The 144,179-nt window shown below is 40.6% G+C and overlaps 1 protein-coding gene across 1 annotated transcript; it reads left to right on the top strand.

The window, feature by feature from the left end:
* The first annotated feature begins 29,030 nt into the window (after window positions 1-29,030).
* Window positions 29,031-115,600, top strand: IMPA1 (inositol monophosphatase 1). The gene is made up of 9 exons (XM_053715161.1): window positions 29,031-29,220; window positions 33,238-33,306; window positions 47,703-47,836; window positions 51,080-51,184; window positions 54,628-54,673; window positions 55,872-55,980; window positions 56,813-56,921; window positions 86,078-86,229; window positions 115,309-115,600. The coding sequence occupies exons 2-9, from the start codon at window positions 33,244-33,246 to the stop codon at window positions 115,431-115,433; spliced, it is 843 nt and encodes a 280-aa protein (XP_053571136.1). The 5' UTR covers window positions 29,031-29,220; window positions 33,238-33,243; the 3' UTR covers window positions 115,434-115,600.
* Window positions 115,601-144,179: the final 28,579 nt, after the last annotated feature.

The raw sequence follows: 144,179 nt of genomic DNA, 5'->3' as shown, positions 1-144,179 counted from the left end.
TGTCCGGTAAAGCCACCCTGTAGGCAGTAGAACATACCTTGGAAACAATCCTAAATGGTCCAATGTATTTAGGACCCAATTTAGCACAAGGTTGTTTGAGTCGAATGAATCTGGTGGAAATCCAAACCTTGTCTCCAGTCCGAAATGAGGGTGCCTTACGGCGTTTGCGATCAGCAAATCGTTTATACTTTTGAGAAGAGAGAAGAATTTCCCGAATCTTCTTCCAGTGTTTACAGAGATTCTTCACAGTACAATCTGCTCCAGGAACTCCAGAACCCCCAGAAGACATAGGAAAAGTTCTAGGTACAAATCCATAGGCTGCCTTGAAAGGAGAAGTCTGTAAAGAAGAATTGAAACAGGAATTGTAAGCAAGTTCTGCTAAGGGAAGAAGTTGAGACCAATTGGAGTGCTGATGATTAACATAGTGCCTGAGATAGGATTCAAGAGATTGATTTACCCGCTCAGTTTGACCGTTGGATTGAGGATGATGGGCAGTAGAAAGAGATATGGTAACTCCAAATTGTTTGCACATAGATTTCCAAAATCTTGAGACAAATTGAACTCCTCGATCAGAAACAATGTCCAAAGGAAAACCATGTAATCTGGTGATATGGAGTATAAACAATTCAGCGAGTTTCTGGGCAGATGGTAATCCAGGTAATGGAACAAAATGAGCTGCTTTGGAAAATCTACCACAACCCATATGGTCTTGTTTCCAGCAGAATTAGGAAGATCTGTAATAAAGTCCATGGAAACATGAGACCAGGGATAATACGGAACAGGCAGAGGTTGTAAGAGTCCAAGAGGTAAAGAAGAAGTCTGTTTATTAGAGGTACAGGAATGACAAGCTGCAACATAATCCTTGACATGTTGTTTGAGTCTCCACAAAGTATTACGTACTCCTGGATGTCCAGACAAAACATTATCATGAGCCGAACGAAGAAGTTTGAGGCAGAATTCTGTAGGTACAAACAAGATCCCAGGAGGTATGTTATAGGATGAAGGAACAGAGGCTTGAGCAGACTGTAATGCTTGGAAAGGAAAAGTAGATAACTGAGCTAGAACTTTAGCTGGGCGGAGAATGGGTTCAGAATCCAAAAATGTAGAATCAGAGGCCAGAAATTGTCTGGATAATGCGTCCGCTTTAGTGTTCTTAGAACCAGGAATATAAGAGAGGACAAAATTAAATCTGGAAAAGAACAGAGCCCATCGGGCTTGACGTGAGTTGAGACGTTTGGCAGTATGAAGATACAGAAGATTTTTATGATCCGTGAGAATAAGAAATGGTTGAACCGTGCCTTCAAGCAGATGTCTCCATTCTTCCAAAGCCATCTTAATAGCTAACAATTCCTTGTTACCGACGTCATAATTCAGTTCTGAAGAATTAAACTTCTTGGAGAAAAATCCCACAGGAAGGATCTTGCTAGTAACAGGATTTCGCTGAGATAGTACAGCCCCAGCAGCGATCAGAGAAGCATCCACTTCAAGGATGAATTGGAGACTCGGAACTGGATGGCAAAGAATGGGAGCCGACTTAAATGCAGACTTCAAAGATTCAAAGGCCTGTAAGGCTTTATCAGACCAATGCTTGTAATCCTGATCCTTTATTAGTAAGAGCTGTAAGGGGTGCCGAGATGTTAGCAAAGTCTTTTATGAATTTACGGTAGTAATTGGCAAACCCCGGGAATCTCTGAAGAGATTTTAAGGAAGTTGGTCTAGGCCAATCTATAACAGCCGACAGTTTGTCAGAATCCATCTTGAATCCAGACGGTGAAATAATGTAACCCAGGAAATGAATAGATTCTTGATTAAAAGAGTACTTTTCAAGTTTGGCAAAGAGAGAATTTTCACGTAATCTCTGGAGTAAGAGCTTGATAGTCAATGCAAGGACGAAGACCTCCATCTTTTTTTCCACAAAGAAAAAACCTGCTCCTACCGGAGTGGAAGAAGGGCAAATAAAACCTCGGGCCAAATTATCCTTGATGTATTCTTCAAGTGAAACATTTTCTTGACGAGAAAGTGGGTATGTTTTACCCTTAGGAAGAGGTGCTCCAGGTAGTGGGTCAATGGGACAATCAAAGGTCCGGTGTGGAGGTAATATTTCAGCACCCTTCTTAGAAAATACATCACAAAAAGAATGATATTGTTCAGGCAAGGAATCAGGAATGTCCAAAACTGCCACAACTGAACTAGAAGATTTGGGAGTATTCTGAAGACACTGTTTGAAACAAGAAGATCCCCAAGTAACAAGTTCCCCTTTAGACCAGGAAAAAACTGGATCATGTAGTTGAAGCCAAGGGAGTCCCAAAATTAGAGGAAACTGAGGAGAAGAGATGATGTCAAAACAAATGGTTTCGGAATGAAGTACTCCTACAGACATGAGAAGTGGTATCGTAGAATATTGAATGAATCCAGAACCTAAGGGTTGACCACTGACAGTAGTGACCTTAATTACTTGGCTCTTGGAAAGCAAAGGAATCTGAAAGGCATTGACAAAATCCGAATCCATAAACATTCCTGCAGCTCCAGAATCGATGAGTGCTTCAGCCTGGAATTTGGTGTTGCCAAAGCGGAAGGTGACTGAAACAAACAGCTTGGGATTGAGGGTAGAAAAAGATCTTTGGCTTAACTCAGTCCCTCTTTCTGGAGTTAAGCCCTGGCTTTTACTGGACGAGTTGGACAATCTTTTAACATATGTCCCTTAATACCACAGTAAAGACATAGTCCAAGCTTACGCCTTCTGAGACGTTCAGCTTCAGATAACTTGATTGCACCAACCTCCATGGGTTCACTTGACTCAGAGATAGAAGTATTTGGAGTAGGAAGGTTTGGTGAACGAGGCATAGGACAGAAAGAAGATTTGATAAAGGATCTTCTGTTAAGGTCACGTTCATGGAGACGCTCAGAGTAACGAGCATCTAACTTGATACATAAGTTGATGAGTTCTTCTAGAGAATCAGGAAGATCCCTATAAACCAGTTCGTCTTTTAAACGATCACAAAGACCTTTACGAAACACTGCACGCAGGGCCCCATGATTCCACATAGTTTCAGCAGCTAAAGTCCGTAATTCTATAGCGTATTGTGCTACAGAAAGAGATCCCCACCTTAAATCTAAAAGTCCTGCTTCGGCAGCCACTGACCTTCCAGGTTTATCAAACACGGAAGAAAATATGGATACAAAAGTGTCAATATCGTGGAGCAAAGGATCATCCTTTTCCAACAGTGGAGAAACCCAAGCCAAGGCTTTACCCTTCATAAGAGAAATTAAAAAGGTGATCTTGGAGGAAGAGGAAACAAACATCTGAGGATTATTTCTGAAGTGAAGGCGGCACTGATTAAGAAATCCTCGACAGTCTTCAGGATTGCCGTCATATTTGTCCGGTAGCGGAATTCTGGGAATTAACTGTTCTGCAGGTTGTGGCGGATTAAATGCAGGGTTAGAACTGGCCGCAGGAACAACAGGTGTTGCAGAGACTTGTGAAAGTGGAGAGAGATTGTGCAACAGAGCAGTAATTTGATCCAACTTAGAATCCAGGGATTGCAGGTGTGCAGAGCGGGTTCCAAGAAGCTGTCCCTGTAGAGCCACAGCTCTGGATAACTCACCAGGGTCCATTAGTTGGCCTGTTTGTAATGTCAGGATAGGTTAAGTCCAGAGTTAGACCCAAATGCTAGAATGAAGTTTGAAAACACCCTAGCACTGTGAGTATATTCAGGACCTGACCCTGCGACAGCTACAGTAATATACTCACTGAAATAAACTGGAAGTTGGTACAGCAGGGTCAGGAGAAGAAACTTCGAGTAGATAGGGTTAATCAAAGGAGTAATCCAACAAGCAATATCCAGCAACATGAAATCAGTCAGGTAGGGGTTAACCAGTAGAATTATCAAACAAGCAATGTCCAGCAACGTATAATCAGGCAGTTTGGGGTTAACCAGTAGAATTTGTGAAACAAGCAAAGTCCAGCAACGTGTTATCAGGCAGTTTGGGGTTAACCAGTAGAATTTGTCAAACAAGCAAAGTCCAGCAACGTGTTATCAGGCAGTTTGGGGTTAAACAGTAGAATTTGTCAAGCAAGCAAAGTCCAGCAACGTGTTATCAAGCAGTTTAGGGTTAAACAGAGGAATATTCAAACAAGCAGTGTCCAGTTATCAGGAATCAGGCAGGTAGGGTTAAGCAGGGTAGGAGTTAAACAAGCCAGCAATTCTAATCAAACAAGAGATTCAGAAAGTACTCACAAGCCAGGAATTAGAACAAACAGGCACCGAGGAGAGGAGACGCCAGAATAAGAAGACCTTCTGACGTCAGCAGAAGGGGCTGGAGAGAAACAGGGTTGCTAGGCAACCAAGGAAGCGCTACCGCGCTGACACAAGTAAAGAAGAAGGCGATCAGCAGCAGAGCGATCGCGACAGATTCATTTCAGGAATGACTCTATACCTGAAATCACTATCCTACAAATAGATGATCAGACTCCTTTAAGTGGCTCTAATGGTAATACTTTTAAAATTTCGCCTGGAAAGATAGCAAATATTTCCTTAGACGGCGATGTATTAACCATATACCTCCACAAGGTGGACCCTAAATCCCAAAAAGGGGGAGATCATTCGCAATTCCTCAAAGGAATTGCGAAAGTTAACAATGATCTATTTATCCATATGCAAGTGCATGACCTTGGTAACACCAAGTATTAGACATGAGCACGGCTAAAAAATTCGGTTCGTTTTCGGTTTGGATCGATTCGGACTTTTCGAATTTCGTTTCGGATCGAATCGGATTCGGCAAAATTTGAATAAATTCGTTTCGGATTTATTCGGATCCGAATAAATTCGTTTCGGATTCATTCGGATTCGGCTGAATTCGGTTCTATTCTGTTCCGAAATTCGGTATGTTTTTAGTACACTAACACCCATTTAGTACACTAAGTCACTAACACCCATAAACTACCTATGAACCACTAAACCGAGGCCCCCCCACATCGCAAACCCTATAATAACATTATTTAACCCCTAATCTGCCGATCGGATATCGCCGCAACCTACATTATAGCTATTAACCCCTAATCTGCTGTCCCTAACACTGCTGACCCCTACATTATAGTTATTAACCCCTAATCTGCCTCCCCCAACGTCGCCGCAATCTAACTACAAGTATTAACCCCTAATCTGCCGACCCGATATCGCCGCCGCCTACATTATAGCTATTAATCCCTAATCTGCTGTCCCTAACACCGCCGACCCCTACATTATAGTTATTAACCCCTAATCTGCCTCCCCCAACGTCGCCGCAATCTAACTACAAGTATTAACCCCTAATCTGCCGACCCGATATTGCCGCCGCCTACATTATAACTATTAACCCCTAATCTGCTGTCCCTAACACCGCCGACCCCTACATTATAGTTATTAACCCCTAATCTGCCCCCCCCCAACGTCGTCGCAATCTAACTACAAGTATTAACCCCTAATCTGCCGACCCGATATCGCCGCCGCCTACATTATAGCTATTAACCCCTAATCTGCTGTCCCTAACACCGCCGACCCCTACATTATAGTTATTAACCCCTAATCTGCCCCCCCCCAACGTCGCCGCAATCTAACTACAAGTATTAACCCCTAATCTGCCGACCCAATATCGCCGCCGCCTACATTATAGCTATTAACCCCTAATCTGGTGTCCCTAACACCGCCGACCCCTACATTATAGTTATTAACCCCTAATCTGCCTCCCCCCAACGTCGCCACAATCTAACTACAAGTATTAACCCCTAATCTGCCGACCGCAAATCGCCGCCACTATAATAAATGTATTAACCCCTAAACCGCCGCACTCCCGCCTCGCAAACACTATAATACATTTTATTAACCCCTAATCTGCCCTCCCTAACATCGCCGCCACCTACCTACAATTATTAACCCCTAATCTCCCGCCCCCAACGTCGCCGCTACTATAATAAGGTTATTAACCCCTAAACCTAAGTCTAACCCTAACACTAACACCCCCTAACTTAAATATAATTTAAATAAAACGAAATAAGTTTACTATAGTTAAATAAATGAATCCTATTTAAAACTAAAGACTTACCTGTAAAATAAACCCTAAGATAGCTGCAATATAACTAATAGTTACATTGTAGCTATTTTAGGATTTATTTTTATTTTACAGGCAACTTTGTATTTATTTTAACTAGGTACAATAGTTATTAAATAGTTAATAACTATTTAATAACTACCTAGCTAAAATAAATACAAATTTACCTGTAAAATAAATCCTAACCTAAGTTACAATTACACCTAACACTACACTATCATTTAATTAATTAAATAAATGACTCATATTTAAAACTAAATACTTACCTGTAAAATAAACCCTAATATAGCTGCAATATAACTAATAGTTACATTGTAGCTATTTTAGCATTTATATTTATTTTACAGGCAACTTTGTATTTATTTTAACTAGGTACAATAGCTATTAAATAGTTATTGACTAATTAATAGCTACCTAGTTAAAATAATTACAAAATTACCTGTAAAATAAATCCTAACCTAAGTTACAATAAAACCTAACACTACACTATCATTAAATAAATTAACTACAAGTACCTACAATTATCTACAATTAAACTAAAGTACAAACCCCCCCCCCACTAAATTACAAAAAATAAAAAACCACTAAATTACAAAAAATAAAAAAATACAATTACACCTAACACTACACTATCATTTAATTAATTAAATAAATGACTCATATTTAAAACTAAATACTTACCTGTAAAATAAACCCTAATATAGCTGCAATATAACTAATAGTTACATTGTAGCTATTTTAGGATTTATTTTTATTTTACAGGCAACTTTGTATTTATTTTAACTAGGTACAATAGTTATTAAATAGTTAATAACTATTTAATAACTACCTAGCTAAAATAAATACAAATTTACCTGTAAAATAAATCCTAACCTAAGTTACAATTACACCTAACACTACACTATCATTTAATTAATTAAATAAATGACTCATATTTAAAACTAAATACTTACCTGTAAAATAAACCCTAATATAGCTGCAATATAACTAATAGTTACATTGTAGCTATTTTAGCATTTATATTTATTTTACAGGCAACTTTGTATTTATTTTAACTAGGTACAATAGCTATTAAATAGTTATTGACTAATTAATAGCTACCTAGTTAAAATAATTACAAAATTACCTGTAAAATAAATCCTAACCTAAGTTACAATAAAACCTAACACTACACTATCATTAAATAAATTAACTACAAGTACCTACAATTATCTACAATTAAACTAAAGTACAAACCCCCCCCACTAAATTACAAAAAATAAAAAACCACTAAATTACAAAAAATAAAAAAATACAATTACACCTAACACTACACTATCATTTAATTAATTAAATAAATGACTCATATTTAAAACTAAATACTTACCTGTAAAATAAACCCTAATATAGCTGCAATATAACTAATAGTTACATTGTAGCTATTTTAGGATTTATTTTTATTTTACAGGCAACTTTGTATTCATTTTAACTAGGTACAATAGTTATTAAATAGTTAATAACTATTTAATAACTACCTAGCTAAAATAAATACAAATTTACCTGTAAAATAAATCCTAACCTAAGTTACAATTACACCTAACACTACACTATCATTAAATTAACTAAATAAATTAATCATATTTAAAACAAAATACTTACCTGTAAAATAAACCCTAAGATAGCTGCAATATAACTAATAGTTACATTGTAGCTATTTTAGCATTTATATTTATTTTATAGGCAACTTTGTATTTATTTTAACTAGGTACAAAAGCTATTAAATAGTTATTGACTAATTAATAGCTACCTAGTTAAAATAATTACAAAATTACCTGTAAAATAAATCCTAACCTAAGTTACAATTAAACCTAACACTACACTGTCATTAAATAAATTAACTACAAGTACCTACAATTATCTACAATTAAATAAACTAAAGTACAAAAACCCCCCACTAAATTACAAAAACAAACAAACACTAAATTACAAAAAATAAAAAAAAATTACAAGAATTTTAAACTAATTACACCTAATCTAAGCCCCCTAATAAAATAACAAAGCCCCCCAAAATAAAAAAAATGCCCTACCCTATACTAAATTACAAAAGTTAACAGCTCTATTACCTTACCAGCCCTGAACAGGGCCCTTTGCGGGGCATGCCCCAAAGAAAACAGCTCTTTTGCCTGTAAAAAAAAAACACAATCCCCCCCCCCCCACATTACAACCCACCACCCACATACCCCTACTCTAACCCAAACCCCCCTTAAATAAACCTAACACTACTCCCCTGAAGATCTCCCTACCTTGAGTCGTGTTCACCCAGCCGGGCCGAAGTCAATCGGAATTAAGGTAGGAAAAATCTGATTGGCTGATTCAATCAGCCAATCAGATTCAAGTTCAATCCGATTGGCTGATCCAATCAGCCAATCAGATTGAGCTCGCATTCTATTGGCTGATCGGAACAGCCAATAGAATGCGAGGTCAATCTGATTGGCTGATTCCATCAGCCAATCGGATTGAACTTGAATCTGATTGGCTGATTGAATCAGCCAATCAGATTTTTCCTACCTTAATTCCGATTGGCTGATAGAATCCTATCAGCCAATCGGAATTCAAGGGACGCCATCTTGGATGACGTCACTTAAAGGTACAGTCACCTAGTCGTCGGATCAAGAAAGAAGAGGATGCTCTGCGTGGGATGTCTTCAGGATGCTGCCGCTCCGCTCCGGATGGATGAACAGAGAAGATGCCGCCTGGATCAAGACTTCTGATGGATGGAAGACCTCTTCTTGCCCCGCTTGGATGAAGACTTCTGCCGGTCTGGATGTCCTCTTCTGCCCGATCGGATGAAGACTTCGGCCCGCTGGGTGAAGACACGGTAGAGAGATCTTCAGGGGGGTAGTGTTAGGTTTATTTAAGGGGGGTTTGGGTTAGAGTAGGGATATGTGGGTGGTGGGTTGTAATTTGGGGGGGGGGTATTGTGTTTTTTTTTACAGGCAAAAGAGCTGTTTTCTTTGGGGCATGCCCCGCAAAAGGCCCTGTTCAGGGCTGGTAAGGTAATAGAGCTGATTACTTTTGTAATTTAGTATAGGGTAGGGCATTTTTTTATTTTGGGGGGCTTTGTTATTTTATTAGGGGGCTTAGATTAGGTGTAATTAGTTTAAAATTCTTGTAATTTTTTTTATTTTTTGTAATTTAGTGTTTGTTTTTTTTGTACTTTAGTTTAGTTTATTTCATTGTATTTAATTGTAGGTACTTGTAGTTAATTTATTTAATGATAGTGTAGTGTTAGGTTTAATAGTAACTTAGGTTAGGATTTATTTTACAGGTAATTTTGTAATTATTTTAACTAGGTAGCTATTAAACAGTAAATATCTATTTAACCCCTTAATGACCGAGGACGTGCAGGGTACGTCCTCAAAAAAAAGGCAGTTAACGCCTGAGGACGTACCCTGCACGTCCTCGGTGTGGAAAGCAGCTGGAAGCGATCCTGCTCGCTTCCAGCTGCTTTCCGGTTATTGCAGTGATGCCTCGATATGGAGGCATCCTGCAATAACCATACATGGCCATCCGATGCAGAGAGAGCCACTCTGTGGCCCTCTCTGCACCGGACATCGATGGCCGGTATCGTTGGTGGGTGGGAGCCGAATTGGGAGGCGGGTGGGCGGCCATCGGTGTTGCGCGTGACGTCACGGGGGGCGGGATCGGGATCGGGACCGTCGGGGGCGCGCACGGGCGCGCGCGCATGCACGGGGGGTGGCGGGCGGGCCAGTGCACGGGGCGGGAGCGGGTGGGAACCGCTACACTACAGAAAAGTAAAAAAGTAAAAGTAAAAAAAAAATGAAATAAACTTTTACTTTTACCATCTAAGGGATCTGGAAGGGGTGGGGGGTTGGTCTTGGGGGGGGGGGGAAAGCTACACTACAGAAAAGGGACATATTTTATTTTAAAAAAAGCATTTTTTTTCTCTAAACTGGGTACTGGCAGACAGCTGCCAGTACCCAAGATGGCGCACATTAAGTCAGAGGGGGAGGGTTAGAGAGCTGTTTAGTGGGGGATCAGTGAGGTTGGGGGCTAAGGGGGATCCCTACACAGAAGCATATGTAAATATGCTAACAAAAAATTCACAAAAAAGCCCAAATATACCTTTTATTTTAGTACTGGCAGAGTTTCTGCCAGTACTTAAGATGGCGGGGACATTTGTGGGGTAGGGGAGGGAAGAGAGATGTTTGGGAGGGATCAGGGGGTCTGATGTTTCAGGTGGGAGGCTGATCTTTACACTAAAGCTAAAATTAACCCTGCAAGCTCCCTACAAGCTACCTAATTAACCCCTTCACTGCTAGCCATAATACACGTGTGATGCGCAGCGCCATTTAGCAGCATTCTAATTACCAAAAAGCAACTCCAAAGTCATATATGTCTGCTATTTCTGAACAAAGGGGATCCCAGAGAAGCATTTACAACCATTTGTGCCATAATTGCACAAGCTGTTTGTAAATTATTTCAGTGAGAAACCTAAAATTGTGAAAAATTTTACGTTTTTTTTAATTTGATCGCATTTGGCGGTGAAATGGTGGCATGAAATATACCAAAATGGGCCTAGATCAATACTTGGGGTTGTCTACTACACTACACTAAAGCTAAAATTACCCCAAAAAGCTCCTTACATGCTCCCTAATTAACCCCTTCACTGCTGGGCATAATACACGTGTGGTGCGCAGTGGCATTTAGCGGCCTTCTAATTACCAAAAAGCAATGCCAAAGCCATATATGTCTGCTATTTCTGAACAAAGGGGATCCCAGAGAAGAATTTACAACCATTTATGCCATAATTGCACAAGCAGTATGTAAATAATTTCAGTGAGAAACTGAAAGTTTGTGAAAAAATTTGTGAAAAAAGTGAACAATTTTTTGTATTTGATCGCATTTGGCGGTGAAATGGTGGCATGAAATATACCAAAATGGGCCTAGATCAATAATTTGGGATGTCTTCTAAAAAAAAATATATACATGTCAATGGATATTCAGGGATTCCTGAAAGATATTAGTGTTCTAATGTAACTAGCGTTAATTTTGAAAAAAAATGGTTTGAAAATAGCAAAGTGCTATTTGTATTTATGGCCCTATAAGTTACAAAAAAAGCAAAGAACATGTAAACATTGGGTATTTCTAAACTCAGGACAAAATTTAGAAACAATTTAGCATGGGTGTTTTTTGGTGGTTGTAGATATGTAACAGATTTTGGGGTTCAAAGTTAGAAAAAGTGTGTTTTTTTCCAATTTTCCTCATATTTTATAATTTTTTTTATAGTAAATGATAAGATATGATGAAAATAATGGTATTTTTAGAAAGTCCATTTAATGGCGAGAAAAACGGTATATAATATGTGTGGGTACAGTAAATGAGTAAGAGGAAAATTTCAGCTAAACACAAACACCGCAGAAATGTAAAAATAGCCTTGGTCCCAAACGGACAGAAAATGGAAAAGTGCTCTGGTCATTAAGGGGTTAATAGCTATTGTACCTAGTTAAAATAAATACAAAGTTGCCTGTAAAATAACTATAAATGCTAAAATAGCTACAATGTAACTATTAGTTATATTGTAGCTATATTAGGGTTTATTTTACGGTAAGTATTTAGTTTTATATAGGATTAATTTATTTAGTTAATTTAATGACAGTGTAGTGTTAGGTGTAATTGTAACTTAGGTTAGGGTTTATTTTACAGGTAAATTTGTATTTATTTTAGCTAGGTAGTTATTAAATAGTTATTAACTTTTTAATAGCTATTGTACCTAGTTAAAATAAATACAAAGTTGCCTGTAAAATAAATATAAATCCTAAAATAGCTACAATGTAACTATTAGTTATATTGTAGCTATATTAATAGCTAGTAGGGGGCTTAGATTAGGTGTAATTAGTTTAAAATTATTGTAATATTTTATTATTTTTGCTAATTTAGTGTTTGTTTGTTTTTTTGTACTTTTCTGATGGATGGAAGACCTCTTCTTGCCCCGCTTGGATGAAGACTTCTGCCGGTCTGGATGTCCTCTTCTGCCCCATCGGATGAAGACTTCGGCCCGGCTGGGTGAACACGACTCAAGGTAGGGAGATCTTCAGGGGGGTAGTGTTAGGTTTATTTAAGGGGGGTTTGGGTTAGAGTAGGGGTATGTGGGTGGTGGGTTGTAATGTGGGGGGGGGGAGATTGTGTTTTTTTTTTTACAGGCAAAAGAGCTGTTTTCTTTGGGGCATGCCCCGCAAAGGGCCCTGTTCAGGGCTGGTAAGGTAATAGAGCTGTTAACTTTTGTAATTTAGTATAGGTTAGGGCATTTTTTTATTTTGGGGGGCTTTGTTATTTTATTAGGGGGCTTAGATTAGGTGTAATTAGTTTAAAATTCTTGTAATATTTTTTTATTTTTTGTAATTTAGTGGGGGGGGGTTGTACTTTAGTTTAGTTTTTTTAATTGTATTTAATTGTAGGTACTTGTAGTTAATTTATTTAATGATAGTGTAGTGTTAGGTTTAATTGTAACTTAGGTTAGGATTTATTTTACAGGTAATTTTGTAATTATTTTAACTAGGTAGCTATTAAATAGTCAATATCTATTTAATAGCTATTGAACCTAGTTAAAATGAATACAAAGTTGCCTGTACAATAAATATAAATGCTAAAATAGCTACAATGTAACTATTAGTTATATTGCAGCTATATTAGGGTTTATTTTACAGGTAAGTCTTTAGTTTTATATAGGATTCATTTATTTAGTTAATTTAATGATAGTGTAGTGTTAGGTGTAATTGTAACTTAGGTTATGATTTATTTTACAGGTAAATTTGTATTTATTTTAGCTAGGTAGTTATTAAATAGTTATTAACTATTTAATAACTATTGTACCTAGTTAAAATAAATACAAAGTTGCCTGTAAAATACATATAAATCCTAAAATAGCTACAATGTAACTATTAGTTATATTGTAGCTATATTAATAGCTAGTAGGGGGCTTAGATTAGGTGTAATTAGATTAAAATTATTGTAATATTTTATTATTTTTGGTAATTTAGTGTTTGTTTGTATTTTGGTACTTGTATGATGGATGGAAGACCTCTTCTTGCCCCGCTTGGATGAAGACTTCTGCCGGTCTGGATGTCCTCTTCTGCCCCATCGGATGAAGACTTCGGCCCGGCTGGGTGAACACGACTCAAGGTAGGGAGATCTTCAGGGGGGTAGTGTTAGGTTTATTTAAGGGGGGTTTGGGTTAGAGTAGGGGTATGTGGGTGGTGGGTTGTAATGTGGGGGGGATTGTGTTTTTTTTTTTACAGGCAAAAGAGCTGTTTTCTTTGGGGCATGCCCCGCAAAGGGCCCTGTTCAGGGCTGGTAAGGTAATAGAGCTGTTAACTTTTGTAATTTAGTATAGGGTAGGGCATTTTTTTTTTATTTTGGGGGGCTTTGTTATTTTATTAGGGGGCTTAGATTAGGTGTAATTAGTTTAAAATTCTTGTAATATTTTTTTATTTTTTGTAATTTAGTGGTTTTTTATTTTTTGTAATTTAGTGGGGGGGGGTTTGTACTTTAGTTTAATTGTAGATAATTGTAGGTACTTGTAGTTAATTTATTTAATGATAGTGTAGTGTTAGGTTTTATTGTAACTTAGGTTAGGATTTATTTTACAGGTAATTTTGTAATTATTTTAACTAGGTAGCTATTAATTAGTCAATAACTATTTAATAGCTATTGTACCTAGTTAAAATAAATACAAAGTTGCCTGTAAAATAAATATAAATGCTAAAATAGCTACAATGTAACTATTAGTTATATTGCAGCTATATTAGGGTTTATTTTACAGGTAAGTATTTAGTTTTAAATATGAGTCATTTATTTAATTAATTAAATGATAGTGTAGTGTTAGGTGTAATTGTAACTTAGGTTAGGATTTATTTTACAGGTAAATTTGTATTTATTTTAGCTAGGTAGTTATTAAATAGTTATTAACTATTTAATAACTATTGTACCTAGTTAAAATAAATACAAAGTTGCCTGTAAAATAAAAATAAATCCTAAAATAGCTACAATGTAACTATTAGTTATATTGCAGCTATCTTAGGGTTTATTTTACAGGTAAGTCTTTAGTTTTAAATAGGATTCATTTATTTAACTATAGTAAATTTATTTCGTTTTATTTAAATTATATTTAAGTTAGGGGGTGTTAGTGTTAGGGTTAGACTTAGGTTTAGGGGTTAATAACCTTATTATAGTAGCGGTGACGGTGCGGGCGTGAGGTTAGGGGTTAATAATTGTAGGTAGGTGGCGGCGATGTTAGGGAGGGCAGATTAGGGGTTAATAAAATGTATTATAGTGTTTGCGAGGCGGGAGTGCGGCGGTTTAGGGGTTAATACATTTATTATAGTGGCGGCGATTTGCGGTCGGCAGATTAGGGGTTAATACTTGTAGTTAGATTGTGGCGACGTTGGGGGGGGCAGATTAGGGGTTAATAACTATAATGTAGGGGTCGGCGGTGTTAGGGACAGCAGATTAGGGGTTAATAGTTATAATGTAGGCGGCGGCGATATTCGGTCGGCAGATTAGGGGTTAATACTTGTAGTTAGATTGCGGCGACGTTGGGGGGGGCAGATTAGGGGTTAATAACTATAATGTAGGGGTCGGCGGTGTTAGGGACAGCAGATTAGGGGTTAATAGTTATAATGTAGGTGGCGGCGATATTCGGTTGGCAGATTAGGGGTTAATAAAATAATGCAGGTGTCAGCGATAGCGGAGGCAGCAGATTAGGGGTTAATAAGTGTTAGATTAGGGGTGTTTAGAGACTCGGGGTACATGTTAGGGTGTTAGGTGCAGACTTAGTGTTTCCCCATAGGAAACAATGGGGCTGCTGTGTTAGTTTTTTTTCAGCCGAAACTCCCATTGTTTCCTATGGGGAAATGCCGAATTTTAACGAGCTAATTCGGATTTATTCGGAGATACGGCAGCTATTTCGGATTCATTCGGTAGATTCGGAAGTATTTTAATTCGGAAATCCGAATCGATCCGAATCTCCGAATTTACTGAATTTCCGAATTAATCCGAAACGAACCGCACATGTCTACCAAGTATGCTAAATTGAACTTAAGACAGGAAGCTAGCTACATAAGCAACGGTTTATTAGTGCAGATTGCTGAACCTAAGGTGATTAAATATCTTTCTCCCCAAAACCACTGTGTCTATGGCCTGGATGACAGGTCTGAAAGCTATAATGTCACAGCTAAATGTTTATTATCTATCTCTATAGGTAATAAATCAGCAAAGCACCTGTTTTTAGTTTTAAATACTCCCCATAATCAAATATACATTGGCAATGATCTCTTACATAGATATGCCATACAAATAGATTTCATTAACCTTTGCCTCTGGAGCAGGTTAAAGGGAGACCCTGAAGTATTTCAGGATGAAAATGCAGCCCTGAAATCGAACCAGCAATCGTCATATGCGGTGAATATGCAGGGGTCTAATGATGTTGTAATCCCTGCTGGGGCTGATAAATTCCTCTTATCCTTACAGGTAAAAAGAGGTCAGAAATTAAAAACTTCTGAAACACTAATTTGCCTCTCCCATAGAATGCAAAATCTGGGTATAACAATGACCCATACTCCTATGGTAAATATTGGAACTATTCTAATACATGTTATTGTGCATAACATGACCCCACAGGATATAACCTTATCCAAGGGAACTACCCTAGGATATGCACTGGAATCAAGCTATTACACTTTTGGATTCCAGAATAATGTAATTGGGCTAATACCTGAAGGATACTTAACTGAAGAACAATTAATAGATCAATCCTTTGCATCTATGCCAGAGGGACTATTTACAATTCAGTCTATTTATCCCTTCAGCTCAGAGGAAGGCATTTGTAAAATTGAAGAAGCCTCTCTAGTATTTGATCAGCCGATCAAAGAGAAAGAATACCCCAATACCCAGAGTCATGGGGGCAATGTAAATTATAATCAAGGCAATCTCACCTCTAGGTTGGAAGACGCCTATGAGATAGGACAGCCTGAAATCTTTCCAGGATTTCAGCAAATAGTAGAAGAGCAAATCTCCTTAGCTAATGGCTGTTCCAGTGATGATGAACGCCAACAGCTATGAGAACTTCTGATGGAGTACAAGGATATTTTTGCTAGGGATTCTTATGACTGTGGGACTACAGACTTAGACATTGCAAGAATTCAAACAGATCCCAATGCACCACTTGTCTTTGTTAAACAATAAAGACTTCCTTTAGCCTCATATGATTCTCTTCCAGAGATCATAAGGAAACTGGAAGAAAGGGGTATTATCCGACAGGTGCATAGCTCTTATAACAATACTATTCTAGGTGTCCTTAAACCCAATGGACAATGGTGTTTGTGTGCTGACTTAAGACAGCTAAACAAACAAGTGTACATGTCTGGCTGGCCTGTGCCATATATTGACCAGTGCCTAGCGCAGATGCAGGGATCTAAAATATTCACTGCCATTGGTTGTGCACAGGGATATTGGACTATAAAGGTATATGAGGAGGACCATTATAAGCTTGCATTCTCGTTCCAAAAGGTTCAGTATGCATTCCAAAGGCTCCCGTTTGAATACATAAATTCCAGACATGAATTTGCTGTATTCATGCATAAGGCTATGCCTGAGGCACTGGAAAGGGGGACCTTATCATATGTTGATGATGTTTTAATCAAAAGCACAGACTTTGAAAAACACATCACAGAGCTTAAACACATCCTCAGCCAACTTAAAAGGGCAGGTGTCAAATTATCCCTACAAAAAGCTCAATGGTGCCGCACTCGTGTAAACTTCTTGGGACATGGAGTTACTTCTGAAGGGTTAAATCCTCAGAATAAAAAGGTGGAAGCTATAATAAACTCTAAGAACCCAACTAACTTAAAGGAATTGAGATAATTCCTGGGTATAACAAATTATTCTTGCAAATATATTGATAACTATGCAGAATTAGCTAAACCAATGCTACTTCTTCTAAAGAAGGATGTAAAATGGCACTGGAGTGAGATTCAAGAGACAGTCATCAGAGAGCTGAAGAGAAAACTCAATCAAGCACCTTGTTTAGCATACCCTAAAGAGGGTAAACCTGAAATTTGTCTAATAGCAGCATAACATCTTGGACTCTTTCCTTACAAGGCTGGCCTTTAAAAATTCGCTATAAGCAAAACAAAAAGAATCCAGTCACACAGGGGCTTGCTGAGCTCCACGACTGTACTGCTAAGGATCATGGGGAAGAGTTATTAGAAGATGATTTAATGGAGGAACAATTGCTTTCCCCATATAAAATGTATAATGAGGACCATTGCCAAACATTACCTTGAGTATATGTTGATGGTTGTTCTTACCATGCTACTATTGAAAATTAGTGCAGATTAGTCACTGGCATTGGTATAAAGTAGGCAAATGGTTTCCCAAATATTTCTGTAGGTTTCAAGATTGGACCAAAATCCAGTCAAGTTGCAGAACTCACTGCTGTTCTAAAAAACATTGACATGGCTATTGAACAAGGTATTCATGAATTTGTGATCATTACTGACTCAAATTAGGTGTGTGATAGTTTTGTTGAATACCTGCCAACTTGGAAAAGAAATAGCATGCAGAAAACTAACAACAAACCAGTCAACCATGGCAAGCTGTTCTGCAAAATTGATAATCTAGTGGTGTCCAATGGGTTAAACATACACTGGAAAAAGACCAAGGGTCATTACAGAATTCTAGGTCCTGATAAGGAAGGCAATGATTAGCCAAACAAGGAGCCATAACTGGAGAACTCCTTAAAATCGACCACTTAATGGGTGCAATTAAGGTAGAAGCCATTACCAGAAATCAGGTAAAACAACAGAGTGAGCCTAACCTTGTACAATGGAGTCAGGGTTCTCCTAGTGAGGACCTGATCACTAGTCAAAAAGAAGACCCCATTGTCAGCATCTTCTATAAAAACATATAAGATCCTGAAAGCAACCCCATCTCAAAAGAAGACGGTATTGGCAAGGAAGATCTTAGAAACCTAATGAAATCCAAATTACAATTTAAGTTACAGGATGGTTTGTTAATTAGAACCTCCAAAACTGGCATCCAACAATGGGTGGTACCTACCAAATTCAGAGGTCTCATGCTTCAACATGCCCATGATGCTCCCACATCTGGCCCTCGTGGTGCCAAATTAATGTATGAAATATTACGTGACTACGCCTTTTGGCCAAACTTGTTGAAGGATGTTCAAACCTACTGTCAAGGTTGTTTTATCTGTCCACAGTTCCAACCCACTGCGCCAACGCATAGAGCGCCATTGCAAAAAAGGGGGATGGTAATGCCATGGTCAGATATACAAATTGATTTTATTGGTCCAGTAACAAGGTGATCAAGAGGTAACAAATACATGTTGACAGTAACATGCCTATTCACTAAATTGGTAGAGTGCATCAGTGCACCTAACAATAGTGCTGAAACATGCGCAGCATTGCTCATCAACCACGTGTTTTCCAGATTTGGTTTACCCCAGTGAATTGAATCCGATCGGGGAACCCATTTCACTAGCGAAGTGATGACCAAAATGTGGAAAATACTAGGGGTCAAAAGAAAGCTCCATATTGCATATAGAGCTGCCTCAAGTGGTGGTGTAGAGTGTTACAACCAGTCCATTGTGAAAATCCTAAAAAGGTTTGTGAGTGAAACTGGTAAAGACTGGGATGTAAAATTACCTCTAGTCCTAATGGCATTAAGAGCAACTCCAAGTAGTGCTACTAAGATGTCACCTTTTGAATTGATGTATGGTAGAAGAATGGTTCTACCTCAATATCTATTGTACCGTACATCAGACCAGAACTTGATAAATGCTGCAAATATGCATCAATATGTGGAGAACCTAAGGAAGCACCTGCAACATGCCTTTGCATTTGCTCAAAGGAACATAGAAAATTCTGCAACTGCCGCTAAAACCTATTATGATCTAAAAACTTCCAAAAAGGAATATGAAATAAATGATAAAGTTTATCTTTATAACTTTGGAAGAGATCAGATTAAGGAGAAGAAATTTCTTCCAGCATGGAAGGATCCTTTTGTCATTACCGACAAAATATCTCCAGTTGCCTATAAAATAAGGATCCCTAAAAATGATACCTTTATTGATAAATGGGTCCATATTAATCAGTTGCGAGCATGCCATCCTAAATCAAAACTACAAGTCATAGAAGGAGAATGAAGTGTCATATCCCCAAATGTACTAAAGACATATTGTAGATTGAGGGTTCAAAAATAACGGACACTATTCATAGAAGACTGTCTACGATGCATACTGTCAATACACTCACCAAGTACCACTGACTTTAAGCCAATTCAAATACATGTGTCCTACATATATTTAAAGTGGAAAGGGGAATTATGTCAGGGTATCTGTGAATGTCAATAGATAATATATATATATATATATATATATATATTCATAATAAGATAAAATAAGTATGAAATTTATCAATATTAAATTTGAGCATGCTTATTGTATTTCTGGATACATTCTGTGTATTGCAATTCTGAGGTCAGACATGAGATAACTTGCTGACTACACATCAAAATTCAATCCTCCCCACTCAATATGCAAAATTACACAGGAGAGAACAAAAGATTTAGACCTTTGTATAGATAAGACCAATGGGCCACTTCAAAGTAAATGTTAGCATTATGGAGTCCTCAGTTGTATATGCCCATATATGGGTTTCCTGCCCAAGATGGGTAATAAAACTTACTGGCCCATGTAAGGAACAGACGGTCCGTCTGTAAGAATAATGAAATACACAAACATACTCAAAGGAGATAGCCCTTACCATCTAAGTGTTAAGTGTCCCCTACTGAGTTTCAAATACACAAAGCTCAATGTACATCTCAATGGAAAATAGTAGGAGAAAACAGAGAGGCATGTTTAACCCTATGAGTGCTGAAAGCATATAAGAATTTAAATCTTGGTGTTAAAAAGAGAAGTAAGAAATTCATCTATATGAACTGTATAATTCTCAAAGATTTAATTGATACTCAGACTGTATAAATATATATATATATCCTGAGAAGAAATGCCTCACAGTAACATATTAGATAAATATTTGCTGAACTTAATAAGTAGCTATATAATCAATGTAAATTGTTTAATCAACTTGTTTCAAAATGGATAACATATTCTTATATTTTTCAGGCATTATTATTATTATCGGTTATTTGTAGAGCACCAACAGATTCCGCAGTGCTATAAACAAAGGGGGAGTACAACAAAACAATTATAGGGTAGAGGGCCCTGCCAAGAGTTGCACTGTTGTAGTCAGCTCTTAAGAAGGTGATCTACAAACAGCTGGACTCTTAGGCTTACATGCTAAGGGGGTTCAGGGGATTGCAGTGGAGGAGAGGAACTGGTATTAGGAAAGGTTAGCGTAGGTTGTATGCGTCCCTGAACAGTAGAGTCTTTAGGGAGCACTTGAAGCTTTTAAAACTAGAAGAGAGTCTTGTGGAGCGAGGCAGAGAGTTCCACAAGATGGGAGTCAGTCTGGAGAAGTCCTGTAAACGGGAGTGTGATGAGGTGACAAGAGAGGAGGAGAGTAGGAAGTCCTGAGAAGAGCGAAGGGGACAGGAGGGAGAGTATCTGGAGACAAGGTCTGAGATGTAGGGGGGGAGCAGTGCAGTTGAGGGCTTTGTATGTAAGAGTGAGAGTTTTGTGTTTGATCCTAGAGGCAAGAGGAAGCCAGTGAAGGGATTGGCAGAGAGGTGCAATAGATGAAGAGCGACGTGTAAGGAAGATGAGTCTGGCAGAGGCATTCATTATGGATTGTAAAGGAGCTAGGCGGCAGGTGGGGAGACCAGAGAGGACAGAGTTGCAGTAATCAAGGCGGGAAAGAATGAGAGAGTGGATTAAAATCTTAGTTGTGTCTTGTGTAAGGAAGTGTCTAATTTTAGAGATGTTTTTAAGGTGGAAGCGGCAGGCTGTAACCAAGGACTGAATGTGAGGAGTGAAGGAAAGATCTGAATCAAATGTGACCCCGAGACATCGGGCATGCGGGGTAGGGGTAATGATGGAGTTGTCGACAGTTATAGAGATATTGGGGGTGGAGATTTTGGAAGAAGGGGGAAAATGAGGAGCTCAGTTTTGGAGAGATTTAGCTTGAGGTAGTGAGAGGACATCCAGCAAGAGATGTGAGAAAGACAGTTAGTGACACGGGTTAGCAAGGAAGGAGATAGTTCTGGAGCAGAGAAGTAGATTTGGGTGTCATCGGCATACAAATGATATTGGAAACTGTGGGACTTAATTAGGGAACCTAGTGATGACGTATAGATTGAGAAGAGGAGACCGAGGACAGAGCCTTGCAGTACTCCGACAGAAAGTGGTGACGGGGCAGAGGAGGCCCCAGAGAAGGCTACACTGAAGGTACGGTTTGACAGGTAGGAAGTGAGGCATCTAATAAGTACATATATAATTGGTGCTATAAATAATATCATATGTTTTATACACTCAGCAAGAGATATACAGATATGCAATATTTATATGGGATAGTAGTCCAATATAAATATAATTATGTGAAATGACATCTGATTGCTGATCTCAAGGTATGTATGTGATATTAAGATGATAACTGAGAAAGTAATGGAGTCCATGGTGAAGGTATTATAATCTTTTTAAATCTTTTAATAGAAAATATGATTTTTAAACGCATTTTTAAGATATTATAAGTGGAATATATTCATGCTTAGTCTTGAAATACTCCGAATAAAATTATATTAAACGGACAATATATGGAACATATAATTATTAAAACTAGGAGATTAAAAGTATATACAAATAGGCATTTGATAACAATATATATAAGAACTGTATTTACTGTATAGCAGTGTTGAAAATGAAACTGTTTGTCTTTGTCTGCTGCCCCCGATGGTCTAAATCCAGTATTACAACCAAAAGGCATTTGGCTGTTAAAAATGACATTTCCCAGTAGTCAATCAGAGAAGAGGGCGTATCCAAATGATTAAGAAATGGGGAGGAGTTTTGTCTCAGACAAAAACTCTCTGCACACAGAGGAAAGAGATCTTTGGCTGAAAAATCTCTATTTCTATGACACGCTTTTTCTCATTGCCTGCGTCCATAGTCAAGATTGAAACGCACCATAGGGATAAACTCAAGCGTTTCTACAACTCAGTGCAAACTGCATCTTCAAAGGCACAGGCAGCAAAATCAGACTAGCAGTTTGTTCCGTAGGATACTAGGATTCTGCGACTCGTCTGCCGCATGCGCACTTTGCGGTTGTAAAATCCGATGACAGACAGCTGTTTTGTCAGATTTTGCAAAGTGCGTATTCTGGTCCGACAGGACAAAATTCCTGTGGGATTTTGCTGCCTTGACAGAACCACCATAGGCGAAATCATCAGGGGTAAAATCTTAGTTTAGCGTTCTAAATGATTTTCTCAGCCATATTTCATTATTTTCCTACAAAAATTGGTGTGGGGGTTCAGATGAGGGCTACCAACAATGCTGCAATGTTTGTGTCTCCAGGAACAAAAAGGGGAGCCCTATTTTGGGGTGTAAAGTCCCTGTTTTCCCCATAGACTTTCCACAGCCAGCCAGCTCTGCTCACCTACATGGATACATTGTATCAAACCCTCAGCCTACAGGTTTTTATACATTTGTAACTGTTTACTGTACACAGACACTTAAAGCAGCCTCGTCAGTAACAACTGTACAAACTGCTGAGGAAATAATGTTCACACAGCCTTAAAGGGCAGGATATCACCTGGTCACACTGTCTTAAAGGGACAGACAAAAAAAACACACAGCCTTGAAAGGGTCAACTAGCACAACACGCACACAGTCTTATAGGGACAGATTGCAGTAATGTTTATACAGCGCAACCTTAAAGGGCAGCTCGACACCTGCGCACAGAGCCTTAAAGGGACATATCACCGTAATGTACACGCAGCGCAACCTTAAAGGGTAGCTCGACACCTGCGCAAAGAGCCTTAAAAGGACAGATCACCATAATGTGCATGCAGCGCAACCTTAAAGGGCAGCTCGACACCTGCGCACAGAGTCTTAAAGGGACAGATCACTGCAATGTGCACGCAGCGTAACCTTAAAGGGCAGCTCGGCACCTGCTCATAGTCTTAAAGGGGCAGGCACACACAACCTTTTAGTGAGTTTACACGCACAGTTTTAAAGGGAGCGATAGTATGCATCCCCATGTGATGCATGCAGCCTTAAAGGGATGCTCTGTCTTAATGGGACAGTGGCACATGCACGCACACAAACACACAGAGCACTCTCAGCCTTTAAAAGGACAACTTGCACCACACGCATACAGCCTAAAAGGGACAGATCACCATAATATTCACGCAGCGCAACCTTAAAGGGCAGCTCGGCACCTGCGCACAAAGTCTTTAAGGTACAGGCACACACAACCTTTAGTGGTTAAACGCAGACAGTTTTAAAGAGAGCGATAGTATGCATCCACATGCAAAGCACAGCGCCTTAAAGGGACACTGTCTTAAAGGGACATGGGCATGTGCACAGCCTTTAAAAGGACAACTTGCACCATAACCACACAGTGTTAACCGAACAGCTCACACCATGCACACCTAGCGCAACCTTAAAGGGCAGCTCACCGCCTGCTCACACAGTCTTAAAAGGGCAGGCACACACAACTTTTAGTGGGTAAAGTCACACCACACGCACACAGTCTTAAAGGGAGCGTTAACAGTATACATCCACAGTCCACACGCAACGCACACAGCCTTAAAGGAACATCTCACACAATGCTCAGTCTTTAACGGGCAGGCACACAGGCTTTTAAGCACACCCAAATGCACACAGCCTTAAAGGGGCACCCAGTATTAAAGTGACAGACACAAACGCAGACTTTAAAGGGGGAGCACACACCACACACTCACAGTTTTAATGGTACAGGTGCACAAACACAGCACACACAGCCTTAACAGCACAGATCACATTACGCTTGCACAGTCTTAAAGGCACGGACACCCTCACACAATGCACACAGTCCTTAAAGTGATAGTAAACTTTTCCCCTTTGTCTAAACAAATCTGGAATGTTATAGATATTTTAGAAGGAGTTTAACTCTTCAGTTGTTATGAAGATGTGCTATAACTTACTTTTTAATGTAGCGCTGAAATTCAAATACCCTGCCCTGGCCACAAACTTGAAAAGTAATATTTTTATTGAACTAACAGTTTGAAATATTTTCCAATCATCTCTCTAAAACAAAGGTGCTGTATGACTAGAGGGCTGATTGGGGAACCGTTCAAACTGTTAGCTCAACAACAAAAACACACACTCGCAGACTAAAAGCACAGCTCATGGCTTTGTGTGGATGCCATAAAATCTCTATAACTCTTTTTACGATTGCCTTGAGCCATCTCTAAGAGGCCGATTTACTAAAGTGCGGACGGACATGATACAATGTAGCGTATCATGTCCGCCGCACATCGATAAATGCTGACAGCATACGCTGCCTGCATTTATCATTGCACAAGCAGTTTTGTTAACTGCTTGTGCAATGGCACCCCCTGCAGATTCACGGCCAAGCAGGGGGTGTCAATCAGCCTGATCGTATAGGATCGGGCGTATTGAAGACCGCAGCCTCAGAGGCAGCAGATCAGTTATGGAGCAGCGGTCTTTAGACCACTGCTTCATAACTGCCATTTCTGGTGAGCCTGAAGGCTTGCACGGAAACAGGGGGCATCAAGCTCCATTCGGAACTTGATAATTTGGCCCCAAAGTCTGTGTGTACCATAAACCATTCATTTAAAGCATTTAAGGCTGTGCGTGAATGCCATGAGCTGTCCTTTTAAAGCTGTGTGTGTGAACATTGTGGCACCTGTACCATTAAAACTGTGTGTGTGTGGTGTGAGCTCCTCCTTTAAAGTCTGCGTTTGTGTCTGTCACTTTAATACTGGGTGCCCCTTTAAGGCTGTGTGCGTTGCGTGTGGATGTATACTGTTATCGCTCTCTTTAAGACTGTGTGCGGCGTGTGGTGTGACTTTACCCACTAAAGGTTGTGTGTGCCTGCCCCTTTAAGACTGTGTGAGCAGGCGGTGAGCTGCCCTTTAAGGCTGCGCTAGGTGTGCATGGTATGAGCTGTTCCGTTAACACTGTGTGGTTATGGTGCAAGTTGTCCTTTTAAAGGCTGTGCACGTGCACCTGTCCCTTTAAGACAGAGTGTCCCTTTAAGGCGCTGTGCTTTGCGTGTGGATGCATACTATCACTCTCTTTAAAACTGTCTGCGTTTAACCACTAAAGGTTGTGTGTGCCTGTACCGTAAAGACTGTGTGCGCAGGTGCCGAGCTGCCCTTTAAGGTTGCGCTGCGTGAATATTACTGTGATCTGTCCCTTTTAGGCTGCATGCATATTGTGCAAGTTGTCCTTTTAAAGGCCGAGAGTGCTCTGTGTGTTTGTGTGCGTGCATGTGCCACTGTCCCGTTAAGACAGAGCGTCCCTTTAAGGCTGCGTGCATCACATGGGGATGCATACTATCGCTCCCTTTAAAACTGTGCGTGTAAACTCACTAAAAGGTTGTGTGTGTGCCTGCCCCTTTAAGACTGTGAGCAGGTGCCGAGCTGCCCTTTAAGGTTGCGCTGCATGCACATTGCAGTGATCTTTCCCTTTAAGGCTCTGTGCGCAGGTGTTGAGCTGCCCTTTAAGGTTGCGCTGCGTGCACATTACGGTGATTTGTCCCTTTAAGGCTCTGTGCGCAGGTGTCGAGCTGCCCTTTAAGGTTGCGCTGCGTGCACATTACAGGGATCTGTCCCTTTAAGGCTCTGTGCGCAGGTGTCGAGCTGTCCTTTAAGGTTGCACTGCGTGCACATTATGGTGATCTGTCCCTTTAAGGCTCTGTGAGCAGGTGTCGAGCTGCCCTTTATGGTTGCGCTGCGTGCACATTAGTGATCTGTCCCTTTAAGGCTCTGTGCGCAGGTGTCGAGCTGCCCTTTAAGGTTGCACTGTGTCCACATTATGGTGATCTGTCCCTTTAAGGCTCTGTGCAGAGGTGTCGAGCTGCCCTTTAAGGTTGCACTGCCTATACATTTCGGTGATCTGTCCCTTTAGTGCTCTGTTTCGCAGGTGTCAAGCTGCCCTTTAAGGTTGCGCTGCATGAACATTACTGTGATAAGACTGTGCGTGTGGTGCTAATTGACCCTTTAAAGGCTGTGCACGTGCCCCTGTCCCTTTAAGACAGAGTGCCCCTTTAAGGCGCAGTGCTTTGCGTGTGGATGCATACTATCGCTCTCTTTAAAACGGTCTGCCTGTACCTTAAAGACTGTGTCCGCAGGTGCCGAGCTGCCCTTTAAGGTTGCGCTGCGTGAATATTATGGTGATCTGTCCCTTTTAGGCTGTATGCGTGTGGTGCAAGTTGTCCTTTTAAAGTCTGAGAGTGCTCTGTATGTTTGTGTGCGTGCATGTGCCACTGTCCCGTTAAGACAGAGCGTCCCTTTAAGGCTGCGTGCATCACATGGGGATGCACACTATCGCTCCCTTTAAAACTGTGCGTGTAAACTCACTAAAGGTTGTGTGTGCCTGCCCCTTTAAGACTGTGCGCAGGTGTTGAGCTGCTCTTTAAGGTTGCTCTGCGTGCACATTACGGTGATCTGTCCCTTTAAGGCTCTGTGCGCAGGTGTCCAGCTGCCCTTTAAGGTTGCGCTGCGTGCACATTACAGTGATCTGTCCCTTTAAGGCTTTGTGCGCAGGTGTCGAGCTGCCCTTTAAGGCTGTGTGCGCAGGTGTCGAGCTGCCCTTTAAGGTTGTGCTGCGTGCACATTACTGTGATCTGTCCCTTTAAGGCTTTGTGCGCAGGTGTCGAGCTGCCCTTCAAGGCTCTGTGCGCAGGTGTCGAGCTGCCCTTTAAGGTTGCGCTGTGTGTACATTACTGTGATCTGTCCCTTTAAGGCTGTGTGCGCAGGTGTCGAGCTGCCCTTTAAGGTTGCGCTGCGTGTACATTACTGTGATCTGTCCCTTTAAGGCTGTGTGCGCAGGTGTCGAGTTGTCCTTTAAGTTTGCACTGCATGAACATTACTGCGATCTGTCCCTTTAAGGCTGTGTGCGCAGGTGTCGAGCTGCCCTTTAAGGTTGCGCTGCGTGTACATTATGGTGATCTGTCCCTTTAAGGCTGTGTGCGCCGGTGTCGAGCTGCCCTTTAAGGTTGAGCTGCGTGCACATTATGGTGATCTGTCCCTTTAAGGCTGTGTGCGCCGGTGTCGAGCTGCCCTTTAAGGTTGAGCTGCGTGCACATTATGGCGATCTGTCCCTTTAAGGCTGTGTGCGCAGGTGTCGAGCTGCCCTTTAAAGTTGCGCTGCGTCCACATTACAGTGATCTGTCCCTTTAAGGCTGTGTGCGCAGGTGTCAATTTGTCCTATAAGTTTGCGCTGCATGAACATTACTGCGATCTGTCCCTTTAGGGCTGTATGTGCAGGTGTTGAGCTGCCCTTTAAGGTTGCGCTGTGTGTACATTACTGTGATCTGTCCCTTTAAGGCTGTGTGCGCAGGTGTCGAGCTGCCCTTTAAGGTTGAGCTGCGTGCACATTACAGTGATCTGTCCCTTTAAGGCTGTGTGCACAGGTGTCGAGCTGCCCTTTAAGGTTGCGCTGCGTGTACATTACTGTGATCTGTCCCTTTAAGGCTCTGTGCGCAGGTGTCGAGCTGCCCTTTAAGGTTGCGCTGCGTGTACATTACTGTGATCTGTCTCTTTAAGGCTGTGTGCGCAGGTGTCGAGCTGCCCTTTAAGGTTGAGCTGCGTGCACATTACAGTGATCTGTCCCTTTAAGGCTGTGTGCGCAGGTGTCCAGCTGCCCTTTAAGGTTGTGCTGCGTGCACATTACTGTGATCTGTCCCTTTAAGGCTTTGTGCGCAGGTGTCGAGCTGCCCTTTAAGGCTCTGTGCGCAGGTGTCGAGCTGCCCTTTAAGGTTGCGCTGCGTGTACATTATGGTGATCTGTCCCTTTAGGGCTGTGTGCGCCGGTGTCGAACTGCTCTTTAAGGTTGAGCTGCGTGCACATTACAGTGATCTGTCCCTTTAAGGCTGTGTGCGCAGGTGTCGAGCTGCCCTTTAAGGTTGCGCTGCGTGTACATTACTGTGATCTGTCCCTTTAAGGCTCTGTGCGCAGGTGTCGAGCTGCCCTTTAAGGTTGCGCTGCGTGTACATTACTGTGATCTGTCCCTTTAAGGCTGTGTGCGCAGGTGTCGAGCTGCCCTTTAAGGTTGCGCTGCATGCACATTATGGTGATCTGTCCCTTTAAGACTGTGTGTGTGTGGTGCTAGTTGACCCTTTGAAGGCTGTGTTTTTTTTTTGTCTGTCCCTTTAAGACTGTGTGACCAGGTGCTATCCTGCCCTTTAAGGCTGTGTGAACATTATTTCCTCAGCAGTTTGTACAGTTACTGACAGGGCTGCTTTAAGTGTGTGTGTACAGTAAACGGTTACAAATGTATAAAAAGCTGTAGGCTGAGGGTTTGATACAATGTATCCATGTAGGTGAGCAGAGCTGGCTGGCTGTGGAAAGTCTATGGGGAAAACAGGGACTTTACACCCCAAAATAGGGCTCCCCTTTTTTGTTCCTGGAGACACAAACACTGCAGTATTGTTGGTAGCCCTCATCTGAACCCCCACGCCAATTTTTGTAGGAAAATAATGAGATATGGCTGAGAAAATGATTTAGAACGCTAAACTAAGATTTTACCTCATCAGGGAGCTTCAGTATGGAGGGCATTTGTGATCGGCTGTCCTCAAGGTCCATTGGTCAGCCTGGTGCGAGATTCTTCTGTGATTCTGACAGGCAGGGTTTATGTTAGATGTTGCGACCCATCACGTGTGCAACTGTGCATTTAGGAATGTGATGACGTCATGGTCGCAGATTTCGACACGCCTCCTCAGTGCTGACACAGGAGTTGTGCGCGTGCGTACAGAAGCAGGAAGCGGCAATCTCCGACTCCTGTGTGTTTGTGTATTACTCATGCTGTGTATTTGTGTACAGTAAGCGCGTGCACATCACTAAACCTGTATCCCGGAGACACCAGTCTGCTGTATCCTCTGCATAGCTGAGTGCAAGTCCAACGGTTTCATCCCAAATCCTCTATATATCCAGGTCAGTGCTATGTACAGCGGATTACAATGTGAATTTATCCATAAACAAAATGCGACACAAATGACTGCGTTTAGCAAAGTGTTACACCCTCACAATTATTTTGTTGTACGGTAGTTGTGATCATTTGTACAGTTTATATTAATCATTTTTGCTATGAAGTAATATTAGTAAACTGTTGTAATATGTGTGAAGGGTCGTTTTACCCTGGTTTTATTATTATTCCAGAAAAAAATGGACAGGTAGTCAAGTACAGTGCTGACACTTTATCTTCCACAGGCAACAATAAATCAGCAGTATATTGAGGCATAAAAGTAGTGTTTTATGGCTACATCTCACAAGTCACTCTACTGGTTGTATTTCACAATTGTGTTGCTTTTTATATTGATACATAGCACTTTACAAAAACAACTATGTATTTATTGTCTATATTATTAATATAAGTGTTGTGATAAACATCTACAGGAGTCACATTAACAAGGAAAGACCAGAGGCGTAACTAGAAGCCTCAGGGCCCCGGTGCAAGAATTCATGAAGGGCCCCCCCCCCAACTTGCAATACATACATATATATATATATATATATATATATATATATATAAAAAACATTAAAAAAGTATATATTATATTATTTATCCCTCCTTTTTAAAAAAAAAAAAAAAAAAAAGAACAAAACAAAAAAAGAAAACATTTAGAGTCTGTCAGTCATGATATAAATAAAAAAATGGAACTGCCCTAATTTTGTAGCCAAGAGACAGACACACATACACTCACACAAGCACACATACACACTCACACAAGCACACACATATGCACACACGCACTTACTCATACATATATATACACACACACACACACTCAAGCACACACAGACACACATGCTCACCTACGTACACACACAGTCACACAAACACAGAACAAACACATATACATACACAAGTATACCTGACATCCTAAAATTATGAGGATTTCATAACACATGCAAGCAGGTATGCAAAAAACAAAATGGCATAAAAATGGACATAAGCGTAGTAGTATAAATAGTGGGAAATAATGAACATAACTTTATTATAAATGTATCCTTGTAATGTAAATAACAATATACTTAAAATAAAAAAAGAAAGGTTTGCATGAGCTTTATCTATGCTGGCAAATTTTGGATAAATGGGGCTCTTAGACTCAAAGTCTTTGTCCTCATATCCCTTTCTGGCCTTCTATCCCTACTCTGTATGTAAATGCCATCTATAAATCAATAGTACTTTTACCTCAGACCTGAGTAAGACCGTGAACTCAGGAAAGCTTTTCTCTTATCATGCATTATTACTGCAATAGTAGATGTTGGCACCATCAACATAAAGTAATACTGTTTAATATATTAATATATTTTATAGAGTTATTTATATTTAGTACCAACAATTATCAGTTGCCCATTATAGAATAAAATTGAAGACCTGTTTTGTTAGCTCTACATAAGCATTAATGACATTGAAAGAAGTAAAATCCTTTTGTAAGTAAATAAGAGCGACATAGAGGTGATACTACATTGAATAACTATATTGGATACAAGCTTTCAGGACACTGAGGTTCCTTCCTTAGGCATTCTAATAAGGCTTGACAAGGGACCTCAGTGTCCTGAAAGCTTTCAGTTGTATCCCCTATTAGCTATTAAACATGTCACCTGTTTGTCGCTCTTATCTCTATCTTCTACCCCCACAAACAATTTAGTCACACACTTTAAGCCCCCCCCGTCTACCTATTAACCCCATATAACCCGTGCAGTGCCAAGCAGATTTTCTCCCATCCAGATCCAACACAACATGACACAGTGACACGGTGTCATGCCCCCCGTGGCCCCCCCGGCCCCCCTCAGCCTGAGCTCACCGTGCCTGCCACTAGAGAATCTCTCTCTCCACAGCTTCTCCGGTCTCACTCACTGAATCACTGCTAAGCAAGCCTGCAGACTCCGCCAGACCAGTTCCACTCCAGACTTGATGACACCTCCTGACTAGGCTGCACGTGCAGTCACGAGACTATTGAGATACTTGTGCATCCAGTCAGTCAGGAGGAAGGAGGCAGACGCTCTAGCCTATGCGCGGCAGTGCGCGCCAAAATGGAAAGTTCCGGGGCAGCCGGCAGCAGGTCACACAAACATCAAATAAAGAAAACACTGACAGTGTGTTTGTGACTGTCTGTGCAATTGTGCTGCAGTGCCTGCCCTGGAAATTGCAATCAGTCATCAATTAAAGTTTTATTTGGATGGAAAAAAAATAATAATAATAAAAAAAAAAAATACAGCCTGAAATCTTGGGCCCCCCTGTGAGTGGGACCTGCTGGGCCCGGTCGCAATGGCGACCTTCGCATCACCGCTAGTTACGCCCCTGGGAAAGACTAAACTTGTTTCTGCCTTTAGAGGTAACAGGTCATTAAATACTAAATTATTGGTATTGGGGAACCTTTTCTAATGAGATTTAATGGTGGGAATAATTTCCACTTTCAATGCTGCAGGACAATTTTTAGAAATTAAATTGCACTTTGTGGGTTGAACATGGGGAGAGGGTAGCGGTTTATCATGATTTGAATGCCACATAAAGAGGGCTGCCCTTTAGCTCCCTGTCCTGGAAAAGCTTGATATAAACATGATATTTTCCTGTACTATATTCAGCCCTCTATGTTTTATAATATAATAATACTGTAAGGCTGAGTAAATAATAATAGACTTGTGGTTTTATATGATTATAGTTTTGTGATCCATATCCCCTTGATAAGTGAGTGCCATAAAGAATACGTTTTTATTATATGCTTTTAGGATGATGTGGTATTGAAATAGTTATGAGAGTGCCTTTTTTGTATTTGCGTCTATAAAAAGACAGTTTAAAATCTATTACAATTTTTTTTTTGTCTATTTAAAAAAAAAAAAAAAAAATATGCTGGTTTGAAAAAAAAAAAAAAAAATATATATATATGCTAGTGAGGTGTGAGCTGTGGTAGTTTTCCTTTTCATTCAGTGTTCTTATATCCTATGTACCACTTGTGCGCAAACATCCACTTCCTTTTAGTTCAAAATTAAAGTAAAACGTTTTCACTTTTTTCATGTAAAAATGTTTTTTTTTTCATTCACATGATAGAATTGATTTGAATTTAAAGGGCCATAATAGTCAAAAAATTGGATGCTCTTATTCGTTAGAGCATGTAATTTAAAGATTATCAACTATACACTACTGTGTGTTTAAAGTGATGGTAAATCAAAGCGTTTAACAAACTCTAGGATTTACCATCACTAAAAATTTAAAGTGAAAGTCAATCCTAGCGTTGTACAAATGCTAGGATTGACTATTGAAACAAAGGGGACTTTCATTCATGAAGTATAAGATACTTCATATAGAAAGCTCCTTTTATTTGTTTCAACAGATCGCCATTCTTAGCTGCTACAGCAGCCCATGGCTAAAAATTTTTTTTGCTAAGAGGTGATGTTTTCACCCCTTAGCCAATAGCCGTGCGGTAAATCCAGCTCCCATGGATATATATATACACACTTTTGTAATCAAATGATCAATTTTGGTATCCTTTATTGAAAAGCCTACCTAGTTAGGCTCAGGAGCAGCAATGCACTACGAGGATCTAGCTGGTGGTTGGTGGCTATACTCTTGTGTGTCTTGACATTGGCTCCCCATAAGTGTTAGGTTCCAGTAGGGCACTGATGCTCTGAAGCTGACTTTAATTATGTGTTTAATCTCTTTGCAGGAGGTAAAGTTTTTTTTGTTGCTTGCATAAAGCACATTAGAGCATCTTTTTGCACTAAGTTATATTGTACTGTTTCCACATCTAATTTACATAGCCCCTCATATACTCACTTTTTTTTTCTGTTTAACCTTTGTAGTATTTTCAATTTATTTGTGTTTCATTATATCTAAAGCCGTATTTAATGTTAACTCATTTATGGATAATTATCTGTAGTTCCTAATGACTTAATATTTTTTTAGTTATATTTAATGACATCTGAGTTTTTTTGTTTGTTTTCTAGGTGAAAATGAGTGATTCTTGGCAAGAATGTATGGACTTTGCAGTTATAATAGCAAGAAAAGCTGGATCGGTATGTATTTTGTGTTAACTATGGGTTTGGTACAGTTTTTTTAAGTAAAAATGATCAGTAGTTATTTAAATAAGATATTTTAATATGTTTATGAGGAAAAACACACACAGTTTGCTTCTAATGTAATCTGCATTTAGTTTTATCTTATTAATTTACATTTAAAGGGACAGTAAGATCATTATTTCCATTTTACTTTTATTATACAATTTTCTTTGTTCATTTGGTATCCTTTGCTGAAAAGCATCCCTAGGTAGGCTCAGAAGCAGCAATGCACTACTGGGAGCTAGCTGGTGATTGGTGCTGTACATATATGCCTCTTGTTACTAACTCACCCAATGTGTTCAGTTAGCTCCCAGTAGTACATTGCTGCTCCCAAACTTATCTAGGTAAGCAGAATTGTTTTAGAAATCCCTTTAGTACTCTTTTAATAGGAACAAATAATATTTACCGATTTATTTGAAAATATTCAAATTATTTTAAGGAATGCATAATCATTATTTCATAAATGATTCCCTCTACGTTTCTCCTGTTATATCCTTAGAGTATTACATTAGGATGGTGCACTGCAAGGGGCAGTTCTAGACCTTGAAATTTGAGGGTGCAAAAGTTGTTGGTTCTTCACTGATAAAATAATTTACTTAAAGGGACATTCCAATTGCAAACTTCAACACAAAAGGGGTTAAACTTACAGTTAAAGTTCCATTAGGGAACCGCAGGGAACTGCTAGTCTCAAGCAGGAATCAGTCAGTGAGCCATTCAGCAGCAGTAGTAAATATGACCCCTTTAAGGAGAGTTTACCAAATATTCTAAATAATTGATGTGGGTCACCAGTTTCCCAGCTTCCTGTTGGCCCAGAGGACATCATTGTATGGTTTGTTGGAAGAACACGTGAAATCAAGCCTAGTAGTTTTATTTTCAAAATGTCTTCATGTGTGGGTGGGCTTACTTGTCTTAAAGGGACATTAAACCCAAAAAATGTCTTTCATGATTCAGGTAGAGAATACCATTTTAAACAACATTCCTATTTACTTCTATTATCTAATTTGCTTCATTCTTTAGATATCTTTTGTTAAAGAAATAGCAATACACATGAGTGAGCCAATCACATGAGGCATCTATGTGCAGCCACCAATCAGAAGCTACTGAGCCTATCTAGATATGCTTTTCAGGAAAGAATATCAAGAGAATGAAGCAAATTAGATAATAGAAGTAAATTAGAAAGTTGTTTAAAATTGTATTCTCCATCTGAATCATGAGAGAAAAAATTTGGGTTTAATATCCCTTTAAGTTCACAAGCCAACCTATCCCACTGAACACCTTGTATTAAAGCAGCATCAAACACCTTGTAATTACAAGACTCTGTAGTCTTGCAGTAAGTTAACATATTAACCAACTGTGAAAACCTTCTGCATACATTAACACATTTGTTGTGCTAGTTTCTCTTGTTAAGTGTATTCAGTCCACGGATCATCCATCACTTATGGGATATATTCCCTTCCCAACAGGAAGTTGCAAGAGGATCACCCAAAGCAGAGCTGCTATATAGCTCCTCCCCTCCACGTCATATCCAGTCATTCTCTTGCAACACTCAACATAGTAGGAAGGTGTGAGAGGAGTGTGGAGTTTTTATACTTAATTATTCTTCAATCAAAAGTTTGTTATTTTAAATGGCACTGGAGTGTGCTGTTTTTTCTCTCAGGCAGTATTTAGAAGAAGAATCTGCCTGCGTTTTCTATGATCTTAGCAGAAGTAACTAAGATCCACTGGCTGTTCTCGCACATTCTGAGGAGTGGGGTAACTTCAGAAAGGGAATAGCATGCGGGGTTCCCTGCAGATGAGGTATGTGCAGTAAAATATTTTTCTAAGGAATGGAATTGACTAAGAAAATACTGCTGATACCGATGTAATGTAAGTACAGCCTTAAATGCAGTAGTAGTGACTGATATCAGGCTGATGAATGTATGTGCAGTAAAGTAATTTTCTAAGGAATGGAATTTGTCTAAGAAAATGCTGTTAATACTGAAGTAATATATGAGCCTTAACTGCAGTAGAAGCGACTGGTAGCAGGCTTATTAATAACACTACCTAACTTTTAAAATGTATGTTTAAAACGTTTACTGGCATGTTATTCGTTTTTGTGAGGTACTTTGGTGATAAATCTTTTGGGGCATGATTTTTTCCACATGGCTGGCGTATATTTCTGCATAGAAAAGGTTAGCTGAGTTTTCCCACTGTTGTAATATGAGTGGGAGGGGCCTATTTTAGCGCTTTTTGGCGCAGTAAAAATTCAGTCACAGTCTACCTGCTTCTTCCTCCTTGATCCAGGACGTCTCTAGAGAGCTCAGGGGTCTTCAAAATTCATTTTGAGGGAGGTAATCAGTCACAGCAGACCTGTGACAGTGTGTTTGACTGTGATAAAAACGTTAATTTTTAAATTGATTATCCGTTTTGGGTATTAAAGGGTTAATCATCCATTTGCTAGTGGGTGCAATACTTTGCTAACTTAATACATTTACTGTGAAAATTTGGTTGCTATAACTGATTTGGTTCATTGTTATTTCAACTGTGACAGTTTTTTGTGCTTCTTAAAGGCGCAGTAGCGTTTTTTTTATTGCTTGTAAACTTATTTGAAAGGATTTTCCAAGCTTGCTAGTCTCATTGCTAGTCTGTTTAAACATGTCTGACACAGATGAATCTGTTTGTTCACTATGGCCTAGATTTGGAGTTTGGCGGTAGCCGTGAAAACCAGCGTTAGAGGCTCCTAAAGCTGGTTTTAGGCTACCTCCGGTATTTGGAGTCACTCAAAAAAGGGTCTAACGCTCACTTTTCAGCCGCGACTTTTCCATACCGCAGATCCCCTTACGTAAATTGCGTATCCTATCTTTTCAATGGGATTTTTCTAACTCCGGTATTCAGAGTCGTGTCTGAAGTGAGCGTTAGAAATCTAACGACAAAACTCCAGCCGCAGAAAAAAGTCAGTAGTTAAGAGCTTTCTGGGCTAACGCCGGTTCATAAAGCTCTTAACTACTGTACTCTAAAGTACACTAACACCCATAAACTACCTATGTACCCCTAAACCGAGGTCCCCCCACATCGCCGCAACTCGATTAAATTTTTTTAACCCCTAACCTGCCGACCGCCACCTACGTTATCCTTATGTACCCCTAATCTGCTGCCCCTAACACCGCCGACCCCTATATTATATTTATTAACCCCTAATCTGCCCCCTACAACGTCGCCGCCAGGTACCTACACTTATTAACCCCTAATCTGCCGTCCGCACGCCGCCAGCTACATTATCCCTATGTACCCCTAATCTGCTGCCCTAACATCGCCGAGCCCTATATTATATTTATTAACCCCTAACCTGCCCCCCACAACGTCGCCGCCACCACCTACCTACAATAATTAACCCCTAATCTGCCGACCGCAAAGAGCCGCCAGCTACATTATAGCTATGTACCCCTAATCTGCTGCCCCTAACACCGCCGACCCCTATATTATATTTATTAACCCCTTACCTGCCCTCCCTAACATCGCCGACACCTAACTTCAATTATTAACCCCTAATCTCGCCGCTATTCTAATAAATGTATTAACCCCTAAAGCTAAGTCTAACACTAACACCCCCCTAAGTTAAATATAATTTTAATCTAACGAAATTAATTAACTCTTATTAAATAAATTATTCCTATTTAAAGCTAAATACTTACCTGTAAAATAAACCCTAATATATCTACAATATAAATTATAATTATATTATAGCTATTTTAGGATTAATATTTATTTTACAGGTAACTTTGTATTTATTTTAACCAGGTACAATAGCTATTAAATAGTTAAGAACTATTTAATAGCTAAAATAGTTAAAATAATTACAAATTTACTACAATGAAATAAACTAACTAAAGTACAAAAAATAAAGAACTAAGTTACAAAAAATAAAAAAATATTTACAAACATAAGAAAAATATTACAACAATTTTAAACTAATTACACCTACTCTAAGCCCCCTAATAAAATAACAAAGCCCCCCAAAATAAAATGCCCTACCCTATTCTAAATTACTAAAGTTCAAAGCTCTTTTACCTTACCAGCCCTGAACAGGGCCCTTTGCGGGGCATGCCCCAAGAAGTTCAGCTCTTTTGCCTGTAAATAAAAAACATACAATACCCACCACCCACATACCCCTAATCTAACCCAAACCCCCCTTAAATAAACCTAACACTAAGCCCCTGAAGATCATCCTACCTTGTCTTCACCTCACCGGGTATCACACCGATCCGTCCTGGCTCTGATATCTTCATCCAACCCAAGCCGGGGCTAGACATCCACTGAAAAAGTCCAGAAGAGGGTCCAAAGTCTTCATCCTATCCGAGAAGAAGAGTAGATCCGGACCGGCAACCATCTTCTTCCAAGCGGCATCTTCTATCTTCATCTGATGAGGACCGGCTCCATCCTGAAGACCTCCACCGCGGACCCATCTTCATCCGGCGACGTCCAACTGAAGAATGACGGTTCCTTTAAGGGACGTCATCCAAGATGGCGTCCCTCGAATTCCGATTGGCTGATAGAATCCTATCAGCCAATCGGAATTAAGGTAGGAATATTCTGATTGGCTGATGGAATCAGCCAATCAGAATCAAGATCAATCCGATTGGCTGATCCAATCAGCCAATCAGATTGAGCTTGCATTCTATTGGCTGATCGGAACAGCCAATAGAATGCGAGCTCAATCTGATTGGCTGATTGGATCAGCCAATCGGATTGAACTTGATTCTGATTGGCTGATTCCATCAGCCAATCAGAATATTCCTACCTTAATTCCGATTGGCTGATAGGATTCTATCAGCCAATCGGAATTCGAGGGACGCCATCTTGGATGACGTCCCTTAAAGGAACCGTCATTCTTCAGTTGGACGTCACCGGATGAAGATGGGTCTGCGGTGGAGGTCTTCAGGATGGAGCCGGTCCTCATCGGATGAAGATAGAAGATGCCGCTTGGAAGATGATGGTTGCCTGTCCGGATCTACTCTTCTTCCCGGATAGGATGAAGACTTTGGAGCCTCTTCTGGACCTCTTCAGCCGCCGGAAGATGGATGTCTAGCCCCCGCTTGGGTTGGATGAAGATTTTGGAGCCAGTGAACCTGGTATGGATCGGTGAACCTGGTATGGTGAAGACAAGGTAGGATGATCTTCAGGGGCTTAGTGTTAGGTTTATTTAAGGGGGGTTTGGGTTAGATTAGGGGTATGTGGGTGGTGGGTTGTAATGTTGGGGGGGGGTATTGTATGTTTTTTTTTTACAGGCAAAAGAGCTGAACTTCTTGGGGCATGCCCCGCAAAGGGCCCTGTTCAGGGCTGGTAAGGTAAAAGAGCTTTGAACTTTAGTAATTTAGAATAGGGTAGGGCATTTTTTATTTTGGGGGGCTTTGTTATTTTATTAGGGGACTTAGAGTAGGTGTAATTAGTTTAAAATTGTTGTAAGATTTTCCTTATGTTTGTTTTTTGTACTTTAGTTAGTTAGTTTATTTCATTGTAGTTATTTGTAGATATTGTATTTAATTAATGTATTGATAGTGTAGTGTTAGGTTTAATTGTAGGTAATTGTAGATATTTTATTTAATTAATTTAATGATAGTGTAGTGTTAGGTTTAATTGTAACTTAGGTTAGGATTTATTTTACAGGTAATTTTGTTATTATTTTAACTAGGTAACTATTAAATAGTTCTTAACTATTTAATAGCTATTGTACCTGGTTAAAATAATTACAAAGTTACCTGTAAAATAAATATTAATCCTAAAATAGCTATAATATAATTATAGTTTATAGTGTAGCTATATTAGGATTTATTTTACAGGTAAGTATTTTTAGCTTTAAATAGGAATAATTTATTTAATAAGAGATAATTAATTTCGTTAGATGTAAATTATATGTAAGTTAGGGGGGTGTTAGTGTTAGGGTTAGACTTAGCTTTAGGGGTTAATACATTTATTAGAATAGCGGTGAGCTCCAGTCGGCAGATTAGGGGTTAATAATTGAAGTTAGGTGTCGGCGATGTTAGGGAGGGCAGATTAGAGGTTAATACTATTTATTATAGGGTTAGTGAGGCGGATTAGGGGTTAATAACTTTATTATAGTAGCGCTCAGGTCCGGTCGGCAGATTAGGGGTTAATAAGTGTAGGCAGTTGGAGGCGACGTTGTGGGGGGCAGATTAGGGGTTAATAAATATAATATAGGGGTCGGCGATGTTAGGGCAGCAGATTAGGGGTACATAGGGATAATGTAAGTAGCGGCGGTTTACGGAGCGGCAGATTAGGGGTTAATAATAATATGCAGGGGTCAGCGATAGCGGGGGCGGCAGATTAGGGGTTAATAAGTGTAAGGTTAGGGGTGTTTAGACTCGGGGTACATGTTAGAGTGTTAGGTGCAGACGTAGGAAGTGTTTCCGCATAGCAAACAATGGGGCTGCGTTAGGAGCTGAACGCGGCTTTTTTGCAGGTGTTAGTTTTTTTTTCAGCTCAAACAGCCCCATTGTTTCCTATGGGGGAATCGTGCACGAGCACGTTTTTGAGGCTGGCCGCGTCCGTAAGCAACTCTGGTATCGAGAGTTGAAGTTGCGTTAAATATGCTATACGCTCCTTTTTTGAAGCCTAACGCAGCCTTTATGTGGACTCTCAATACCAGAGTTATTTTTATGGTGCGGCCAGAAAAAAGCCGGCGTTAGCTTTTCGGGTCCTTACCGACAAAACTCTAAATCTAGCCGTAAGTTTGAAGGCCAATGTGGAGCCCCATAGAAATATGTGTACTAAATGTATTGATGTCACTTTAAATAAAAGTCAGTCTTTATCTGTAAAGAAATTATCACCAGACAACGAGGGGGAAGTTATGCCGACTAACTCTCCTCACGTGTCAGTACCTTCGCCTCCCACTCAGGAGGCGCGTGATATTGTGGCGCCAAGTACATCAGAGAGGCCCTTACAAATCACTTTGCAAGATATGGCTGCTATTATGACAGAGGTATTATCTAAATTGCCAGAATAAAGAGGCAAGCGCGATAGCTCTGGGTTAAGGACAGAGCGCGCTGATGATGTGAGAGCCATGTCAGATACTGCGTCACAATTTTCAGAACATGAGGACGGAGAGCTTCATTCTGTGGGTGACGGATCTGATCCAGGGAGATCGGATTCAGAGATTTCTAATTTTAAATTTAAGCTTGAGAACCTCCGTGTATTGTTAGGGGAGGTATTAGCGGCTCTGAATGATTGTAACACGGTTGCAATTCCAGAGAAATTATGTAGGCTGGATAGATACTATGCGGTGCCGGCGTGTACTGACGTTTTTCCTATACCTAAAAGGCTTACTGAGATTATTAGCAAGGAGTGGGATAGACCCGGTGTGCCCTTTTCCCCTCCTCCGATATTTAGGAAAATGTTTCCAATAGACGCCACCACACGAGACTTATGGCAGACAGTCCCTAAGGTGGAGGGAGCAGTTTCTACTTTAGTTAGTTAAACGTACCACTATCCCGGTGGAGGATAGTTGTGCTTTTTCGAATCCAATGGATAAAAAATTAGGTTACCTTAAGAAAATGTTTTTTCAACAAGGTTTTATCTTACAGCCCCTTGCATGCATTGCGCCTGTCACTGCTGCTGCGGCATTCTGGTTTAAGTCTCTGGAAGAGGCCATTCGCACAGCTCCATTGGATGAGATTATGGACAAGCTTAAAGCACTTAAGCTAGCTAACGCATTTGTTTCTGATGCCGTTGTACATTTAGCCAAACTAACGGCTAAGAACTCCGGATTCGCCATCCAGGCGCGCAGAGCGCTATGGCTTAAATCCTGGTCAGCTGACGTGACTTCTAAATCTAAATTGCTTAATATTCCTTTCAAAGGGCAGACCTTATTCGGGCCCGGCTTGAAAGAAATTATTGCTGACATTACTGGAGGTAAGGGTCATACTCTTCCTCAGGACAAGGCCAAGTCAAAGGCCAAACAGTCTAATTTTCGTGCCTTTCGTAACTTCAAGGCAGGAGCAGCATCAACTTCCTCCGCTCCAAAACAGGAAGGAACTGTTGCTCGTTACAGACAGGGCTGGAAAGCTAACCAGTCCTGGAACAAGGGTAAGCAGGCCAGAAAACCTACTTCTGCCCCTAAGACAGCATGAAGAGAGGGCCCCCTATCCGGAAACAGATCTAGTGGGGGGCAGACTTTCTCTCTTCACCCAGGCTTGGGCAAGAGATGTCCAGGATCCCTGGGCGTTAGAGATCATATCTCAGGGATATCTTCTGAACTTCAAAGCTTCTCCTCCACAGGGGATATTTCATCTTTCAAGGTTATCAGCAAACCAAATAAAGAAAGAGGCATTTCTACGCTGTGTACAAGACCTCTTAGTAATGGGGGTGATCCACCCAGTTCTGCGGACGGAATAAGGGCAAGGTTTTTACTCAAATCTGTTTGTAGTTCCCAAGAAAGAGGGAACCTTCAGACCAATCTTGGACCTAAAAATCTTAAACAAATTCCTAAGAGTTCCATCATTCAAAATGGAAACTATTCAAACCATCCTACCCATGATCCAAGAGGGTCAATACATGACCACAGTGGACTTAAAGGATGCCTACCTTCACATACCGATTCACAAAGATCATTTTCGGTACCTAAGATTTGCCTTTCTAGACGGGCATTACCAGTTTGTAGCTCTTCCCTTCGGGTTAGCTACGGCCCTGAGAATTTTTACAAAGGTTCTGGGCTCACTTCTGGCGGTGCTAAGACCGCGAGGCATAGCGGTGGCTCCGTACCTAGACGACATTCTGATACAAGCGTCAAGTTTTCAAATTGCCAAGTCTCATACAGAGATAGTTCTGGCATTTCTGAGGTTGCATGGGTGGAAGGTGAACGTGGAAAAGAGTTCTCTATTACCACTCACAAGAGTTCCCTTCCTGGGGACTCTTATAGATTCTATAGAGATGAAGATTTACCTGACGGCGTCCAGGTTATCAAAGCTTCTGAATGCTTGCCGTGTCCTTCTTTCCATTACACGCCCGTCAGTAGCTCAGTGCATGGAAGTAATCGGCTTAATGGTAGCGGCAATGGACATAGTACCATTTGCGCGCCTGCATCTCAGACCGCTGCAATTATGCAGGCTAAGTCAGTGGAATGGGGATTACTCAGATTTGTCCCCTCTACTAAATCTGGATTAAGAGACCAGAGATTCTCTTCTCTGGTGGCTTTCTCGGGTCCATCTGTCCAAAGGGATGACGTTTCGCAGGCCAGATTGGACGATTGTAACAACAGATGCCAGCCTTCTAGGTTGGGGCGCAGTCTGGAACTCCCTGAAGGCTCAGGGATTATGGACTCAGGAGGAGAAACTCCTCCCAATAAATATTCTGGAGTTAAGAGCAATATTCAATGCTCTTCTAGCTTGGCCTCAGTTAGCAACACTGAGGTTCATCGGACAACATCACGACTGTGGCTTACATCAACCATCAAGGGGGAACCAGGAGTTCCCTAGCGATGTTAGAAGTCTCAAAGATAATTTGCTGGGCAGAGTCTCACTCTTGCCACCTGTCAGCGATCTACATCCCAGGCGTGGAGAACTGGGAGGCGGACTTTCTAAGTCGCCAGACTTTTCATCCGGGGGAGTGGGAACTTCATCCGGAGGTCTTCGCTCAACTGATTCATTGTTGGGGCAAACCAGAACTGGATCTCATGGCGTCTCGCCAGAACGCCAAGCTTCCTTGTTACGGATCCAGGTCCAGGGACCCGGGAGCGGCGCTGATAGATGCTCTAGCATCAACATGGCTTATGTGTTTCCGCCATTTCCGCTGCTACCTCGACTGATTGCCAAGATCAGACAAGAGAGAGCATCAGTGATTCTGATAGCACCTGCGTGGCCACGCAGGACCTGGTATGTAGACCTAGTGGACATGTCGTCTTGTCCACCATGGTCTCTGCCTCTGAAACAGGACCTTCTCATTCAGGGTCCTTTCCATCATCCAAATCTAATTTCTCTGAGGCTGACTGCATGGAGATTGAACGCTTGATCCTATCAAAGCGTGGCTTCTCGGAGTCGGTTATTGATACCTTGATACAGGCTCGGAAACCTGTTACCAGAAAAATTTACCATAAAATATGGCGTAAATATTTATCTTGGTGCGAATCCAAGAGTTACTCATGGAGTAAGGTTAGGATTCCTAGGATATTGTCTTTTCTACAAGAGGGTTTAGAAAAGGGCTTATCTGCTAGTTCGTTAAAGGGACAGATTCTGCTCTGTCTATTCTTTTACACAAACGTCTGGCAGAAGTTCCAGACGTCCAGGCTTTTTGTCAGGCTTTGGCTAGGATTAAGCCTGTGTTTAAGACTGTTGCACCTCCGTGGAGCTTAAACTTGGTTCCTAAAGTTCTTCAAGGGGTTCCGTTTGAACCCCTTCATTCCATTGATATTAAGCTTTTATCTTGGAAAGTTCTGTTTTTGATGGCTATTTCCTCGGCTCGAAGAGTCTCTGAGTTATCTGCCTTATATTATGATTCTCCTTACCTGATTTTCCATTCAGACAAGGTAGTTCTGCGTACTAAACCTGGGTTTTTACCTAAGGTAGTTTCTAACAGGAATATCAATCAGGAGATTGTTGTCCTAATCCTTCTTCAAAGAAGGAACGACTTTTGCATAATCTGGACTTAGTCCGTGTCCTGAAGTTCTATTTACAGGCAACTAAAGATTTTCGTCAAACTTCTTCCCTGTTTGTCGTGTACTCTGGACAGAGGAGAGGTCAAAAAGCTTCGGCAACCTCTCTCTCTTTTTGGCTTCGTAGCATAATACGTTTAGCCTATGAGACTGCTGGACAGCAGCCCCCTGAAAGAATTACAGCTCATTCCACTAGAGCTATGGCTTCCACCTGGGCCTTTAAGAATGAGGCCTCTGTTGAACAGATTTGCAAGGCTGCAACTTGGTCTTCGCTTCATACTTTTTCAAAATTTTACAAATTTGACACTTTTGCTTCTTCGGAGGCTATTTTTGGGAGAAAGGTTCTACAGGCAGTGGTTCCTTCCGTTTAAGTTCCTGCCTTGTCCCTCCCATCATCCGTGTACTTTAGCTTTGGTATTGGTATCCCATAAGTAATGGATGATCCGTGGACTGAATACACTTAACAAGAGAAAACATAATTTATGCTTACCTGATAAATTTATTTCTCTTGTAGTGTATTCAGTCCACGGCCCGCCCTGTCTTTTTTAAGGCAGATCTAAATTTTAATTTGAACTCCAGTCACCACTGCTCCCTATGGTTTCTCCTTTCTTGTCTTGTTTCGGTCGAATGACTGGATATGACGTGGAGGCGAGGAGCTATATAGCAGCTCTGTTTTGGGTGATCCTCTTGCAACTTCCTGTTGGGAAGGGAATATATCCCATAAGTAATGGATGATCCGTGGACTGAATACACTACAAGAGAAATAAAATTATCAGGTAAGCATAAATTATGTTTTTTCCATGGCCATACTCCCCCCACCACTTGCCTTATTTGCAGGAGCCAATCTGTCCGGGAGTAGAGAAGGTTTGCATCATCATCTGTGAGAAGAACGCTCCCTGTTATGTCATATCTTATGCCTCTGCTGAGTCCAATTGGGGACAGATTTGTAGCAGAATTAGGTTAATGAGTGCTGCAGTGTGCACAATTTTCATAACTGGAGAAGCCACAATTTTCTTTATTAAAGGGATATGAGACTCAAAATGTTTCTTTCACAATTCAGATAGAGCATGCATTATTAACAACTTACTAATTTATTCTATTATCAATTTTTCTTTGTTCTCTTGGTATCTTTTTATTTTAAAGCAGGGATGTAAGCTTAGGAGCATGCCTATTTCTGGAGCTCTATATGGCAGCAGTTCTGCAAGAATGTTATCCATTTGAAGGAGCACTAGATGACAGCACTATTCCCTGCCTTGTAATGCTCCAGACACCAACCTAGGTATCTCTTCAACAAAGAATATTATGTGAACGCAGCAAATTTTATAATAGAAGTAAATTAGAAACTTTTTTTAAATTGTGTGCTTTTGTCTAATTCTCAAAATAATTTTTTTGGGGTTTCATATCCCTTTAACCCCTTAGGCAGTTAATGCCTGAGAACGTACCCTGCACGTCCTCGGTGTGGAAAGCAGCTGGAAGCGATTCTGCTCGCTTCCAGCTGCTTTGCGGTTATTGCAGTGATGCCTTGATATGGAGGCATCCTGCAATAACCTTTTTAAGCCATCCAGTGCAGAGAGAGCCACTCTGTGGCCCTCTCTGCACCGGAGATCGGTGGCTTTCCTCGTTGGTGGGTGGGAGCCGAGGCGGGTGGCGGCCATCGTTGGCACTGGTGATGTGGAGGGGGGCGGGATCGTGGGCGGGGATGTCCGGGGGCGCGCACGGGAGGGCGGGGGCGGGCGCGTGCACGGGGAGGGAGCGGGTGGGAAACGCTACACTACAGCAAAAAAGTTTAATAAAATGCTACAAAAAGGGGAATAAAAGTTTAAAAAAAATAAATCAATCAAGGTGTGGGGGGAGGGAAGCTACACTACAGAAAAAAAAAACCAGAAACAAAAAAAAACATTTTTTTCTGAAAGTTGGGTACTGGCAGACAGCTTGCCAGTGCCCAAGATGGCCCCCAATAATGCAGAGGTGGAGGGTTAGAGAGCTGTTTTGGGGGGGATCAGGGAGGTTGGGGTTTAAGGGGGGATCCTACACAGCAGCATATGTAAATATGCTATAAATAAAAAACCTTTTATTTTAGTACTAGCAGACTTTTTGCCAGTACTTAAGATGGCAGGGACAATTGTGGGGTGGGGGAGGGAAGGGAGCTGTTTGGGAGGGATCAGGGGGTGGGATGTGTCCGGTGGGAGGCTGATCTCTACACTAAAGCTAAAATTAACCCTGCAAGCTCCCTACAAACTACCTAATTAACCCCTTCACTGCTAGCCATAATACAAGTGTGATGCGCAGCAGTATTTAGCGGCCTTCTAATTAACAAAAAGCAACTCCAAAGTCATATATGTCTGCTATTTCTGAACAAAGGGGATCCCAGAGAAGCATTTACAACCATTTGTGCCATAATTGCACTAGCTGTTTGTAAATAATTTCAGTGAGAAACCTAAAATTGTAAAAAATTTAGCGTTTTTTTTTAATTTGATCGCATTTGGCGGTGAAATGGTGGCATGAAATATACCAAAATGGGCCTAAATCAATACTTGGGGTTGTCTACTACACTACACTAAATCTAAAATTAACCCTAGAAGCTCCTTGCATGCTCCCTAATTAATCCCTTCACTGCTGGGCATAATACACGTGTGGTGCGCAGTGGCATTTAGCAGCCTTCTAATTATTAAAAAGCAAAGCCAAAGCCATATATGTCTGCTATTTATGAACAAAGGGGATCCCAGAGAAGCATTTACAACCATTTATGCCATAATTGCACAAGCTGTTTGTAAATGATTTCAGTGAGAAACCTAAAGTTTGTGAAAAAATTTGTGAAAAAGGGAACAATTTTTTTTATTTGATCGCATTTGGCGGTGAAATGGTGGCAAGAAATATACCAAAATGGGCCTAGATCAATACTTTGGGATGTCTTTTAAAAAAAAAAATATATACATGTCAATGGATATTCAGGGATTCCTGAAAGATATCAGTGTTCCAATGTAACTAGCGCTAATTTTGAAAAAAAGTGGTTTGGAAATAGCAAAGTGTTACTTGTATTTATTGCCCTATAACTTGCAAAAAAAGCAAAGAACATGTAAACATTGGGTATTTCTAAACTCAGGACAAAATTTAGAAACTATTTAGCATGGGACTTTTTTGGTGGTTGTAGATATGTAACAGATTTTGGGGGTCAAAGTTAGAAAAAGTGTATTTTTTTCAATTTTTTTCCTCATTTTATACTTTTTTATAGTAAATTATAAGATATGATGAAAATAATGGTATCTTTGGAAAGTCCATTTTAATGGCGAGTAAAACGGTATATAATATGTGTGGGTACAGTAAATGAGCAAGAGGAAAATTACAGCTAAACACAAACACCACAAAAATGTAAAAATAGCCTTGGTCCCAAACGGACAGAAAATGGAAAAGTGCTGTGGTCATTAAAGGGTTAAATTACAATAAAGGGGGGCAAAATAAACAAAGTAATTGCATCTCAGTTTTTAATGCCTTCTTTAACTGAAAGTCTGACCCTTCTTTCTCTTTACACTCTATCATTGTGTTTTGTAAATGTACTCATAGATTCATTGTAGCAATTGTCATAAAGCTACAGAATATAGTGATGCATTGGAAATAATAATTGTTGATGTTTATGCATTTTCGTCCTGAACATTGAATTTGTATACATGCTATTTACATATCGAATTCCAATGTAAGGTGTGTTCTTCCTTGACAGGTGATCTGCTCAGCGCTGAAGGAGGAAGTGTCCATAATGCTTAAGAGTTCCCCTGCAGATCTGGTGACAGAGACAGATCAGAAAGTAGAAGAAATGATAATCTCTTCAATCAAAGAGAAATTTCCATCCCATAGGTAATGGGTGAAAAATATAATAAACTACTGTAAAATCAAATATGACCACATTCATTAAAAGCTGTGTGTGTTATAAAAATGTGTGTCAGGCAGTGGCGTATTTAGATTTTGTGCTGCCCTAGGCACTCAAAATTCTGCTGCCCCCCCATACCCCCCACCATCCTAGCTTTTAGGCCTTTTTCAGCCTTAATATTTTTTGGTCTGGGTGTTTCATGACATTTTTTATGGCATTTGCAAAGTAAATATTCACCACTGCTAGCAAAAACTTGCATACACTCAGGTGGGTTGAATTAAGCCTGCATGCACCTCAGAAGGTTTGGAGGGAGACCAAAAAGGGGGAAAGAGAAAATGGAGGGAGAGGATAGAAAGAAAGGAGGGAGATAAGAAAAGAAACACACATACTCTCTCTGTCTGACACACACTTTCACTCACAAACTCTTACACTGTCTCACAGACACACACACACACACACACTCTTCTTCTCTCTCTTTCTCTCTCTCTCTCTCTTCCCACACACATCCCATGGATAGAAACATTTTTATGGGTATTTTACCTTTATTTTTGTTTTTATTTCATATTTTTGTAATTTTGAATACACTTATTCTGTCTGTGAAGATCAAGCAAGATCATTCAGGGCTGCAAGGTTTATCTAAGTAAAATAGCAAATGACATTCAGAAAAGATCCCATCAAGTGGCTCTTGCAGCAAGGCTTGTTCTGAAAGCTGAGTAATTGTGCTGTGTTTTTTACAAATATCTGCCACTGGCAGCAAAGGGTTAAAACAAGGAAGAGAAACTCTGTAAAGCTCAGTGAAGGTAATTAGCAGGAGGTGGAGGGGGTCTTATCTGATTAGACAGAGTGCAGGAAAGGCAGGCAGGGTAACTTTCACAGCAACTTTATTTTACTGCACTGTCCTCCCCTGTTACCTCTCTTCTGTGTGTTGCCTGTTAGCTGACAGGGTGTAAATAACACACATTGTGGAAAGGCAAAAAGGGGGGGTGGGGAGAGATCTCAGAAAGCCAACTTGTTTCTATTACACAGCAGTGTAAAATGCAGTAATTATGGAGCAGGGAGCTCAGCGCACCAGCAAGAGTCAGACACAGTGAGAACAATGTGGCTTTGCGGTGATAGCCCCATGAAACAGGAACTAATGTTACTACACTGCTGTGCTGTCAGTCACTAAGGTGCTGTGTGCTGGAAAAGCAGGGCATTAAATTCAAATCTAGCTAGTAACAGATGGTGCACTGTCTGATGTTTGTTTTAAAAGCAAAAGCCTACTTACCGCTGTGAACTCGGTCCCGCTGCAATCCTCTCTGTCACAAGTATCGGACTGAGATGCAAGTGAAAAAGCTCCCTCCTCCTGACACTAACTCCTGCTGCCCGTGCTAAATAACTACTCCAGCTCTCTCACCCGGACTGCCACCAAATATATATATATATATATATATATATATATATATATATACACACACATCAGTTTAAAAGGAACATACACATATATTTTATTTTTTGAAAGAGGAATCGGCATGTTTTTTGCGCCACCTTAAAGTTGCACTTAAACATGATGTTGCTACCCAGTATTTGAAGAACCCTGATCTAAAATGAACTTCCAGCACTGAGATCTCTCATATGATTCTAGAAAAACCAAAGTTAGTGCATTTCTCTGAGGCCCCGATGTTCAAAGTAATTTCTTAAAAAGTGGCGTAGCTGAGCAGTGCCAGCGAGTGGCAATGTCTCTCCCATAAAAGTCAATGGGAGCGTGACATCACCTACTGCAACATCACTGCTCGTCTGCATTTTGCTGTAGCCTGCGGGTATTTTTGAAATGGTTCTACACGGTGCAGATAGTGCATTCACTGGAACTAAAAATAGTTTGTGTCGCCATTCTACAAATATTGCCGACGGGACCTAATTTGTAGTACACCTACACTAACTACCTCAGGTGATGTATCAGCTAGCGAGACCTTCATGGCCGCTACCCTTTTTGCAACCTGCACTTCTCAGTCGATATGTCAAAATCAAAGTGCAGGCTTCTCCCACTAGCATGCCCTAATAACTCCCCCTGAACACCTATACCCACGTCACATCTAACCTACTCTCCCCCTGCTCTGCCCAGCTAACTTCCCTCCCGACCGCCTACACCTACGTAACGCCTAACCTACACACCCCTGGCACCCCAGCCAAGTCCCTAATACCGCCTATGCTTGCGGAATGTCTAACCTACACTCCCCTGGAACGCCCCAGCTAACTCTCACATACTTCCTACTGTCTAAACTATACTAAATAGTAAACCTCCTCATTGTAACTATAGGAGCTATGTTGCTAATTTTTTAAACAATGTTTTAATGATGTGCCATGGAGATAAAAGGGATACCAATCGAGCAGTATGTTGGGGATGAAGTGCTGCCATTTTGAAATGTAGGTTTAACTGCAAGTATCTGAAGGAGAGTTGCTGCATGTGTGTAAACACGTCTGCACTGGAATACAGTGAAAGCTGGATTTTAACACCCATGGCTAGAGGAAGGTGGGGAATAATCTCAATACAAATGCATATACATTGTATTTAGTTTTGAACGTCCCTTTTAAGCGCTGCTTTGCAAAAGATTTGCATACAAAATACCTGTCATTTTGCATCTACATCATTTTGCCCTCAAGGGTTATAGCTTTTTAAATATTGCTTGACTGATCTCCTTTAATATAGTCAGTTAGGTACAGATATAAATAACTGCCTACATTGTTCAAGCAATCACTGTGTAGAATATTTATGGTCAGAATTCTGCAGGATTTAAACTGCACAGGAAAAATGGGTCATGGGAGAGGGTTCAAAGTTGATAAATGTACATTAATTTTTTAGGTGTGTTACCCAAGGTTATGAACCCCTTTTTGTGGCAGAAGCCCAGGTTTTGGGGAGATGACTAATGATCGTGAAAGTAAATCTGTAGTGAGATTTAACATAGCATTTGTCTTTCTTTAGTAAGAATGAGAAGAGACAGAAATTCGAGGGAGAGGGGAACATGAATCTATCTGCAGGTTTTTTTGGGGGGGAGCAGTGATGTAGTGGGAGGGAGCAAGTTGAATTGAAAACCATGTATCTGAATATGTGCTATCATTGTGATGCCAGTGCTTTTTCAAGCCTTCCTTTAGTAGGTTCTATGTGATTAGTCATCCGGATCTTTCTGTAAGATATTGATTAGCTAGATAAGTAAATGTATTAATATGTTATGTATTACTGTTTATTCTTTCAGCTTTATTGGAGAGGAATCTGTGGCAGCAGGTAAAGAAAGTATCCTGACAGATAACCCAACTTGGATCATAGATCCCATTGATGGGACAACTAATTTTGTTCACAGGTAAATTCTTTAAGCATTTAACTATTAATGTCATCTCTAGGTCAGTTTAATGTCAGGTGTCATCTCCAGGACAATTTAAACAAGCATTCCAGTTGAAATGGAAATTAATGCCACTGTTTAACCTTTGGGTACGAACTACAGAGGCATTGCATTACTTTGGAATGCGTTTCACCTGTCTTGCACCCAAGGAATTCAATCTGATCTAACCCTAATGCCTGTTAATCTGCATCAAATTTCACATTGCTATGTTGTTGTTGTTGTTGTTTTTTTAAAGATAATAATATTTGGTTATGTTACCATTGGGATATCAAGATTTTGAATGCTGCTGTGGCTGATCTTGGAGATATGGGGAATCTAGTTGGTGTGTTTACCTGTCACTCTAGTGTGTGCAATATTTTTTTTTCCCTTTGACCTAAGATTGACACAAGTAGCATATAATAGGTTTTGATATGCAAATTAAATACAAGTGGAGCGCTAAATATTGCTTTCTATAGCATGAACTGGTATTACAAGTTGACAGCAATGCGAACTCGCGCTCCCATACATGGCATGAGAACCTCACGCAGCGAAGGGGGTTAGTAGCGCAGCGATGGCAGCTAATTGAAATATGTATGTGTGTGTGCATACATACATACAACAATAGAAAAAATGAATCCTCCCTCAAGGTCACCTGGGTGCAGCAACGCTAATAACAAGCCACAAAACAAAGTTGCACACTCAGGATATTTTCACAGCAAAAGGTCAACTTTATTGGATGACGTTTCAGAGATGTAAACTCTCATTCGATCAGAAATGCACAAAGAGAGATTAGTAAGGTGTATTTCTTGCTTATTTACTCTTTTATGCTTTAATATGAAAGTGCTCACATCACATGTATACACACACACAAAGCTATGACTATGGCTTTTTAGCTGAAATGCGTAAGCTTTTCATTTACATCTGCCTTTTTAGCTACCTTGAGTAGCGTATGGACTTTTAAGGACATGTTTCAATAAACGCTAAGTTGTATTACTTGGCTGTTGCTCCTTTCCTTCCTCCTTTATGTATATAAGGATATACATATATTTTTACTGGGAACACACAGTTCCCATTAACCGCAATGTAAAGTCACTTTTCAGTGCTGTTTTTTTTTCTTTCTTTCTAACACCTTACACCCGCTCCCTTTAGACCCCAAAACTGCTTTTTGCAGTAATTTTATTAAAAAAAAAAAAGATGCTACTCTCTTTATTTTTTTTAATAAAGTATCACAATTGATTTTGGGGGGGAATTTGGTGGACATTTATAAAATTAAAGTGATGGTAAATTCATCTGTTGTGCAAGACATATTCCTTTAGCTCTGACCTTAACTAGCACATCGATGTGCTTATATAAATAAAAAAACATTTATTCAATCTTCAATGCCGTTTTTATTTGCCTCTCCGTACAGTGTTTTAAACGGCCTCTCTATATTTTTTCACAGGGGCAGCTTTGATTGACAACGCTTTTAGCCAATCATCAGCTCACCATGCACCCCATGTGAAATATGAACTGCACGCTCCCGTCCTCTACACTAACTCTTTGCTACTTACTGCGCATGCGCAATTCGTACGCTAACTGCGCATTTCTATATTAGACTACGCACCGATCATCTAATACTTACATCCATCCTTGCAAACTTGAAAGCACGAACTTTATTCTCATATGGAAATGCGCAGTTAGCGTAAGAATTGCGCATGTGCAGTAAGTAGCAAAGAGTTAGTGTAGAGGACGGGAGCGTGCAGTTCATATTTCACATGGGGCGCATGGTGAGCTGATGATTGGCTAAAAGCGTTGTCAATCAAAGCTGCCCCTGTGAAAAAAATATAGAGAGGCTGTTTAAAACACTGTACGGAGAGGCAAATAAAAACGGCATTGAAGAGTGAATAAATGTTTTTTTATTTCTATAAGCACATCGATGTGCTAGTTAAGGTCAGAGCTAAAGGAATATGTCTTGCACAACAGATGAATTTACCATCACTTTAATCAGACATCTGATTTTATATAATCTTGCTCAGATGAGATGATATAAAAGGATCCTCTGGCACTGCAAGATCCATAGAGAAATTCTAAAAAAGCTAATTTTGCAATGCTTCTCCAAGGGGTGTTCCCTGCATTTCTGTATATGAAGGAGAGACTAGCCAAGTGGCAAGATATCACTGCATAACATGACCGTTCTGCTGCATTTAAACTTTGTGCTTTGTATTTTATATTACTTTAGATTGTTTTATTAAATTTAAACTTTGCCCTTTCTATTTTGTCTTTTATTTGGTATACAGCAGTGTATTTAGGATTGTGATTTTAGAAACTCTGATTATGCTTTGATAGTTTTTGTATAATGGTTGTTACTGATAATTACCTCAATCCTTTCCCATTTAGTGTCAGGCTTTTCTGCTTGATGTCGGTAAAATGGGCAGACGAGTATATACTGTGGGCTCTTGGACATGCTCAGTAAGACAGTTTAATACTGACTTTAGTGTCCCTTTAACTCGCTGGGTCCTATTATAGAGCCAGTCCTACTGCCAGGAAGGTTAACATCTATTTTATTTGATCTGTAATACTTTCTGAGGCTTAGTAGGCATATCCTAGTTTTATTATGCACAGTAGCAGACAAATATACCATAGTACAGCTTTAGCTCATATGAAAGCATAGAAATCCACAATATATTTTGTTCAGACAAATAGTAATTACATGTGTAAAATGTAATAACTGTACTGGAATCTTAGTGGTTAAAACGGCGACAATTCAGGCGCTGTGTCATCTCAAGCAGACACCAAATGTACATATAATTTGCTTATACAAGCCATTTTAGTTTGTAATTGATATTAAAAACATGTTTAGAATTAATCACATTTTTCATAATATATGCTACTGTGCATAATAAAACGCATGAGAAGACTAGCATATGCCTCCTAAGCCTGAGAAACTATTACAGATCAAATAAAATAGATGTTAACCTTCCTGACAGAAGGGCTGGCTCTATAATAGGACCCATCAAGGCAATTGGGACCCAGGCAGCATTTAATAGGGGTGACGCATAGGGATAGCCTTTTTCAGTTAAGGGACACTAAAATCAATATTAAAATGTTCTACTGAGCATGTGCAAGAGTTCACAGTAAATACACATATATGTAATTGTGATTGCCTGAAGCCTGTCACATGATACAGGGGGCTGGGAAAGTGGAAGTAACGTTGAAATTTGTCAAAACAAAATCTACTGCTCATTTGAAATTCTAAGGGCCTGGTGATCAAAAACTTGATGGGATGGTGAGAAAACAAGAAAAAACTTTGGGTTCTTTTATTGAGCATTATATTATAATGTATGTGTGTCTCCTTCACATCCAGCACCCTGCAAAGCTATCAAGCTAAATGTTTCTAAGGTATAAATTTGTATTTACTGATATACGATTTTTTTCATTGCGTACAGGTTTCCTTTTGTGGCTGTTTCCATAGGATTTGCAGTAAATAAAAAGGTAAAGTCAATTATTTGTCTTATAACAATTTGTGCAAAAACATATCTGGGATTTGCATTAAATATTCTTAGGCCTTAACTACCTAAAAACCACTGCTCCTTAACTCATGGGTGGCGGACTGCAATCATCCCGATCAGATACAATTGGGATGATTGACACCCCCTGCTAGCGGCTGATTGGCCCCGAATGTGCAGGAGGCGGCATTGCACAAGCATTTCACAAGAAATGCTTGTGCAATGATAAATTTATCAATGTTGGGTGGACAAGTTTCGATACATCGCATCATGTCAGCCCGCAAGTTGATAAATCGGCCCCTAAGCACAGTCATGAAAAAGTAAAATTCAGAGATTGTTTACCTAGTAATAATTGTCTTCAGTGTTAGTAAATGTAGGCATTTTACTGTAAAGAATGTTTTTTCACCAATCAACTTATTTTTAAAATTAAATAAAAAATGTAAATACATTTGTCAACTATGCATGAGAGAGCAGAAATTAAATATTTGAAACTTATTTAATAAAATAAATTTATTATGAAACATTTTGAAGTTATTTTACATGCAAAATTAAGTCAACGTGAAATTAAATTGAAACCATGTGACTAAAACTGTTACACACATTTTAGAATAATTATATGTCTTTAGTGAATAAAAAAAGAACTAGCAATTTTCCTAGGCATAATTAATAGTTATGGTTTTAAGCCTATGTATGGATATAGTGCTGCAATTCATCAGTTTGAAAGACCAAGACTTTTTTGTAAACCACAAAATAAAGCTTTAATAAAATAAGGTAAAACATTTCATTTTACAGACATTTTAACTACTGTTTATTTGAAAATAGGTTAATTACATAAAAGCTGTGATATTTCTGGAAATTACTATTTTGCAGAATGAGATCTAAAATTGTTTAACTGTAAACTAAACATACATTTTCCAAATTTTACCTTGGCTTCCTGGAATGGAAATTATTGATAACTTCTTGCCAGGGGAATTAAAATACAATTTTAACCTTGCAAAAAGGATTTTTCTGTTTGTTTGAATTGTATGCAATGTAAAGACATTATGGGATTATTTTATGATAATTTGTGTTAAGTATCCTAGGTGAATAATGAAATGGTAAAGCTGTAAGACCATAGATCTTCAAAACATGAGTTTGCACATTTATTATTATTATTATTATTATTATTTTTGTTATTTTTTTAGATTGAATTTGGAGTTGTTTATAGCTGCGTAGAAGACAAAATGTATACGGCCAAAAAGGGTAAAGGGGCATTTTGCAATGGTCAGAAATTGCATGTTTCTGACCAAAAAGGTATGTCATTGTTTTAATTTTTTCAGAATATTGGCAAATATAATTCAACTAAAAGAAAATGCAAGTAATACTGTATACCGTGTAGACTATTAAAGAAACTAGCAGGTACTTTTATACATATATGTAACATCTAGGGGGTAAATATAAGCTTTTTTTTATTACTGAATAGGCAGAAGTGTATTTTTTTTATAATTGTTGTCAGTAGTAAATGCTTAACATCTAGTATGCACGAGAGAAATATTTAACACTTTTTTTTTTTTATAGTTGTAAAGTATGACTTTCCGGCAACAAGTCAATGTGAATAGTTTAAATAACCTTACTTAATGTGCCAGTGTAAATAAAAATGTCAGGAATTCTCTCTTATTTTAATTTTCCTGGATATTATTTTATTGTTCTTAAAGGAACAGAAAAGCTAGATTTTAGTGTAATTAAAGTAAAAGTGGAATGGTATAGCATATTTGAATGCATTATTGTGCATTTAAAACCTGTTCTATTATCTTTTTTAACTATATAATTCTAAAAATATATTACTAACTAGTTTAAAATAATCATTGAACGTTTTTAATCAAATGTGCCTGCAAGGTTCAATTAATTTTTTTTTATTTCCACTGGGTTTTGCCCAAATCAAAACATTTTAAAATAATTTGAAGCACATTTTTTTTTGTATTGCAGATAAAGTTGTTTCAGAATATCAGACTCTGAGTATACACGCTAGAGCTAAACAAAATACTGCAATTTGTTTTATTTGTAAGGATAGCAAAACAATCAAACTAAAAAAATATGTTTGTTATGTGTTGTTTAAAAATATAGTATACATTTTTTTTTCTTGCAGATATAACCAAATCCATGATTATAACTGAATTGGGGTCAAATCGTAACCCAGAGGTTATAAAAATTGTTCTTTCCAATATGGGGAAACTTTTGTGCATTCCAATTCATGGGTAAGGTGTGAAACCTTGTAAATTAAAAAAAAAAAAAATATATATATATATATACATCATGTATAATTCTGAATAATTATTCCTTTTTTTAAAGGAACATTATCACAAATATAAAACTGTTTAGCATCCAGACTGGCTCAGCATGCTTGCGGAAGGTGCAGCTTTTGGCATAAATATTATGTGTGAAAATGCTTGTATAAGAAAGAAACATATTAGGGCTAAATAACTATTTTTTTTTTCAGTATGCATTTTTAATATATGCTGAAGTACAGAGAAATCATACAGATACATTTAGATATTTTTGACTCACATAGTACAATTTTACTGTCAGGGTTGTCTGAAAATAGTGGATGAATAGTAATAGCTTCAGTCAGCTTACATTAAACCTTTCAATAGATAGAAAACTTTGATTTGGCTTGTACTTTTTAAATGCATCCTAAACTAGGGCTCTGCAAACCCAGGTGCCAGGGAGCCACCAGCTCCTGAAAATAGGGCCCTGGCACTCTGATTTAGAGACACCTATGGCATCTTATATTTAGCTTGGTGTGACTGAATTCTTTATAGGCCTTACAGCTGTTAAATACATACACACACGCATAGGTATATATCTATAGGGATTTCCAAAAGTTGCTGGCTCCTAAATTTCTAACAAATTTACACACACATAATAAATAATAAAAATATATATATATATATATATATATATATATATATATATATATATATATATATATATATATATATATATATATATATATATATATATATCAGATAGAAGACAGCACCCTCTGGTCTTAAATGCAGATAAAGATTTATTGCTGTGACGTTTCGGGGAATACTCCCCTTCCACAGACCAAAGTAGAATACAGTGAGCCAAACATTTATACACATACATGAACCCCTCCCCCTGTGAAAAAAACACCAAAAAGTGGTTGCTAGGCAGCAACTACCTAGCAGGTAAACAAATAAACATAGTTTACACACTGAAACAAATAACTAGCTACACAATTGCAGATAAAAAGTATATACAGTGTGTGTGTATATATATATATATATATATATATATATATATATATATATATGTATATGTGTGTGTATGTGTGTATATATATATATATATATATATATATATATATATATATATATATATATACACACACACACAACTACATGTACCATGTGCCTTAACAGTTAGCATCAGGATTGCATAAGCCTATTTTTAAATTAACTAAATATGGACATTTATGTACAACACCTATGATACAATTGCGTTACAAACTAAATTAAAACAAAGGTCTAAAGTAGCGTGGCTACCGATAATCTCCAGCCTCAGAATGGCTGTAAATGTACGGTCAGCATACATATGTAATATTAGCCATAGGGTCAGAGTTAGAATCCTAGCGATTATGTCCAGCATAGGCCGTATGTAGTGGAATCCACTTAAAGTACACCTACAGAAAGAATGACACCCCATGAGTGCAAATGCAACTAAGGTATCTAACGTATCTATTCAAACAGAAAGTGTCTTAGTCACCTAACATCAGGCTCGCAAAGGCGCATATACTAGAGGTCATAGATCAATATGTACATAGAATGTCAATGATACCAATGCGATATATACCAAGAATTGTGCTCCGGTCTTTGTAAAGCAACTATTAGCAGGCCCAAATGTACCTGGGGCCCGATCCGATATGCAGCGTCGCCCGCAAATGCCGGCGACGCTGAATTTTGCTCTGGTTTGGTATCCTATATACGGCGTAAGCTAGAAGTTATGCCCGTATATTTCTGCCGTCGCCCGTAGTTTTTTGGGCCATAGGCAGGTATACCAAACCAGCACAGTTTGGTATCCAATATACAGCGTTAGGACTTACGTGGCGAAAATGGAGAAATCTTACTCCATTTTCACCTCGCCACAAAAAGCAGCCGTAAGAAGCCTTACGCTGACTATTGGAGCCCCGTAACTACCTAAACTACCTGCAAAATAAACCTAACGCATGCACGTCTATCTACCTGTCAACCGCGATCCCCCGCCGCAATCCCTAATAAAGTATTTAACCCCTAAACCGCCGCTCCCGGACCCCGCCTCCATCTACATAAACTAACCCCCTAATGTGAACCCCTAAAACCGCCGCCATCTACCTGATCTATCCCCTAATGTGAACCCCTTACACCGCCGCCATCTACCTTATCTATCCCCTAATCTGACCCCTTACACCGCCGCCACCTATATAAAAATTATTAACCCCTAATCTAATCCCCTTATACCGCCGCCAGCTATATTAATATTATTAACCCCTAATCTAATCCCCCTAAAATAATTATCTCTATTACCAGCCCTTAAAAGGGCCTTTTGCGGGGCTTTGCCCCAAAGTAAACCGCTCTTTTGCCCTATAACCTGCCCTCCCTACACCGCCGCCACCTATATTAATAGTATTAACCCCTAATGTAAGCCCCTTACACCGCCGCCATCTATATTAAAATTATTAACCCCTAATTTAATCTACCTACCCCGCCGCCAGCTATATTATCTATATTAACCCTAAGTATATTATTGTTAATATAGTTATTACATTATATATATTAACTATATTAACCCTAATTATATTAGGGTTAATATAGTTAATATAGTTACTATAGTATTTATATTAACTATATTAACTCTATCTAACCCTAACACCCCTAACTAAATTCTTATTAAATAAATCTAATTCATATTATAAACAAAAATATTCCTATTTAAATCTAAATACTTACCTATAAAATAAACCCTAAGATAGCTACAATATAATTAATAATTACATTGTAGCTATGTTAGGGTTTATATTTATTTTACAGTTAACTTGGTATTTATTTTAACTAGGTATAATAGCTATTAAATAGTTAACTATTTAATAGCTACCTAGTTAAAATAATTACCCAATTACCTGTAAAATAAATCCTAACCTAAGTTACAAATACACCTACACTATCAATAAATTAAATAAACTACAAATATCTATCTAAAAATACAATTAAATAAACTAAACTAAATTACAAAAAAAAAGATTACAGCAATTTTAAGCTAATTACACCTATTCTAAGCCCCCTAATAAAATAATAAAGCCCCCCAAAATAAAAAATTCCCTGCCCTATTCTAAATTATAAGATACCCAGCTTTGTACCAGCCCTTAAAAGGGCTTTTTGCGGGGTATTTACCCCAAGTTAACAGCTCTTTTGCCTGTAAAAAAAAAAAGAACACAACACCCCCCCCCCCAACATTACAACCCACCACCCACATACCCCTATTCTAAACCCACCCAAACCCCCCTTAAAAAAACCTAACACTACCCCCCTGAAGATCTCCCTACCTTGTCTTCACCCAACCGGGCCAAACTCCTCATCCGATCCGGGCGATGTCTTTATCCAAGCGGCAAAGAAGAAGTCTTCATTCCGGCGATGTCTTTATCCAAGCGGCAAAGAAGAAGTCTTCATTCCGGCTATGTCTTTATCCAAGCGGTAAAGAAGAAGTCTTCATTCCGGCGATGTCTTTATCCAAGCGGCAAAGAAGAAGTCTTCATCCCGGCGATGTCTTTATCCAAGCTGCAAAGAAGAAGTCTTCATCCCGGCGATGTCTTTATCCAAGCTGCAAAGAAGAAGTCTTCATCCCGGCGATGTCTTTATCCAAGCGGCAAAGAAGAAGTCTTTATCCAAGCGGCAAAGAAGAAGTCTTCTTCCATCTGACAGCATCTTCCATCAAGCAGCATCTTCAATCTTCTTTCTTCGCTCCTCCGACGCAGAGCATCCATCCCGGCCGACGACTGAACGACGAATGAGGTACCTTTAAATGACGTCCGTCAAATTCCGATTGGCTGATGGGATTCTATCAGCCAATCGGAATTAAGGTAGGAAAAATCTGATTGGCTGATTGAATCAGCCAATCAGATTGAGCTCGCATTCTATTGGCTGATCGGAACAGCCAATAGAATGCGAGCTCAATCTGATTGGCTGATTGGTTCAGCCAATCGGATTGAACTTGAATCTGATTAGCTGATTCAATCAGCCAATCAAATTTTTCTACCTTAATTCCGATTGGCTGATAGAATCCTATCAGCCAATCGGAATTCGACGGACGCCATCTTGGATGACGTTATTTAAAGGTACCTCATTCGTCGTTCAGTCGTAGGCCGGGATGGATGCTCCGCGTCGGAGGAGCGAAGAAAGAAGATTGAAGATGCCGCTTGATGGAAGATGCTGCCGGATGGAAGAAGACTTTGCTGCCGCTTGGATAAAGACATCGCCGGGATGAAGACATCCCGGATCGGATGAGGAGTTCGGCCCGGTTGGGTGAAGACAAGGTAGGGAGATCTTCAGGGGGGTAGTGTTAGGTTTATTTAAGGGGGGTTTGGGTTAGATTAGGGGTATGTGGGTGGTGGGTTGTAATGTTGGGGGATGGTATTGTGTTTTTTTTCAGGCAAAAGAGCAGTTTTCTTTGGGGCATGCCCCGCAAAAGACCCTTTTAACCCCTTAACGACCGAGGACGTGCAGGGTACGTCCTCAAAAAAAAAAGGCAGTTAATGCCTGAGGACGTACCCTGCACGTCCTCGGTGTGGAAAGCAGCTGGAAGCGATCCTGTTTGCTTCCAGCTGCTTTCCGGTTATTGCAGTGATGCCTCGATATGGAGGCATCCTGCAATAACCTTTTGAAGCCATCCGGTGCAGAGAGAGCCACTCTGTGGCCCTCTCTGCACCGGAGATCGGTGGCTTCCTTCGTTGGTGGGTGGGAGCATTACCGGGAGGCGGGTGGCGGCCATCGATGGCCCTGGAGATGTGGAGGGGGGCGGGATCGTGGGCGGGGATGCCCGGGGGCGCGCACGGACGCGCGCGCGTGCACGGGAGGGCGGGGGCGGGCGCGTGCACGGGGAGGGAGCGGGTGGGAACCGCTACACTACAGAAAAAGGTGCAATCAGTTTAAAATAACTGTAGAAAAAAAACAATCAATGAGGTGGTTGGGGTTTGTGGTGGTGGTGGGGGGGGGTTTGGGGAAGCTACACTACAGAAAAAAAAAAACTTAAGAAAAAAAAGCACTTTTTTGTATAAGCTGGGTACTGGCAGACAGCTGCCAGTACCCAAGATGGCCCCAATAAGGCAGATAGGGAAGGTTACAAAGCTGTTTTGGGGGGGATCAGGGAGGTTGGAGGCTAAGGGGGGTCCTATACAGCAGAATAATTATTATTTTAAAAAAAAAAAAAAACCTATACCCCCCAAAAAGCTTTTATTTTAGTACTGGCAGACTTTCTGCCAGTACTTAAGATGGCGGGGACAATTGTGGGGTGGGGGAGGGAAGGGAGCTGTTTGGGAGGGATCAGGGGGTCTGATGTGTCAGGTGGGAGGCTGATCTCTACACTAAAGCTAAAATTAACCCTGCAAGCTCCCTACAAACTTCCTAATTAACCCCTTCACTGCTAGCCATAATACACGTGTGATGCGCAGCAGCATTTTGCGGCCTTCTAATTACCAGAAAGCAACACCAAAGTCATATATATCTGCTATTTCTGAACAAAGGGGATCCCAGAGAAGCATTTACAACCATTTGTGCCATAATTGCACAAGCTGTTTGTAAATGATTTCAGTGAGAATCCTAAAATTGTGAAAAATTTAACGTTTTTTTTTTATTTGATCGCATTTGGCGGTGAAATGGTGGCATGAAATATACCAAAATGGGCCTAGATCATTACTTTGGGTTGTCTACTACACTACACTAAAGCTAAAATTAACCATACAAGCTCCCTACAAGCTCCCTAATTAACCCCTGCACTGCTGGGCATAATACACGTGTGGTGCGCAGCGGCATTTAGCGGCCTTCTAATTACCAAAAAGCAATGCCAAAGCCATATATGTCTGCTATTTCTGAACAAAGGGGATCCCAGAGAAGCATTTACAACCATTTGTGCCATAATTGCACAATCTGTTTGTAAATAATTTCAGTGAGAAACCGAAAGTTTGTGAAAAAATTTGTGAAAAAGTGAACGATATTTTGTATTTGATCGCATTTGGCGGTGAAATGGTGGCATGAAATATACCAAAATTGGCCTAGATTAATACTTTGGGATGTCTTCTAAAAAAAAATATATACATGTCAATAGATATTCAGGGATTCCTGAAAGATATTAGTGTTCCAATGTAACTAGCGCTAATTTTGAAAAAAAGTAGTTTGGAAATAGCAAAATGCTACTTGTATTTATGGCCCTATAGCTTTCAAAAAAAGCAAAGAACATGTAAATATTAGGTATTTCTAAACTCAGGACAAAATTTAGAAACTATTTAGCATGTTTTTTTTTTGGTGGTTGTAGATGTTTAACAGATTTTGGGGGTCAAAGTTAAAAAAAAGTGTGTTTTTTTCCATTTTTTCCTCATATTTTATAAATTTTTTTATAGTAAATTATAAGATATGATGAAAATAATGGTATTTTTAGAAAGTTAATTTAATGGCGAGAAAAACGGTATATAATATGTGTGGGTACAGTAAATGAGTAAGAGGGAAATTACAGCTAAACACAAACACCGCAAAAATGTAAAAATAGCCTTGGTCCCAAACGGACAGAAAATGGAAAAGTGCTGTGGTCATTAAGGGGTTAAGGGCTGGTAAGGTAAAAGAGCTTTGAACTTTTTTAATGTAGAATAGGGTAGGGCATTTTTTTTATTTTGGGGGGCTTTATTATTTTATTAGGGGGCTTAGAATAGGTGTAATTAGCTTAAAAATCTTGTAATCTTTTTTTTATTTTTTGTAATTTAGTGTTTTTTTTTTTTGTAGTTTAGTTTATTTAATTGTATTTTAGCTTAGATATTTGTAGTTTATTTAATTTATTGATAGTGTAGGTGTATTTGTAACTTAGGTTAGGATTTATTTTACAGGTAAATTGGTAATTATTTTAACTAGGTAGCTATTAAATAGTTATTAACTATTTAATAGCTATTGTACCTAGTTAAAATAAATACCAAGTTACCTGTAAAATAAATATAAACCCTAAAATAGCTACAATGTAATTATTAATTACATTGTAGCTATCTTAGGGTTTATTTTATAGGTAAGTATTTAGATTTAAATAGGAATATTTTCATTAATAATATTAATATTAGATTTATTTTAATAAGAGTTTAGTTAGGGATGTTAGAGTTAGATAGGGTTATTATACTTAATATAAATATATATAATATAACGATATTAACTATATTAACCCTAATATATAATTAGGGTTAATATATATAATATAATAATTATATTAACTATATTAACCCTAATCAAATTAGGGTTAATATAGCTGGCGGCGGTGTAGGGGGATTAGATTAGGGGTTAATACATTTATTATAGGTGGCAGCGGTGTAGGGGGATTTAGATTGTAGGCAAAAGAGCTGATTACTTTGTGACAAAGCCCCGCCAAAAGCCCTTTTAAGGGCTTGCAAAAGAGCAGTTTACTTTGGGGTAATGCCACGCAAAAAGCCCTTTTCAGGGCTATTTGTAGGGTTAGACTTAGGTTTAGTGGTAGGGATAGTTTAGTATTTTAGGGGTTAAATAATTTTATATAGATGGCGCGGGGTAGGGGGATTAAATTAGGGGTTAATAATTTTAAAATAGATGGCGGCGGGGTAGGGGCTCACTTTAGGGGGGGTAGGTAAGGTAGATGGCGGCAGTGTTAGGGGCTCACTTTAGGGGGTTATAGATTTAATATAGCTGGTGGCGTGGTCCGGGAGCGGCGGTTTAGGGGTTAATAACTTTATTAGGTGGCGGCGGGGTCCGGGAGCGGCGGTTTAGGGGTTAATAACTTTTTTTATTGTTAGGATAGTGAGGGGGGATAGCGGATAGAAGGTTAGACGTGTCGGGCTATGTTTAGGAGGCGTGTTAGACAGTGCGGATGATTTCATACTTTAGTCAGGTTTTGTAGGCGCCGGCAGTTTCTAACTTGCTGTAAGTCAATGGCGACGCCAGAAATTTGTACTTACGCAGATTTCTGGACGTCGCTGGTTTATCCGACTTACGGCACGTTAGCATCTAACGGCGCCGTATATTGGATAGCTCGAGTTGCGAGCTGAAACTGCGGGCGACGCGGGTTCCCTCGCTTGCGCCGCAAACTACGCCGTATATCGGATCGCGCCCCTGATCTCTATTATCAAGTCAGTGTATGCAACGGTAATGCACAGCGTATGTGATACAATCTAGCAAGTGCTATTCTACGGTCTATGTATACCAACTATAGCCAGGCCACGCTAAAACCAATGTTAGTAGTCTAATCTGTGTGCGCTGCAGTTGTGTTATATTCCAGTCAGTAAATATCAAATCGTGTCAGACCTAAATATGTCACCTACTAATTTTTCTAATGTATAAGTGCAGCGGATGTGTCTGACGTATAAAACATAAGACCGGTATACATACCGCATGTGAGACCGTAAACAAAAGGTGAGCTCACGGATGGGCACCCATAATCGTATCCCCTAGATGTATAATGTAGCACAGAAAGCCTGTTGAGAGAGAAGAGGGGTAACAGCCCCCAGTGTCCAGGAATGTCAAACACCCGCCCACTAGAGTCTCGTGCGTTGTCCTGATTGGTTAGCCCAGACAATCCCCTATAATAGTCAGAACTGTAAGTGATAACCAATGTACCCTACAGCTAAATGGTGTAAACTGACCACACCCTGAGTGGAAATACAGTGTGTATGACCCATGAACATTAAACTTCAGAACATAGGCAACCAAACCTAAAGAACAAAAGCACTCCGTGATGCTAATAGGTTAATACGGGCTACAGATAAGGAGTATAAAGCACAACATTTTTTTTTTTATTTATATAAAAATGCTAGCTGACAGACCACCAGATATAGATGTGCTCTTATGACCAAGCCCCCTGTAAAACATGTGAACCCTAGAGACATGTATACGCTGACTGGCTAGCAGATGATCAGGGACCTCATATATGTGTAGGACACACATGTGGCCAGATATGATTAGGGTTAAGGAGGGAAGAGCCAAACTAAGAGGTGGTGGTTAAACCTAGAATACCAGAGGGGGAAATAATGAAGGGAAAGAATTCCCCTGTTCACTGTCACTGAATTCTTTCCCTTCATTATTTCTCCCTCTGGTATTACACGTCAATCTCTTTATTAAGAGTAGTGGTGACTTTTAGCAGTTAGAAGGCGGCGAGGTAGTCTTTGCTTTACTTCTAACATTTCTGTTACCTCTATATAAAAAACCCAGGTTGGTTACTCTGTTTTTCTTTTCTCTCCATGTCCCTGCCAGTGGTTGATTTGAGGTTGACAAACTGGGAAGTGCTGTGTCTGCTCCACAGCATAAGATCCTGGAGGGTAAGTCAGTTTATATCCTTATTTAAACCCTTCCCTTGGCAGGTATATATAACTGTAACTGTCATCAGGGAAAGGGAGGACTTTGAAGGGTAACCAACTGGCACCTCCATTGCCCTCTTAGATCGGTATGGAAACCTTAGTTATATCCCTGTTGGGGATATCAGTTATTTGAGCAGCTTGGATCTACCGGCATCTCCTTAAACATGCTCTGGTTCACTCATTGTGTGTTTCCCTCTGACATAACTCAACTACCCTCATAGTTTTTGTTTACAGTTAAAAATGACACACCGAGTTGAGGCTTTTATATATTTGTGTGGACCTTTTATAATGGAGCATCTACACTCTAGCTCCTTTAGCTAGTATGTTCCTCATTACAGCAGTGGCACCTCCGGCTTTAGTAGAGGAGGCTACCGCTGTATGTTATGATTATATTTTTAGTAACTTCGATGCATGCCATTATCTGATGCTGCGGCCGCTTCTCCAGCTAGATGAGAGGAGACTACCGCTGGCCTTTTTTAGAAAATATTCTCTGGCAGTGCTATTTTAGGCAATCGCAATAAGCGCCAATACACTGACTGAAAGGGTTTCCCCATGAACCTGCAAGTCCCATATTACGCTCCTGACACAGCATTCAGTTATGGAGCTTGATATGGCTAATGCATGCTTTTTTGTTAGTAAGATGCTAGATAGCGATGACCACATTTGAAGGGTTTCTCCCCTCATCTGTTATCGAGTTAATAATTTAAAGGGGTCTCGCTGGTGCACTAAGCTTCAGGTGTTAAGCTTTTGTGTCAGCTTTATTTTATTATATGCGGCTATGTACCTTTATCCTTATATTAGAATATCGCCATTGTGGGTGCAGGATATGGCTCCTGCGGTGGAGGAGCTGTAAGCGTTCGCTCTGCTGGATAGGAAATGTATGGTCTGTTTTTGTTTTCAGAGCCGTGAGCGTTGGGCTCTATACAGAATAATTGTTTTTGTTTTGTTCCAACTTCGTCTACATAGTGAGATCCGCTATGGCGGACATACATTTCTGTTGGCGCCATTTTGGAAATAACTTTTCTATTTCCCACTATGGGCAGTGAGGTTTGCCGTTTGAGCACATTTTAGATGTCTTCATCATGTATTGTTAAGTACGATCTCTATGTGAGCCTCATTTTAGCCTATTTAGCCTAGACCTTTATAGTTTTTTTTTTTTCCCCTCCTAAGGTGTTTTATATCAGTTTTTTATGTCTACTGATAATATTGCCTCTAGGATATGAGGGATTAGTTTTTTTATTATGGGAGTGTTTATTATTATAAATGATATATCCTTCAATTTTATTTTTACTAGTATTTGTCGCCATCTGGTGGCATCTTTTTGCTAATGCATGCTCTATTATATTATGTATTAAGGTGCATTATTACATTTCCCTCTCATTCTGTGGATAAATCTTGATGGTCTCTCATATGATTTATCTCTTTCTCTGTTCTATTTAGCAGGGATTCATATATTATTTATACCCACCTACTGGTGATTACAAATTTCTACAGTTTGTGCATTGTAACTGTATGTTTGTTTAAGATTGTCACCATGTTCATGGTTTATCCCTTTCCTTTTTAGTACAGGTATATACTGGGCATTGTTATCAATATGATGTCCAATTATCCTGTCTCACATTCATGTATGTTTTAGGGATTATTTCCATCTTCATGGTTTATCCCTATCTTTCTACTGTACGGTTTAATTAGACTATGTTTTAGACATTAGGTCTACTTATATTATCCTTCTTTTCTACAGTAGAATATATAATTACTATGTTATAAGCACTAGAAATGCTTATCTTATCTTGTGTCTGCTGTGCATATTTAAGACATAAGTAGGGGAATATTAATATTTACATGATTTATTTTCCTCCTACCATGGAAATATTTAATGGATATTGTTATAAGTCTTTTGTCGGCTTATTTTTCCTCTTGAACATATTATTATATATATATGTCTTAGGGATTATCCATGTTCGTAATTTTTTTTTTTTTAGTTTTTTTTTTCTGTGGTAGAAAAATATATACGGGAGATTATTAATCTGACCACTTGTGATTCAGTGGGTAAATCTCCAATCATCTACCAGCTGGATTCCTGTTTTAACCCTAGCTATCCTTACAGCTGTGTATTCAGCAATGCTATGGCATTTAGGGAAAGTCTGCGTAAAGTAGGATATAGTATATAAGTGAGTCATTATGACTATCATTTATAGTATGGGTTTAGGGGCTATCAACATTTATTTTATTTATCTCTATCCTAATTCATTATGATTCAGTATAGGTATAGGCATCATAATTGTTTAATTTGCTCGATACATTTTAAATGTATGCTCCAGGGATTCTTAACCTTTTTTTGTCCCTTTCCTACCCTAGATGATTAGAGGTTATGTTATAAGCCTTTCCTGGCTTTTATATATTATTAAAATATTATATTTATTATATATATATATATATATATATATATATATATATATATATATATATATATATATATATATATATATATATTCTTCTATTCTCTTTTTAATCGTGCCATTCTCTGTTTTGTCTTTTGGACAAACACTTCCGATTTGTAGCCCTAAATTTTGGACTTGGCCTCTACTCCTCAAATCTTACAGGGGTTCCATGGGGCTCTTCTGGCACTAGCCAGATGTTATTGTCAATTCTACGTTCCCACGAGTGGAAAGTGAATCTGGAGAAGAGTTCCCTGGTGCCAGACACCAGGGTGTATTTCTTAGGAGCGATTATAGATTCTCTGTCTATGAAGATTTTGCTGTTGAAGGTCAGAAAATCCAAACTTCTGACTTCCTGCCTGTCACTTCAGTCCTCAACCTGTCCATTTTGTGTCTCAGTGTATGGAAGTAATTGGTCTGATGGTTGCTTTCATGGACATCATTCAGTTTGCTCAGTTCCATCTGAGACACCTACAGTTATGCATGCTCAGACAATGGAACGGAGACCACTCTGACCTATCGCAGAGGATAGCTCTGGTTCCCCTAACTAGAGTCTCTCTATCTTGGTGGTTTTCACAGGACCATCTGTTTCAAGGTGCATGCTTCCTAAGACCATCCTGGGTGATTGTAACCACGGACACCATCCTTTCAGGTTTGGATACAGTTTGGGGTTCTTTAAAGGCTCAGGGTCTTTGGACTCCAGAGGAGTCTTTTATTCCCATAAACATCTTGGAGTTGAGAGCAATTTACAATGCCTCATCAGCCTGGCCTCAACTAGCTTTAGTCCGGTTTATCAGATTTCAATAGGACAATATCTCCTAGGTTGCTTACGTCAATCACCAGAGAGGAACTCTGAGTTCCTTAGCAATGAAGGAGGTTACTCACATTTTCCAGCAGGCAGACTATTTATTCCAGGGAGTGGGCTCTCCACCCAGAGGTTCTCAAATGATAACTCTCAGGTGGTGGGTTCCGGAGTTGGATTTGATGGCATCACGTCTAAACGCCAAGCTTCCAAAGTACGGTTCAAAATCAAGAGAGCCACAGACCGCTCTGATTGACGCTCTAGGGGTGCCTTGAAACTTCAGTCTGGCATCCCTTTCCCCCTGTTTGCTTTCCTTCTTTGAGTCATTGCTCGTATCAAGCAGGAGAGGGCATCTGTAATTCTAATAGCTCCTGCATGGCCTCGCAGGATCTGGTGAAGATGTGTTCCCTTCCACCTTGGAGGTTACCTCTGAGGGAGTACCTTCTACTTCAGGGTCCATTCCTCCATCCAAACCTGGATTCTCTGAAGTTGACTGCTTGGAGATTGGACGCCTAGTTCTGTCTAGACATGGTTTTTCTGAAGTGGTCATTGATCTATGCTTCAGGCTATTAAACCTGTTACTTGCAGGATTTACCATAAGGTATGGCGTAAATATCTTTTTTTGGTGCGAATCTTATTTTATCTTTTCTTCAGGATGGCCTGGAGGGTCAGATTTCTGCACCGTCTATTCTTTTGCACAAACGTCTTTCAGATTTTCCAGATGGTCAAGCTTTCTTCAGGCCCTGGTCAGAATCAGGCCTGTGTTTAAACCTGTTGCTTCTCTTTGGAGTCTTAACCTAGAGTTGTGCAGCAGGCTCAGTTTGAGCCGATGCATGTTGTTGATATAAAGTTGTTATCTTGGAATTTTCTGTTTCTCCTTGCTATTTCTTCTGCTCGCAGAGTTTCTGAGCTTTCAGCTCCGCAGTGTGATTCCCCGTACCTTATTTCTCTTGTTAAGTGTATCCAGTCCACGGATCATCCATTACTTGTGGGATATTCTCCTTCCCAACAGGAAGTTGCAAGAGGATCACCCACAGCAGAGCTGCTATATAGCTCCTCCCCTAACTGCCATATCCAGTCATTCTCTTGCAACCCTCAACATAGATGGAGGTCGTGAGAGGACTGTGGTGTTTTATACTTAGTTTATTTCTTCAATCAAAAGTTTGTTATTTTTAAATGGTACCGGAGTGTACTGTTTATCTCAGGCAGTATTTAGAAGAAGAATCTGCCTGCGTTTTCTATGATCTTAGCAGAAGTAACTAAGATCCTTTGCTGTTCTCACACATTCTGAGGAGTGAGGTACTTCAGAGGGGGAATGGCGTGCAGGTTTTCCTGCAATAAGGTATGTGCAGTTAATATATTTTTCTAGTGATGGAAATTTGCTAGAAAATGCTGCTGATACCGAAGTAATGTAAGTAAAGCCTTAAATGCAGTGATAGCGACTGGTATCAGGCTTATTAATAGAGATACATACTCTTATAAAAATGTATTTTAAAACGTTTGCTGGCATGTTGAATCGTTTTTTTACATATGTTTGGTGATAAAACTTATTGGGGCCTAGTTTTTTCCACATGGCTGGCTTGAATTTTGCCTAGAAACAGTTCCCTGAGGCTTCCCACTGTTGTAATATGAGTGGGAGGGGCCTATTTTAGCGCTTTTTTGCGCAGCAAAAATTACAGACACAGACATCCTGCTTCTTCCTGCATGATCCAGGACTTCTCTGGAGGGCTCAAAAGGCTTCAAAAGTCGTATTGAGTGAGGTAAAAAGCCACAGTAGAGCTGTGGCAGTTGTTTTGACTGTTTAAAAATGTTTTTTTGACAATTGTTATTCCGTTTTTGGTATTAAGGGGTTAATCATCCATTTGCAAGTGGGTGCAATGCTCTCCTAACTTATTACATACACTGTGAAAATTTTGTTAGTGTAACTGCATTTTTTCACTGTTATTTCAAATTTGGACAAATTTTGTGTTTCTTAAAGGCGCAGTAGCGTTTTTTTATATTGCTTGTAAACTTGTTGTAAAGTGTTTTCCAAGCTTGCTAGTTTCATTGCTAGTCTGTTTAAACATGTCTGACACAGATGAATCTACTTGTTCATTATGTTTGAAAGCCATGGTGGAGCCCCATAGGAGAATGTGTACTAAATGTATTGATTTCACTTTAAATAATAAAGATCAGTCTTTATCTATAAAATAATTATCACCAGAGGATTCTGTTGAGGGGGAAGTTATGCCGACTAACTCTCCCCACGTGTCAGAACCTTCGCCTCCCGCTCAGGGGGCGCACGCTAGTATGGCGCCAAGTACATCAGGGACGCCCATAGCGATTACTTTGCAGGACATGGCTGCAATCATGAATAATACCCTGTCAGAGGTATTATCTAGATTGCCTGAATTCAGAGGCAAGCGCGATAGCTCTGGGATTAGGAGAGATGCAGAGCGTGCAGGTGCTGTAAGAGCCATGTCTGATACTGCGTCACAGTATGCAGAACATGAGGACGGAGAGCTTCATTCTGTGGGTGACGTCTCTGACTCGGGGAAACCTGATTCAGAGATTTCTGATTTTAAATTTAAGCTTGAGAACCTCCGTGTATTGCTTGGGGAGGTATTAGCTGCTCTGAATGACTGTAACACAGTTGCAATTCCAGAGAAATTGTGTAGGCTGGATAGATACTATGCGGTGCCGGTGTGTACTGATGTTTTTCCTATACCTAAAAGGCTTACAGAAATTATTAGCAAGGAGTGGGATAGACCCGGTGTGCCCTTTTCCCCACCTCCTATATTTAGAAAAATGTTCCCAATAGACGCCACTACACGGGACTTATGGCAGACGGTCCCTAAGGTGGAGGGAGCAGTTTCTACTTTAGCAAAGCGTACCACTATCCCGGTTGAGGACAGTTGTGCTTTTTCAGATCCAATGGATAAAAAATTGGAGGGTTACCTTAAGAAAATGTTTATTCAACAAGGTTTTATTCTACAGCCCCTTGCATGCATTGCGCCTGTCACTGCTGCGGCGGCATTCTGGTTTGAGGCCCTGGAAGAGGCCATTCATACAGCTCCATTGGATGAAATTATTGACATGCTTAGATCGCTTAAGCTAGCTAACTCATTTGTTTCTGATGCCATTGTTCATTTGACTAAACTAACGGCTAAGAATTCCGGATTCGCCATCCAGGCGCGTAGGGCGCTATGGCTTAAATCCTGGTCAGCTGACGTGACTTCTAAGTCTAAATTACTTAACATTCCTTTCAAGGGGCAGACCTTATTCGGGCCCGGCTTGAAAGAAATTATTGCTGACATTACTGGAGGTAAGGGTCATACCCTTCCTCAGGACAGGGCCAAATCAAAGGCCAAACAGTCTAATTTTCGTGCCTTTCGAAATTTCAAGGCAGGAGCAGCATCAACTTCCCCCGCTTCAAAACAAGAGGGAACTGTTGCTCATTCCAGACAGGCCTGGAAACCTAACCAGTCCTGGAACAAGGGCAAGCAGACCAGAAGATACACTTATGCACCTGAGGAAACTGTCACGTACAGACCGAGAAACGTTGTGTAAATAAAGTCTTTTATGATTTTATAACTGCAGCCACGAACTTTCTTTTCTTGATATCTTTATTGCCAATATTGTAGTTTGTTACCACTATACAAACTACTTTTTTCCTTGCTGTAATACCTCCTACCGGAGAACACGGTTCTTAACTGGATAACTGGATTTGGGGAAACCGCAAGAGAGTCCTTTTGGAACATTGACTGGGAGTCAGAACCACCAGCGGAGCCATCTAAATCGGCAGAGATAAGCGGAACCTCACCACCACAGTGGAGTGGGAGTTAGCTGGACAACTCTGAGAGTCCAGGAGGCACCTGTGACACTTCTCAAGTGTCTTTTATCCTGTGAGTATTTGGTACATTTACTAAGCGTGTCCCATCTCATTGGTAACCGCACTATGTTGGCGCCTTCTTTTATCTTTTTTTCTATATAGTATCCACCCCTGGGTCACCAACAGGGAACTTTTTGGAGAAGAGCCTGCCTACTGTGATTTGGACATTACGCCCATCATTTATGTAATATTTTGAACTCTGATTATTGGGACTATTTCACTATATCATTTAATGATTCTACCACATTGCTGTGCTTATTATTTATAGTGCCTTGCAGTTTTATCACCTTAATAATTTGGGGTGTTTGCTGCCAAGACACCACTGTATCACGTTATCACCATTACTATCTAAGAACAATTTATTTGTTTTTTAATAACTCATTTGTATCCTAATTTAATCGGGGGTTTTTTATATAATGATTTATATCAGATAGTTATATATTTAGATTTTTAACACTGTGATATTGTTTTATTGTCATACAGACAGTAGATATCAGACCGTTGGCGCACTAATTATACACGATCACAGACCAGAAAGCCTGCTGCTGCCCCCAAGACAGCATGAAGGAACGGCCCCCTATCCGGAAACGGATCTAGTGGGGGGCAGACTTTCTCTCTTCGCCCAGGCGTGGGCAAGAGATGTTCAGGATCCCTGGGCGTTGGAGATCATATCTCAGGGATATCTTCTGGACTTCAAAGCTTCTCCTCCACAAGGGAGATTTCATCTTTCAAGGTTATCAGAAAACCAGATAAAAAAAGAGGCATTCCTAAGCTGTGTACAAAACCTCCTAGTAATGGGAGTGATCCATCCAGTTCCGCAGACGGAACAAGGACGGGGCTTTTATTCAAATCTGTTTGTGGTTCCAAAGAAAGAGGGAACCTTCAGACCAATCTTGGATCTAAAGATCTTAAACAAATTCCTCAGAGTTCCATCATTCAAAATGGAAACTATTCGGACCATCCTACCCATGATCCAAGAGGGTCAGTACATGACCACAGTGGATTTAAAGGATGCCTACCTTCACATACCGATTCACAAAGATCATCATCGGTTCCTAAGGTTTGCCTTTCTAGTCAGGCATTACCAATTTGTAGCTCTTCCCTTCGGGTTGGCCACAGCCCCGAGAATTTTTACAAAGGTTCTGGGCTCACTTCTAGCGGTTCTAAGACCGCGAGGCATAGCGGTGGCTCCTTATCTAGACGACATCCTGATACAGACGTCAAACTTTCAAATTGCCAAGTCTCATACAGAGATAGTTCTGGCATTTCTGAGGTCGCATGGGTGGAAAGTGAACGTGGCAAAGAGTTCTCTATCCCCACTCACAAGAGTCTCCTTCCTAGGGACTCTTAGATTCTGTAGAGATGAAAATTTACCTGACGGAGTCCAGGTTATCAAAACTTCTAAATGCTTGCCGTGTCCTTCATTCCATTCCACGCCCGTCAGTGGCTCAGTGTATGGAAGTAATCGGCTTAATGGTAGCGGCAATGGACATAGTGCCATTTGCGCGCCTGCATCTCAGACCGCTGCAATTATGCATGCTAAGTCAGTGGAACGGGGATTACTCAGATTTGTCCCCTCTACTAAATCTGGATCAAGAGACCAGAGATTCTCTTCTCTGGTGGCTATCTCGGGTCCATCTGTCCAAGGGTATGTCCTTTCGCAGGCCAGATTGGACGATTGTAACAACAGATGCCAGCCTTCTAGGTTGGGGTGCAGTCTGGAACTCCCTGAAGGCTCAGGGATCGTGGACTCAGCAGGAGAAACTCCTCCCAATAAATATTCTGGAGTTAAGAGCAATATACAAGGCTCTTCTGGCTTGGCCTCAGTTAGCAACACTGAGGTTCATCAGATTTCAGTCGGACAACATCACGACTGTGGCTTACATCAACCATCAAGGGGGAACCAGGAGTTCCCTAGCGATGTTAGAAGTCTCAAAGATAATTCACTGGGCAGAGTCTCACTCTTGCCACCTGTCAGCGATCCATATCCCAGGCGTAGAGAACTGGGAGGCGGATTTTCTAAGTCGTCAGACTTTTCATCCGGGGGAGTGGGAACTCCATCCGGAGGTGTTTGCTCAATTGATTCTTCGTTCGGGCAAACTAGAGTTGGATCTCATGGCTTCTCGCCAGAACGCCAAGCTTCCTTGTTACGGATCCAGGTCCAGGGACCCAGAAGCGACGCTGATAGATGCTCTAGCAGCGCCTTGGTTCTTCAACCTGGCTTATGTGTTTCCACCGTTTCCTCTGCTCCCTCGACTGATTGCCAAGATCAAACAGGAGAGAGCATCAGTGATTCTGATGGCGCCTGCGTGGCCACGCAGGACCTGGTATGCAGACCTAGTGGACATGTCATCCTTTCCACCATGGACTCTACCTCTGAGACAAGACCTTCTAATACAAGGTCCTTTCAATCATCCAAATCTAATTTCTCTGAGACTGACTGCATGGAGATTGAACGCTTGATTCTATCAAAGCGTGGCTTCTCCGAGTCAGTCATTGATACCTTAATACAGGCACGAAAGCCTGTTACCAGGAAAATCTACCACAAGATATGGAGTAAATATCTTTATTGGTGTGAATCCAAGAATTACTCATGGATTAAGGTTAGGATTCCAAGGATATTGTCCTTTCTCCAAGAGGGTTTTGACAAAGGATTATCAGCTAGTTCCTTAAAGGGACATATTTCTGCTCTGTCTATTCTTTTGCACAAGCGTCTGGCAGAGGTTCCAGACGTTCAGGCATTTTGTCAGGCTTTGGTTAGAATTAAGCCTGTGTTTAAACCTGTTGCTCCCCCGTGGAGCTTAACCTTGGTTCTTAAAGTTCTTCAAGGAGTTCCGTTTGAACACCTTCATTCCATTGATATTAAGCTTTTATCCTGGAAAGTTCTTTTTTTGATGGCTATTTCCTCGGCTCGGAGAGTCTCTGAGTTATCTGCCTTACAATGTGATTCTCCTTATCTGATTTTTCATGCAGATAAGGTAGTTCTGCGGACCAAACCTGGGTTTTTACCTAAGGTGGTTTCTAACAAGAATATCAATCAAGAGATGGTTGTTCCATCATTGTGTCCTAATCCTTCTTCAAAGAAGGAACGTCTTTTACATAATCTGGACGTAGTACGTGCCTTGAAGTTTTACTTAAAGGCTACTAAAGATTTTCGTCAAACATCTGCTCTGTTTGTCGTTTACTCTGGACAGAGGAGAGGTCAAAAAGCTTCAGCAACCTCTATTTCCTTTTGGCTTCGGAGCATAATACGCTTAGCCTATGAGACTGCTGGACAGCAGCCCCCTGAAAGGATTACAGCTCATTCTACTAGAGCTGTGGCTTCCACCTGGGCCTTTAAAAATGAGGCCTCTGTTGAACAGATTTGCAAGGCCGCGACTTGGTCTTCGCTTCACACTTTTTCCAAATTTTCCAAATTTGATACTTTTGCTTCTTCGGAGGCTGTTTTTGGGAGAAAGGTTCTTCAGGCAGTGGTTCCTTCCGCTTAATCCCTGCCTTGTCCCTCCCATCATCCTTGTACTTTAGCTTTGGTATTGGTATCCCACAAGTAATGGATGATCCGTGGACTGGATACACTTAACAAGAGAAAACATAATTTATGCTTACCTGATAAATTTATTTCTCTTGTAGTGTATCCAGTCCACGGCCCGCCCTGTCATTTTAAGGCAGGTCTAAATTTTAATTAAACTACAGTCACCACTGCACCCTATGGTTTCTCCTTTCTCTGTTTGTTTCGGTCGAATGACTGGATATGGCAATTAGGGGAGGAGCTATATAGCAGCTCTGCTGTGGGTGATCCTCTTGCAACTTCCTGTTGGGAAGGAGAATATCCCACAAGTAATGGATGATCCGTGGACTGGATACACTACAAGAGAAATACATTTATCAGGTAAGCATAAATTATGTTTTTTCATTCAGATAAGGCGGTCCTTCGTATTAAATTGGGGTTTCTCCCTAAGGTTGTGTTGGATCGAACCATTAATCAGGAAATTGTTGTTCCTTCTTTTTGTCCTAATCCTCCTCCTCATAAGGAACGTCTTTTGCATAACTCTGATGTTGTGCCTGCTCTAAAATTTTACCTACAAGCTACTAAAGATAGTCAATCTTCTGCCCTGTTTATTGTTTTCTCTGGAAAGCGTAAGGGTCAGAAGGCCTCTTCTACTTCTCTTTCCCTCTGGTTAAGAAGTATGATTCGTTTTGCTTATGAGACTGCTGGACAGCAGCCTCCTGAGAGAATTACGGCTCATTCCACTAGGGCTGTCTCCTCATCTTGGGCTTTCAAAATGAAGCTTCTGTGGAACAGATTTGCAAGGCGGCAACATGGTCCTCTTTACATATTTTTCCAAACTCTACAAATTTGATACTTTTGCCTCGGCAAAGGCCTCTTTTGGGAGAAAGGTTCTTTAAGCGGTAAGGTGCCTTCTGTTTAGGTCCTCCTGCCTTATTCTCCCTTCCTGGTTATTCTGTGTCCTCTAGCTTGGTTATTGGTTCCCACTAGTAATTAGAATGACGTTGTGGACTCTCCATGCCATAGGAAAGAAAACAAAATGTATACTTACCTGATAAATTTCTTTCTTTCCGGGCATGGAGACTCCACAACCCTGCCCTCTTTTTAAATTATAATTCAGCAGTTTTTATTTTTTTATTTTAAGTAAACCTCAGGCACCTCTATTCCCTTGTGTTTCTTCTTTTTCCATTTTCCTTTGGCTGAATGGCCGGGTATTATGGATAAAGGAAGTTACACTTAACAGCTTTGCTGGGGTGCTCTTTGCCGCCTCCTCCTGCTGGCCAGTGTTAATTTCATCATCTAAAACTAGACTAAAATGAGTATAAAGCTAAAGAATATGACTAAAACTAAATCAAAATAACATTTTAGTCAAAAGACTGACTAAAACTAAATCAAAATTTGCTGACAAAAACATTTTATGCAAGGTGTTATAATCCAATCCATATCTAATTACTGCTCTTTTGTAAAATTTATGTAACTTAATTTTATTAAATTTTAATATAAATAAAGACATGTTATATACCACAACAGTTAAATCTGTATTGCATGTTCAAACCTTAATATCATAAATAAAAACAGGTTAATAAACCTTTACTCCAGGAGTATATAATGAGTTTAGAAGTTCTAGAGCAGTGCTAATATCGTTGCCGAAAATTTTCCGAATCTGTGAACAATCAATTGATTCTTCCTATAGAAATAAGCATAACCCACGAGTATGGGTTTAAGTTATGCTGTGCCTGTGCTAGCTGCAGAAACTTTTTGTTGTGTTGAGTTACTTGATACTTATTTTAATTATTAACAGAGAACTGATAAAGTTTTTATTTTGGGTTATATGTGCAATACAGCCAATACAGTTTACAGTTTTGTTTTTTTATATTTTAAAGTTGCACTTCTGTTTGTTTATTAAACTTAAAATTAAATAAAGCCAAGTTTCATAAAGACGTTATATATAGCACAACGGCTAAATCTGTGTCTGTATTGCATGTTTAAACCTTAATATCATAAATAATAACAGGTGTTATGTTTACTCATGGAGTATATAATCAGTTTGCAAATTATAGAAAAATGCTTAAATAATGCATTACACTTTAACTAAACCCCTTAGATTTTAGTAGACTAAAATCTACTGGAGATTTAGTCAACTAAAACAATTCAGATGACTAAAATATGACTAAAACTAAAATGGCATTTTAGTCAAAAGACTAAGACTATTAAAGGGACACTGAACCCAGATAGATTCAGATAGAGCATGCAATTTTAAGCAACTTTCTAATTTACTCCTATTATCAATTTTTCTTTGTTTTCTTGTTATCTTTATTTGAAAAAGAAGGCATCTAAGCTTTTTTTGGGGTTTAGAACTCTGGACAGCACTTTTTTATTGATGGATGAATTTATCCACCAATCAGCAAGGACAACCCAAGTTGTTCACCAAAAATGGGCCGGCATCTAAACTTACATTCTTGCATTTAAAATAAAGATACCAAGAGAATGAAGAAAATGTGATAATAGGAGTAAATTAGAAAGTTGCTTAAAATGTCATGCTCTATCTGAATCATGAAAGAAAAAAATTCCGATTATCCTAATATTTTGAAGGTATAATCTAGATTTTATTAAAGACACAGAGACGAGTATTTTATGCATTAATCTTTCTTTACTACTCAATGCAGCCTTTTAAAGAACAATAACATTAAAGATAAATAACATAATACATAATAAGAAGCTAACAGAAGCTTATTATAATGAGAGAAAAAAAAAACAGCCAATCAGCACAGAGAATAGACTATAAACTGAGTACACAGCAAACACTCTCCCTCTTTCTGGTTGATGCTCAAAAGAAATAAAATATTAAGCATCATGAAAAAAACAAAAAGTCCGAAACAACAAAGGATAATAAATGTCATTTTCCTGTAGAATTGATAGGAGTTCCATGAACAGTTGAACTTGATTGAAGGCCAAATAGATGTCCAGAATTCAATGGTTGAATGTTGAAACTTTTGAGTTGTAGGGAAGAATCCAGATGATGAAAGTGGATTGAAATTACATGGATACTGTTAAAGACAAAAAATATTAATAACATATAATAATAAGATAGGGTGGGAGAAAAAATACACAATTATTTCTGAGGAGGGAAAATACTCGTCTCTGTGTCTTTAATAAAATCTAGATTATACCTTCAAAATATTAGGATAATTGGAATTTTATTACAAGACCAGAGACTCCTGTTTTATGCAAGTTTAAAGTATATTAGGAAAACAAGTTAAGAGAGGCATGTTGAATGGGTCTGAAATAGAATTGTTTAAAAATGGAATCAGAAGACCAATCTGCAGCAAGTAAAATTTGTTGAAGAGGGGCCGCTTTTAAAAAGGCCTTTGAAGCAGCAGAACCTCTGACAGAATGAGCTGTGAAAGAAATGTTAATACCAGCCTCTTTCATGACCCATTTAACCCACCTAGCAATAGAGGTAGAAGTAATCGGAGCGTGAGGAGGAATAAAAGAAATTAGAAGTTGGTTAAAGTTAGATTTTCTAAAAGTTAAGGTTCTAGATTCATATGACTTTAGACATTCAACCACACACAGAGAAGGTTCGGAAGGAAGATAAGGATAGAAAATAGATGTAGATAAAGTTTTAGTTCTTCGAGAAAGAAAAAAGGTAACTCCCTCAGGAGAGAAACGTTTAGAGTTCCAATCTAAAGCTTTCACATCAGATACTCTCCTGAAGGAGATAAGACAAAAAAGAGTAGCCAGTTTAGCAGAAAGTTGTTATAGAGATAACAAATTATTATCAGGCCAAGATTTGAAAAGGGAAAAAATTAGATCAACATCCCAGAAAAACTCATGTTTGGGAAAAGGAGGACGTTTTAATCTAATGGCTTTAAGTATTCTACAAACTAAAGGGTGCTTGCCGACAGGAGAGTTGTTAATTAAACTATGTCTGGCCGAAATAGCTGACCTATGTACATTAATGGTTCTGTAAGCCAGACCTGAGTCAAAAAGATGGGAAAGGTAGTTAATAATATTATTAAAATCAGAAGAAACGGGATCCAAGTTCCTTCGCAGGCACCAGCTAGACCACTTTGACCATGCGGCAAAATAACATTTGCGGGTACCTGGGGCCCAGGAATCTTCAATGAGGGACCTAGCTCCCTCCGAAAGGCCTCGGAGGGACCAGGGTCCCCTGATATTGTCCATGCTATCAGGAGAAGAGACCCTTGGAGAATTAGACTGTGATAATCGCCCTCTGGGTTGACTAACAGATGAGGAAGCGGAGGAAAAAGAATTGGGGGATTGATGGACATCTCCAGAAGGGAGGGATACCATGACTGGGTTGGCCAAAAGGGGGTCACTATTGTCAGGCATAAAAGATCCCTGCGAACCATTGAAATTGTCCTCGGGATCATTGAAAAAGGAGGGAAAGCATAAGCTTTCTGAGGGGCCATGGATGAAGGAAAGCATCTATGGCCGCTGCCTCCGGGTCCGGGCGCCAGCTGAAATACGGGCAAATTTGAAAATTGGTCCTGGACGCAAAGAGGTCCAAACAAAAGGGACCCCTGAGAGATTGAAGGGATAGAAACATTTTTCTGTCTAATCTCCAATCGCTGGAATCTGTTAAATAACGAGATCCCCAGTCTGCAGCTGCGTTCGATTGACCTGGAATATGTTCCGCTTTGATAGAAATATTCCTGTCTAAACAAAGATGAATAAACTCTTTGGTTATGTTGGACAAATTTCTCGATATGGTGCCTCCCAAACGATTGAGATACTGCACCGCGGAAATATTGTCCATGCGCAGGAGAATAGAAACTGGAGAAGAAAATCTGGCAAAACTTTTGACTGCAAACGAGCCAGCCAATAATTCCAAATAATTGATATGGAAACGTTTCTCCTCCAATGTCCATTTGCCACCCGTGATGGAAGGACCACAACGCGCACTCCAGCCTGAAAGCCTGGCGTCGGATTCTATAACAAAGTCGGGAGTTCTGCCAAAAATGGCTCTCCCATTCCAGGCTTCCAAATGAGAAAGCCACCAAGAAAGTTCTTCTTTGGCTTCTGAAGACAAAGGAATCAAATGAGAATAGGAGAACCCTTTCCTCAAATGAAGAATTTTCAATCTTTGAAGTTCTCGGTAATGTAAGGGGGCAGGAAAAACAGCCTGAATAGAGGATGATAGTAAACCTACTATTCTGGCTATAGTTCTGATGGGGACTGAATCTTTTGATAAAGTTTTGGAAATTTCTTTTTTGATGTTCTTCACTTTGTCTGACGGAAGGCTCAAAGTGGAAAGCATTGTATCGATTTGAAATCCTAGGAAAATGAAGGATTTTGTAGGGTAGAGAACTGACTTCTGTTTGTTCACAATGAAGCCTAAGGATTCTAATAAGGAAATTGTGGAAGTTAGATGATTCTGAAGAGAACAAAAATCTTGGTCCATTATTAAAATATCGTCTAAGTAAATTATCAGACGAATACCTCGAAGTCTCAACCAAGCCACTACAGGTTTGAGTAACTTGGTGAAGATCCAAGGGGCGGAAGACAGGCCGAAAGGAAGACAAGTGAAGTTCCAAAATTGGTCTTCCCAGCGGAATGTCAAAAATTTCCAATGTTCTTGAGCGACTGGGACAGTTAGATAGGCGTCTGTAAGGTCTAGACGAACCAACCAATCGTTTTCTCTTAAACACTCTCTTAGTAAGTGAATTCCTTCCATTTTGAAATGATGGTATACTACATAAGCGTTTAATGTCTTTAAATTTATGACCGGTTTGAACTGATTGTTTTTCTTCTTTACTAAAAATAGATTGCTTAGGTAAAAATCTCGTGGTTGAAAAACCGGAAGAATTGCTTTTTTGGAAGAAAGAGTTGAAATTTCCTTCTTGACCAAAAGAGCGTCTTCCTGAGAAAAATGAATGGGATGAGGAAGAGAGATTTGGATTGGGGGAGATATGAATTCTATGAGAATACCTGAAACTGTTTGTAAGACCCAAGGATCTGAAGTAATTGAAGCCCAATTTTGGGCAAACAGGGCGAGTCTGCCACCAATTTTTTCTGGGAAAAAAGGAAGAGGAGGAAATAGTGAACTTACCAGGAGCTTGTCTAGCTCTGGCTCTGGTCCTGAAACCTCTCTGGGTCCAAGGGTGACCTCTTGTCGGGAAGGAGGAGGTAGATGGTTCTGAATAACCTCTTTGAAATTGTGTCTGGAATTGTTGCTGGTATTGAGGTTGATGGGGAAAGTAGTGAGACCTTGAAAAATAGGATTGGCGGCCGGGAAAGCGGCCTCTGCCTCTCCCGGCCTTGTCAGAAAAACTTTGGTTAGGGTAGAAAATGTTCTTCACTGAAGTCTTTACTTTGTTTAAATTGGAGAAAGTGTTTACGTATTGGCTAAGATCTTTTAAATATAAATCACCAAATAAAAGACCATTTTTATCAGATGCAATATTGCTTGAGGAAAAATCTGAAATTTTGGGGTCTATTTTCCTTAAAATATTACGGCGCCTTTCACCAGACATGGCACAGTTGGTATTTCCGATAAAGCAAAATAGTCTTTGGACCCATTCTCTTACTACGTAGGGATCCAAAGGACAATTTTCTGCAACTCCCTGTTCTGACAGTTCAAACAGTTTAGTCAGGGGGCCGACAGAATCCAGAAGTTTGTCCTGGCAAATTTTCCAGGATCTGTCTACCCCTTTTTTCAATTTGTACCCAGGGGTGCCAATAAATTTTAAAATCTTGGGATCAACCTCTGGAGTGATAGAGGCATTTTTAGATAAAAGGGGGCGAGGACATTCAGCCTTCATTTTGTTACGGGTTTGCTTCTTTAGGGGCTTACGTAATTGATGATCAATAAATCTGGCTAAGTCAATGGGGGGACACCACTCGGCGGACCGGGGATGGTGTAGTTCGTCTGGTTTAAATCTAGGGTTGCCCAGACAATCAATAAAATCTTCCTCGTCCTCACTGTAATTATAACAGTTTTTAGATTTCTTTTTCTGTTTTTTTGGCTGCGGGGGAGCCGTCAGAATTATCCGATTCATTGAAATTATCAGAATTTATATCTGTATATTCATCACCATCTGAATCTTCTGATTCTGAAGATGGATTTTTTGAAAAATCTTTATTATTACATTTTAAATTTTTGCATATGTAAGTATCCCCCGTTTGGTTACCCTCGGGGTGCAGGGTTCTACTGACAGCGGTTTTTCTTCCTTTGCTGTGAGGAACAGAAGGATCAGCTAAGAGCTGTCGAGATTTTTCAATAAGTTTTTTGCTTGCTTTATAGGCAATAGATGGGCTTTTTCTTTTTAAAGAAATCTTTTTCTGTTTTTCTCCCATCAAAGAGGACATTTTATTAAATAAATTATTCATGGAAGAATCTATCATATTCTGTACAGTTTGTAACGTAAGGGGGATGTATCTGCTTGCATTTCAGACATTATGGTAATTAAAATATGTCTGAAGCAAATACAAAGTGAAAGAATAAATATATAATTTAAAATAACTCCCTTAATAAAATATGTATATATATAAAATATATTAGACTAGGATATATATTTATATGGCAAAACGATTTTGTCTTTGACTTAAATTAGTTTGACATTAAGAGAAAAAATGTTTATCCCAAATATAAATATTTTAAACCAGTAAGCTTATAATATATATAAAGGAGCCAGTAGATGGCAATACAGGCCTGGAAACAGAAATGTTTTTACTGATTGAAATAAATGTCGAGTGTAACGGCAAACAATGTTACCACTCGACCTCCCAGGAATTTGCAGCTGACTGACTGAGGTAAATATAGACGTCAGCGTGAATGGGCGGGAAGGGAGGGGGACAGCCCACAAGATGGCGCCGGAGCGGCCGAGATAGAACAGGAAGGGAGAGGAGACAAGTAAGTTAAAATTTTGAAATAAAAAGTTTAGCCACAAAGGGGAAAGGAGTCAGAAAGGTTTATAGAAAAACCGGAACACATAACTGACAAGGAGGAAACATAATGTGGGGAAAAAATAAAATATTGTAAAACGAAAAAGTTAAAATAAAAGAGAAAAGTAAGCAAAACATTTAATAAGGTTTGAAAATAAGGCTACAAATTTTTAAAACGAAATTATAAACAATAAAATATACAAGGTCAATGATTATGGATATAATATTGTGCACAACTTATCTGTTTTTGAGCAGCAAAAGAAAGAGAGAGAGTGTTTGCTGTGTACTCAGTTTATAGTCTATTCTCTGTGCTGATTGGCTGTTTTTTTTCTCATTATAATAAGCTTCTGTTAGCTTCTTATTATGTATTATGTTATTTATCTTTAATGTTATTGTTCTTTAAAAGGCTGCATTGAGTAGTAAAGAAAGATTAATGCATAAAATAGGAGTCTCTGGCCTTGTAATAAAATTGGGTACAGTGTCCCTTTAAGTAAAAGCTGTTTAAATGCAAACTGAAACAAGTGCAGACATATCTTTATGCTGATGCTCATTAGCCAGGTGGTGTGAGCCTGGTCTCAATTGAGACCTTTGATGGCTCTATAGTTACACCCCTGATTTGAATCTGTCCGTCAATGACTGCATGAGCAATTACTTGTGCAATCCCACCCCTTGTCTCACTCAACCAATTGCACAAGAGCAGGGTAAATCAGTCTGGGATATTTTAATTCTGCAGCTTCATAAATGGAGCCTAATGTGAAGTTTTATGTTCAGAGTAGCAGATAATGCTTCAGAGCTTATCATAAATTGACCACAAATTGGTAAACCACAGCCTTACACTTATCACATCATTCCATAAAATATGTATGTAGCCCAGGGAGTTCTTACTAAAGGTAATAACTATAAAAGGCTCAATGAATCTCAAATTATCTATCAGTTTCATGGTAAGCAGGTACCTAAAATGCACTTCATTAATCTGTCCATATACACTTCCTACATTCCTGACCTTTTAGTGTGTACATTATTTATTTAACTACAATTTTAAGGAGGCGCATTTAAAGATAATACCAACTTGTGTAGAAATAAGATGCAACATGCACATACATTTTTTTCTGTTTACAATAGAGCAGGCTTCTTTGTCTGCAAAGTAAGAAATGTTTTGCCCATATACTTACTTAATTGTTTTGCACATAAACATAATAATACTTTCATTGATAGATGTATTAGATATGTAACTTCTTTATTTTTTTATGTGCAGGATCCGAGCAGTGGGAACTGCCGCTGTAAACATGTGTCTTGTGGCTACTGGAGGAGCTGATGCTTATTATGAGATGGGGATTCATTGCTGGGATATGGCAGCTGCCTCTGTTATTGTTACAGAAGCAGGAGGAGTTGTATTAGATGCAACAGGTTTGGTGTTTTTTCAAATTATTCAGGTTTAGATGATATGAATGTCTGTAATGTACATGGAAGTGGTACATGATCTTTATATAGGTAGAAAAGTCAAATCAGGAATTGAAGTGAATTTAAAATTTGGTTAGAAACCTGTGCAGCTAAGAAAAAAACGCTTAGTTAAATGTTATGGTATGACGGTAGTCAACATGCAAGCATGTCCTCCAACTGCAAAATAGAATTCTTTGGTGACTGTATTTTTACTTTTTATATAGTGCACTGTGTTGTTGATATACAAATTTTTATTTTTCTGTACGCGCTTTACGACAAACAATTTTTGAGTTACTAGGAAAATATATTATTCCTTGAAGATCTTTAGCTATAAAGTTTATCTTCTGTGTATGATACTAAAAAGTATGTTAAAAGGTTAAATTCCCTAGAGGAGTTATTTAAAGGGACAGTCAACACCAGAATTTTTGTTTTTTAAAAAGAAAGATAATCCCTTTATTACTTATTCCCAAGTTTTGCATAACCAACACTGTTATAGAAATACACTTTTTTACCTCTGTGATTACCTTGTATCTATGCCTCTGCAAATTGCCCCCTTATTTCAGTTCTTTTGACAGACTTGCATTTTAGCCAATCAGTGCTCATTCCAGGGTAACGTCACATGCATGAGCTCAATGTTATCTATATGAAACACATGAACTAACGCCTTCTAGTGGTCAGAATGCATTCAGATTAGAGGCAGTCTTCAAGGTGTAAGAAATTAGCATATGAATCTCCTAGGTTTAACTTTTAACTAGGAATACCAAGGGAACACAGCAAAATTGGTGATAAAAGTAAATTGGAAAGTTATTTAAAATTACATTCCCTATTTAAATCATGAGAGGATTTTTTTTGTACTTTAAGAAAAGCTTTATAAAATAAAAATACACCAATGTGTATTATCTTGTTTTTTTTTTAATATTTTTAAGTGTCAAACTGTTGGCTACTTAAGTAATTAAACAACAGAAAATATGAGGCAAGTGCTTTAAGTCACAAGTAGTGGCAGAGAAAGCAATACAAACATCCTTATAGTAAAATGTGAGATCATCTTTGGAAAGAGCTAGTAGCAGTGTAAAACCGCTCAGATGTGAAGGATAAATAGTCTTTTTTTACTATAAGCTATTTGTATTGCTTTTTCTATCACTATGTGGGACTTCAAGCACTTGCTTTTGCCTTTTGTTTGAGGACCACTAAAAGCAACCGCCTAAACCTGGTCTCTTATGAGGAGGCAACCAGTGCTTTCACATAATCCATTTTACTATAAAGGTGAGGATCATTTGTTTACAATAGAGTTTTTGACACTTGATCATAATAGATCTCCAAGTGATAATTGCCTTTATAAGGTAGGAAATAGTCCTGTGCAAAAATTAATTTGTGTTACACATCAGGATAACAAATATAAACTAATTCTTTACAAAAGTCATTCTTTAAATGAACTAATGAACAAATACAATGTTAATGCTTTAATTAGTTAATTTATTTTTCCCTATTTATTAAAAAGGAGTAACTAAATGAACAAATTGTGTATTTCTTCATTTAGTTTTAGTTATTGAATGAATTTTGTACAGAATTAGCTCACATTTGTTATTCATTGAATAAACACATTTTTGCACATGTCTAGTAGGAAGCCATATGTCACACAGCAACCCGTATAAAAGTATGTATTTAAGATGTGTTGAATTGACTATTTTATAAATTTTAGAAGCTGTTTATTTTGTCTCTCTGATCTCACAAAGCCCTGTTCTTTAATAAAGAAGTCCCCTATGGCTGGTTAATATAGTTCTCATAGTAAAATCTCCCTAAATTTATTCATTGATTGCATTACGTTGTAATCTCGGGAACTGTCCTCCTGTTCTGTCAACCAGTGTCCTCTCTGTCCACTTCTCTACTAAAATAAAAATGCAAGAAAGTAAAAACTTTCAGTATAAACTCCAGATCAGCATGGTGATACTATACTTTAAAATGACATAAAAGTGCAAATTCTCTGATATATTTATAGCATTTTATTATTGCACTGTTTATAGAACTATATACTTAACCACTGTAAAAAGGGTTAAACATATAGGGGTGGATTCCAATCTTTCAGACATCAGCTCCTAACAATAACGTTTCTGTTTTGGCCGATAGGGGAAGTATGTTTCTCCTGTTAAGTGTAGTCAGTCCACGGGTCATCCATTACTTATTGAATATTTCTCTTCCTAACAGGAAACTGCAAGAGAATAACCCAGCAGAGCTTGCTATATAGCTCCTCCCCTCACCTGTCATACTCAGTCATTCTCTTGCAGCCTAACTAGATAGGAAGCTGTGAGAGATCTGTGGTGTTTTTTTAACTTAGTTTATTTCTACAATCAAAAGTTTGTTTTTAAATGGCACCGGAGTGTGCTGTTTATTCTCAGGCAGCTTTAGAAGAAGAATCTGCCTGGGTTTTTTTCTATGGTCTTAGCAGACGTAACTAAGATCCACTGGCTGTTCTCATCTGAGGAAAAGTGAGGTAACTTCAGAGAAGGGGAATAGCATGCAGGGCCCCCCTGCAACAAAGAGGTATGTGCAGTAAATTATTTTCTGAGGAATGGAATTGACTGAGAAAATAATGCTGATACCATTGTAAAGTAAGTTCAGCCTTAAATGCAGCGATAGCGACTGGTATCAGGCTGATGTGTGTGTGTGTGCACTGAATGTATTTTCTAAGGAATGGAATTGACTCTGAAAATACTGTTAATACTGAAATAATGTATGAGCCTTAACTGCAGTAAAAGCGACTGGTAGCAGGCTTGTAAATAATAATACATAACTTTTAAATGTATGTTTAAAACGTTTACTGGCATGTTAATCGTTTTTTGTGAGGTACTTGGTGATAAAACTTATTGGGGCTTGATTTTTACCACATGGCCATTTTTGTTTTCTGCATAGAAACAGTTTCTGAGCTTCCCCACTGTTGTAATATGAGTTGGAGGGGCCTATTTTAGCGCTTTTTTGTGCAGTAAAAATTCAGTCACAATCTGTCTACTTCATCCTCCATGATCCAGATCGTCTCTAGAGAGCTCAGGGATCTTCAAAATCCATTTTGAGGGAGGTAATCAGTCACAGTAGTCCTGTGACAGTGTATTTGACTGTGAGAAAAACGTTAATTATATAATTGTTATCCGTTTTTGGGTACTAAGGGGTTAATCATCCATTTGCTGGTGGGTGCAATCCTTTGCTAACTTAATACATTTACTGTGAAAATTTGGTTGCTATAACTATTTTTGTTCATTGTTATTTCAACTGTGTCAGTTTTTCTGTGCTTCTTAAAGGCACAGTAACGTTTTTTATATTGCTTGTAAATTAATTTTGAAAAGTATTTCCAAGTTTGCTAGTCTCATTGCTAGTTTGTTTAAACATGTCTGACTCAGATGAATCTCTTTGTTCACTATGTTTAAAGGCCAATGTGGAGCCCAATAGAAATTTATGTACTAATTGCATTGATGCTACTTTAAATAAAAGTCAATCTTTACATGTAAAGAAATTATCACCAGACGACGAGGGGGAAGTTATGCCGACTAACTCTCCTCACGTGTCGGTACCTGCGCCTCCCGCTCAGGAGGTGCGTGATTTTGTGGCGCCAAGTACATCAGGGAGGCCCTTACAAATCACTTTGCAAGACATGGCTACTGTTATGACAGAAGTATTATCTAAGTTGCCAGATTTAAGAGGCAAGCGCGATAGCTCTGGGTTAAGGATAGAGCGCGCAGATGAGATGAGAGCCATGTCAGATACTGCGTCACAGTTTGCAGAACGTGAGGACGGAGAGCTTCATTCTGTGGGTGACGGATCTGATCCAGGGAGACTGGATTCAGAGATTTCCAATTTTAAATTTAAGCTAGAGAACCTCCGCACATTGCTAGGGGAGGTATTAGCGGCTCTGAATGATTGTAACACGGTTGCAATTCCAGAGAAATTATGTAGATTGGATAAATACTATGCGGTACCGGTGTATACTGACGTATTTCCTATACCAAAAAGGCTTACAGAGATTATTAGCAAGGAGTGGGATAGACCTGGTGTGCCTTTTACCCCTCCTCCCATATTTAGGAAAATGTTTCCTATTGACGCCACCACACGAGACTTATGGCAGACGGTCTCTAAGGTGGAGGGAGCAGTTTCTACTTTAGCTAAGCGTACCACTATCCCGGTGGAGGATAGTTGTGCCTTTTCAGATCCAATGGATAAAAAATTAGAGGGTTACCTTAAGAAAATGTTTGTTCAACAAGGTTTTATTTTACAGCCCCTTGCATGCATTGCGCCTGTCACTGCTGCGGCAGCATTCTGGTTTGAGTCTCTGGAAGAGGCCATTCGCTCAGCTCCATTGGATGAAATAATGAACAAGCTTAAAACACTTAAGCTAGCTAACGCATTTGTTTCTGATGCCGTTGTGCATTTAACCAAACTTACGGCTAAGAACTCCGGATTCGCCATCCAAGCGCGCAGAGCGCTATGGCTTAAATCCTGGTCAGCTGACGTGACTTCTAAATCTAAATTGCTTAATATTCCTTTCAAAGGGCAGACCTTATTCGGGCCCGGCTTGAAAGAAATTATTGCTGACATTACGGGAGGTAAGGGCCATGCTCTACCTCAGGACAGGGCCAAATCAAAGGCCAAACAGTCTAATTTTCGTGCCTTTCGTAACTTCAAGGCAGGAGCAGCATCAACTTCCTCCGCTCCAAAACAGGAAGGAGCTGTGGCTCGTTACAGGCAGGGCTGGAAAGTTAACCAGTCCTGGAACAGGGGCAAGCAGGCCAAGAAACCTGCTGCTGCCCCCAAGACAGCATGAAGAGAGGGCCCCCTATCCGGAAACGGATCTAGTGGGGGGCAGACTTTCTCTCTTCGCCCAGGCTTGGGCAAGAGATGTCCAGGATCCCTGGGCGTTGGAGATCATATCCCAGGGATACCTCCTGGACTTCAAGACTTCTCCTCCACGGGGGAGATTTCATCTTTCAAGGTTATCAGCAAACCAAACAAAGAAAGAGGCGTTTCTACGCTGTGTACAAGACCTCTTACTAATGGGGGTAATCCACCCAGTTCCGCGGACGGAACACGGGCAGGGATTCTATTCAAATCTATTTGTGGTTCCCAAAAAAGAGGGAACCTTCAGACCAATCTTGGACTTAAAAATCCTAAACAAATTTCTAAGAGTTCCATCATTCAAAATGGAGACTATTCGAACCATCCTTCCCATGATCCAAGAGGGTCAGTACATGACCACGGTGGACTTAAAGGATGCCTACCTTCACATACCGATTCACAAGGACCATTACCGGTATTTGAGATTTGCCTTCCTAGACAGGCATTACCAGTTTGTAGCTCTTCCATTCGGATTAGCTACGGCTCCAAGAATCTTTACAAAAATTCTAGGATCACTTCTGGCGGTACTAAGACCGCGAGGCATAGCGGTGACTCCGTACCTAGACGACATTCTGATACAAGCGTCAAGTTTTCAAACTGCCAAGTCTCATACAGAGATAGTTCTGGCATTTCTGAGGTCGCATGGGTGGAAGGTGAACGTGGAAAAGAGTTCTCTATTACCACTTACAAGAGTTCCCTTTCTAGGGACTCTTATAGATTCTGTAGAGATGAAAATTTACCTGACAGAGGCCAGGTTATTAAAACTTCTAAATGCTTGCCGTGTCCTTCACTCCATTCCACACCCGTCAGTAGCTCAGTGCATGGAAGTAATCGGCTTAATGGTAGCGGCAATGGACATAGTACCATTTGCGCGCCTGCATCTCAGACCGCTGCAATTGTGCATGCTAAGTCAGTGGAACGGGGATTACTCAGATTTGTCCCCCCTACTAAATCTGGATCAAGAGACCAGAGATTCTCTTCTATGGTGGCTCTCTCGGCCACATCTGTCCAAGGGGATGACCTTTCGCAGGCCAGATTGGACGATTGTAACAACAGACGCCAGCCTTCTAGGCTGGGGAGCAGTCTGGAATTCCCTGAAAGCTCAGGGATTATGGACTCAGGAGGAGAAACTCCTCCCAATAAATATTCTGGAGTTAAGAGCAATATTCAATGCTCTCCTAGCTTGGCCTCAGTTAGCAACTCTGAGGTTCATCAGATTTCAGTCGGACAACATCACGACTGTGGCTTATATCAACCATCAAGGGGGAACCAGAAGTTCCCTAGCGATGTTGGAAGTCTCAAAGATAATTCGCTGGGCAGAGTCTCACTCTTGCCACCTGTCAGCGATCTACATCCCAGGCGTGGAGAACTGGGAGGCAGATTTTCTAAGTCGCCAGACTTTTCATCCGGGAGAGTGGGAACTTCATCCGGAGGTCTTTGCTCAACTGGTTCGTCGTTGGGGCAAACCAGATCTGGATCTCATGGCGTCTCGTCAGAACGCCAAGCTTCCTTGTTACGGATCCAGGTCCAGGGACCCGGGAGCGGTGCTGATAGATGCTCTGACAGCCCCTTGGGTCTTCAACATGGCTTATGTGTTTCCACCATTCCCAATGCTTCCTCGTTTGATTGCCAAGATCAAACAGGAGAGAGCATCGGTGATTCTGATAGCGCCTGCGTGGCCACGCAGGACCTGGTATGCAGACCTAGTGGACATGTCGTCCTGTCCACCATGGTCTCTGCCTCTGAGACAGGACCTTCTAATTCAGGGTCCTTTCAAACATCCAAATCTAATTTCTCTGAGGCTGACTGCATGGAGATTGAACGCTTGATTCTATCAAAGCGTGGTTTCTCGGAGTCGGTTATTGATACCTTAATACAGGCTAGGAAGCCTGTTACCAGAAAAATTTACCATAAAATATGGCGTAAATATTTACATTGGTGCGAATCCAAGTGTTACTCATGGAGTAAGGTTAGGATTCCTAGGATATTGTCCTTTCTACAAGAGGGTTTAGAAAAGGGTTTATCTACTAGTTCGTTAAAGGGACAGATTTCTGCTCTGTCTATTCTTCTACACAAACGTCTGGCTGAAGTTCCAGACGTTCAGGCTTTCTGTCAGGCTTTAACTAGGATTAAGCCTGTGTTTAAGTCTGTTGCTTTGCCGTGGAGCTTAAACTTAGTTCTGTTTTTGATGGCTATTTCCTCGGCTAGGAGAGTCTCTGAGTTATCTGCCTTACATTGTGATTCTCCTTATCTGATTTTCCATTCAGACAAGGTAGTTCTGCGTACTAAACCTGGGTTCTTACCTAAGGTAGTTACTAACAAGAATATCAATCAAGAGATTGTTGTTCCATCTCTGTGTCCTAACCCTTCTTCAAAGAAGGAACGACTTTTGCATAATCTGGACGTAGTCCGTGCCCTGAAATTCTATTTGCAGGCAACTAAGGATTTTCGTCAAACTTCTTCCCTGTTTGTCGTTTACTCTGGACAGAGGAGAGGTCAAAAGGCTTCGGCTACCTCTCTCTCTTTTTGGCTTCGTAGCATAATACGATTAGCCTATGAGACTGCTGGACAGCAGCCCCCTGAAAGGATTACAGCTCATTCTACTAGAGCTGTGGCTTCCACCTGGGCCTTTAAAAATGAGGCCTCTGTTGACCAGATTTGCAAGGCTGCGACTTGGTCTTCGCTTCATACTTTTTCAAAATTTTACAAATTTGACACTTTTGCTTCCTCGGAGGCTGTGTTTGGGAGAAAGGTACTTCAGGCAGTGGTTCCTTCTGTTTAATGTTCCTGCCTTGTCCCTCCCTTCATCCGTGTACTTTAGCTTTGGTATTGGTATTCCATAAGTAATGGATGACCCGTGGACTGACTACACTTAACAGGAGAAAACATAATTTATGCTTACCTGATAAATTCCTTTCTCCTGTGGTGTAGTCAGTCCACGGCCCGCCCTGTTTCTCCAACATAGGTGTGTCCGGTCCACGGCGTCATCCTTACTTGTGGGATATTCTCCTCCCCAACAGGAAATGGCAAAGAGCCCAGCAAAGCTGGTCACATGATCCCTCCTAGGCTCCGCCTTCCCCAGTCATTCTCTTTGCCGTTGCACAGGCAACATCTCCACGGAGATGGCTCAGAGTTTTTTGGTGTTTAAATGTAGTTTTTATTCTTCTATCAAGAGTTTGTTATTTTAAAATAGTGCTGGTATGTACTATTTACTCTGAAACAGAAAAGAGATGAAGATTTCTGTTTGTAAGAGGAAAATGATTTTAGCAACCGTTACTAAAATCGATGGCTGTTTCCACACAGGACTGTTGAGAGGAATTAACTTCAGTTGGGGGAAACAGTGAGCAGACTTTGGCTGCTTGAGGTATGACACATTTCTAACAAGACTTGGTAATGCTGGAAGCTGTCATTTTCCCTATGGGATCCGGTAAGCCATTTTTATTAATAAGAATAAAGGGCTTCACAAGGGCTTTAAAGACTGGTAGACATTTTTCTGGGCTAAAACGATTAATTTATAAGCATTTTTAATAGTTTATAGCTTTGAGGAGTTATTTTATTCTTGGGAATTATGTTAAAAAAAAAAACGGCAGGCACTGTATTGGACACCTTTTTCTCTGGGGGCCTTCTCTAATCATAGGCAGAGCCTCATTTTCGCGCCACTAATGCGCAGTTGTTTTTGGGAAGCAAGGCATGCAGATGCATGTGTGAGGAGCTCAGATACACAGAAAAAGCTTACTGAAGGCGTCATTTGGTATCGTATTCCCCTCTGGGCTTGGTTGGGTCTCAGCAAAGCAGATACCAGGGACTGTATAGGGGTTAAATATAAAAACGGCTCCGGTTCCGTTATTTTAAGAGTAAAGCTTTCAAATTTGGTGTGCAATACTTTTAAGGCTTTAAGACACTGTGGTGAAATTTTGGTGAATTTTGAACAATTCCTTCATACTTTTTCGCATATTCAGTAATAAAGTGTGTTCAGTTTAAAATTTAAAGAGACAGTAACGGTTTTATTTTAAAACGTTTTTTGTGCTTTGTTATCAAGTTTATGCCTGTTTAACATGTCTGAACTATCAGATAGACTATGTTCTGTATGTGAGGAAGCCAAGGTTCCTTCTCATTTAAATAGATGTGATGTATGTGACAAACAATTTAGAGAAAATGATGCCCAAGATGATTCCTCAAGTGAGGGGAGTAAGCATGGTACTGCATCATCCCCTCCTTCGTCTACGCCAGTCTTGCCCACACAGGAGGCCCCTAGTACATCTAGTGCGCCAATACTCCTTACTATGCAACAATTAACGGCTGTAATGGATAATTCTATCAAAAACATTTTAGCCAAAATGCCCACTTATCAGCGAAAGCGCGGCTGCTCTGTTTTAGAAAATACTGAAGAGCAGGAGGACGCTGATGATAATGGTTCTGACATGCCCCTACACCAGTCTGAAGGGGCCAGGGAGGTTTTGTCTGAGGGAGAAATTTCAGATTCAGGGAAAATTTCTCAACAAGCTGAACCTGATATTACATTCAAATTTAAATTGGAACATCTCCGCGCTCTGCTTAAGGAGGTGTTGTCTACTCTGGATGATTGTGACAATTTGGTCATTCCAGAGAAATTATGTAAGATGGACAAGTTCCTAGAGGTCCCGGTGCCCCCCGAAGCTTTTCCTATACCCAAGCGGGTGGCGGACATTGTAAACAAACAGAAAATCAAAACTTCTAAGCTCTTGTCAAGTACTTCATTCTGTTCTTCTTCCTTCCATAGCGCAGTGCATGGAAGTAATAGGTTTGATGGTCGCGGCTATGGACATAGTTCCTTTTGCGCGAATTCATCTAAGACCATTACAACTGTGCATGCTCAGTCAGTGGAATGGGGATTATACAGACTTGTCTCCGACGATACAAGTAGATCAGAGGACCAGAGATTCACTCCGTTGGTGGCTGTCCCTGGACAACCTGTCACAAGGGATGAGCTTCCGCAGACCAGAGTGGGTCATTGTCACGACCGACGCCAGTCTGGTGGGCTGGGGCGCGGTCTGGGAACCCCTGAAAGCTCAGGGTCTTTGGTCTCGGGAAGAATCTCTTCTCCCGATAAATATTCTGGAACTGAGAGCGATATTCAATGCTCTCAAGGCTTGGCCTCAGCTAGCAAAGGCCAAATTCATACGGTTTCAATCAGACAACATGACGACTGTTGCGTATATCAACCATCAGGGGGGAACAAGGAGTTCCCTGGCGATGGAAGAAGTGACCAAAATAATTCAATGGGCGGAGACTCACTCCTGCCACTTGTCTGCAATCCACATACCAGGAGTGGAAAATTGGGAAGCGGATTTTCTGAGTCGTCAGACATTTCATCCGGGGGAGTGGGAACTCCATCCGGAAATCTTTGCCCAAATAATTCAATTGTGGGGCATTCCAGACATGGATCTGATGGCGTCTCGTCAGAACTTCAAGGTTCCTTGCTACGGGTCCAGATCCAGGGATCCCAAGGCGACTCTAGTGGATGCACTAGTAGCACCTTGGACCTTCAACCTAGCTTATGTGTTCCCACCGTTTCCTCTCATTCCCAGGCTGGTAGCCAGGATCAAACAGGAGAGGGTATCGGTGATCTTGATAGCTCCTGCGTGGCCACGCAGGACTTGGTATGCAGATCTGGTGAATATGTCATCGGCTCCACCATGGAAGCTACCTTTGAGACAGGACCTTCTTCTTCAAGGTCCGTTCGAACATCCGAATCTGGCCTCACTCCAACTGACTGCTTGGAGATTGAACGCTTGATTTTATCAAAGCGAGGGTTCTCAGATTCTGTCATTGATACTCTTGTTCAGGCTAGAAAGCCTGTAACTAGAAAAATCTACCATAAAATATGGAAAAAATATATCTGTTGGTGTGAATCTAAAGGATTCCCTTGGAACAAGATAAAAATTCCTAAGATTCTATGCTTTCTTCAAGAAGGTTTGGAGAAAGGATTATCTGCAAGTTCTTTGAAGGGACAGATTTCTGCTTTATCTGTTTTACTTCACAAAAAGCTGGCGGCTGTGCCAGATGTTCAAGCTTTTGTTCAGGCTCTGGTTAGAATCAAGCCTGTTTACAAACCTTTGACTCCTCCTTGGAGTCTCAATTTAGTTCTTTCAGTTCTTCAGGGGGTTCCGTTTGAACCCCTACATTCCGTTGATATCAAGTTATTATCTTGGAAAGTTTTGTTTTTGGTTGCAATTTCTTCTGCTAGAAGAGTTTCAGAATTATCTGCTCTGCAGTGTTCTCCTCCTTATCTGGTGTTCCATGCAGATAAGGTGGTTTTGCGTACTAAACCTGGTTTTCTTCCGAAAGTTGTTTCTAACAAAAATATTAACCAGGAGATAGTCGTGCCTTCTTTGTGTCCGAATCCAGTTTCAAAGAAGGAACGTTTGTTACACAATTTGGATGTAGTTCGTGCTCTAAAATTCTATTTAGAGGCTACAAAGGATTTCAGACAAACTTCTTCCTTGTTTGTTGTTTATTCTGGTAAAAGGAGAGGTCAAAAAGCAACTTCTACCTCTCTCTCTTTTTGGCTTAAAAGCATCATCCGATTGGCTTATGAGACTGCCGGACGGCAGTCTCCTGAAAGAATCACAGCTCACTCCACTAGGGCCGTGGCTTCCACATGGGCCTTCAAGAACGAGGCTTCTGTTGAGCAGATATGTAAGGCAGCGACTTGGTCTTCACTGCACACTTTTACCAAATTTTACAAATTTGATACTTTTGCTTCTTCTGAGGCTATTTTTGGGAGAAAGGTTTTGCAAGCCGTGGTGCCTTCCATCTAGGTGACCTGATTTGCTCCCTCCCATCATCCGTGTCCTAAAGCTTTGGTATTGGTTCCCACAAGTAAGGATGACGCCGTGGACCGGACACACCTATGTTGGAGAAAACAGAATTTATGCTTACCTGATAAATTACTTTCTCCAACGGTGTGTCCGGTCCACGGCCCGCCCTGGTTTTTTAATCAGGTCTGATGAATTATTTTCTCTAACTACAGTCACCACGGTATCATATGATTTCTCCTATGCATATTCCTCCTTTACGTCGGTCGAATGACTGGGGAAGGCGGAGCCTAGGAGGGATCATGTGACCAGCTTTGCTGGGCTCTTTGCCATTTCCTGTTGGGGAGGAGAATATCCCACAAGTAAGGATGACGCCGTGGACCGGACACACCGTTGGAGAAAGTAATTTATCAGGTAAGCATAAATTCTGTTTTTTACGGCAGGTCTAAATTTTAATTAAACTCCAGTCACCACTGTACCCTATGGTTCCTCCTTTCTCGTATGCTTGGTCGAATGACTGAGTATGACAGGTGAGGGGAGGAGCTATATAGCAAGCTCTGCTGGGTAATTCTCTTGCAGTTTCCTGTTAGGAAGAGAAATATTCAATAAGTAATGGATGACCCGTGGACTGACTACACTACAGGAGAAAGGAATTTATCAGGTAAGCATAAATTATGTTTTTTCGAGTGATAAGTCTAATTGGATTTTGCAGGTAATCGAGATTGAAACTGGGAATTCACAGAAACTGAAATATACAACAGTTTCACACCACTTAAAGGGACAGTCTACATCTTAGTCATCTTAAAGTCTTACCTTAGATTAAGCTGCAAATTGCACCCCTTTCTATATCATGCAGCAGGAACGGTAACATTTTTATTTTAGAATGAATATTGTTTCTGGTGACTTTGAAATGGCTGTGAAGCTCTGCCCACTGATGACATCACAATCTGGGCTGCATATGGCGTCCAATCACAAAAGGCTCACTAGTTCGATTCAACAGACTGTCTGCAGAGTGCCTAGATGCAGCCCAGATCGTGATGTCATCAGTGGGCGGAACTTGGCAGCCATTTCAAAGTGGCTATAAACAATATTAATTTTAAAATAACGGTTTACTGTTCCTGCTGCATAATATGGAAAGGATGCAGGCGGCTATTTGCAGCTTAATCTAAGGTAAGACTTTAAGATGACTAAGGTGTAGACTGTCCCTTTAATGTTATAGTACAGTTCTTTTGTATTAAAAGGACATTAAACACTTAAAGGGCCATAATACCCAAATGTTTAAACACTTGAAAGTGATGCAGCATAGCTGTAAAAAGCTGACTAGAAAATATCTCCTGAACAACTCTATGTAAAAAAGAAAGATATTTTACCTCAAAAGTTCCTCAGTAGCCACCTCCCATTGTAAAGGATTTCTAAGCAGCATTTTAGTGTGTCTGTCCTAGGACAGCTTAGGGGATGAGCCTCGTGAACTCTCATATTATTTCACCAATCAGGTAAAGGAAGCTTACTATGAAATCTCATGAGAGTTAAGTCAAATCTCATGAGATCACAGTAAGAGTTCATGACCTCAGCACTTCTGATGCTGATTGGCTGCTGTTCATTTCTTCATTTTTTTTTTTTTTTACCTGCAGCTGGGAGCAGCTGAGTATAATTTTTTTACACAGAACCTACTCTGCTGAGCTGAGGAGATTGTGAGGTAAAATATCTTCCTTTTTTACATAGTGATGCTCAGGTGATATTTTCCTGTCAGCTTTTTACAGTTATACTGCATCAGTTTCAAGTGATTTAGCATATGAGTATTATGTCCCTTTAACAAATGCTAGATAGAGTGTTGCATTCAAAGAAAATATTAATATAAGAATAACATGTAGATGTATTTTTTAAAGTTTCATAAGCTGTTTACACATTGACAAAATAAGTGTAAAGTTTTAGTGTCTATAAAACAATAGGAGCTGCCATGTTGTTACTTAGGTTACCTTCTCTGCTGTTAAATAGATCACTAGAGGATGCAGCCAATGGCTGTGTGGAATATAACCGTGTTCTGCACTTCCATTTCTAACAGGAACTGAAAAGCTCACAATTTCAGAATGAAATAACAGGAAAAGGGGACAAAATAAATAATGAAAGTATATTGTAGATATTTCTATATATATATATATATATATATATATATATATATATATATATATATATATATATATATATATATATATATATATATATATATATATATATATATATGATTTATTATTTTATATTAACATCTCAAAGTGTTTAATGTTCCTTTAACCCCATTCTACAGCATGCAAGGCAAATCATCATTTACTTGTGTGAGATTAACCAATTGTAATCTAAATCAATCCTGAAAATTGGTAAACAATATGAATACCATTTGTATCTAGGCATGATGGGTATACTTGACGTGTTTGGGAAATGGTTATATTGACACTGTTAAAGGGACACTGAACCCAAATTTTTTCTTTCGTGATTCAGATAGAGCATGCAATTTTAAGCTACTTTCTAATTTACTCCTATTATCAATTTTTCTTTGTTCTCTTGCTATCCTTTATTTGAAAAAGAAGGCATCTAAGCTAAGGAGCCAGACAATTTTTGGTTCAGTTGCTGGACAGCACTCTTTATTGGTGAGTACATTTATCCACCAATCGGCAAGAACAACCCAGGTTGTTCACCAAAAATGGTCTGGCTTCTAAATTTACATTCTTGCTTTTCAAATAAAGATACTAAGAGAATGAAGAAAATGTGGTAATAGGAGTAAATTAGAAAGTTGCCTAAAATTGCATGCTCTATCTGAATCACAAAAGAAAATGGGTTCAGTGTCCCTTTAATATATATATATTTTTTTTCAATATTTCCAATTATTGATTGAAAAAAGCACCATTTTCTGGCTTGCCAAGATTTACATCTGAAATTAAGAACACCTTGGGAAATTAGTTTCCTTCTTAATATGAGGAGAGTCAATGGCTTTATTCCTTACTTGTGGGAAATACAGAACCTGGCATCTAGGAGGAGGCAAAGACACCCCAGCCAAAGACTTAAATACCTCCCTCATATCCCAGTCATTCTTTGCCTTTCGTCACAGGAGGTTGGCAGAAAAGTGTCAGAAGATACAGAGTTGTTCCTTAGGGAGGGTATCTACCTTTTGAAATGGGACTGGAGTTTGAAGTAGTCTTGTCAGCCTCTCAGTGAGAGCATTGACGAAAATTAGGGTCAGGAGATGCAGGGACAGTCTTTCTGCGAATTCATCCAGACTCGTATTAACAGCTCCTAAGCAATCAGTGTTGACAAGTTTCACTGCCTGCTGTCATCACTCGAGTCCATGTCAGGAGCAATGCTACAAGACTGTCACACTTGAGAGGCTGTGTTTCTGTTCCACAGTATAGATTCCAGTAAGATTGTTTCATTTTTTACACATGTGGTAACGCTAGAAGACAGGGTCACTGTGTGACTCCTTTTATCTGTATGGAATCGAGGGTTAATAATATCTCCTGAAGGGGAATTATTGAACAGTGGGGGTTAATCTCATACATTTTTATTTGATTTATACTGCGTTATGTGTGAGATGTTTTCTGAGGCTCATAGGCTGAGGTTGGAACATATAGGTTACTTTCACTTTAGTGCTGCGCAGCTTTACAAGCTTAGCGTGCTTTTCCTTAGCCGAGGCGGTCCTAGTTTGCGCTCCATGTGACCGGGTGTGGTCGTAGTTTCACTTCCTACTCTCTGACCATGTTGGTTATCAGAGAGAAGCGGTTTACTCTGTGTGCCTGGGTCATAGGAGGTGGTGAGTGCCCCCGCCATTGAGGGGTATAAAGCTGCCATTTTGATATTTTATATAATGTTCATTGTTGTTATTGTAGAACATAACCCATAGCTATGGAGGACTCTGACGTTCTAGAGGGTACTCCCTCTATACCTAAGATTAATGGCTGTTTATATTGTGAGGAGGCTGAGGTATACCCGCCCTCTCAATTATGTTCCACATGCCTAGAAAAAGTGATTATGTCAGAAAAGGTTAATATGTTTGATACCACTGAGCCTTCCACCTCTGAGGGGTCCCCGTCCCATGTGGTGCGCACCCTTCTTTCATCTCCTAATACACATGCAGTTTCCCATAACACTCCTGATCCTCCATCTGGAGGGGGCCTTTTACCTCCAGACTTCACTGCGCAGTTGCAAACGGCGGTGTCTGTGGCCATTAGTGCTTTACCTCGCCCTGCTAAGCGCAATTGAAAGGTCAAATATTGCTATCCTTCCCAGGGGTCCTCATCCATTTTATTGGCTATAGCTGATAGACAGTTATCTGATGATGCAGTTCAAATGGAAGACGATTGGTTCTTCCTTCACCTCTTCGTCTGCCTTTAAGAAACTGTTCCGGTTCCGGACTCTCAGTTGGAGTTGTGGGGTTCCATCCCTAAGGTGGATGGCGCTGTCTCCACGCTGGCAAAACACACTACACTACTATCCCACTGGAGGATAGTTCGTCGTTCAAAGAGCCAATGGATAAAAAGATGGAAACTCTGTTAAGAAAGATGTTTCAACGTTCGGGATATTTATTTCAATCAGCAGCAGCAGTGGTTGTGGGAGCAGCTACCTACTGGTGTGACTCCTTGTCGGAATTGATCGAGGTGGAAGGTCCCCTCGATATTTTATTCTTGATAGAATTAAGGCTTTAAGGGTCGCTAATTCTTTTATTTGTGATGCGAATATGCAAATTATTCGTTTAAATGCTAAAACTGCTGGGTTTTCTGTTCAGGCCCGCTGGGCTCTGTTGCTGAAGTCCTGGTTTGTGGACTTGACTTCCAAGTCCAGACTCCTTTCCCTTCCATTCAAGGGCAAGATTTTGTTTGGTCCAGGCCAGGACTCCATTATTTCCATGGTTACAGGGGACAAGGGTGCCTTCTTACCGCAAGATAAAAAGAACAGATCTAAGGGACAACCTAATAATTTTCGTTCTGAAAAAATCCCAGTGCCAGCAATCCTCCACTAAGATCAAGCAACTTAAGATTTGGAAGCCGGCTCAGTCCTGGAATAAGTCTTAGCAGAACAAGAAGCCTGCTGAGACTAATCATGAAGGGGTCGCACCCGATCTGTCTATGGATCAGGAAGGGGGCAGACTGTCGCGCTTCTCAGAAGCTTGGTTCAGGAATGTGCAGTATCCTTGGGTTCTGGGGGTCATTGCTCAGGGTTACAGAATTGGGTTCATATCTCTTCCACCCAAGGGCAGATTCCTTCTCTGAAATCTGTCATCAAAACCAGAAAAGAGGGATTCCTTTCTGGGGTGCATTCGGGATCTGTCCTCCTTAGGAGTCATTGTCCCGGTTCCCTTAGAGGAACGAGGCTTGGGATACTACTCAAACCTTTTCATGGTTCCAAAAAAGGAGGGAACTTTCCGCCCGATTCTGGACCTAAAGTGATTAAACAAGTTTCTGAATGTCCCCTCGTTCAAGATGGAGACGATAAGGTCTATCCTTCCCTTAGTCCAGAAGGGACAGTTCATGACCACTATAGATCTGAAGGATGCTTACCTTCATGTTCCAATCCACAGGGACCCCTTTCAGTTCCTAAGGTTTTCCTTCCTGGACCAGCACTTCCAGCTTATTGCTCTTCCGTTTGGCCTAGCTACTGCCCCAAGAATTTTCGCAAAGGTTCTGGGGGCACTCTTGACCGTGGCCAGAACCCAGGGCATTGCAGTAGCACCTTACTTGGACGATATCCTGGTACAAGCACCATCCTTTCGTCTAGCCGAAGAACATTTGGAATCTCTTCTCTCTCTTCTTCAATCCCATGGATGGAAGATAAACTAAGAAAAGAGTTCTCTTATTCCAAGCACCAGGGTAGAATTCCTGGGCATGATAATAGACTCACTAGTCATGAGAATATTTCTTTCAGACCAGAGACGCTGCAAGCTGGCTTTGGCATGACTTGCCCTCCGGACCTCCTCAAGGCCCTCTGTGGCGCAGTGTATGGAGGCGATTGGTCTCATAGTGTCCACCATGGACATAATTCCCTTTGCCAGGTTCCGTCTCCGACCGTTACAACTGTGCATGCTGAGACAGTGGAACGACAATCATTCGGATATTCCTCAACATATCTCTCTGGACAACAGTTCGAGAGAATCGCTCTCTTGGTGGTTCTGTCCAGATCACCTGTCCCGAGGGACTTTTTTTTTTTTTTTTAAGACCAGCCTGGGAGATTGTGACTACAGATGCGATGCTCTCAGGATGGGAAACAGTTTGGGGAGCCAAGAAGGCTCAGGGTCTTTGGTCTCTGGAGGTGACCTCCCTTCTGATCAACATTCTGGAGCTTTGAAGGCTTGGCCCTGTCTGGGTTCATCCCAGTTTATCAGATTCCAATGAGATAATATCACCTCGGTGGCTTACATCAACCACCAATGAGGAATGAGGAGCTCCCTAGCAAAGAGGGAGGTATCTCGGATTCTGGAAGGGGCAGATGCCCACTACTGTTCACTGTCAGTGATCCACATTCCGGGTGTGGACATCTGGAAAGCAGATTTTCTCAGCAGACAATCCTTTCATCCGGGGGAATGGTCACTCCATCCTGAGGTGTTTGCAGAGATATGCAACAGGTGGGGGGGACTCTGGAGATAGATCTCATGGCGTCCCGCCTCAATACCAAGCTACCCAGGTATGGACCTAGATCCAGGGATCCTCAGGCACAGCTAATATATGCATTGGTTGTGCCTTGGAGGTTAAGTCTCATATACCTTTTTCCACCATTACCTCTCCTTCCTTGAGTAGTGGCCCACATCAAGCAGGAGTGGGCATCAGTGATACTGATTCCTCCATCGTGGCCGCAAAGGATGTGGTTTGCAGACCTAGTGGGGATGTCGTAATCTCCTCTATGGAAGTTACCTTGTCGCCGGGATCTGCTGCAACAAGGTCCTTTTGTTCATCAAAATCTAGATTCATTGAGGCTCACTGCATGGAGATTGAACGCTTAGTCCTAGCCAAGAGAGGTTTCTCTGACAGAGTTATTGATACTCTCATTCAAGCTCGTAAGCCGGTTACTCGTCGCATCTATTATAAGGTGTGGAGGACCTACTTATTCTGGTGTGAAGAGCATAGATTCCCCTGGCATAAGGTATGGGTTTCCAGGATTCTTTCCTTTCTCCAGGATGGTTTAGAGAAGGGCCTTTCTGCTAGCTCCTTTAAGGGACAGATTTCATCCCTATCTGTTTTACTGCACAAGAGGCTCGCTGAGCTTCCAAATGTTCAGTCTTTTGTTCAGGCTCTGGCTAAAATCGGACCTGTGTTTAGATCTAGCCTCCCTGGAGTTTAAATCTTGTTCTTAAAGTTTTGCAGAATGCTCCGTTTGAGCCTAGGCATGTAGTTGACATTAAATTACTGTCTTGGAAGGTTCTTTTTCTACTAGCTATTGCTGCGGCACGCAGAGTCTCTGAAATGGCGGCCTTGCAATGTGAGCCTCCTTACGTAGTATTTTATGCTGATAAGGCTGTTCTTCCTACTCGGTTAGGTTTTCTTCCTAAGGTCGTTTCAGATCGCAACATCAATCAGGAGATTGTGGTGCCTTCATTGGGTCCTAATCCTCCTCCTTCGAAGGAACGGTTACTTCTTAAGTTGGATGTGGTTCGGGCCATGAAGTTCTATCTTCAGGCTACAAAGGATTTAAGACAGACTTCTTTGTTTGTTGTCTATTCTGGGAAGCGTAGGGGGCAGAAGGCCTCGTCCACTTCCTTATCTTTTTGGTTGAGGAGCATTATTCGCTTAGCTTATGAGACAACGGAACATAAGCTTCAGAGGATTAAGGCTCATTCAACTAGAGCAGTGGCTTCCTCTTGTGCCTTCAAGAATGAGGGCTCTATGGATCAGATTTTTTGGGGGCCGGCTTCCTGGTCCTCCTTGCATACCTTTTATAAATTTTACACGTTTTTGTTCGACTGAAGCAGCTTTTGGGAGAAAGGTTTTGCAGGCTGTGGTGCCCTCAGAATAGGGTTTGCCTCCTTTTTTGCCTTCCCGTTCATTCAGTATCCTCTGGAGCTTGGGTATGTGTTTCCCACAAGTAAGGAATGAAGCCGTGGACTCTCCTCATATTAAGAAGGAAAACATAAATTATGCTTACCAGGTAATTTCCTTTCCTTCTGTATGTGGAGAGTCCAAGGCCCCCGCCCGTATCTCCGTAGGGCGGACCTAAATTTTGTTTTGTTCTTCTGGCACCATTTATACCCTGATATTTCTCCTACTGTTCCTTGTTCCCTTGGCAGAATGACTAGGATATGAGGGAAGTGGGGGATGTATTTAAGCTTTTGGCTGGGATGTCTTTGCCTCCTCCTGATGTTTCCCACAAGTAAGGAATTAAGCTGTGGACTCTCCTCATACAGAAGGAAAGGAAATTATCTGGTAAGCGTAATTTGTTTTCTATTAGAATGAAGTGTCCTGCAACTTATCTCATCTTCCAAAATGGGATTCTAACAGTTCTCATACTGAAAAGTGGTCAACTGCTTAGTGACAAAGTTTCTTTCATTACAATAATGTAGTCACAAAAATGTCACCAAAACTGGAAAACTACACTGTCAAGAACGGGCTTTGTATTTGCACAATTTCTGTTACTGTAAGAAGACACGAGGTTCTAGAAATTGCAAATCGTTGTGCCTTCTAAATTTTGTAAATAACACATCTCTGTCGCCAACTAACAAAACTGAATGGCAAATGGTGAAATCCCAGACACCAAGACGCAACTGAAATCCCAGACACCAAGACGCAACTGAAATCCCAGACACCAAGACGCAACTGAAATCCCAGACACCAAGACGCAACTGAAATCCCATTTATGAGAACAGTACTGAAACTGACAATCACAGCAATGCATTTACAGAAAGCAATGATTTCTGTTTTCTTGCTTTTCCAGCAGATCCCATATACAGGATATCGTGCATAAAAATAATAATAAAAATATATATATATATATATATATATATATATATATAATGTGTTTGTGTGTGTGTGTGTGTGTGTGTGTATATAAATTAGTGATGAATAGAGCTTTAATGAATCTAGATCATGTATACAAATTTACCTCTTAAATGTCATCTATGGCAATTTCAGTGTCTTGCATACATGCAACATAATTATTCTAAATCATCTTTGAATACTTGCAAATATGTCAGTCATTTTAGGGACTTTATAAAATTTGATGTGTAAAATAGTCTTTAAAATCTGTTGGAAAGTAACAGAAAGAAAATGGATTGTAATCACTAAGAACTTTTCAGTTCCATGTAAATATAGGGCTTTTCAGCGAGAAGAGAAACAACCTAAAAGAAAAGTGCCCTTTTGGTTGAAAACTCATTGAAAACAAAAGGACCAGTAGATTAAATTCGACCCCATTGTTACAGTCACTTCCAAAGCAGCAATGCACTACTCGGCGCTAGCTGACCACATCTGATTAGCCAATAATAAGGCATATGTGTGTAGCCACCAGCTGGTACCGAGTAGTGCATTGTGGCTCCTGAGCCTACCTACGTATGCTTTTCAAAAAAAGATACCAAGGGATCAAAATAAATTGAAATAGAGGTGAATAGAAAAATGTCTCAATCAGAACAATTAATTTAAAGGGATACTAAACAGGATTTTTTTCTTTCATGATTCGGATAAAGCATGCCATTTTAACCCCTTAATGACCACAGCACTTTTCCATTTTCTGTCCGTTTGGGACCAAGGCTATTTTTACATTTCTGCAGTGTTTGTGTTTAGCTGTAATTTTCCTCTTACTCATTTACTGTACCCACACATATTATATACCGTTTTTCTCGCCATTAAATGGACTTTCTAAAGATACCATTATTTTCATCATATCTTATAATTTACTATAAAAAAAATTATAAAATATGAGGAAAAAATTGAAAAAAACACACTTTTTCTAACTTTGACCCCCAAAATCTGTTACACATCTACAACCACCAAAATACACCCATGCTAAATAGTTTCTAAATTTTGTCCTGAGTTTAGAAATACCCAATGTTTACATGTTCTTTGCTTTTTTTGTAAGTTATAGGGCCATAAATACAAGTAGCACTTTGCTATTTCCAAACCATTATTTTTCCAAATTAGCGCTAGTTACATTAGAACACTAATATCTTTCAGGAATCTCTGAATATCCATTGACATGTATATATTTTTTTTAGTAGACATCCCAAAGTATTCATCTAGGCCCATTTTGGTATATTTCATGCCACCATTTCACCGCCAAATGCGATTAAATACAAAAAAATCGTTCACTTTTTTACTAATTTTTTACAAACAGCTTGTGCAATTATGGCTTAAATGGTTGTAAATGCTTCTCTGGGATCCCCTTTGTTCAGAAATAGCAGACATATATGGCTTTGGCGTTGCTTTTTAGTAATTAGAAGGCTGCTTAATGCCACTGCGCACTACACGTGTATTATGCCCAGCAGTGAAGGGGTTAATTATGGAGCATGTAGGGAGCTTTTAGAGATACTTTCAGCTTTAGTGTAGTGTAGTAGACAACCCCAAGTATTGATCTAGGCCAATTTTGGTATATTTCATGCCACCATTTCACCGCCAAATGCGATCAAATTAAAAAAAACATTAAATTTTTCACACTTTTTGGTTTCTCACTGAAATCATTTACAAACAGCTTGTTCAATTATGGCACAAATGGTTGTAAATGGTTGTAAATGCTTCTCTGGGATCCCCTTTGTTCAGAAATAGCAGACATATATGGCTTTGGCGTTGCTTTTTGGTAATTAGAAGGCCGCCAAATGCCGCTGCATTTCACACGTGTATTATGGCTAGCAGTGAAGGGGTTAATTATGTAGCTTGCAGGGTTAATTTTAGCTTTAGTGTAGAGCTCAGCCTCCCACCTGAAACATGAGACCCCCTGATCCCTCCCAAACAGCTCTCTTCCCTCCGCCACCCCACAATTGTCCCCGCCATCTTAAGTACTGGCAGAATCTCTGCCAGTACTAAAATAAAAGCTATACTTGGGCTTTTTTGGTTTTTTTTTGGCATATTTACATATGCTGCTGTGTAGGATCCCCCCTTAGTCCCCAACCTCACTGATCCCCCACCAAACAGCTCTCTAACCCTCCCCCTCTGCCTTAATGGGCGCCATCTTGGGTACTGGCAGCTGTCTGCCAGTACCCAGTTTAGTAACAAATGTGCCTTTTTTTTTAAAAAAAATCCCTTTTCTGTAGTGTAGCTTCCCCCCCCCCCAAGACCAGCCCCCACCCCTTCCAGATCCCTTAGCTGTTTATATGTAATATTTTATTTTACAAATAATTTTAACCTTTCACAGCCTTATTTTTCCGTAGTGTAGCGGTTCCCTCCCGCTCCCGCCCCGTGCACGCGTTTTGGCCAGTCCCAACTTCCAAATTGCATTCAAATTTGGATATCCACTCAAAGATTACAACCATTTGAAAGTGACTGTGCTCATTGGATGCATTGTGCATGTGTGTGCTATATATTTTTTTTTTTTACATTATGTATAAAATAGTTTTGTATTAGAATACTATACATCTATTGTACATTTTGTTACTTGCTCTTTTTTTTTTTAAATAAAAAAAAGAAATGTTTGAGTCTTAAAAATATTGGCTAATAAGAAACATAAGGATATTTGTTTTATTAATCTTCTTTTCTCTTGCAAGGTGTATCCAGTCCACGGATTCATCCTTACTTGTGGGATATTCTCCATCCCTACAGGAAGTGGCAAAGAGAGCACACAGCAGAGCTGTCCATATAGCTCCCCCCTAGCTCCACCCCCCAGTCATTCACTTTGCCGCGTTAACGCACTAGGTTCTCTCTCAGGGAGGGTAAAGTGAATGTGGTGTTAGAATTGTAGTTTTATATCTTCAATCAAGAGTTTATTATTTTTAAATGGTACCGGTTTGTACTATTTACTCTCTAGCAGAAAAGTGATGAAGATTTCTGCTGAGAGGAAAATGATTTTAGCATGTTGTAACTAAAATCCACTGCTGTTCCCACACAGGACTGAGTACCACCAGAAAACTTCAGTTGGGGGGAACAGTTTGCAGGCTTGACTGCAATGAGGTATGTTCAATCATTTATTTCTAGATAAGACTGAGATAATGCTAGAAGACTGACAAGATCCCCATGTGGGGAGGGTAAGCTATGTTCTGAGACTTAGTATAGAATTGAATGCTTACATGACAGGGCTAAATAGGCTGGTTGACACTAATGCAGGGTAATCGATTATTTATTAAGAAATACTCATTGGAGACACCTTTTTAAGCACTTTGGAGTGTTTTACTGGAGTTATTATCCACATGGCATAAATTTAGTCACTTAGAAGTGATTTTTGTAGGCCTCACAACTCCGGAGTGGAGTGGGAGAGGCCTAATTTAGCTTGAAAGACAAGTTCATGCTGCTTCACATGGAGGGCCCTGCTGCTGATTGAGGGCCTAGAAGAAGCTTTGTTTCCCAAAAACTGATCCCTAAGGGCAGGTAGGGCCACAGCAGTAAGCTGTGGCAAGGTGCTGTAGTTTGTTAACCGGTTGTTGGCTTTGGGCTGCTCCCGGTATGGGCATTAAGGGGTTAATCGTTCTGAAACTTGCTGTGCAATCATATTAAAGCCTAAGGTACATACTGTGAAAATTTAAAAAGGATTGGTGCATTTTTCACTGTTTTGTAAAATTGTGTGCTCTTTTTATTTCTTAAAGGCACAGTAACGTTTTTTTCAAATTGTGTTTTTTATTTGATTAAAGTGTTTTCCAAGCTTGCTTGTGTATGCTACTAGTCTGTTAAACATGTCTGACACTAAGGAAAATCCTTGTTCAATGTGTTTAGAAGCCATGGTGGAACCCCCTCTCAGAATGTGTCCCAATTGCACTAATATGTCTATACACTTTAAAGATCATATTGTTGCACTTAAAAATGTGGCCCAAGATGATTCTCAGACTGAAGGTAATGAGGATAGTCCGTCTACCTCTCCCCATGTGTCACAACCAGTTACGCCCGCGCAAGCGACGCTTAGTGCCTCTAGTGCGTCTGCCCCTATTACATTGCAACAACTAGCGACAGTTATGGATAATTCCCTTGCGGCCTTTCTATCCAAACTGCCAGTTTTTCCTACAAAGCGTGATAGCTCTGTTTTAAGAACAGATTATGAGCAGTCTGAAGCTTTGGTAGCCTTATCTGATGTACCCTCACAACGCTCTGAAATGGAGGTGAGGGTTTTGATGTCTGAGGGAGAAATTTCCGATTCAGGAAAGGTTTCTCATCGGGCAGAGTCAGATTCATTAGCATTTAAATTTAAATTGGAACACCTCTGGATGATTGTGACCCTATGGTGGTCCCAGAGAAGTTGTGTAAAATGGACAAGTACCTAGAGGTTCCTGTATACACTGATGCATTTCCGATCCCTAAGAGGGTTGCGGATATTGTTACTAGGGAGTGGGATAGACCAGGTGTCCCTTTTGTCCCCCCACCTATTTTTAAGAAAATGTTCCCTATAACTGACCCTAGGCGGGACTCGTGGCAGACGGTCCCTAAGGTAGAGGGGGCTGTTTCGACACTTGCTAAGCGCACAACCATACCAATTGAAGACAGTTGTGTTTTTAAAGATCCTATGGATAAAAAGTTAGAAGGTTTACTTAAGAAAATCTTTGTTCAACAAGGCTTTCTTCTCCAACCTATTGCCTACATTGTTCCTGTAACTACTGCAGCGGCTTTCTGGTTTGAGGCGCTGGAGGAGTCGCTCCAGACGGAGACCTCATATGACGAAATTATGGATAGAATTAAGGCTCTAAAGCTGGCTAATTCATTTATCACAGATGCCGCTTTGCAATTAGCTAAGTTGGCGGCAAAAAATTCAGGCTTCGCCATTATGGCATGCAGAGCGCTTTGGCTCAAGTCATGGTCGGCCGATGTGTCGTCAAAATCCAAATTGTTAAATATCCCTTTCAAGGGAAAGACCCTTTTCGGGCAAGAATTGAAAGAGATTATTTCAGAAATCACCAGGGGGAAAGGGCCATGCTCTCCCCCAGGACAAGCCTTTTAAGGCTAAAAACAAAGGTAATTTTCGTTCCTTTCGTAATTTCAGGAGCGGTCCCGCTGCAAAGCAAGAGGGTAACGCTTCACAGCCCAAGGCAACCTGGAAGCCTTATCAGGGCTGGCACAAGGGTAAACATGGCAAAAAAGCCTGCAGCTGCTACCAAGACAGCATGACTGGGTAGCCCCCGATCCGGAACCAGATCTAGTAGGGGGCAGACTTTCTCTCTTCGCTCAGGCCTGGGCAAGAGATGTTCTCGATCCCTGGGCTTTAGAGATTGTTACCCAGGGATATCTTCTAGAATTCAAGGACTCCCCTCCAAGGGGAAGGTTCCATATTTCTCGTCTGTCTACAGACACGACAAAGAAAGAGGCGTTCTTACGCTGTGTAGAATACCTACATACAATGGGAATGATCCACCCAGTTCCAATTGCGGAACAAGGGCTGGGGTTTTACTCAAACCTGTTTGTGGTTCCCAAAAAAGAAGGAACTTTCAGACCAATCCTGGATCTCAAATTTCTAAACAAATTCCTCAGAGTCCCATCATTCAAGATGGAGACCATTCGGACAATCTTACCTATGATCCAGGAAGGTCAATATATGACTACCGTGGATCTAAAGGATGCGTACCTGCATATCCTAATCCACAAAGATCATCATCAGTTCCTCCGGTTCGCTTTTCTAGACAAGCATTACCAGTTCGTGGCTCTTCCATTCGGTTTAGCCACTGCTCCCAGAATTTTCACAAAGGTGCTAGGGTACCTTCTGGCGGTTCTAAGACCGGGGGGCATAGCAGTGGCGCCTTATTTGGATGACATCTTAATTCAGGCGCCGTCTTTTCACAGAGCCAAGGCACACACAGAGATTGTATTGGCCTTTCTAAGGTCTCACGGGTGGAAGGTGAACATCAAAAAGAGTTCCCTGTCCCCACTCACAAGGGTTCCCTTCCTAGGAACACCAATAGATTTGGTAGAAATGAAAATATTTCTGATGGAGGTCAGAAAGTTGAAACTTTTAGATACTTGCCGGGTTCTTCATTCCATTCCTCGGCCATCTGTAGCTCAATCTGAGGGCGATATTCAACACGCTTCAGGCATGGCCTCAACTAGCTGCGGCCAAATTCATAAGATTTCAGTCGGACAACATTACGACTGTAGCTTACATCAATCATCAGGGGGGAACAAAGAGTTCTCTAGCGATGAGGGAAGTAACCAAAATAATCAGGTGGGCGGAGGCCCACTCCTGCCATCTCTCAGCAATTCACATCCCAGGTGTAGACAACTGGGAGGTGGATTTTCTAAGTCGTCAGACTTTTCACCCGGGGGAGTGGGAACTCCGCCCGGAGGTATTTGCCCAGCTGACTCAGCTATGGGGCATTCCAGAGTTGGACCTGATGGCGTCCCGTCAGAACACCAAGCTTCCTCTCTACGGATCCAGTTCCCGGGACCCCAAGGCGGCATTGATAGATGCTCTAGTAGCGCCTTGGTCCTTCAATCTGGCTTATGTTTTCCCACCGTTTCCTCTTGTTCCTCGTCTGATCGCCAGAATCAAGCAGTAGAAGGCGTCTGTGATTTTGATAGCGCCTGCGTGGCCACGCAGGACTTGGTATGCAGACCTAGTGGACATGTCATCTGTCCCACCATGGACACTGCCAATGAGGCAGGACCTTCTAATACAGGGTCCGTTCAAGCATCCAAATCTAGTTTCTCTACGTCTGACTGCTTGGAGATTGAACGCTTAATTCTTTCAAAGCGTGGTTTTTCTGAGTCAGTTATAGATACTCTGATCCAGGCTAGAAAGCCTGTCACCAGGAAAGTCTACCATAAGATATGGTGGAAATATCTTTGTTGGTGTGAATCCAAGGGTTACTCGTGGAGTAAGATTAGGATTCCCAGGATATTGTCTTTTCTCCAAGACGGTTTGGAGAAAGGATTGTCGGCTAGTTCTTTAAAGGGACAGATACCTGCTCTGTCTATCCTTTTGCACAAGCATCTGGCAGAGGTACCGGACGTTCAAGCGTTTGCACAGGCTTTAGTCAGAATCAAGCCTGTCTATAAACCTGTGGCTCCGCCATGGAGTCTAAACCTAGTTCTTTCAGTTCTTCAAGGGGTTCCGTTTGAACCTTTACATTCCATAGATATTAAGTTGTTATCTTGGAAAGTTTTGTTTTTGGTAGCTATCTCTTCTGCTCGAAGAGTCTCAGAATTATCTGCTTTACAGTGTGCTTCACCTTATCTGGTGTTCCACGCAGATAAGGTAGTTTTGCGTACCAAACCTGGTTTTCTTCCTAAAGTTGTTTCTAACAAGAATATTAACCAGGAAATAGTTGTTCCTTCTCTGTGTCCTAACCCATCTTCGAAGAAGGAACGTCTTTTGCATAATCTTGATGTAGTTCGTGCTTTAAAGTTCTATTTACAAGCAACTAAGGATTTCAGACAAACATCTTCTTTGTTTGTTATCTATTCTGGTAAGAGGAGAGGTCAGAAAGCGACTGCTACCTCTCTTTCCTTTTGGCTGAAAAGCATCATCCGTTTGGCCTATGAGACTGCTGGCCAGCATCCTCCAGAAAGAATTACTGCTCATTCTACCAGAGCAGTGGCTTCCACATGGGCTTTCAAAAATGAGGCTTCTGTTGAACAGATTTGTAAGGCAGCGACTTGGTCTTCACTGCATACTTTTGCCAAATTTTATAAATTCAATACTTTTGCTTCTTCGGAGGCTATTTTTGGGTGAAAGGTTTTGCAAGCAGTGGTGCCTTCCGTTTTAAGGTACCTGTCTTGTTCCCTCCCTTTATCCGTGTCCTAAAGCTTTGGTATTGGTATCCCACAAGAAAGGATGAATCCGTGGACTGGATACACCTTGCAAGAGAAAACATAATTTATGCTTACCTGATAAATTACTTTCTCTTGCGGTGTATCCAGTCCACGGCCCGCCCTGGCAATTAAGTCAGGTAAAAATTTTTTTGTTTAAACTACAGTCACCACTGCACCCTATGGTTTCTCCTTTGGCTTCTTAACCTTTGGTCGAATGACTGGGGGGTGGAGCTAGGGGGGGGAGCTATATGGACAGCTCTGCTGTGTGCTCTCTTTGCCACTTCCTGTAGGGAAGGAGAATATCCCACAAGTAAGGATGAATCCGTGGACTGGATACACCACAAGAGAAAGTAATTTATCAGGTAAGCATAAATTCTGTTTTTCTCATTTCTAATATTTGTGCTTGATTTTGATTTATTTCTTGGGCTTTAATTATCATAGCTGTGTACTTTTAAGCTGTAATTATCATGTTAAAACTACAGGTCATCCATAGGAAACCAATGATCAATGTAGTAATTGTCTTTTTCTATTTGCAGGAGGGCCTTTTGATTTAATGTCATGTAGAATAATAGCAGCAAGTAGCAAAGAAATAGGAGAGAGAATATCCAAAGAGCTTCAGATTATACCTGTAGAACGGGATGATGGCAAGAAGATGAAGTAACTGTATTCTGCGCATTACACAACTTCTAGTATAAGCCATTGTTATTTATGATGCAATGTACAGATGGGTTACGGTTTGTCACACTGTATGTTTTAGCTTTATCTGTTATGGGGGAAATATTCATGCTTCAGATATTTTAAGTAAATTTGAAAACAAAAACTTGACAAGTGTTGTATGGGTCTTCTTTATGCGTCTTAAATATTTATTGTAATAATGTATATACAAAAAAAAAAACACCTTTTCTAATTATATAAGAAACTTCCAAGTTGATCACCAGATCCTATTAAATAGACATTAAACACCTCTTTCTTCTACTAGATACGACTAGTCCACGGATTCATCCTTTACTTGTGGGATATTATCCTCCTGCTAACAAGAAGTGGCAAAGAGCACCACAGCAGAGCTGTCTATATAGCTCCTCCCTTGACTCCACCCCCCAATCATTCTCTTTGCCTATACTAAGTAATAGGAAGAGGTAAAGTGAAAAAGGTGATAAAATGATAGTTTTTATTTTCTTCAAGCAAGACTTTTTTTATTTTAAATGGTACCGGTGAGTGCTATTTTTTCCCAGGCAGCAGATGGATGAAGATTTCTGCCTGGAGAATGATGATCTTAACAGTTGTCACTAAGATCCAGAGTAGTTCCCACAGAATGGCTGAGGAGTTCTTAAGAAACATCAGTGTGAGGAACGTTTTTCATGCTACAAACATTGAGGTATGTTAAGTCATTTTTTTCTGGAGAGACTGGGGGTTAGTTATCAAGCCGTCAACCTCAAATACGCTGGAATTCCGCAGCGTATTTGTGGCGAGGCTGATTCGCCTTAGTTATCAAAGGCTACAGACCGGCAAAAGTAGAATTTTGTGACGTAAACTTCGATCCGCCAGACTCCGTCCGACACAGATCGATTCTTACGTCACTCCAGATGTTCCGCACACAAGTACGGCACAATCTCACTACTTTTGCTAGTTATCAAAAAACTAGCAGGTACGCTCGGCACTTTTACGGCCCAGCGTACCTGGTATTCAGACCGCCAGCCTGGAGGCAGCGGATCCCATAGGAATCAATGGGGAGTCTGACCATAGCGAAAGTACAAGTTCGCTGCTGCCAGACATCCCATTCATTCCTATGGGAGCTTTCTGCACCTAACACCCTAACATGTACCCCGAATCTAAACACCTCTAATCTGTCCCCCTACACCGCCGCAAGTAAATAAATGTATTAACCCCTAAACCGCCGCTCCCGGAGCCCACCGACACTATAATAAATATGTTAACCCCTAAACCGCCACTCCCGGAGCCCACCGCAAGCTACTCTATACATATTAACCCCTAAACCGCCGCTCCCGGACCCCCGCAACCTTATATTAAATTTATTAACCCCTATCCTGCCCCCCTACACCGTCGCCACCTATAATAAATTTATTAACCCCTATCCTGCCCCCCACTACACCGCCGCCACTGTAATAAAATTATTAACCCCTAAACCTAAGTCTAACGCTAACCCTAACACCCCCCTAACTTAAATATTAATTAAATAAATCTAAATAATATTTCTATTATGAACTAAATTAATCCTATTTATAACTAAATACTTACCTATAAAATAAACCCTAATATAGCTACAATATAAATAATAATTATATTGTAGCTATCTTAGGATTTATTTCTTTCATGTAATTAGCAAGAGTCCATGAGCTAGTGACGTATGGGATATACATTCCTACCAGGAGGGGCAAAGTTTCCCAAACCTTAAAATGCCTATAAATACACCCCTCACCACACCCACAATTCAGTTTTACAAACTTTGCCTCCGATGGAGGTGGTGAAGTAAGTTTGTGCTAGATTCTACGTTGATATGCGCTCCGCAGCAAGTTGGAGCCCGGTTTTCCTCTCAGCGTGCAGTGAATGTCAGAGGGATGTGAGGAGAGTATTGCCTATTTGAATGCAGTGATCTCCTTCTAAGGGGTCTATTTCATAGGTTCTCTGTTATCGGTCGTAGAGATTCATCTCTTACCTCCCTTTTCAGATCGACGATATACTCTTATATATACCATTACCTCTGCTGATTCTCGTTTCAGTACTGGTTTGGCTATCTGCTATATGTAGATGAGTGTCCTGGGGTAAGTAAGTCTTATTTTCTGTGACACTCCTAGCTATGGTTGGGCACTTTGTTTATAAAGTTCTAAATATATGTATTCAAACATTTATTTGCCTTGACTCAGAATGTTCAACTTTCCTTATTTTTCAGACAGTCAGTTTCATATTTGGGATAATGCATTTTAATTTAACATTTTTTACCTTAAAATTTGACTTTTTCCCTGTGGGCTGTTAGGCTCGCGGGGGCTGAAAATGCTTCATTTTATTGCGTCATTCTTGGCGCGGACTTTTTTGGCGCAAAAATTCTATTTCCGTTTCCGGCGTCATACGTGTCGCCGGAAGTTGCGTCATTCTTTGACGTTATTTTGCGCCAAAAATGTCGGCGTTCCGGATGTGGCGTCATTTTTGGCGCCAAAAAGCATTTAGGCGCCAAATAATGTGGGCGTCTTATTTGGCGCGAAAAAATATGGGCGTCACTTTTGTCTCCACATTATTTAAGTCTCATTTTTTATTGCTTCTGGTTGCTAGAAGCTTGTTCTTTGGCATTTTTTCCCATTCCTGAAACTGTCATTTAAGGAATTTGATCAATTTTGCTTTATATGTTGTTTTTTTCTTTTACATATTGCAAGATGTTCCACGTTGCAACTGAGTCAGAAGTTACTTCAGGAAAGTCACTGCACAGTGCTGGAGCTACCAAGCTAAGTGTATCTGCTATAAACTTTTGGTATCTGTTTCTCCAGCTGTTATTTGTATTGCATGTCATGTCAAACTTATTAATGCAGATAAAATTTCCTTTAGTACTGTTACATTACCTGTTGCTGTTCCGTCAACATCTAATTTTCAGAGTGTTCCTGATAACATAAGAGATTTTATTTTTTAAATCCATTAAGAAGGCTATGTCTGTTATTTCTCCTTCTAGTATACATAAAAGTCTTTTAAAACTTCTCTTTTTTCAGATGAATTTTTAAATGAACATCATCATTCTGATACTGATAATGGTTCTTCTGGTTCAGAGGTTTCTGTCTCAGAGGTTGATGCTGATACATCTTTGTATTTGTTCAAGATGGAATTTATTCGTTCTTTACTTAAAGAAGTGTTATTTGCATTAGAAATAGAGGATTCTGGTCCTCTTGATTCTAAATGTAAACGTTTAAATAAGGTTTTTTAAATCTGTAGTTATTCCAGAAGTGTTTTATCTCCCTGATGCTATTTCTGAAGTAATTTCCAGGGAATGGAATAATTTGGGTACTTTATTTACTCCTTCTAGACGTTTAAGCAAATTATATCCTGTGCCATCTGACAGATTAGAGTTTTTTGAGACAAAAATCCCTAAGGTTATGGGGCTATCTCTACTCCTGCTAATGTACTACTATTCCTACGGCAGATAGTACTTCATTTAAGGATCCTTTAGATAGGAAAATTGAATCCTTTCTAAGAAAAGCTTACTTATGTTCAGGTAATCTTCTTAGACCTGCTATATTTTTAGCGGATGTTGCTGCAGCTTCAACTTTTTGATTAGAAGCTTTAGAGCAACAAGTAACAGATCATAATTTTATAGCATTATTATTATTCTATAACATGCTAATAATTTTATTGGTGATACCATCTTTTGATATCATTAGAGTTGATGTCAGGTATATGTCTCTAGCTATTTTAGCTAGAGAAGCTTTATGGATTAAACTTGGAATGCTGACATGTCTTCTAAGTCATCTTTGCTTTCCCTTTCTATCCAGGGTAAATAATCATTTTAGTTCCTTTCCTTACAAGGAACAAAAGCCTGATCCTTCATCCTCAGGAGCGGTATCAGTTTGGAAACTATTTCCAGTTTGGAATATATCCAAGCCTTATAGAAACCTATAGCCAGCTCCTAAGTACCTATGAAGGTGCGGCCCTTATTCCAGCTCAGCTGGTATGGGGCAGATTACGTTTTCTTCAAAGAAATTTGGATCAATTCCGTTCTTAATCTCTGGTTTCAGAAACATTGTTTCAGAAAGGTACAGAATTGGCTTCAAGTTAAGGCCTCCTGCTAAGAGATTCTTTTCTTTCCCGTGTCCCAGTTAACACAGCAAAGGCTCAGCATTTCTGTAATGTGTTTCAGATCTAGAGTTGGCTGGAGTATTTATGCCAGTTCCAGTTCTGGAACAGGGGCTGGGGTTTTATTTTATCTCTTCATTTGTACCAAAGAAGGTCAATTCCTTCAGACCAGTTCTGGATCTGTCATTATTGAATCGTTATGTTAGGATACCAACATTCAAGATGGTTACTGTAGGACTATCCTGCCTTTTGTTTAGCAAGGGCATTATATGTCTACAATAGATTTACAGGATGTGTATCTGCATATTCCGATTCATCCAGATCACTTTTAGTGTCTGAGATTCTCTTTTTAGACAAGCATTACCAGTTTTGTGGCTCTACCGTTTGGCCTAGCCTCAGTTCCAAGAATTTTTTTCAAAGGTTCTCGGTGCCCCTTTTTTTCTGTAATCAGAGAATAGGGTTTTGCTATTTCCTTATTTGGACGATATCTTGGTACTTGCTCAGTCTTCTCATTTTCGAAGAATCTCATACGAATCGACTTGTGTTGTTTCTTCAATTTCATGGTTGGAGGATCAATTTACCATTCAGTTCATTGATTCCTCAGACAAGGGTAACCTTTTTAGGTTTCTAGATAAATTCAGTGTCTATGACTCTGTCCTTGTCAGACAAGAGAAGTTTAACATTGATATCAGCTTGTCAAAACCTTCAGTCACAATCATTCCCTTTGGTAGCCTTATGCATGGAAATGTTGGGTCTTAGGACTGCCGCATCAGATGCGATCTCCTTTGCTCGTTTTCACATGCGACCTCTTCAGCTCTGTATGCTGACCCAATGGTGCAGGGATTACTCAAAGATATCTCAATTAATATCTTTAAACCGATTTTACAACACTCTCTGACATGGTGGACAGATCACCATCGTTTAGTTCAGGGGGCTTCTTTGTTCTTCCGACCTGGACTATAATCTCAACAGATGCAAGTCTTACAGGTTGGGGAGCTGTGTGGGGGTATCTGACGGCACAAGGGGTTTGGGAATCTCAGGAGGTGAGATTTCCGATCAATATTTTGGAACTCCGTGCAATTTTCAGAGCTCTTCAGTCTTGGCCTCTTCTCAAGAGAGAGTTGTTCATTTGTTTTCAGATAGACAATGTCACAACTGTGGCATACATCAATCATCAAGGAGGGACTCACAGTCCTCTGGCTATGAAAGAAGTATCTCGAATTTTGGTTTGGGCGGAATCCAGCTCCTGTCTAATCTCTGCGGTTCATATCCCAGGTATGGACAATTGGAAAGCGGATTATCTCAGTCGCCAAACGTTGCATCCGGGCGAATGGTCTCTTCACCCAGAGGTATTTCTTCAGATTGTTCAAATGTGGGAACTTCCAGAAATAGATCTGATGGCTTCTCATCTAAACAAGAAACTTCCCAGGTATCTGTCCAGATCCCGGGATCCTCAGGCGGAGGCAGTGGATGCATTATCACTTCCTTGGAAGTATCATCCTGCCTATATCTTTCCGCCTCTAGTTCTTCTTCCAAGAGTAATCTCCAAGATTCTGAAGGAATGCTCGTTTGTTCTGCTGGTAGCTCCGGCATGGCCTCACAGGTTTTGGTATGCGGATCTTGTCCGGATGGCCTCTTGCCAACCGTGGACTCTTCCGTTAAGACCAGACCTTTTGTCTCAAGGTCCTTTTTTCCATCAGGATCTGAAATCCTTAAATTTAAAGGTATGGAGATTGAACGCTTGATTCTTGGTCAAAGAGGTTTCTCTGACTCTGTGATTAATACTATGTTACAGGCTCGTAAATCTGTATCCAGAGAGATATATTATAGAGTCTGGAAGACTTATATTTCTTGGTGTCTTTCTCATCATTTTTCTTGGCATTCTTTTAGAATACCGAGAATATTACAGTTTCTTCAGGATGGTTTAGATAAGGGTTTGTCCGCAAGTTCCTTGAAAGGTCAAATCTCTGCTCTTTCTGTTCTTTTTCACAGACAGATTGCTATTCTTCCTGATATTCATTGTTTTGTACAAGCTTTGGTTCGTATAAAGCCTGTCATTAAGTCAATTTCTCCTCCTTGGAGTTTGAATTTGGTTCTGGGGGCTCTTCAAGCTCCTCCATTTGAACCTATGCATTCATTGGATATTAAATTACTTTCTTGGAAAGTTTTGTTCCTTTTGGCCATCTCTTCTGCCAGAAGAGTTTCTGAATTATCTGCTCTTTCTTGTGAGTCTCCTTTTCTGATTTTTCATCAGGATAAGGCGGTGTTGCGAACTTCTTTTGAATTTTTACCTAAGTTGTGAATTCCAACAACATTAGTAGAGACATTGTGGTTCCTTCATTATGTCTTAATCCTAAGAATTCTAAAGAGAAATCGTTGCATTCTTTGGATGTTATTAGAGCTTTGAAATATTATGTTGAAGCTACTAAGTCTTTCCGAAAGACTTCAAGTTTATTTGTTATCTTTTCCGGTTTTAGAAAGGCCAGAAAACTTCTGCCATTTCTTTGGCATCTTGGTTGAAATCTTTAATTCATCCTGCCTATGTTGAGTCGGGTAAGACTCCGCCTCATAGGATTACAGCTCATTCTACTAGGTCAGTTTCTACTTCCTGGGCGTTTAGGAATGAAGCTTCGGTTGATCAGATTTACAAAGCGGCAACTTGGTCCTCTTTGCATACTTTTACCAAATTCTACCATTTTGTTGTATTTTCTTCTTCTGAAGCAGTTTTTGGTAGAAAAGTACTTCAGGCAGCGTTTTCAGTTTGAATCTTCTGCTTATGTTTTTTCATTAAACTTTATTTTGGGTGTGGATTATTTTCAGCAGGAATTGGCTGTCTTTATTTTATCCCTCCCTCTCTAGTGACTCTTGTGTGGAAAGATCCACATCTTGGGTAGTCATTATCCCATACGTCACTAGCTCATGGACTCTTGCTAATTACATGAAAGAAAACATAATTTATGTAAGAACTTACCTGATAAATTCATTTCTTTCATATTAGCAAGAGTCCATGAGGCCCGCCCTTTTTTTGTGGTGGTTATGATTTTTTTGTATAAAGCACAATTATTCCAATTCCTTATTTTATATGCTTTCGCACTTTTTTCTTATCACCCCACTTCTTGGCTATTCGTTAAACTGAATTGTGGGTGTGGTGAGGGGTGTATTTATAGGCATTTTAAGGTTTGGGAAACTTTGCCCCTCCTGGTAGGAATGTATATCCCATACGTCACTAGCTCATGGACTCTTGCTAATATGAAAGAAATGAATTTATCAGGTAAGTTCTTACATAAATTATGTTTTTTATTTTACAGGTACCTTTCAATTTATTTTAACTAGGTACAATAGCTATTAAATAGTTATTAACTATTTAATAGCTTACCTAGCTAAAATAAAGAGAAATTTACCTGTAAAATAAAAACTAACCTAAGTTACAATTACACCTAACACTACACTATACTTTAATAAATTATTCCTATTTAAAACTAAATACCTGCAAAATAAACCCTAAAATAGCTACAATATAATTAATAATTACATTGTAGCTATCTTAGGATTTATATTTATTTTACAGGTAACTTTGTATTTATTTTAGCTAGTTAGAATAGTTATTAAATAGTTATTAAATAGTTATTAACTATTTAATAACTACCTAGCTAAAAGAAATACAAAATTACCTGTAAAATAAATCCTAACCTAAGTTACAATTAAACCTAACACTACACTATCATTAAATAAATTAAACTACCTACAAATAACTACAATTAAATACAATTACATAAACTAACTAAAGTACAAAAAATAAAAAAAGCTAAGTTACAAAAAATAAAAAAAATAAGTTACAAACATTTAAAAAATATTACAACAATTTTAAGCTACTTACACCTAATCTAAGCCCCCTAATAAAATAACAAACCCCCCCAAAATAAAAAAATGCCCTACCCTATTCTACATTAAAAAAGTGCAAAGCTCTTTTACCTTACCAGCCCTTAAAAGGGCCTTTTGTGGGGGCATGCCCCAAAGAATTCAGCTCTTTTGCCTGTAAAATAAAAATACAACCCCCCCAACATTAAAACCCACCACCCACATACCCCTAATCTAACCCAAACCCCCCTTAAAATAACCTAACACTAATCCCCTGAAGATCATCCTACCTTGTCTTCACTTAGCCGAGCAGCGATGGAACCGAAGAGGACATCCGGACCGGCAGAAGTTATCCTCCAAGGGGCGCTGAAGAAATCTTCCATCCGATGAAGTGATCCTCCAAGCGGCGCTGAAGAAATCTTCCATCCGGGCGAGGTCATCTTCCAAGAGGCGCTGAAGAAGTCTTCTATCCGGGCGAGATCATCTTCGAAGCCGGGTCTTGAATCTTCATCCCGCCGACGCGGAACATCCTTCTTTCCCGATGAACTACCGACGAATGAAGGCTCCTTTAAGGGACGTCATCCAAGATGGCGTCCCTTCAATTCCGATTGGCTGATAGGATTCTATCAGCCAATCGGAATTAAGGTAGGAAAATTCTGATTGGCTGATGGAATCAGCCAATCAGATTTAGCTCGCATTCTATTGGCTGTTCCGATCAGCCAATAGAATACTGGGACCTGTATGTTTTGGGCTGAAAAAATGGTTGACACTGATGACATAATGTTTGTTGGGCAAAACGATTTTATGTTTGGAAGGCAATTAACGTTTTTTTGTGTGAAGCAAACGTTTTTATTTTTGATGGCAATGGAGGGTGCACATGGCTTTCTTTAAGACCTGGGTATATGGAAACCCACATGGCTAGGTTCTAGACCGCTTTATAGCGGTTTTTGCAAGGCAGTGAGAAATCAATGTAGATGGGCGGGGCCTAATTTTGCGCCTCAGTTGCGCAGTTGAACTCCCCATGCAAGCAGCAAGCTCCAGCTCCGGTGGGCCTCAAGGGAAAGATTTGGCCTAATCGAAGTGTTAGAGTGATTTTACAGACCCCTGAGGGCAGGTAGTCGCCACAGCAGAGGTGCAGGGGGTTAATTGGTTAATTTCATAATGTTTTTTGAGCAATGTTTTTGTCCATTAAGGGTTAAGCATTCTTTTTCTTGTGGTGCAATCTTAGCTGGCAAGATAAGACACATATATACTAAAATTGGGATAATTATATCATTTTAGAGCAGTTTTGGAAAAATTGTACGCTTTTTTTCTTTTATAGGCGCAGTACCGTTTTTCAGATAATTTTTTTCACTAAATAAAGTGTTTTCAAGCCTGTTTGTGGTCATTACTAGCCTGTTTTAACATGTCTGATATTGTATGTTTAGAAGCCATTGTGGAACCCCCACTTAAAATGTGTCCCTCATGTACTGATAGGGTCTTACATTGCAAAGAACATATTTTAGCTGGTAAAAGTATGTCTCAGGATGATTCTCAGTCAGAAGAGAATCAGGTTATGCCATCTACTTCTCCCCAACTGTCACAACCTTTAACGCCCGCCCAAGCGACGCCTAGTACTTCTAGCGCGTCTAATTCTTTCACCCTGCAAGATATGGCTGCAGTTATGTCTACTACCCTTACAGAGGTATTATCTAAACTGCCAGGTTTACAGGGTAAGCGCAGCAGGTCAGGTATTAGAGTAAATGCTGAGCCCTCTGATGCTTTATTGGCCATCTCCGATGTACCCTCACAGTGTTCTGATTTGGGGGTGGGGGAATTGCTGTCTGAGGGAGAGCTTTCTGATTCAGGAAAGATGTTCCCTCAAACAGACTCAGATGTGACGGCCTTTAAGTTTAAGCTTGAACACCTCCGCTTGTTACTCAGGGAGGTTTTAGTGACTCTGGATGATTGTGACCCTATCGTCATCCCACCAGAGAAATTGTGTAAAATGGATAAATATCTAGAGGTCCCTACTTACACTAATGTTTTTCCAGTCCCTAGAAGAATTTCGGACATTTTTACTAAGGAATGGGATAGACCAGGCATTCCATTCTCTCCCCCTCCTACTTTTAAGAAAATGTTTCCAATATCTGACACCATTCGGGATTTGTGGCAGACGGTCCCTAAGGTGGAGGGAGCTATTTCTACCCTGGCTTAGCGTACAACTATACCTATTGAAGACAGTTGTGCTTTTAAAAATCCTATGGATAAAAAATTAGAGGGTCTTCTAAAGAAATTGTTTATTCATCAGGGTTTTCTTCTACAACCTATAGCGTGCATTGTTCCAGTAACTACTGCAGCAGCTTTTTGGTTTGAGGCTCTAGAGGAGTCTCTTAAAGGGACACTGTACCCAAAAAATGTCTTTTGTAATTCAGAAAGAGCATGCAATTTTAAGCAAATTTCTAGTTTACGCCTATTATTAATTTTTCTTCATTCTCTTGCTATCATTATTTGAAAAAGAAGGCATCTAAGCTTTTTTTGTGGTTTCAGTACTCTGGACAGCAGTTTTTTATTGGTAGATGAATTTATCCACCAATCAGCAAAGAAAAACTCAGGTTGTTCTCCAAAAATGGGCCGGCATCTAAACTTACATTCTTGCATTTCAAATAAAGATACCAAGAGAATGAAGAAAATTTGTTAATAGGAGTAAATTAGAAAGTTGCTTAAAATGTCATGCTCAGTCTGAATCACGAAATAAATTTTTTGGGTACAGTGTCCCTTTAAGGTTGAGACCCCATTAGATGATATTTTGGATAGAATTAAGGCTCTCAAGCTAGCTAATTCTTTTATTACAGATGCCGCTTTCCAAATGGCTAAATTAGCGGCAAAGAATGCAGGCTTTGCCATTTTAGCGCGTAGAGCGTTATGGCTTAAGTCTTGGTCTGCTGATCCAAGCTTTTAGCTATTCCCTTTAAGGGTAAGACCCTATTCGGGCCTGAACTAAAGGAGATCATTTCCGACATTACTGGAGGTAAAGGTCATGTCCTTCCTCAGGACAAGACGGTTAAAATGAGGACCAAAGAGAATAATTTTCGTTCCTTTCTTAACTTTAAAGGTGGTCCCTCTACTTCCTCCTCCGCCACCAAGCAGGAGGGGAACTTTGCACAATCCAAGTCAGTCTGGAGACCTAACCAGACCTGGAATAAAGGTAAACAATCCAAGTCAGTCTGGAGACCTAACCAGACCTGGAATAAAGGTAAACAGGCCAAGAAGCTGCTACCAAGACAGCATGAAGGGGCAGCCCCCGATCTGGGACCGGATATTGTAGGGGGCAGACTTTCTCTCTTCGCTCAGGCTTGGGCAAGAGACGTTCAGGATTCCTGGGCATTAGAAATTGTGACCCAGGGGTATCAACTAGAATTCAAGGATTCTCTCCCAAGAGGGAGATTTCATCTTTCATATTTGTCTGTAGACCAGACAAAAAGAGAGGCGTTCTTACGCTGTGTAGAAGACCTATATACCATGAGTGTAATCTGCCCAGTTCCAAAATTAGAACAAGGGCAGGGGTTTTACTCAAATCTGTTCGTGGTTCCCAAAAAAGAGGGAACCTTCAGACCGATTTTAGATCTCAAAAGTCTAAACAAATTTCTCAGAGTCCCATCGTTCAAGATGGAGACCATACGAACAATTTTACCAATGATCCAGGAGGGTCAATATATGACCACCGTGGATTTGAAGGATGCGTATCTTCACATTCCTATCCACAAAGATTATCACCAGTTCCTCAGGTTCGCTTTCCTGGACAAACATTACCAGTTTGTGGCCATCCCTTTCGGGTTGGCCACTGCTCCCAGAATCTTCACAAAGGTTCTAGGGTCCCTTCTGGCGTTTCTAAGGCCACGGGGCATAGCAGTAGCGCCCTATCTGGACGATATTTTGATTCAGGCGTCAACTTACCACCTAGCCAAATCTCTCACGGACATCGTGTTGGCTTTTCTAAGAACTCACGGGTGGAAGGTGAACATAAAAAAGAGTTCGCTAGTTCCTCTGACAAGAGTTCCATTCTTAGGAACTCTGATAGACTCGGTAGACATGAAAATTTTTCTGACGGAGGTCAGAAAATCAAAGATCTTAACTACTTGCCGAGCACTTCATTCCATTCCTCGGCCATCAGTGGCGCAGTGTATGGAGGTCATTGGGTTAATGGTAGCGGCAATGGACATAGTTCCGTTTGCTCGCTTGCATCTCAGACCACTGCAGCTGTTCATGCTCAGACAGTGGAATGGGGATTATGCGGATTTATCTCCTCGGATAAATCTGGATCTAGAGACCAGAGACTCTCTTCATTGGTGGTTGTCACAGGATCATCTGTCCCAGGGAATGTGCTTCCGCAGGCCAGCATGGGTCATAGTGACGACGGACGCCAGCCTCTTGGGCTTGGGTGCAGTCTGGAATTCCCTGAAGGCTCAGGGTGTTTGAACTCAGGAGGAGTCCCTACTACCAATAAATATTCTGGAACTGAGAGCAATATTCAATGCGCTTCAAGCGTGGCCTCAGCTTGCTTCGGCCAAATTCATAAGATTCTAGTCGGACAATATCACGACTGTAGCATATATCAATCATCAAGGGGGAACAAAGAGTTCTCTAGCGATGATAGAGGTTTCCAAGATAATTCGATGGGCAGAGACTCACTCTTGCCATCTATCGGCAATCTATATCCCAGGAGTGGAGAACTGGGAAGCAGATTTTCTAAGTCAGACTTTTCATCCGGGGGAGTGGGAGCTCCATCCGGAGGTGTTTGCGGCATTGATTCATCAATGGGGCACACCAGAATTGGATCTGATGGCATCTCGTCAAAATGCCAAACTTCCTTGTTACGGGTCCAGATCAAGGGATCCTCAAGCAGTACTGATAGATGTTCTAGCAGTACCTTAGTCGTTCAACCTGGCTTATGTGTTTTCTCCTTTTCCTCTCCTACCTCGCCTGATTGTAAGAATCAAACAGGAGAGGGCTTCTGTAATCTTGATAGCGCATGTGTGGCCATGCAGGACTTGGTATGCAGATCTGGTGGAAATGTCATCTCTGCCACCATGGAAACTGACACTGAGACAGGACGATGCTTCTGTTGAACAGATTTGTAAGGCTGCGACTTGGTCCTCCCTTCATACCTTTTCCAAATTTTACAAATTTGATACTTTTGCTTCTTCTGAGGCTATTTTTGGGAGAAAAGTTCTTCAAGCAGTGGTCCCTTCTGTTTAGGTATCTGTCTTGTCCCTCCCATTCATCCGTGTCCTGTAACTTTGGTATTGTATCCCACAAGTAAAGGATGAATCCGTGGACTCGTCGTATCTAGTAGAAGAAAAGGAAATTTATGCTTACCTGATAAATTGATTTCTTCTACGATACGACGAGTCCACGGCCCTCCCTGTCAATTTAAGACAGATTATATTTTTGTGTTACGGCGTAAATTCCGGTAAGATTGTTTCATTTTATTACATTGTCTTTAATGTAATTTATTATGACAGTATAGTTTGGGCCTCGCTGAGGCACCTTCCGTACAGGTCTTGGAATCAAGGGATATTTCCTCCTTAGGGTGGATTGGTGAACAGGAAAGGGGCCTCTTATAATGTTTCTTATGTGACTCAACCTGCATTGGGTATGTGTGTACGGGCTCTTTGGCTGAGACATGAAGCGTTACTCTATGTGGTGCATAATGGCTTTTTTCTGGGCTTGTGATTACACGACCTAGGACTAAAAACCTTCAGGTTATGAGTATATGCCTGTTGCTTTAGACTTGCGTATCCTTTTATGTGGGCCTAGTTTTGCCGCCTTTCAGTGGCGTGCTTTTGGATTTCGCGGGGCATCTGCTGACTGTGCGTGTTTATGCTTGGACGGGGTTATTACCCTTCCGCATTCCTGACTGAGTGGCGACGGAGGGAAAAGTCTGCTCCGCTGAGGTCTGGACATAGGAGGTGGTGAGTGCCCCAGCCATTGTGTGTCAGGTGCAAGTCGTTTTTCCAATATTGTGCGTTTATATTAGTCCTAGCCATGGAAGATTCTGATGCCGGGACAATTGTCTTATCAGATTTCGAGTCGTTCTCGGATGAGGATTGTCGTTTGGCCCAGTTGTCACAAGTCTACCAGTCTTGTCTCTTGTGCCTGCATGGTTTGCCGGGTCCCTCGTGCTCGGGGGACCTTGGGTCTGCTGTGCCATCGGCCTCCGGGAGCTCTGTTCCTCAGGAGGTGCCTTCCCAATCGCACACTCCTTTTGCTTTTACAGGTGACCCGAACTTTGATGTCTCCTACGCGCAGGGTGGATTGTTTCCCCCGGAGATGGCGGGACATTTTCGTTTTAATATTTTATTGGCTCTGATTCGTCTGCAAGATCCCGAGGTTTCCTTGCAGTTATGTGCCTGCATGCCTATCCCGGGTGTTCAGACCAGGAATGGCACTATAATATTCCCCCCGGGGGTGATTGTTCCCCCTTGTTGTTGTTTTCGTTATAGGATTGTGCGGCTGTGTGTCCTACAAGACGTCTTTTTGACCTATTGGGGGATCCTTTCCTTTATCGTCCGGGACTTCTTAGTTATCGCACGGTTCTTCTGTATAGATTAATGGGGATAATCTTATCTCCTGTCGGTCTATTATGAGCTTTCCCAGCCTTTTTTTCTGAGGGTTCCGGTCTCTGTTTGGCAGGTCCTGCGGAGACATTGTTCCTTCTGGGCGGATGCCTTCGGGTGCCCTTGTTTATTTTTTCTGAGTCGGATTTATTTACTTTATATTCTTTTCCTACAGGAATTCTGGGATTGCTTGGATTTAGTTCTTCCAAGGAAGTCGTTCCCGGGTTTCATCCGGAGTTGGTGTGTGCACTGTTAATTGTTAGTGACGCATGTTGTGCCTGGCTGGTCCGGCGGGACCTACTGGTTCACTTGTTTTTGTTGTTTGTTTTCATAAACTACACTTTTCCTCGCAACCTTCGGTTCTGGATGTAAGGAGCGCTTGGGCTGGCTGAGTCTGCTCCAGAGACATGGGCCGGCGGAGTCCCACCATGTCCCTTCGCATCCCCTTGCTGAGGGGTGCGGTCCTTGCTGCTGTTGTGCGGTTCTGGCCTTTTTGGGCTGCCCTTGGTTGTTGTCCTAGAGACTAGGTGCCGTTGGGTGGCTAGTATAGGTCTGGTCATGCTGAGGTGGCTGGTTGCTCCTACCTCCGCTTATGGGAGCTTTTGATGCTCTGATGGGATCTTGGAGGTTGCAGCTCACCCTCGTTTCTCCGGTGTTGCTACGGGTGTTTTGGTAATTTCTGCCTCCCCTTAGAGGTCAGGAACCGAGGTGTGCTCAGTTCTCAGTATCCCGTGCCTTGTGACTGCTGGCCCGGGGTTTTTCTTCTTGGGCTCAGGCTGCGTGTGTTATCGCAGTATATATCCTGGGTTCTTCTGTACTTGCTGTTCAAGGTCTTTCTTTTCCTCGATGAGTTAGTCTGCCAGCTTGTTGGGGCGTGTGGCCCCGGGTCCTGACTAGTGGAATCTGCCCCCTTCTTCTTGGATCTCATTGTAGGTTTGGGAGGGGAGTCTAGGGTTCTGGATCTCTACTTAAGTCCCTGTTATCCACTTGGGTGTTAGGGGTTGGGTCAGGATGGGTTCCATTGTTCTCCTTGGGGAGTTTGGAATTGTTGGCAGATTGAGTACCTGTCGACGGTGCTTCTGGGCCTTTTTTTTTTTTTGAAGGTTTTCTCTTGTAAGGTGTATCCAGTCCACGGATTCATCCTTTACTTGTGGGATATTCTCCTTCCTAACAGGAAGTGGCAAAGAGAGCACACAGCAGAGCTGTCCATATAGCTCCCCCTCTAGCTCCACCCCCCAGTCATTCTCTTTGCCGGCTCTAAGCAATAGGGTCCCTCTCGGAAGGGTAAAGTGAATGTGGTGTTAGATTTGTAGTTTTTGTTCTACAAGCAAAAGTTTGTTATTTTAAATGGTACCGGTGTGTACTATTTACTCTCCAGCAGAAAAGAGATGAAGATTTCTGCAGAGAGGAAGATGATTTTAGCATGTTGTAACTAAAATCCACTGCTGTTCCCACACAGGACTGAGGAGTACAAGAAAACTTCAGTTGGGGGGAACGGTTTGCAGGTTAGGCTGCAATAAGGTATGTTCAGTCATTTATTTCTAGACAAGACTGTGATAATGCTAGAAAAGGACTGATAAGATCCCCATGAGGGAAGGGTAAGCTTTATTCAGAGACTAACGGCTAGATTTGGAGTTTGGCGGTAAAAGGGCTGTTAACGCTCCGCGGGTTTTTTTCTGGCCGCACCATAAATTTAACTCTGGTATCGAGAGTTCAAACAAATGCTGCGTTAGGCTCCAAAAAAGGAGCGTAGAGCATATTTACCGCAAATGCAACTCTCGATACCAGAGTTGCTTACGGACGCGGCCGGCATCAAAAACGTGCTCGTGCACGATTCTCCCATAGGAAACAATGGGGCTGTTTGAGCTGAAAAAAAACCTAACACCTGCAAAAAAGCAGCGTTCAGCTCCTAACGCAGCCCCATTGTTTCCTATGGGGAAACACTTCCTACGTCTGCACCTAACACTCTAACATGTACCCCGAGTCTAAACACCCCTAACCTTACACTTATTAACCCCTAATCTGCCGCCCCCGCTATCGCTGACCCCTGCATTACACTTTTAACCCCTAATCTGCCGCTCCGTAAACCGCCGCCACCTACGTTATCCCTATGTACCCCTAATCTGCTGCCCTAACATCGCCGACCCCTATGTTATATTTATTAACCCCTAATCTGCCCCCCACAACGTCGCCGACACCTGCCTACACTTATTAACCCCTAATCTGCCGAGCGGACCTGAGCGCTACTATAATAAAGTTATTAACCCCTAATCCGCCTCACTAACCCTATCATAAATAGTATTAACCCCTAATCTGCCCTCCCTAACATCGCCGACACCTACCTTCAATTATTAACCCCTAATCTGCCGACCGGAGCTCACCGCTATTCTAATAAATGTATTAACCCCTAAAGCTAAGTCTAACCCTAACACTAACACCCCCCTAAGTTAAATATAATTTTTATCTAACGAAATAAATTAACTCTTATTAAATAAATAATTCCTATTTAAAGCTAAATACTTACCTGTAAAATAAATCCTAATATAGCTACAATATAAATTATAATTATATTATAGCTATTTTAGGATTAATATTTATTTTACAGGCAACTTTGTAATTATTTTAACCAGGTACAATAGCTATTAAATAGTTAAGAACTATTTAATAGTTACCTAGTTAAAATAATAACAAATTTACCTGTAAAATAAATCCTAACCTAAGATATAATTAAACCTAACACTACCCTATCAATAAAATAATTAAATAAACTACCTACAATTACCTACAATTAACCTAACACTACACTATCAATAAATTAATTAAACACAATTGCTACAAATAAATACAATTAAATAAACTATCTAAAGTACAAAAAATAAAAAAGAACTAAGTTACAGAAAATAATAAAATATTTACAAACATAAGAAAAATATTACAACAATTTTAAACTAATTACACCTACTCTAAGCCCCCTAATAAAATAACAAAGCCCCCCAAAATAAAAAATTCCCTACCCTATTCTAAAATACAAATATTACAAGCTCTTTTACCTTACCAGCCCTGAACAGGGCCCTTTGCGGGGCATGCCCCAAGAATTTCAGCTCTTTTGCCTGTAAAAAAAAACATACAATACCCCCCCCCAACATTACAACCCACCACCCACATACCCCTAATCTAACCCAAACCCCCCTTAAATAAACCTAACACTAATCCCCTGAAGATCTTCCTACCTTGTCTTCACCATACCAGGTTCACCGATCCGTCCTGGCTCCAAGATCTTCATTCAACCCAAGCGGGGGTTGGCGATCCATAATCCGGTGCTCCAAAGTCTTCCTCCTATCCGGCAAGAAGAGGACATCCGGACCGGCAAACATCTTCTCCAAGCGGCATCTTCTATCTTCTTCCATCCGATGACGACCGGCTCCATCTTGAAGACCTCCAGCGCGGATCCATCCTCTTCTTCCGACGACTAGACGACGAATGACGGTTCCTTTAAGGGACGTCATCCAAGATGGCGTCCCTCGAATTCCGATTGGCTGATAGGATTCTATCAGCCAATCGGAATTAAGGTAGGAATTTTCTGATTGGCTGATGGAATCAGCCAATCAGAATCAAGTTCAATCCGATTGGCTGATCCAATCAGCCAATCAGATTGAGCTCGCATTCTATTGGCTGATCGGAACAGCCAATAGAATGCGAGCTCAATCTGATTGGCTGATTGGATCAGCCAATCGGATTGAACTATATTCTGATTGGCTGATTCCATCAGCCAATCAGAAAATTCCTACCTTAATTCCGATTGGCTGATAGAATCCTATCAGCCAATCGGAATTCGAGGGACGCCATCTTGGATGACGTCCCTTAAAGGAACCGTCATTCGTCGTCTAGTCGTCGGAAGAAGAGGATGGATCCGCGCTGGAGGTCTTCAAGATGGAGCCGGTCGTCATCGGATGGAAGAAGATAGAAGATGCCGCTTGGAGAAGATGTTTGCCGGTCCGGATGTCCTCTTCTTGCCGGATAGGAGGAAGACTTTGGACCCTCTTCTGGACTTCTTCAGTGGATGTCTAGCCCCCGCTTGGGTTGGATGAAGATCTTGGAGCCAGGACGGATCGGTGAACCTGGCATGGTGAAGACAAGGTAGGAAGATCATCAGGGGGGTAGTGTTAGGTTTATTTAAGGGGGGTTTGGGTTAGATTAGGGGTATGTGGGTGGTGGGTTGTAATGTTGGGGGGGGGTATTGTATGTTTTTTTTTACAGGCAAAAGAGCTGAAATTCTTGGGGCATGCCCCGCAAAGGGCCCTGTTCAGGGCTGGTAAGGTAAAAGAGCTTGTAATATTTGTATTTTAGAATAGGGTAGGGAATTTTTTATTTTGGGGGGCTTTGTTATTTTATTAGGGGGCTTAGAGTAGGTGTAATTAGTTTAAAATTGTTGTAATATTTTTCTTATCTTTGTAAATATTTTATTATTTTCTGTAACTTAGTTCTTTTTTATTTTTTGTACTTTAGATAGTTTATTTAATTTTATTTATTTGTAGCAATTGTGTTTAATTAATTTATTGATAGTGTAGTGTTAGGTTAATTGTAGGTAATTGTAGGTAGTTTATTTAATTATTTTATTGATAGGGTAGTGTTAGGTTTAATTATATCTTAGGTTAGGATTTATTTTACAGGTAAATTTGTTATTATTTTAACTAGGTAACTATTAAATAGTTCTTAACTATTTAATAGCTATTGTACCTGGTTAAAATAATTACAAAGTTGCCTGTAAAATAAATATTAATCCTAAAATAGCTATAATATAATTATAAATTATATTGTAGCTATATTAGGATTTATTTTACAGGTAAGTATTTAGCTTTAAATAGGAATTATTTATTTAATAAGAGTTAATTTATTTCGTTAGATAAAAATTATATTTAACTTAGGGGGGTGTTAGTGTTAGGGTTAGACTTAGCTTTAGGGGTTAATACATTTATTAGAATAGCGGTGAGCTCCGGTCGTCAGATTAGGGGTTAATAATTGAAGGTAGGTGTCGGCGATGTTAGGGAGGGCAGATTAGGGGTTAATACTATTTATGATAGGGTTAGTGAGGCGGATTAGGGGTTAATAACTTTATTATAGTAGCGCTCAGGTCCGCTCGGCAGATTAGGGGTTAATAAGTGTAGGTAGGTGTCGGCGACGTTGTGGGGGGCAGATTAGGGGTTAATAAATATAACATAGGGGTCGGCGATGTTAGGGGTAGCAGATTAGGGGTACATAGGGATAACGTAGGTGGCGGCGATTTGCGGTCGGAAGATTAGGGGTTAATTATTTTAAGTAGCTTGCGGCGACGTTGTGGGTGGCAAGTTAGGGGTTAATAGATATAATACAGGGGTCGGCGGTGTTAGGGGCAGCAGATTAGGGGTACATAAGTATAACGTAGGTGGCGGTCGGCAGATTAGGGGTTAAAATTTTTAATCGAGTGGCGGCGATGTGGGGGGACCTCGGTTTAGGGGTACATAGGTAGTTTATGGGTGTTAGTGTACTTTAGGGTACAGTAGTTAAGAGCTTTATAAACCGGCGTTAGCCAGAAAGCTCTTAACTCCTGCTATTTTCAGGCGGCTGGAATCTTGTCGTTAGAGCTCTAACGCTCACTGCAGAAACGACTCTAAATACCGGCGTTAGGAAGATCCCATTGAAAAGATAGGCTACGCAAATGGCGTAGGGGGATCTGCGGTATGGAAAAGTCGCGGCTGTAAAGTGAGCGTTAGACCCTTTAATCACTGACTCCAAATACCAGCGGGCGCCCAAAACCAGCGTTAGGAGCCTCTAACGCTGGTTTTGACGGCTACCGCCGAACTCTAAATCTAGCCGTAAGTATGGAATTACAAGCTTACATAACAGGGCTAATTTATGCTGGTTGACACTATTTTATGGCAAGTTGACACCTTTTTATGGCAAACGGTTTTTACTAATAAATATCGTTTTTTGAGACACTTTGAAGGTCCCTTTGGGTTTCTTTCAGGGGTTGTTACCCACATGGCTAATATTATAACTCTTAGGAGTGTTTCTTTAGGCGTCACAGCACCGGAGTAAGGTGGGAGGGGCCTAATTTTGCACCTCAGATGCGCAGTTAGATTGACTATATCTTCAGGCTGTTTTCACATGGAGGGTCCTGCTACAGTTTGAGGACCCATGAGAAGCTTTTTCCCCATATATCTGACTCCTAAGGGAAGGTAGGGCCACAGCAGAGCTGTGGCAAGGTGCTGAAGTTGTTTTAACCGGTCTGTTAGCTTACTATTGATCCGGTTTGGACATTAAGGGGTTAATCATTTTTATTGCTAGTTGTGCAATCTTACCAATGCTTTAGGTACATACTGTGAAAATTTCTAAAAGTTTGCTGCATTTTTCACTGTTTTGGAAAATTGTGTGCCTTTTTTATCTCTTAAAGGCACAGTAACGTTTTTTTGCAAAGTGTGTTTTTACTTGATTAAAGTGATTTCTAAGCCTGTTTGTCTTACTACTAGTCTATTAAACATGTCTGACACCAAGGAAAATCCTTGTTCAATGTGTTTAGAAGCCATGGTGGAACCCCCTCTCAAAATGTGTCCCACTTGTACTGATATGTCTATACACTTTAAAGACCATATTGTTGCACTTAAAAATGTGGCCCAAGATGATTCTCAGACAGAAGGTAATGAGGTTAGCCCGTTGACCTCTCCCTAAGTGTCACAACCAGTTACGCCCGCTCAAGCGACGCCTAGCACCTCTAGCGCGTCTAACTCTTTTACCTTACAAGACTTGGCGGCAGTTATGGATAATACCCTCTCAGTATTTTTATCTAAGCTTCCTGTGTTACCTGCAAAATGTGATAGCTCTGTTTTAAGAACAGATTATGAGCATTCTGACGCTTTAGTAGCCGTATCCGATATACACTCACAACGCTCTGAAATGGGGGCGAGGGATGTGCTGTCTGAGGGAGAAATTTCCGATTCGGGAAAGGTTGCTCCTCAGACAGACTCAGATACGTTGGCTTTTAAATTTAAACTAGAACACCTCCGCTTATTGCTCATGGAGGTATTAGTTACTCTGGATGACTGTGACCCTTTGGTGGTTCCAGAGAAATTGTGTAAAATGGACAAGTACCTAGAAGTTCCTGTTTACACTGATGTGTTCCCGGTCCCTAAGAGGATTGCGGATATAGTAACTAGGGAGTGGGATAGACCAGGTATTCCGTTTGTTCCCCCTCCTGTTTTTAAGAAAATGTTCCCCATATCTGACACCACGCGGGACTCGTGGCAGACGGTCCCTAAGGTGGAGGGGGTTGTTTGTTCACTTGCTAAACGCACAACCATACCAATTGAGGACAGTTGTGCTTTTAAAGACCCTATGGATAAAAAATTAGAGGGTTAACTTAAGAAAATTTTCATCAAGGTTTTCTTCTCCAACCTATAGCGTGCATTGTTCCTGTAACTACTGCAGCTGCTTTCTGGTTCGAGGCGCTGGAAGATGCGCTCCAGACGGAGACCTCATATGAGGACATTATGGACAGAATTAAGGCTCTTAAGCTGGCTAATTCTTTTATCACAGATGCCGCTTTCCAACTAGCTAAGTTAGCGGCAAAGAATTCAGGTTTCGCCATTCTGGCGCGCAGGGCGCTATGGCTAAAGTCCTGGTCGGCCGATGTGTCGTCAAAATCCAAACTACTGAACATCCCTTTCAAAGGAAAGACCCTGAATTGAAAGAGATTATCTCAGAAATCACTGGGGGAAAAGGCCATGCTCTCCCTCAGGACAAGTCCTTTAAGACAAAGAACAAACAAAATAATTTTCGTTCCTTTCGAAATTTCAGGAGCGGTCTCGCTTCATCCTCCCCTGCTGCAAAGCAAGAGGGTAACACTTCACAACCCAGGGCAGCCTGGAAACCTTACCAGGGCTGGAACAAGGGTAAACAGGCCAAGAAGCCTGCAGCTGCCTCCAAGACAGCATGAAGGGGTAGCCCCCGATCCGGGACCGGATCTAGTGGGGGGAAGACTCTCTCTTCGCTCAGGCCTGGGCAAGAGACGTACACGATCCTTGGGCCTTAGAGATTGTATCCCAGGGATATCTTCTAGAATTCAAGGACTCCCCTCCAAGGGGAAGGTTCCACATTTCTCGTCTGTCTACATACCAGACAAAGAAAGAGGCGTTCTTACGCTGTGTAGAAGACCTACATACAATGGGAGTGATCCACCCAGTTCCAATTGTGGAACAAGGGCTGGGTTTTTACTCAAACCTGTTTGTGGTTCCCAAAAAAGAAGGAACTTTTAGACCAATCCTGGATCTCAAAATTCTAAACAAATTCCTCAGAGTCCCATCATTCAAGATGGAGACCATTCGGACAATCTTACCAATGATCCAGGAGGGTCAATATATGACGACCGTGGATCTAAAGGATGCGTATCTGCACATCCTATCCACAAAGATCATCACCAGTTTCTCAGGTTCGCCTTTCTGGACAAGAATTATCAGTTTGTGGCTCTTCTTTTCGGGTTGGCCACTGCTCCGAGAATTTTCACAAAGGTGCTAGGGTCTCTTCTGGCGGTTCTAAGACCGCGGGGCATAGCAGTGGCGCCTTACCTAGACGACATTTTAATTCAGGCGTCGACTTTCCAAAGAGCCAAGTCTCACATGGAAATTGTTTTGGCCTTTCTGAGGTCTCACGGGTGGAAGGTGAACATCAAAAAGAGTTCTCTCTCCCTCCTCACAAGAGTTCCATTCCTCGGAACCCTAATAGACTCGGTAGAAATGAAAATATTTCTGACGGAGGTCAGAAAGTTAAAACTCTTAACTACTTGCCGAGCTCTTCATTCCATTCCTCGGCCGTCTGTAGCTCAGTGCATCGAGACAATCGGACTAATGGTAGCGGCAATGGACATAGTCCCTTTTGCACGGATACATCTCAGACCACTGCAACTATGCATGCTCAAACAGTGGAATGGGGATTATGCAGATTTGTCTCCTCAAATACAGTTGGACCAGGGGACCCGAGATTCTCTTCTCTGGTGGTTGTCTCAGGATCACCTGTCTCAGGGAATGTGTTTCCGCAGACCAGAGTGGATCATCGTAACGACCGACGCCAGTCTGTTGGGCTGGGGTGCAGTCTGGGAGCCCCTGAAAGCTCAGGGCTTATGGTCTCGGGAAGAAGCTCTTCTCCCGATAAACATTCTGGAACTGAGGGCGATATTCAACGCTCTTCAGGCATGGCCTCAGCTAGCTGCGGCCAAATTAATCAGATTTCAGTCGGACAACATCACGACTGTAGCTTACATCAACCATCAAGGGGGAACAAGGAGTCCCCTAGCAATGATGGAACTAACCAAAATAATCAGGTGGGCGGAGGATCACTCTTGCCACCTCTCAGCAGTTCACATCCCAGGAGTAGACAACTGGGAAGTGGATTTTCTAAGTCGTCAGACTTTTCATCCGGGGGAGTGGGAACTCCACCCGGAGGTATTTGCCAAGCTGACTCAGCTATGGGGCACTCCAGAATTGGATCTGATGGCGTCCCGTCAGAATGCCAAACTTCCTCTTTATGGGTCCAGGTCCCGGGATCCCCAGGCGGTGTTGATAGATGCTCTAGCAGCGCCTTGGTCCTTCAATCTGGCCTATGTGTATACACCGTTTCCTCTCCTTCCTTGTCTGGTTGCCAGAATCTAGCAGGAGAGGGCGTCAGTGATTCTAATAGCGCCTGCGTGGCCACGCAGGACTTGGTATGCAGACCTAGTGGACATGTCATCCGTTCCACCATGGACTCTGCCAATGAGGCAGGACCTTCTATTTCAAGGTCCTTTCAAACATCCAAATCTAATTTCTGACTGCTTGGAGATTGAACGCCTAATTCTATCTAAGCGTGGTTTCTCTGAGTCGGTTATCGATACCCTGCTTCAGGCTAGAAAGCCTGTCACCAGGAAAATCTACCATAAGATTTGGCGAAAATATCTTTGTTGGTGCAAATCCAAGGGTTACTCATGGAGTAATATTAGGATTCCCAGGATATTGTCTTTTCTCCAAGATGGATTGGAGAAAGGATTGTCAGCTAGTTCCTTAAAAGGACAAATATCTGCTTTGTCTATTGTTTTACACAATCGTCTGGCGGAGGTACCAGACGTTCAAGCGTTTACTCAGGCTTTAGTCAGAATCAAGCCTGTTTATAGACCTGTGGCTCCGCCATGGAGTCTAAATTTAGTTATTTCAGTTCTGCAAGAGGTTCCGTTTGAACCTTTTACATTCCATAGATATTAAACTTTTATCTTGGAAAGTTTTGTTTTTGGTAGCTATCTCTTCTGCTTGAAGAGTTTCAGAGTTATCTGCTTTACAGTGTGACTCACCTTACTTGGTGTTCCATGCAGATAAGGTAGTTTTGCGTACCAAGCCCGGTTTTCTTCCTAAGGTTGTGTCTAATAAGAATATTAACCAGGAAATTGTTGTTCCTTCTCTGTGTCCTAATCCTTCGTCGAAGAAGGAACGTCTGTTACACAATCTTGATGTGGTTCGTGCTTTAAAGTTCTATTTACAAGCAACTAAGGATTTCAGACAAACAACTTCATTGTTTATCTATTCTGGTAAGGAGAGAGGTCAGAAGGCGACTGCTACCTCTCTTTCCTTTTGGCTGAAAAGCATCATCCGTCTGGCCTATGAGACTGCTGGCCAGCAGCCTCCTGAAACAATTACTGCTCATTCTACCAGAGCAGTGGCTTCCACATGGGCTTTTAAAAATGAGGCTTCTGTTGAACAGATTTGTAAGGCAGCGACTTGGTCTTCGCTGCATACTTTTTCCAAATTTTACAAATTCGATACTTTTGCTTCTTCAGAGGCTATTTTTGGGAGAAAGGTTTTACAAGCAGTGGTGCCTTCCGTTTAAGGTTCCTGTCTTGTTCCCTCCCTTCATCCGTGTCCTAAAGCTTTGGTATTGGTATTCCCCTTACAAAGAAGGGTCACATTGGTCCTTAGTGTTCTTTGCGGAGAATCCATTCTGTTAGCTTGGATGCTGGACTTAGATCTAGCCATCTTATAGTCCTTAAAGATCGAGGATCGATTCCATCTGGTTTACATACATTTAGGTTGCCTTGTGGGCTTGCCCTTTGGGATTCTGTGTTCTCCGGTTTGTGGGAATTATCCCTGGGTTCTGGTTGCTTTTTCTTCAACGTGTGCCTGGTTGTTTTTTTCTCCCTCCCTTTGTGTGTGGGTGGGTCCTTATTGTCAGCTGTAAGAGCCTGATGGTTAGCTTCGCTACCTAGCGAGCGGTGTGTTTGCAGTTTGACTCTGCTGAAACTATTGCACCTTGGTTGCTAGCAAACTTTTAAGGGTCCGAGAGAGGAGTTTCTTTGCTCCCTCTGGAGGAGTGGGATCCTTAGGGATTCTTCGGTTGTCGAGAGGATTGGTTCTTGGATGCGTTTCGGCAGCTCTGTGGCCTATAGTGGTGGTGTGTTGGTCTACACCGTCTAGGTTGCGAAGGAGCGTGATGTTTTGTGTTCCTTCAGGTAAGTGGCTGTGTTTCCTCTCTCACGCTTTTAGCATGGTCGTCTTTCTCCTGTTAAGTGTAGTCAGTCCACTGGTCATCCATTACTTATGGGATTATATCTCCTCCCTAACAGGAAGTGCAAGAGGATCACCCAAGCAGAGCTGCTATATAGCTCCTCCCCTCTACGTCATATCCAGTCATTCTCTTGCACCTAACTAAAGATAGGACGTGTGAGAGGACTGTGGTGTGTTAAACTTAGTTTTTATTTCTTCAATCAAAAGTTTGTTATTTTAAACGGCACCGGAGTGTGTTGTTTGTTCTCAGGCAGCATTAGAAGAAGAATCTACCTGAGTTTGTCTATGATCTTAGCGGTCGTAACTAAGATCCACTTGCTGTTCTCGGCCATTCTGAGGAGTGAGGTAACTTCAGAACAGGGGATAGCATGCAGGGCCCACCTGCAAGGAGGTATGTGCAGTAAATTATTTTCTAAGGAATGGAATTGACTGAGAAAATACTGCTAATACCGATGTAATGTAAGTGCAGCCTTAAATGCAGTAGTAGCGACTGGTATCAGGCTGATATGTATGTATGTATACTCTGAGGTATTTCTGGGGAATGGAATTTCACTAAGAAAATACTGTCAATATTAAAGTAATATTTGAGCCTGCACTGCAGTGAAAGCGACTAGCAGCAGGCTTATTAATAACACTTCATAATTTTCAATTTTTAAAACGTTTACTGGCATGTTAATCGTTTTTTCTGAGGTACTTGGTGATAAAACTTTATGGGCATGATTTTTACCACATGGCTGTCGTTTTTTCTGAATAAAAACAGTTTACTGAGCTTCCCCACTGTTGTAATATGAGTGGGAGGGGCCTATTTTAGCGCTTTATTGCGCAGTAAAAATTTAGTCACAGTCTTCCTATTTCTTCCTCCATGATCCAGGACGTCTCTACAGAGCCCAGGGGTCTCCAAAACTAGTTTTGAGGGAGGTAATCAGTCACAGCAGACCTGTGACAGTGTGTTTGACTGTGATAAAAATGTTTATTATTTCAACTGTTATCCGTTTTGGATATTAAGGGGTTAATCATCCTTTTGCTGGTGGGTGCAATCCTCTGCTAACTTTATACATTTTCTGTTAAAATTTGGTTGTTTTAACATATTTGGTTCATTGTTAATTCAACTGTGTCACATTTTTATGTTTTCTTAAAAGCGCAGTAGCGTTTTTTATATAGTTTGTAAATTTATTTAAAAGTTTTTTTCCAAGCTTGCTAGTGTTATTGCTAGTCTGTTTAAACATGTCTGACACAAATGAATCTGTTTGTTCATTATGTTTAAAGGCCAATGTGGAGCCCAATAGAAATTTGTGCACTCAATGTATAGATGTTACTTTGAATAAAAGTCAAACTTTATATGTTAAAAAAATATCACCAGACAACGAGGGGGAAGTTATGCCGACTAACTCTCCTCACGTGTCAGTACCTTCGCCTCCCGCTCAGGAGGTGCGTGATATTGTGGCGCCAAGTACATCAGGGCGGCCCATACAAATCACTTTGCAAGACATGGCTAATGTTATGACTGAAGTACTATCTAAATTGCCAGAATTAAGAGGTAAACGTGATCACTCTGGGGTAAGAACAGAGTGCGCTGATAATAATAGAGCCATGTCTGATACTGCGTCACAATTTGCAGAACATGAGGACGGAGAGCTTCATTCTGTGGGTGACGGATCTGATCCAACTAAACTGGATTCAGACATTTCAAATTTTAAATTTAAGCTTGAGAACCTCCGTGTATTACTAGGGGAGGTATTAGCGGCTCTGAATGATTGTAACACGGTTGCAATTCCAGAGAAAGTATGTAGGCTGGATAAATATTTTGCGGTACCGGCGTGTACTGACGTTTTTCCTATACCTAAAAGGCTTACAGAAATTGTTAACAAGGAGTGGGATAGACCCGGTGTGCCCTTTTCACCCCCTCCTATATTTAGAAAAATGTTTCCAATAGACGCCACCACACGGGACCTATGGCAGACGGTCCCTAAGGTGGAAGGAGCAGTTTCTACTCTGGCTAAGCGCACCACTATCCCGGTGGAGGATAGCTGTGCTTTTTCAGATCCAATGGATAAAAAGTTAGAGGGTTACCTTAAGAAAATGTTTGTTCAGCACGGTTTTATATTACAACCCCTTGCATGCATCGCGCCTGTCACTGCTGCGGCGGCATTCTGGTTTGAGTCTCTGGAAGAGACCCTTAGCACAGCTCCATTGGATGAGATTATGAACAAGCTTAAAGCCCTTAAGCTAGCTAATTCATTTATTTCTGATGCCGTAGTACACTTAACCAAACTTACGGCTAAGAAATCCGGATTCGCCATTCAAGCGCGTAGAGCGCTGTGGCTTAAATCCTGGTCAGCTGATGTGACTTCTAAATCTAAATTGCTTAATATTCCTTTCAAAGGGCAGACATTATTCGGGCCCGGCTTAAAAGAAATTATTGCTGACATTACTGGAGGTAAGGGCCATGCCCTGCCTCAAGACAGGGCCAAACCAAAGGCTAAACAGTCTAATTTTCGTGCCTTTCGTAACTTCAAGGCAGGAGCAGCATCAACTTCCTCCGCTCCAAGACAGGAAGGAACTGTTGCTCGCTACAGACAGGGCTGGAAACCTAACCAGTCCTGG

The sequence above is a fragment of the Bombina bombina genome, chromosome 5 (genome assembly GCF_027579735.1).
Source record: "Bombina bombina isolate aBomBom1 chromosome 5, aBomBom1.pri, whole genome shotgun sequence".
In the NCBI taxonomy this organism is placed as follows: Eukaryota; Metazoa; Chordata; class Amphibia; order Anura; family Bombinatoridae; genus Bombina; species Bombina bombina.
Note: the sequence above shows the minus strand (reverse complement) of the source record. Positions and strands in the feature narration are given on the sequence as shown.

Bases quoted from the DNA above. Each gene is read 5' to 3' on its own strand.
- IMPA1 (XM_053715161.1), top strand. From the start codon at position 33,244: ATGAGTGATTCTTGGCAAGAATGTATGGACTTTGCAGTTATAATAGCA. The intron at 54,674-55,871 runs GTAAAGTCAATT...TTATTTTTTTAG, and splicing joins GATTTGCAGTAAATAAAAAG to ATTGAATTTGGAGTTGTTTA. The intron at 56,922-86,077 runs GTAAGGTGTGAA...TTTTATGTGCAG, and splicing joins TTGTGCATTCCAATTCATGG to GATCCGAGCAGTGGGAACTG.